Source organism: Aquarana catesbeiana, linkage group LG02 (assembly GCF_042186555.1).
Source record: "Aquarana catesbeiana isolate 2022-GZ linkage group LG02, ASM4218655v1, whole genome shotgun sequence".
NCBI lineage: Eukaryota > Metazoa > Chordata > Amphibia > Anura > Ranidae > Aquarana > Aquarana catesbeiana.
In genome coordinates this window covers 502,586,319-502,730,497 of record NC_133325.1, presented here as the reverse complement: position 1 = coordinate 502,730,497, position 144,179 = coordinate 502,586,319, and the positions used below count along the sequence as shown (strand labels likewise).

At 43.5% G+C, this 144,179-nt stretch overlaps 1 protein-coding gene across 1 annotated transcript; it reads left to right on the top strand.

Annotated features, from left to right (window-relative positions):
• Window positions 1-62,325: 62,325 nt before the first annotated feature.
• GUCA1B (guanylate cyclase activator 1B) lies at window positions 62,326-137,097 on the top strand. The gene is made up of 4 exons (XM_073615751.1): window positions 62,326-63,189; window positions 119,230-119,379; window positions 130,783-130,897; window positions 134,382-137,097. The coding sequence occupies exons 1-4, from the start codon at window positions 62,989-62,991 to the stop codon at window positions 134,507-134,509; spliced, it is 594 nt and encodes a 197-aa protein (XP_073471852.1). The 5' UTR covers window positions 62,326-62,988; the 3' UTR covers window positions 134,510-137,097.
• The last annotated feature ends 7,082 nt before the right edge of the window (window positions 137,098-144,179 follow it).

Sequence of the window (144,179 nt, the reverse complement as noted above, 5' to 3'; positions counted from 1 at the left end):
GATCTCCTATTAGGCAGATATGTTAGGGATGCACATGGGGGTAAGTTCCCACAAGTAAAATGTATTATTCTCGATCGAATACATCCTAATACCAGGGGTGGAGAATGGAACAGACTGTTGCTCCAGCATGAAACATGCTGGATAATAAGTCTGGATGTCACCTCACCCCCTGGCCTTAATAACATGGTTAGCTATCGCCCCTTTCTTGAAGGTTTTATATCTGGGGGATGGGAAGAATAGGAGATTTAGAAGTTGACTTATTTGATGGATCACCGCCGGGATAAACTATAGTAGTCTTCCCCTTGGATAAAACAAAATCTTCCACTCTAATTTTCTACTCCTACATATAGTGCCATATAATGAATAGAGAAATGCATTTCTATAAGAGAGTTATTCTAATCTTTTTAGCTCTATACACCACCACAATGGATCTGAAATGAAATGAACAAGATGTGCCTTAACTGCAGAATTTCAGCTTTAATTTGAGGGTATTTACATCCAAATCAGGTGAACGGTGTAGGAATTACAACAGTTTGTATATGTGCCTCCCACTTTTTAAGGGACCAAAAGTAATGGGACAATTGGCTGCTCAGCTGTTCCATGGCCAGGTGTGTGTTATTCCTTCATTATCCCATTTACAAGGAGCAGATAAAAGGTCCAGAGTTCATTTCATGTGTGCTATTTGCATTTGGAATCTGTTGCTGTCAACTCTCAATATGAGATCCAAAGAGCTGTCACTAGCAGTGAAGCAAGCCATCATTAGGCTGGAAAAACAAAACAAACCCATCAGAGAGATAGCAAAAACATTAGGTGTGGCCAAATCAACTGTTTGGAACATCCTTAAAAAGAAAGAACGCACCGGTAAGCTCAGCAACACCAAAAGACCCAGAAGACACGGAAAACAACTGTGGTGGATGACCGAAGAATTCTTTCCCCGGTGAAGAAAACACCCTTTACAACAGTTGGCCAGATCAAGAACACTCTCCAGGAGGTAGGTGTATGTGTGTCAAAGTCAACAAACAAGAGAAGACTTCACCAGAGTGAATACAGAGGGTTCACCACAAGATGTAAACCATTGGTGAGCCTAAAAAACAGGAAGGCCTTCACAGTTCTGGAACAACATCCTATGGACAGATGAGACCAAGATCAACTTGTACCAGAGTGATGAGAAGAGAAGAGTATGGAGAAGGAAAGGAGCTGCTCATGATCCAAAGCATACCACCTCATCAGTGAAGCATGGTGGTGGTAGTGTCATGGCGTGGGCATGTATGGCTGCCAATGGAACTGGTTCTCTTGTATTTATTGATGATGTGACTGCTGACAAAAGCAGCAGGATGATTTCTGAAGTGTTTCGGGCAATATTATCTGCTCATATTCAGCAAAATGCTTCAGAACTCATTGGACGGCGCTTCACAGATGGATAATGACCCATAGCATACTGCAAAAGCAGCCAAAGAGTTTTTTAAGGGAAAGACGTGGAATGTTATGCAATGACCAAGTCAATCACCTGACCTGAATCTGATTGAGCGTGCATTTAATTTTCTGAAGACAAAACAGGGAAAATGCCCCAAGAACAAGCAGGAACTGAAGACAGTTGCAGTAGAGGTCTGGCAGAGCATCACCAGGGATGAAACCCAGCGTCTGGTGATGTCTATGAGTTCCAGACTTCAGGCTGTAATTGACTGCAAAGGATGTGCAACCAAGTATTAAAAAGTGAAAGTTTGATGAATGATTGTTAATCTGTCCTATTAATTTTGGTCCCTTAAATAGTGGGAGGCACATATACAAACTGTTGTAATTCCTACACCGTTCACCTGATTTGGATGTAAATACCCTCAAATTAAAGCTGAGAGTCTGCAGTTAAAGAACATCTTGTTTGTTTTTATTTCAAATCCATTGTGGTGGTGTATAGTATAGAGCCAAAAAGATTAGAATTGTGTTGATGTCCCAATATTTATGGACCTGACTGTATGTCTTCTCTGCTATACCATTATTATAAATGCTTTCTTATGTCCTTTTGTGATTGACCCAGTTAGGGTCTAATGTAGCACAATGTGTTGATATTGATGCTACTTCAATGTGTCTTTTAGACTCCTTTTTAATCACGTTTTTTCTTCTCCTTTTTGCATCACTTGATGGTGGGACTCGCTTTTTCATACCCCCTTCTTGTTTTGGATGTATCTCACCTGGCGCACAAAGTGGGTGTTCTGTGTTGTCAGCATGGGGCCCCCCTATTTACACGTCTCTGACATGTTCGGGATCTTTTTGGAGTCCTGCCCATTGTCGGCAGGCCGTGATTGTGCGTCGTTGTCCTTGGAACACAGGACGCCGTCACGCCTCTTTGGGGCGGCGCCGTGCGCTCTGAAGACAGTTGGTCCAGGTCAGTCACAAACGTGCATGCGCAGCAACCTTTCACCACTTGGCATGCGCATCACATACGGCACTACCTCACATGCACGGGCGTCTGCAGGTGTATATCAGATCCCGCTGCGGCATGCATACAGCACGGCTGCAACGGATCTGATCACTGACACCTTTGAAACTGTGCAGAGGAGGTAAAATGGGCACACAGGACACTGATTTACTCAACAATAAGCTTGAGGTGATTACCATCTTTGTAATATCACCCCTTTGCATCCCAAACAGGCATACCTCCTGGGCAGGGGATTCATGGGAATTCTCCCAGCCATTTTTTGGGGGATTTTCAAATCAGGGACATCTTCCTGTATATAACCTATACTTACTATCCAGGTGTGTATGTCTTATATATATAAGCATGTGCAACATATACTGACCTGGTGTTTGACTCTAAAGTACATCAGACATCATTACATTCCTTTTTTATATTTCATATGTGATACTTTTTTGTGGCCTTCCCTCCTTAGTTGGACCTTTGCTGAGATATCCATAATTTTTGCGGGGTTGCTTAAGACTGAGTCTCATCCGTCCAGTCTTTCTGTCATATGGGGCCCAAGGGCTCTTACACTTATGTACAAACGTTTGATACCACTGGTATGTGATACCACTGGTATTGCTATTTAACTGCTTTTTATAATGCCTTACACTGATTTTTGTCTATTGCTTCTATAATGATATATGTATTTTCTTGATAGACATTTTGCTCTGTTTGTAAAAAAAAACCCCTGAAGAAGGGCATCAAGCCAGAAATGTCGGGTTCATCAGAGATGTCATAAATGTTTGTATGTGTATCAAATTATGTTCATTTTCATGTTATTGTGCATCCTTGTCTTTTTGACAAGGTTTTTACGATTATATTATACATTTTGTAATAAAATACCTTTTATGTTAATATTTGGTGTTTGTGGTCACTTTTAAAATCCCATTTCCCAAGGGGGCTGTTATTTTTTCTATATGATCAGGAAGTGGTGACCTCAACACCTGATCCTGTAGAGGTTGGAATATATTTTCAGCCAAAGGTGTCTACAATGAGCATCAGAACTGGACCACAGAGTAATTGAAGAAGATGGCCTGTTCTGATTAATTTTATTTTTTTTCCATCTTGTGGATGGCTGGGTGCGTGTGCATCACTTACTGGGGGAAGAGAGGGCACCAAGATATAGCATGGGTAGAAAGCAAAGAGGTAGTGTGATGCTTTAGGGAATGTTTTGCTGGGAATCCTTGGGTCCTGCCACCCATGTGGATGCTACTTGACACATACCGCCTACCCTACATTTGTTGCTCTTCAAGTACATCCCTTCATTGAAATGGGGTTCCCTAATGGCAGTGGCCTCTTTCAGCAGGATAATGCACCCTGCCACTCTGCCAAAATGGCTTGAGGAACACAACAACAAGTTTAAGATGTTGATTTGGCCTCCAAATTTTCCACATCTCAATTCATCAAGCATCTGTGGGATGTGCTGGAAAAACAAGTCCGATCCATGGATGCCTCACCTCACAGCTTACAGGACTTAAAGGATCTGATATGGATGGCTTGGTGTCAAATGCCACAGCATATCTTCAGAGGTCTAGTGGCATCCATGCCTCAACAGGTCAGGGCAGTTTTGGTGGGAAAAGGGACTGTTTTGGCAGCAAAAGCAAAAAAACTTTGATACATAGGGCTTTAGCAAATAAACGTCATTCCATTTTTTCGCTTGGGGTATATTGCACTATACACAGATTGTTTGTATTAAGTTAGTTTGCTCAAGTTGCAGAACTTAGAGAAGGACAGCAAAGCTATCTTTATGGGGTTTTGTTTTGTGATAGAAAAATAAAACACATTATACAGAATGTTTACAAATTCTATTTTATTGCTAATTGGTATGGGCCTAAGACTCCTTACACAGGGGGGCATCTAGGAGCGGTGCATTCCTCCTAGTGTTTTAGTTCACCCGAAAAGGACAGGTGCAGTGTCCAACCTTGTCCAGCCACAGCCTGCCATAGACTTTGCACCTGTCCCTCCTGGGTGAACTAAAATGCTGGGAGGGGTGCACTGCTCCTAGATGCCCCCCTGAGCAAGGGGCCTAAGATGCATGCTGTTGAAATCTACTCTAATCTAATCTTATCTATGCTATATGAATTTGTAGTCAGGCTCCACAGCATATCTTTATTATAATCATCATTACCTTTACGTTTATGTAACCTATACAGGCATACCCCACTTTTAAGTACACAATGGAGTTTATTTACTAAAGCTGGAAAGTGCAAAATCAGGCTCACTTCTGCATAGAAACCAATGAGCTTCCAGGTTTTATTACCAAAGCTTAATTGAACAAGCTAGGGTTAGAAGCTCATTGGTTTCTATGCAGAAGTGAGCCTGATTTTTGCACTTTCCAGCTTTAGTAAATAAACCCCATTGTGTACTTAAAAGTGGGGTATGCCTGTATCACCATTCAACCATTTAACAGGTGGCAGAGATTTTGTCTGTACCCCAGATGTCAACTCTAGCTTCATCTCTAAGCTACTATGTTGACTGTAATAAGCACTGTGGTGTTCCCTAGCAATTCATGCAACATTTGTCTGACAAGGCAAGAGGGTCTGTCCATGGATAAGAAAGTATTGTTGCCCAATCAAACTTTTGACGAGATCAGGCTACTATCTGATGCATGTGGGTGAAGCAGATGTCCACTGAATGTTGGGAGTTAAAAGATCTTTACCGCCTTTCCCCTTCTCCCTAAGAAAGCAATGCTGACTGTATCAGGCTGCAGATTTTTCCTCCTATCCACTTCAAAGAAATAAACACAAGTGCTCTGCTGGGGCCATTGTATTCCTTTAAGGCAGTGCCACCAGACAGTGGTGTTGTATTGTTATTGGATTATACACCATTGAGTACCATTTGTGATTGGATAACTAATGTGTGGCAACACACGAATTGGGAACCACAGACAAGAAAATTGTAAATGAAAACTGTAAAGAATAAATTAACCATGGTAATATTATCAGATCATTTAGAATCATATCAACTCCAAAAACACTTAGCTGAACTGTTTGTGTGCAGAGACAACAATTCAATTAACTTGTAAATGACAAAGTCCTTGTTAAAGGAATTGTATTCATACAAATAACATTGTTATGTGCCCAAAAAAAATGCAATTACTTTAAATTCTATTGCACACTGTAGGGAGTTGGATAGCAAAAAAGCACTTAGAACCTCTTTAGGACAGCACAATGAATAATATGAGAAGGAAGAAAAAAAGGCTTGTTACATTTTTGCCCGCATTTCCATAAAGTTGTTACAGTAACTATAGAGGAACAATTTAGCCAAGCAAAAAATAATATACATTTTTAGTATTATAACATTTGTGTACTTCTGCAGTTAAATTATTTTAGGAGCCATTCTAAAAGTGATCAGAGCCCCATGACACATACTACACCACCCCCTCCCTTAGAATGTAAGCTCTATGAGCAGGGCCTTCCTGTACCTTTTGTATTGAACTGTACTGTAATTGTGTTGTCCCCCCTATACATTGTAAAGCGCTGCGTAAACTGTTGGTGCTATATAAATCGTGAATAATAATAATAATAATAATCTAAAAGTTCTCATAGTATAACATAACTGAGAACGGTAAAATCTTGTCTAGGTAATACAACCACTAAAATGGAGGGTTCATTGCTGTTCTTATAAGGTAGTCACAATCACTTTTAAATATAGGTTAAAATGGGCAGTGGTGTAACAATAGCCAAAGCAACCCATGCAGCTGTTATGGGACTTGGTGTAGGAGGGGGGACACATCAGGGAGTCTGTTAAGGAAACTGAAATTTCCTGTATTGATGGCCTGAATCAGACCTTGGGATTCTTGTCTGACTAGTCATAGATTCCCCTCTGTGCAGAATCATTTACTTAGCAGTCTTACCATTGTAGATTTATTGCCCTCTGAACTTCTGCTACAGATTTAACCATGTATGCCTATTGCAGTCAAACATCACACCTTATAGGACAGCTGAGATTTGCAGATCAGCAAAGTTTAAAAAAGTTCATGTTAGGGTTATAGGGTAAATGTTGGCAAGAACAATAATATTGCTGTCACAATATAAAATAATGTTTATTAATGTTGCTACTACAACTATAACTTTTTTCTTAAGCACAGGTCCCTAGCAGTTAACTGACTATGCTGACAGCTTACATATTGCCTGTCCTTTATGTTAGGATCAGTGATGGCATCGTTACAGCTGTCACTGCCAGCAGCAAAAGAAAGTGTTAGCCAGGGGTCCCAATCAAGATTGCGCAAAGGGATCCCATGGTTGTTAGTTACATCCATAAAAATGGGCCCCAAAATACTTTGGCCTTTTACTCTATCATGGCACTGTGTTTGTGGGTCTGTAAGTGAAGAACAATGGTGGTAAACGTTTAAAGATAAAGATGTTTCATCCTCATTTTGATTAAAGTATATCAATGAGTTTACCTTTCCAATCTTAGAAATGATGTTGCTTTATATTTATTCACGCTTAGAGCAAACTATCTTGTATATGAGTGGTGTAGATGCTTTAAGGAAGGACATGCACAAAGTGGAATACGTTGATGAATGCAAACACCAGTGTAACAAAAATATGTACAACAGCGCTGACGAGAATGGTCCTAGCATGCCCTTTCACTTAATCTAAAAAAAACTATACTCCAGAATTATTTTTGGCACAAAAGTGACTAAATGCTTTATCGATCAATTATTTGTAGCCTACCCCTATTAATCTGAATCATTTCGAAGTTTGTAAACTTACTTTCTGAAGAATCCCACACATTTACTTCTTTAAAAGAAGTGACACAAATACACTATGCCTTGTGAGTAGGCAATGCATGTGTCACACAGGTCACATAGCCTGCCTTCTAAACTACAGGAGGCATGGTCAGTACAGGAATAACACCAAATAACCCCTCCTTGCAAGCAGCAAGGTGCCATGGGATATAAAGTCCATAGAAATTGAAAATACAACAAGAAATGGGCAGAGGAGAAGCCGCAATTCATGCAGGGTATCCCAGAGGTTGACAGGCAATACTCACAACATGAGTAAGCTTATACTGGATTGTCAAAAATAACTGTAGTTTGTATTGCTATTACAAAGTTGATGTTATAAAATGAAAGTGTATACTATGAATATAGATCTTCTTTAAAGTAGAACTATAGGCAAAACTTTTTTTTTAAATTTGGATAGAGTAAGGGAGGGTAATAACCCCATGTCAGATTTTTTTCACCATTTGTATCCCATTGTGGAGATTTTTCTTCACTGCCTGTCCCATAGCCAAACAGGAAGTGAAAGAAAATCCCTGCTAATTAAGGGTCAGGGTCATTTTCCCTGTAAAATCTCTGACCCAGTGTATGGTTGAAACCTACACCTACACAGCCATTTTAGGTCGGGTTATAATGAGTGAACAGTGAGCACATGGAGACCCTCTCGAGAATTACTACTTTATAGGGTTGATTTACTAAATGCAAATAGACTGTATGATTGGCAATGTGTAGTTGCACTCTGCAAGAGCAGTTGCTCCAGAGCTTAGTAAATGAGCAGGCGCTCTGCTGACTTCCAGCATTCAATCACTTGCAAGCAAAAATGCTATTTTTAAAATTTTCCTTGCATGTGATTGGGTATTCTTTGCAAAGTGAAGCTTTACCTCATTTACTAAGCTCTGGAGCAACTGCACTTGCAGAGTGCAAAGTGCACAGTCTATTTTCCTTTAGTAAATCAACCTCGATGCCTCAGTTTTCCTGGAATTAAATTATCCCAATGCTGAAATATACAGCACTTTCTTGCATTTACACAAAAAAGCAAGACTAGTGGAATGATGCCAAAGTGAAATCAGATCTTCAGATGAACTGCTACAAAAGACTGATTAGAGGATAGACGCATTTAAACTCTCGTAAAATTCTTGGCCTATAGAACAATGTTTCACAGCAATGTTCGTGGGGGCACTAAGCCTCTAAATGTTCTTTCATCTAGCCCCTTCTGGAAGTGTGTCCATATTTAGCAGGGTAGAGGGTGGTTGAGAGCAGTCATAAGGCTCTTTATAGTTTATAAAACAGCATTTTGCCCCTCCAATAATGTACTCGGGTATTTGTTTGTACTGAAATAATTACATGGTACATTGGGTTAAAGCTTGTACACAAGGACATCATTATTTAGGAGATTATAATGTCAGCCATCATCTTAATGTAATATAACCTGCTGACTATTAGCTCATAATAACATGAAGTAGAATAGAAAAATGATCTACCCAGGTTAACAAAGGCATCCTATTTGGAGTAAGTGAAATACACACCACACTAAGGTGAGATACCCAAACAGTAATCTACGCATACTAAGCTACAAAAAAAGATATATACTTTAGCAAAACACAGCCCCCTTTTAGGAAACTAAAAACTGTGATTACCCTACCTCAAGTGTGGTTAGCATTTCTGCATTACAGCACCAGGGTCCACATTTTGAATCCCAACCAGGAAACTACCTGCTTGGAATCTGCACGTTCTCCCTGAGCATATGTAAGTTTCCTCCTCTCACCGGACAGCTTCGCCAGCTTCCCTCCGCTCTCCAGCGGCCCAGCCTGTGTACCAACAGCACAACTGGAAACACTCTTCCTTCATGGCGGCATGTCACCGAAGAGGACAGAGGAACACCACCCGTGAAAGCTCATGGCCTTCATGTTCCAGCCAGCCGGGTGGTGCTGCCAAGATGGTGTTACGGCCGAATCTTTTACAGGGCGGCCTGTGGCTCTCCCTTCTCAGCAGCAGCCCACATCTTCACATCCAGGGTCAGAGGATTCCATAATTCCCAGCCCTGGTCCTTCAGCTTCACTTCCAGGAACACCCACCACTGGCAGCTAAGGCTCGGATGAGGCTGGATTCTACAGCATCAGACATGCATGAGGTGAACCATCCATCCTCCTCACAGGGCCCCCAGGGTGCACAGCCTGACCCAATCATCACATACCCTACTGTAGGTCAGCCAATTTTGAATATTACATTAAAAGAGATGCTTATATCTCTGAGGAGATATAACATAGCATAGACCATAACATAGCTGTCCTAGAGGACAGGGTGTCAAATATTGAAACTAATTTGGGGGACGTTACTACTACAGTTAATGATCTTATCAATGCCCATGTTAATTAGGAACAGCAAAAGTGGATCAAAGACAAATTGGCAGTCATTGAGGACAGATCTTGCCACAGCAACATTAAAGTCTGTGGCATTCCCGAGTCTGTGCAGGCACTAGAACTGTCCTCATATCTCAGGAGTCTGATTATAGCTTTTCTACGAGACCTGAAGAACATAGAACTGGTTATCGACCGAATACATAGGCTCCCCAAACCCTCGTTTCTACCCGAAATAACACCTAAAGATGTGATCCTTCGCTTCCATTTTTTTCATGTGAAAGAACAACCTATGCAAAAAGCAAGATCCTTGGGGACCCTGCCGGATCCGTACGCTTCCCTGCAACCTTTTGCAGATTTATCTCAACACACACTGCACCACTTCAGGCAGCTCAATACATTCTCGAAAGCCCTGCACAATAATCACATCCAATATCAATGGGTTGCTCCAGCAAAAATGATAGTTACATACAACTTCAACTTCAAAGATAGTGTATCTTCACTTCAAGATGGGCTATGCCTCCTAACAGGATGGGGCATCTTGAGACATCATTCCTGACACTTCTACCTTTATACCAATGGAACACAGCGGTAGAGTTAGTATAAATGGGTGGTGCTGCGCTAATTAGCGCAGCACCACCCATTTATACTTATTCTTTGTGAAGGTCAGGTGTGTACCCGAATCGGTGCAAGCTGCTTTTCCAATTCCAGCCGCCTTCCATATTTTGATAGCGCGGGGATAACCATATGTATTACAGCGGTAGAGTTGTTTGTCAGGCTCCTCCACTACCCTAGTGCAATAACAAGTTATGGCCTCATCACTAAGCAGCCGGGGAATACCAAATCAGATGCCATCCTCTCCGTTGAGTGGCCGCATTCGGCCCTTGGAACGCTTTACCCATCTGTTGCCCTTCCTTGATACCTGTTGTTCCAGTTGTACAGGAAGTGCTAAAGAACCTAGGTCCTATCCTTGTTTAGTTTCATATCAACACTTCTCAAGTTATCGTCTTACACCTGGTTGCCTACAATATCTGTTCTATACTTTTTTTGACTAGTCATCGCTGATGACCTTTAAGAGCATCAGTCTGGAAACTGGCCACACAAAATCAATTTGACATCCTGTGTGTACAGGGAACCCATTTCCAGGCATCAAACCCACCCGTCTGTACTAGCAAAAACGTTACCAATATTTTTACGGCTTTCGCCCCGGCAAAGAAAAAGGGAATTATTGTTGCCATAAATAACTCTCTCCTCTTCCAGCTGCAAGATTGTATTAAGGACCCGGAAGGTCGCTACTTTATTCTCTGCTGCACTATTAACAATGATCCATATACTATTGTGACTGTTTACGCAAGCGCCCACAAACTACATCTCCTCTGTAAACTCCACAAAAAGGTATTCGCATTTCAACAAGGGGAAGTTTTCTGGTGCGGATACTTCAGTGTTATGCATGATCCTCTTCTGGATTCCTAATTTCTCACCACAAGAGGCAGACCCACTTTGAACTCCCTTCTACCATCTTTCCGATTATACGATGTGTGGAAGTGTCAGCATGCGAAAGAACATGATTATACAGTCTTTCCCTGCCATAAATCCTACTCAAGGATTGATCTCTTTCTTACGGATCAGTGACACAACAGACACAACATGATCTGACCACCCTCAGGTGTGTATTACCTTAGAGGATACCCAAAATCATCCTCTGCTTATCTTTGGCGTCTAAACACCCACATTTTACAATCCACTCTCTATGTGAACTCCCTTTGCAAAACAACCTTCAGAACTTTTTCTTATCAAATAAGGACTCAGTTTCTGATCCCAAGACTTTATGGGCTGCGCATAAGGCTTATATGCGGGGCCTTTTCAATCAGATGGGGGCTAGGGATTAGAGGCTGAGGAAGCAGCGCCTTGACTCTCTCCTTGCGGAAATTCATGTCACTGACACACTTAACAAAGCACAGCCATCTACTGACCTCCAAGCCAAGGTGATCAAACTGAGCCTAGAGTTAAGATCCATCCTTTTAGAAAACTTTGATAATTCTCAGAAGCGTCTCCAAATGCACTTCTACGTACATGGAGATAAAGCTGGCTCCTTGCCCAACAAATTAAAGGCTACCATACTAAAACTCTCATATCTTTCATCTACCACCCTTTAACTTAAACTAAAGTGCTTCATCCATGGGCCATAGCAGTTGCTTTTAGCAAATATTACAGCACCCTTTACAATTTAAAAGATGACACTTCCACAGAGCATCCTGATATTGCCACCATACAAGTCTACTTTTTTACAATCTACTTTTTAGATTAGGTCAATCTACCTTGCCTCTCACCTGAACAACTGAATTACCTTAATGCTCCGTTTTCTGCCTATGAGGTGGGTAAGGCCATAGATTCCCTCCCAAAAAATAAAGCTCCTGGCCCAGATGGCTTTGTGGGGGAATATTATCAGCAATTTAAACCTATACTGCTTGAGCACATCACATGTGTATTTAATGCTGCTGCTTCTTCAGGTTCATTCCTGCAAGAAGTGTTGAAAGCGTTGATTATCACACTACCGAAAACCAGGAGGGGGCCCACAACACCCCAAAACTTTTGACCTATTTCTCTGCTTAACCATGACACCAAACTGTACGCCAAGGTAGCTGCTAATGGATTAGTGGATCTTTTGCCTTCCTTCATCCACCCCGACCAATCCGGTTTCACTAAAGGCTGCCAAACCTCCGATGCCACGCGTCATATGATTAACATCATTCATCACGCAGAGAGCCGAGGGATACATTTTCTGCTTCTTTCCCTGGATGCAGAGAAGGCATTTGACAGGGTCAGTTGGCAATACTTAGATATGACATTGCAAAAGTTCAGCTTTAATGGCCCTATTCTATCAGCAATCATGGCCTTATATCCTCTGCCCAAGTGTACTGCTGTGCCATGTTATCTAAGCCTTTTCTTATCTCTAATGGCATGAGACAAGGGAGTCCCCTATCACCCCTCATTTTTAATATGGTTATGGAACCCCTGGCCGAAAAAATGACATAGTTACATAGTTACATAGTTGGTGAGGTTGAAAAAAGACACAAGCCAATCAAGTCCAACCTGTGTGTGTGCTCTTATGTCATTATTACATTGTATATCCCTGTATGTTAAGGTTGTTTACATATCTCTGGTTTCACAATTGGCTGTACAGAGCATAAAATGAATTTATTCACACATGATGTTATTCTTATGCTGACTAACCCTGCGTCTTCCCTGGCTTTAAGTACAAGTGTCACTGGATGAATTTCTTATTACAAAGTGAATATCTCTGAAATCTTGGGAGGACAAAGGCATTTTGCTAATTCCAGACCTACAGTATACTTTGACAGCCTCCTTACCCTGTTCACTTCCTTACAAAAATCTCACTCTCTACCTAACATGGTATACTTCAAGTACATTGCTTAATCCGTAATCCCAACCACCACAAATCTGTACATAACAAAGCATGGCTATACCTTTTGACTAATACCATACCTACCAAAGGTATCACTCTCTTTTACAGTTTATTACAAGCAGTGGTGTATTTAGGTTTTGTGCTGCCCTAGGCCTGACTAAACTCATGCACCCCCTAATTTAAATATGACCCACCCCTTCCTGTCAAGGCCACACCCCTTCCTATATAAGACACGCCCTGTCATCTGTAAACCACACCCCTTCCTCTTTCAATTGATGGGCATAGTGGCTGCGTTTGATTGCACAGTGGCGGCAATTGATGGGCACAGTGGCTGCGTTTGATGGGCACAGTGGCTGCGTTTGATGGGCACAGTGGCTGCGTTTGATGGGCACAGTGGCGGCATTTGATGGGCACAGTGGCTGCGTTTGATGGGAACAGTGGCTGCGTTTGATGGGAACAGTGGCTGCGTTTGATGGGCACAGTGGCTGCATTTGATGGGAACAGTGGTTGCGTTTGATAGCACAGTGGTGGCAATTGATGGGCACAGTGGCTGCGTTTGATGACACAGTGGCGGCAATTGATGGGCATAGTGACTGCATTTGATGGGGCACAGTGGCTGCGTTTGATGGGGCACAGTGGCTGCGTTTGATGGGCACAGTGGCGGCTATTGATGGCCACAGTGGCGGCTATTGATGGGCACAGTGGCTGCATTTTATGGGGCACAGTGGCAGCTATTGGTGGGCATAGTGGCTGCATTTGATGGGGCACAGTGGCTGCGTTTGATGGGGCAGAGTGGCGGCTATTGATGGGCACAGTGGCGGCGTTTGATGGGGCACAGTGGCGGCAATTGATGGGCACAGTGGCGGCAATTAATGGGCACAGTGGCTGCGTTTGATGGGGCACAGTGGCTGTGTTTAATGGGCCACAGTGGCTGCGTTTGATGGGGCACAGTGGCGGCAATTGAGGGGCACAGTGGCGGCAATTGATGGGCACAGTGGCTGCGTTTGATGGGGCACAGTGGTTGCTTTTGATAGGGCACAGTGGATGCGTTTGATGGGGCACAGTGACAGCGTTTGATGGGCACAGTGGCGGCAATTGATGGGCACAGTGGCTGCGTTTGGGGGCACAGTGGATGCGTTTGGAGGCACAGTGGATGCATTTGGAGGCACAGTGGCTGCATTATTAAAGCTGCCTGGGTTATGGTATACAAGTTTTTAAATCAATTACCTGAGGGTTCCCACCGTCATTGTCGTCCTCCTCTCTCTCACTTCTCCTCCTCTGGTAACCAGAGAGACCCGTCCCGACTCCCTGAGCTGGACTGCATGCAATGATGTCGTGCGGAGGTGGGTAGGTGGAGCATTAGGCTCTGCCTCCACCAGTTAAGCTGACAGAGTCAGTCACGGTCCGTTTTATGGGGGTGGCAGTCGCTCCCCCCCTCGGCCAAGTACGCGCCCATACTGTGCCAGTGCTGATGAGTGCACGATATATAACAAGGCAAGCCGGCTGCGGGAGGCTAAATCTGTGCTAAATCTGTGCAGGACGTGGGGAGGTCGGGTCGGGGGGGCTTTCATGCGGGGGGGGGCAAAAAAAACGCCCCCCCCCTGCAAAGTGCCGCTCTAGACACAGCACTGATTACAAGACAAATCATCCTTTAGCAAACTGCAGCCCATGGCAAAATTGGAAAGAGACATAGGTTCTGCCTTTAGTGATTCCCAATGGAGGGCTGCCCTATCCTCCAATCTCCGGTCGACACGCTCCTCCAAACTATGGGACCTCCCTTATAAATTCAACATCAAATTGCCCCTTCCCAGATACACCGAACCACATCACCCTTATGATGGAGGAAATATGGAGAGCTGGGGAATTTATACCATTTGCTGTGGGTCTGCAACAAGATTTCTACCTTTTGTTCCTGGAATTCATGCCCCCCTTCACGTAAACTTGCAATACTCAGCATTGGCATTGACAATATCCCTGTTCATCTTCACTGCGTAACCATTCAAATCCTTCTACCAGCCAGATTAACAATTGTCCCCCACTGGAAATTCTTTGACCATATCTCTAAAAACTAGGTGATAAGCTTGGTGCATACCCACAGTTCATACGAACGCATGTTCGCTGTGTCTGAGGGACGGTTGAAGCTTGCAGACAAACATTGGGTAAACTGGTTAGATTGGTACAGCCGGGCACTTTATAGCTCAACTTAAAATCTCTTTCTGCTTAGGAAATTCAGACCGTTTCCTGTTACCGTTTATGACAACTGTCTCTGATATTACCCCTATCGGTATTTTTTCTGTACTACCGTATTGTGGCAACCAATTTTTGAATACCTTTCTTGTATTGTTCTCTGTGTTTGATAATTTTTCAATAAAAATGTATTAAAAAAACAGATGCTGGTAGGTTAATTGGCTCCTATCCAAATTGGTCCCAGTATGTGAGGTGGAGACCTTAAATTGAAAGCTCCTTGAGCGCTACATACATTGTTGGAGTGTGACAAATACCTATAATAGATAGGTCAGAGTTGGATTAAATCAGATAACATTTGAGCTATGGGTTGCCCTGTCATCGCTATCTGGTTCAACAAACTTTGAATGAAAACTCAAATGAGCTGGGTGGATAAATGGCAGCCAAACAGTGACTGCATCATATCAGATGCAGTTACTGTTTGGGTATTCTTTAGCCAGCTTGATTACAATAACATCAATGCCACTAGATTTCTCTACTGTGAGCTGAAGGAGAGAAATCTATTTGTGTATGACTGGCCTATGACCAAACAGACTTAGCTTTGCTGCTTTCCCCCTTCAAGCCACATTTCGTATGTGTACCTTGTTTACAATTATTTTTTTTATAGATAATAGCATATAATATACAGTACAGTAAAATTATAGTGATATAAGAAAAATGCCATAAAAACATGTTTTCAACTCTTAAATTTATATTACTATTTTATTTTCATAATGGACTGTAAACTATGCTATGCTGTACAGTCTACTTCACTTTTACACTAATTGGCTGTAAACATTGCTACCTTCTGCATAATCCATATATACCCTAATTAGCTGGAACTTTTTTCACCATCCACATAATCCCCATATACCCTAATAGAGTGTAAATTGTTCCATCTGCTGCATAATCCTTATATACCCTAATTAGCTGTAACTTTTTTTCACCCTACACACAATGCCTATATACAGTAATGAAGTGTAAATTTTTCCACTTTTTGCATAATCCCTATATACCTTAATAGAGCGTAAATTATTTTGCTTTCCAAAGCTCTCTCATGTTTCCTATTAGATTGCAAACCCTTCCACCCGCTACATCTTCCCCTATATACTAAGAGATTGCACACTGACATTTTCTGTCTCTCTCCTCTATGCCTAGAAACATTGCAAGCTTTTCTATCTTTTGTATCCTCCCTTATACTTTAATAGATTGTAAACTCTTATAACTTCTGTATCCCTCCCTTATACCTATAGAGAGGGTAGGATCTTTCACTTTCAGTATCCTCCCTTATTCACCAGTAGAATGTAAGCTCTTCTATCTACCTTTACCTTTGAAAGCCCAGAATGGTGGCAGTCCTAATTTCCAGATACACAGATCTCTCCTCCACTTTTACTGCTTAAGCTTGTCAGAATGAGATAGTAATAGCAAGTGGTGACTGTAGAGAATAACATGCGAACAGGCAAAAAGTTTGTGTGATCATGCGAACCCTATTAAAGTCTATGGGACACAAACATGAAAAATCAAAAGTGCTAATTTTAAAGGCTTATATGCAAGTTATTGTCATAAAAAAAATGTATGGGGACCCGGGTACTGCCCCAGTGGACATGTATCAATGCAAAAATGTTTTTTTTAAATTAACGTTTTTTTCAGGAGCAGTGATTTCAATAATGCTTAAAGTGAAATAATAAAAAAAGAAATATCCCTTTAAACATAGTGCGGGGGGGGGGGGGGGGTCTGCCTGTAAAGTGGTGCATATGTGTGATGTGTAGAACAGTGCCACAGCAAAATGACATTTCGAAAGGAATAAATGTCTTCAAACTTGCTCACAACTGTAATGTATTACTGGCTCCTGGCAATGTAGATGGAAAATCAAGGAAAAAATCAGCGTGGGGTCCCCGCCAGTATATACCAGCAGGGCCTGGTATGGATTTTAAGGGGAACTCTAAAATAAAAAAAACTGGCATGGGGTCACCCCAAAATTCATACCAGACTCTTATCCGAGCATGCAGCCTGGAAAACAGGATAGGGGGAGCCATACCAGGCCACATGCCCTCAACATGGGTAGGGTGCTTTGGGGTCCCACTGACTGCACTGTATATATAAATATATATATATATATATATATATATATATATATATATATTTTACACAATATTTATATATAGTAATACATTGCCTGCACTGTATATATATTCTACACTGACTACATTATATATATATATATATATATATATATATATATATATATATATATATATACACACTAAACTGCCTACACACAACTAACTAACCTGCCTAATCTAGCTGAAGTTCTCTGTCTCCTCCACGTATCACACTACATACAGCCGCAGCCTTATATAGTGTGGGGCATAGACTTAGCCCCCTGAGCCATGATTGGTCAAAGGCACCCTGCCTTTGGCCAATCATGGCTTTCACAGCAGATTGTGCTGTGATTGGCCAAAAGCATGTAGATCAGGTAAATGCTTTGGCCAATCAGCAGCCGTTATTGCACTGCGATCCCGCAGTGCATTATGGGGTGCTCTGTGGCGCTCGAATTTGCTGCGAACGTCCCATATGTTCGGTTCATTTGCGAACAAACGAACACTCGATGTTCGAGTCAAACTTACGTTCCATTCAAACATCAGGACCATCCCTAATTAACAGGGTGAAGAACCCCCAACCACTGTCACAGGGAGGCGTGGATGGGGGGGGGAGAGAGGGCAGGAGCTGGAACATGTTACATATTCCACCTTAAATAGGGGTGGAAAATGTAACATGTTTCAAAGAAGAACTTATACTTTAAGCCAAGTATACAACTATATTATATGAAAACTAACAATTAGACAACACCAAATATGCATTTATTATTCGATTCCTGGGATTTGCCCATCCTTGTATGTTCAATCATACAAGGAGAGTGATATACAAAAGAAAGCACTGGTTGCAGTGGGTTCCTGTCTGTGTGAAGTTCTTTCTTGTCTTGCAAGTTAAAATTAACCGTTACCTAACCGAGTTTCTGTTTCTCTATCTTCCTGTAGGCAGCACAAAAGTGACGTTGTAAACAGGCTTGGGATTTCCCTTTGTGGTAGTTTCTGTCTTAGACATTGTAAAAACATATTATGTTCAACTACAGTTTCTGGATATTAAATCTTATCTTGATGAACTAAAAGTATGCTGTTCTTGAAATAATCAGTAAAAGCTTTACATTTTTTATTGGAATAAAAGTCTACTTGTAAATATTAACTACTACATTAAAAACTGATATTTGAATGTCTATTACACATAAGAACAGATTTCACAATTGGAACTTCCATTAATTGGTAGTAATCTAAAGTGTTTATTCAAAAATGACTCTGCCTGAGTTTGGTTTGCTTAGGGGGTTAATAAATCCAGTTAGAAATTCAGAGAACCTGAACTTTGCCATGAATAGCCTATAAGGGACATATACAAATGCCCCCCCCCCCCTCCTTTTTTTTGTACTGTACTGTGCAGTGGGGAAAGGGTCCTTTACACGTAGCTTTGAGGGCAACATGGACATAACACACTTGTGTGGCTTAACCACTTGAAGACCAGCATGTTAAACCACCTTCCTGTCCAAGCCATTTTTCAGTTTTCAGCATTTTGATGTGATACTTTGAGAAATTGCACTGCAACACTGTACTCAGATTATTTTATATCTTACTTTGAGACATATAGGGGTTGATTTACTAAGGGGAAATGGACTGTGACCTTTGCAAAGTGCAGTTGTACTATGCTAGTGCAGTTGCTCCGGAGCTTAGAAGCTCTGCTGACTTCCATCATTCAATCAGGTGCAAGCAAAAATACAGTTTTTTTTTTTTTCCCTTGCACGAGAATAGACATTCTTTGCAAACTTAAGCTTCACCTTATTTACTAAGCTCTGGAGCAAATGCACTTGCACAGTCTATTTGCCTTTAGTAAATCAGCCTCATAGAGCTTCCTTTTGCTGGTATTTCATTGCCACTGTTGTGTTTTTTTTTACTATATAAAGGGAAAAAAACTATTTCCGTTAGTTTCTGCTATTTCTTCATAACTTTAGTCCAAAATCTATTTTCAACTATGTTGCTTTTGTAAAAAAAGAAAACAAAAAAAACAAAACATAAAAACAAAACAATAAAACAAACAAGTGCATATTATTTAGTTTGTGTGAAAGTTATAGAGTCTACAAACTATTGAATTTATTTTCAAAATGTATTAGCCCTGTTGTTCTGATCTTATTTCTAGTGGATCTAAATGCCAGAACAGTTCAAAATCCCTCAAGATTTTGGTGTGAACTGACCCTTTATCAGGAAGACTTGTGTACACACAAGCGGACTTTCGACAGACTGAACCCTGAAAGACTTTTTTGACGGACTTTCGACAAAGTTCCGATGCAACGGACTTGCCTACACACGATCACACCAAAAGTCCGACTGAATCGAACGTGATGATGTACGACCGTACTAGAATAAAGAAGTTCATAGCCAGTAGCCAATAGCTGCCCTTGTGTCGTTGTTCGTCCGTTGGACTAGCATACAGACGACCGTTTTTTTCGACCGGACTCGAGTCTGTCGGAAAGATTTGAAACATGTTCTATTTCTAAAGTCTATCTGATTTTTCCACAGCAAAGGTCCGATGAAGCCCATACACGATCGAATTGTCCGGCGGATTTGTTCCGTCCGACCTTTGCTGTCGAAAATTCCGGTCGTATGTACACGGCATAAGCCTAACCAATGTATACCTAACTCCAGTTTTTGCTATGGGGATGTGGGGTGATTTAATACACCTAGTTTTTTTTTTTCTTTTCTTCTTACAAAAAGCAGCTTGTGAATGCTGCTCTTTTGCCCCCCAAACTCAAAGAACCCCATATTAATATAAAATAAAACCAATATTCCCTCCCCCAAGAAGATAATTTGTTATACGAGATGTGATAGGTAAACACTTGTGCCTGTGATAATAAACCTTATAAACAATGTACTAAAGTGTTAATTGCAGCAGCTGTTTCAAATCTAGTGATTAGTACGGTAGTAGATAATAATGTCACAAAAATCTAAATTCCTGTGAACAAACAGCATCTGCTGGTAACAAGTGATATCAAATTACTATAGATAAACAATTGTGCAATCACAACATACAAAAATCAACATATATGTTCAGTGTTTTAGAAGTCCATTGACAGTGATCAAAAAGAACTCCTTTTCCAAAAAACTGTTTAAATCCCACAATTAGTGATTTGTAATTGAATGTGCTCCCAAAGCCAACAACTCGTGGAAGTAAAGTGAAGATCCCTACTCACTGAATGTAGTTGACCCTCAATGTAATGCAACAAGAGAAGTCAAAGGGGCTTAAGCGACCTCCGTGACCAAAGGATCCACGAACCAGCTCCAATGGTTGTCTCCTTACTGCATTCTTTACATCCAAAGGTAGACCTTGTGGCAATCAGAAAGAACATAGAGTCTATATATTTCTTTTTTAGTGTCAGACGCTGTTCTGAGGTCATCAGACAAATCCAAAAATACATTGGCTGTTTTATTATCCAATAGCAGATCTGTTGTTTCCTGTATATTGAAGTGCGTTTGTAATTGCATATTAGTGATAAGATCAGTTATAGATTTGTGCAACACAAGAGAGATCATAAAATCATCCAGATCATGAATAGAAGTTTCTTCCACATTCTGGTCACCTTCATTCAGTTCCTGATCTTGTAGGACAGTTATTGGGTCGGTCAGGTTACACAACTTCTCGATGTGACCAATTATCCTGGACAGCTCATCCTTCTGTATCTCCAATTGTTTGGTGAGACGAATGACTGACAATGAGACCTCCTCTACCTCTACATAGCGTAAAACTGTTTTGACTCTTTATTTAAAAGACTTCAAGCAGGTACAGTTTAAAACAGGAATTGTTGCAAAACCCCTCCTGTACAGGCATCTGTAACACCAAATAAAACCATAGAAAGGCTCAGGTGTATAAACGTGCGTTCCACCTAGAGCTCTGTACAATGTACTGTGCGTCCTAGCTTGACACGTTTCGTCATCAAAAATGAACTTTACTTCTACGAGTTGTTGCCTTTGGGAGCACATTCAATTACAAATCACTAATTGTTGGATTTAAATGGCGAGAACGTACTTTTTTGGAAAAGGAGTTTCCTTTAATCACTGACAACGGACTTATGAAACACTGAACATATATGTTGATTTTTGTATATTGTGATTGCACAATTGTTTATTTATAGGAGTTTGATAGCACTTGTTACCAGCAAGCGCTGTTTGTTCGCGGGAATTTGGATTTTTTTTTAAATTATTGTCTAATTTATTATATGACCCCCTGAAACGAACCCCCCCCTCTTTTTTTAAGGGAATCAGCAAAAAAAATAAAATAAGAAAAGTAAAAATATATACATGATCAACATGTATAAATACACGAGTGGTCCATATAGTAAACATGGTGTAGAGATATTCACTTTAAGATCACAAAAGACAAAGAGGCATGCTTTAAGTCTGGAGGAAAAGAGATTTAACCTCATACACAGAAAGATTTCTGCACAGTAAGAGCTGTGAAAATGTGGAACAGACTCCCTCAAAAGCTTGTTCTGGCCAGCTCAGTATATTGTTTTAAAAACAGCCTAAATTCTAAATTCTTTGCTAAATTCACTAAATGTTTCTGGATAATATTATTTATAGGTAAAAGCACCAGGGGTGGTTGATCCAGGAAATATGCAATTGCATCCTGGGGGGGAGGTTTGGAAGCATTTTTTCCTCTTCTAGAGCAAATTAGATTATGTTTTATTGTTTTTTTTTCTCCTTCTTCTGGATTAACTGTGAGTATATGATTGTGTATACCTGTATGTGTATAAATCACACTGCACCCAGATAGCAGCGTGTTTCTGTGCGATTTATGGTGTGAACCAGACCTAAGGCCTCATGAACACTGGGTGTTTGCCCAGCACCTCTGACATTGACTGCCAAGATACAAGAAAAGGCAAGGCAATGCTTGAAAACACAGGAGGTGGGTTGGGGGTCCCACATCACATTATCTGACAAAATGCTGAAGTGTATGAGTTGGTAAGGGTCTGTAATAAGTACATTTTCAGCAGCTAGAATATAAATGTTTGATGCCTACTGGAGGCTAGCAGAAGTCCTTGCTGATCAGTAGCATGATTCCAAGTCACAATCAGATGGACATTAGTAAACATAAGCCGGCCATAAATGAATCAAAATTTGGCTAGTTCAGCAGGGACCGGATGCATTTCGATCCATGTATGGGCACCCTGGTTGTTCAGAAGTCGATCTACCGAGCTATTTCTTTGCTCTTCATCATCCATGGTGTACCTTATTCTCTACTGATAGTAAACAATTTACATATCGCTTATGTCAATGCAGAAGCAGACCATTGTTTGAATCCAATTTATGTGGATATTTTCACCTTTGGTGCACTGATCAGGTCAGATGCTTTTTTTGTGACTTATCAATCTTATTTCAGCAGTCATTAACAGGGATGCTAATCACAATCTATCTGTTGTAGAAATTGACCAAAGGCATACTCTTCAAATGTGTTTTGGCGTGAATAAACTCTGCATGCATTCCCTGCGCTGTACATCCCCTTCTTGGAAAATTCTGCACAATTCATGATAGGAACAAGCCAGCTTCTAAGTAATTAATGAATAAGACCTGATGCCCTTACACATGTTTTTTCTCCAAGATAACAACCTTCACATTTTGATGAGGTATGATTTATCAGTTGAGTCTGCCTTAACATTTCATAAAAAATTGCTGTTGTGAAAGTTCTCACATTATTGGACTTTATTTGGTTTCCTGGCAGCAGATACTAAATGTTCTGATTTCTAACAGGTGATGGAAGTTTACTGTAAATTGATGACACAACACCTGAAGTGCATAGTTTCACATCAGAGAAACAGCCGCCAACAGTCTAAAGCTGTGACAGCAAATTATCACTATGTGTGGATGGAAGGAGGTGAGAGATCACCAGGGGCGATAAGGCAGCACAACTCAGAAATGCAAAGTGCAAGTGTGACAGTTCGAAGCTAAGAAAATGCGACAATGACAACTGACTAGGTCTGTTTCCTGCTGCATTTATTCTCTATGCTTCTTGGTTCTATAAAAAAAAAAAAAGTTAAGTATAATATATCCCCTTGCCTTTAAATGGATATTTATCTTCAAATACATTGGTCTAATATCAGGCTAATGAAGTTTCATGTAAATGTGTTTGTCAATAGCCACAAAGTTATAAATCCATTTTTTGTGCACCAAATGCCTGCAAACCCAGATGTTACCTTTTAAAAGCAGTGGTAACATCATTACTGGGCTGCATGTAGTGTGTGCTGAAATCAGAGCTGTGGGGGATGTTGGCAGTGGCAGCAGGTTATTATACTATAGGTTAACGGCAGAATATTAACAAAAGGAGCATACAAGACCAGTCACCTCACATCAGGTGGTCCCCTAGACTTCTTGAGACACCATGGGCACAGGTTCCTCCCCTGGCCTCCATAACCACCATAACCCCTGGGAAGCCTCCATCCTGGTCTGACCAACACCAGTGGCAGTGTGGCTCATACCTTCCTGGGGATTATGGCAGTAGACCCCAATAGCAGCCCTTCCATACCAAGTTTTATTTACAGAAGACATACCCATTAGAGGATAGAACAAGGAACAGTGTAAGGTAAAACAGATTCCCAGCATCAGAAAACCAGCGTGGGCTCATTCTATTCATGTATGTGCACATTGCACATTTGCTCATACTTCTAAGTTAAAAGTTAATGTTAGACATACTATTCTAGTTCATCATGCTCACGTTTGTGCATTCACCTGAGCACGCGCAAATACCAGTGGCCTATTTAAACTGGCTGTCACTATGAGCAGTTGCTGAATGTTCTTCAGCTTGTACCCATATTCCTGAGACCTGATCCACTGAACCTGCTTATCTTGTATGACCCAGCTTTCCCCTGGACTTCACCTTTGCCAGTGGCGTGCTAACTGGGGGCGGGGGTGGTCCGCCCCGGGTGCCACACACTGGGGGCGTGTCAGGTGGCGCCCCAGTCCTCCCCTGTACGAAACAGTGACAGCGGGGCAGGCTTGGCAGCGCAGCAGCGATGTGGCATGCTGACAGCGCAGGGAAAGCCCAGCTGTGACAGGGTGCGGGGGTGTCCGGACCGGGTGCGGACTGTACCACTACCCGGGTGACACGCAGGACCGGCCGCCAGAGCAGGAGGAAGAAAACATGTCTCTCTCGCTCTCTTGTGCAGCAGGGGAGGGAGAACGAGAGACAGTGGGGAAGCGCTGAGTTACATAGTTAGTCAGGTTGAAAAAAGACACAAGTCCATCTAGTTCAACCATAATAAATAAATAAATAAATAAATAAATAAATAAATAAATAAATAAATAAAATAAAAAATATCATACAATCCCATATACCCAATCCACAGTTATATACTCAATCCACAGTTGATCCAGAGGAAGGTGAACCCCCCCCCCCCCCAGAAAAGCAGGATCCAATTTGCTACAGCAGGGGGAAAAATTCCTTCCTGATCCCAGAGAGGCAATCGGATTTTCCCTGGATCAACTTTACCTATAAATGTTAGTAGCCAGTTATATTATGTACATTTAGGAAAGAATCCAGGCCTTTCTTAAAGCAAACTACTGAGTTGGCCAGAACCACCTCTGGAGGGAATCTTTTCCACATTTTCACAGCTCTTACTGTGAAGAAACCTTTCTGTATTTGGAGATTAAATCTCTTTTCCTTCAGACGTAAAGAGTGCCCCCTTGTCCTCAATGTTGACCGTAAAGTGAATAACTCAACACCAAGTTCACTATATGGACCCCTTATATATTTATACATGGTGATCATATCCCCCCTTAACTGCTTCAGATCCCCAATATAGCCAGACTGATGGCTACAGCATGGATCTGCTTTGCCGGGAGTACGTCTATCCCAGCCTCTTACCATGTGATCAGCTGTCAGCCAATCACGTGATGTGAACAGAGGATCGGTAATCTTTTTTTTTTCTTCTCACGCTGACAGCGTGAGGAGAAAAAAAAAAATCACTTTTGTTTGCAGAGACATCGGTCCCGAAGAGGAAGAGCCTCATGTGCCCCCCAGTACCGCTTGCCAGTGCCACCTGCCAGTGCCACCAATCAGTGCCCAGAGTACCCAGAGTACGTAAGTGCCAGCAATCAGTGCCACCTATCAGTGCCCACAAGTGCCACCTATCAATGCCCACCAGTGGTGCCAATCAGTGCCTCATCAGTGCCACCTAGCAGAGCTAGTGCTGCCTATCAATGTCACCTACCAGTGCCGATCAGTGCCCATCACTTCTACCCATCAGTGCCACCTATCAGTGCCACCTATCAGTGCCACCTATTAGTGTCCTTCAGTGCCACCTATCAATGCCCTTCAGTGCTGCCCATCAGTGCCGCCTATCAGTGCCACCCATCAGTGCCACCTCTCAGTGCCCACCAATGCCACCTATCAGTGCCCACCAGTGCCACCTATTGGTGCCCATCAGTGCCACTTTATCAGTGCCCATCAATGCAGCCTATCGGTGCCCATCAGTGCAGCCTATCGGTGCCCACCAGTGCAGCCTATCAGTGCCCATCAGTGTAGCTGCATCAGCGTACATCAATGAAGGAGAAAACTACCTGTTTGCAAAATTTATTAACAAAATATTAAATGTTTTTTTGTAAATTATTTGGTCTTTTTCATTTTTTTTAACAAAAAATAAAAAACCCAGAGGTGATCAAATACCACCAAAAGAAAGCTCTATTTGTGGGAAAAAATGATAAAAATGTCATTTGGGTACAGTGTTGTATGACCGCTCAATTGTCATTCAAAGAGTGACAGCACTAAAAGCTGAAAATTGGTCTGGGCAGGAGGGGAGTTTAGTTGTCCAGTAAGCAAGTGGTTAATCTCCTCTTCTCAAAAGTGAATAAATTCAGTTCTTCTAATCTTTCCTCATAGCTGAGCTTCTCCATGCCTCTTATCAGTTTGGTTGCTCTTCTCTGCACTTTCTCCAGTTCCCCGATATCCTTTTTGAGAACCGGTGCCCAAAATTGAAATGCACATTCCAGATGAGGTCTTACTAATGATTTGAACAGGGGCAAAATGATATCTCTCTCTCTGGATTTCATACCTCTCTTAATACAAGAAAGGACTTTAGTCGCTTTGGAAACCGCTGCTTGGCATTGCATGTTATTATTGAGCTTATGATCTACCAAAACCTGGGATCCTTCTCCACCATTGATTCCCCCAGTTGTACTCCCCCTAGTATGTATGATGCATGCATATTCTTAGCCCCCAAGTGCATAACTTTACATTTATCAACATTAAACCTCATCTGCCACATAGTCGCCCAATTGGACAGTGCATTGAGGCCGGCTTGTAAATTGCAGACATCCTGTAATAATGTTATTCCACTGCATACAGTGGTGTAGTGAGTAGCACGCTCGCCTAGCAGTAAGAAGGGTCGCTGGTTCGAATCCCAACCACGACACTACCTGCCTGGAGTTTGCATGTTCTCCCTGTGCCTGCGTGGGTTTCCTCCGGGTACTCCGGTTTCCTCCCACACTCCAAAGACATGCTGGTAGGTTAATTGGATCCTGTCTAAATTGTCCCTAGTATGTATGAATATGAGTTAGGGACCTTAGATTGTAAGCTCCTTGAGGGTAGGGACTGATGTGAATGTACAATGTATATGTAAAGCGCTGCGTAAATTGACGGCGCTATATAAGTACCTGAAATAAATAAATAAATAATAAATATCTTGGTGTCATCTGCAAAGACAGAAATGTTACTTTTAATCCCAAACCCAATATCATTTATAAAGATATTAAAGAGTAAGGGTCCCAGCACTGAACCTTGAGGTACACCGCTGATAACCTTAGACCATTCAGAGTAAGAATCATTATTCACTACTCTCTGAATTCTATCTTTTAGCCAGTTTTCTATCCATTTACAAACTGATATTTTCAAGCCTATAGACTTTACCTTACAAATGAGCCGTGTGTGGGGAACTGTGTCAAACGCTTTTGCAAAATCCAAGTATACCACGTCCACCGCCACCCCTCTGTCCAAGGTTTTACTTACCTCCTCATAAAAAGAAATCAGGTTTGCTTGACAACTTCTGTCTTTCATAAATTCATGCTGGTTGTTGCTTAAAATTTTTTTTTCCAGCAAGAACTCATCTATGTGGTCTTTTATTAAACTCTCCTCTCCAGTATCTTCCCGACTATAGATGTTAAACTAACAGATCTATAGTTACTTGGTAGAGACTTTGCTCCCTTTTTAAATATAGGCACCACATTGGCCCTACGCCAATCCATCAGTAGTACTCCCGTCATTAATGAGTCCCTAAAAATTAGATACAATGGCTTTGAAATTTCAAAGCTCAATTCTTTTAGGATCCGTGGGTGAATGCCATCTGGTCCAGGTGCTTTATCCACCTTTATTCTGTCTAAATATTTCTGGACCATATCCCTTTCGAGCCATTGTGGATCATTTGGGGCTGTGTCACTACCACCCCCATTATGGACATGAGCCCCCCCCCATGCTCCTTTGTATACACAGAGCTTAAGAAAGAATTTAATACATTTGCCTTCTCTTTGTCCCCAGTCACCCACTCAAGATTATTTTGTAAAGGGCCTACATGCTCAGACCTGACCTTTTTACTATTAATATATTTGAAGAATTTTTTGTCTTACTATCTTTTGCAATCTGTCGTTCGTTTTGAGTTTTTGCATCCTTGATTTCCTTTTTACATATTCTGTTATATTCTTTGTAACATTTAAACTACACTAGTGTTCCTTCATTTTTATAAAGCTCTTTTCTTATTGTTTATAGCTTTTTTAACTTTGGCCGTGAGCCACATGCCACACAGGTTTTATTTTTAGCCTTTTAAACTTATTGCCCATGGCAATATACTTTGCAGTGAGTTCACAAACAGTCACTTTGAAGAATTCCCATTCCTGTTCTGTGCCCATTGATGCCAATATTCCCTTCCAGTCCAAGTCCTGGAGAACAGTCCTCATCCTTGGAAAATTTGCTCTCTTGAAGTTAAGTGTTTTTATCTTTCCCGTATGTGTTTTTTGCTTACAGCTAACATCAAATGAAATCATGTTATGGTCACTGCTACCAAGATGTTTCTTTATATGAGCATTAGCAATAAGCTCTGCATGGTTTGAGATTACCAGGTCCAACAGAGCATCATTCCTAGTTGGGGCCTCAATAAACTGGACCATAAAATTGTCCTGTAATAGGTTTATACATTTTTGCCCTTTAACTGTCCCAGCAGTACCATTACTCCAGTCAGTTTCTGGGTAGTTAAAATCCCCCATTATTATCACCGTCCCAGCCCTTGCAGCCCTTTCCATCTGTACAAGGAGCCGAGTCTCCACCTCCTCATTAACATTGGGTGGTCCATAACAAACTCCAATGACAACTTTGAACTACGCACCTCTATATGCAGTTCCACCCATAATGCTTCAGACTCATCACACTCTCCATCAACCAGGTCCTCTTTCACACTCGCTTTGAGATTTCTTCTCACATAGAGACAGGCCCCGCCACCTTTCCTTTTTACCCTGTCTCTCCGAAAGAGTGCATAGCCAGGAATATTAATAGCCCAGTCATGTGAGGAATGAAGCCAAGTTTAAGCAATACCGATTACATCATAGCTCTCCTCGTGCACCAGAGCTTCCAACTCACCTATTTTGCTTAGCAAACTTCTGGCATTTGTGATGGTGAACAAACACGTTAATGCATTATTATATTTTGCTCTGGTGTTTTTCATATCTTGTTTAGTAGTACAAATGGCACTATAATTTCCAAAGGTTGTTTGCAACATGGCAACTTTCTTGTCACCTGCCATAACCCTCCCCCCATTTATCCCCATTCCACCTTCCATTAATGTCTGACCCTTAACTGACCTGTCTGCCGATGGAATTCTAGTTCACCCCCTTAATCCTAGTTTAAATACTCCTCCAGCCTTCCCATACACTTCTCCCCCAGCACAGCAGACCCCCTTCTATTCATGTGCAAACCATCTTTAGCATATAGGTTGCACCCCAATGAAAAGTCTGCCCAGTGCTCTAGAAACCCAAATCCCTCAACCCTACACCAGGTCTTTAGCCATGCATTCAGCTCTCTAAGCTCCCCCTGTCTTTCCTGTGTTGCGCATGGCACAGGCAATATTTCAGTGAATATCACCTTGGACGTCAATCCCTTCAACTTGCAGCCTAGTTCATTAAATTGATTCATACGTAGCCTCCACCTTCCATGTATTCTGTCATTGGTTCCAATGTGAACCAAGACAGCTGGGTCATGCCCAGCCCCTCCTAGTAATTTATCAACCCGGTCCACCACATGCCGAACCCTAGCACCAGGGAGACAGCAAAACATTCAGTTGAGGTGATCCTGGCGACAAATTATTCTATCAATACTTCTGATTATAGAATCCCCTATTACAACCAACTGTCTAGGCCTACCTGCACTCCCCTCATCACCTCTACTAGAGGGGCTGTTAGGGATAGCAGTGACATCTAGGGCTGCCACCTCTGTGTTTGCCACCCCACAACTTCACCCAACTTGATAAATTTGTTTTGATGCACAAACACAGGACTGGCCTTCCTTTTCTGTGAGCCCCTTCCACTCCCTCTAACTACATTAACCCATCTTCCTATCTGATAATCCTGACTTGCCCCTTCACACTCCACATTAACCCTACTGACCACCTGCTCAGTGAGCAGAGGACCCCTTTCAAGGTTGTCCTTTCTGCCCAGTGTTGCAACTTGCTCCTCCAGATCTCTAATGCAAGCTTCCAGAAGGGCAACCCGCTCACATCTGTCACAGTGGTATCCATTCTGGAGCTGTTGCACCAATTTTGCATACATGTGGCACAATGTGTACTGAGCATAGAGGATGGGAAATGCTGGGGGAGTAGCAGGTGATTGGTTGCTAGGTGGTCCTACCAACCAATCCTTATCTTGTGAATACGAAAGTACAGAGTAAGATAGAAATGGGCAGAGCTATGCAACATGCAGGGGGTCCAGAGCTGTGGGGGGGGGGAAAGGGGTAATGTGCAGGGGTCCAGAGCTATGGGGGGAGGGGGTAGTGTGCAGGGGGTCCAGAGCTGGGGGGAGGGGGTAATGTGCAGGGGTCCAGAGCTGTGGGGGTGAGATGCGCAGGGGGTCCAGAGCTGAGGGGGCTGTAAAATGTGCAGGGGGTCCAGAGCTGTGGGGGAGGGGGGCTGTAAAATGTGCAGGGGGTCCAGAGCTTGTGGGTGGGGGGCTGTGCAATATAAAGGGGTCCAGAGGTGCAGGGAGTTCTGTAATGTAAGGGGTCCAGAGGTGCAGGGGGTTGTGTAATGTAAAGGGGTCCAGAGGTGCAGGGGGTTGTGTAATGTAAAGGGGTCTAGAGGTGCAGGGTGCTATGTAATGTAAAGGGGTCCAGAGGTGCAGGGGGTTTTGTAATATAAAGGGGTCCAGAGGTGCAGGGGATTGTGTAATGTAAAGGGGTCCAGAGGTGCAGGGGGTTGTGTAATGTAAAGGGGTCCAGAGGTGCAGGGTGCTGTGTATTGTAAAGGAGTCCAGAGGTGCAGGGTGCTGTGTAATGTAAAGGGGTCTAGAGGTGCAGGGGGTTGTATAATGTAAAGGAGTCCAGAGGTGCAGGGTGCTGTGTAGTGTAAAGGAGTCCAGAGCTGCAGGGGGGGCTGTGTAATGTGCAAGGGTCCAGAGCTGAGGCGGGGCTGTGTAATGTAAAGGGGTCCAGTTGTGGAGAGGGGGTACAAAGTAGTGACAAAGAGATATTGGGGGATGCAGAGGTATGCAGGGGGCACAGTGGGGTGTTTTTACATTTTAAAGTTGGGGGGTGCCAGATATAGTATCCTTCCCGGGTACCAAATGCTCTAGGTATGCCCCTGGCCTTTGGGCCTGCCTTAACCTTGTTCAACTGGTCACTCTGACCTTGGCCTGTTTACTGGACTTGTCTTTGCTTACTGATTCTGTACTGTGCTGCCTGGCTGTTACTGAGCTTGGCCTGCTTCCTGAACTTGCTCTGTCTGCTGACTTGGACCCTCAATGCCAGGCTGTCGCTGGTCGCTGCCTGCATATCAGCTCTGCTACCATCTGGCATCTCTGGTGTCCAGCTGCTTCATCATCCTGTGCTGAGGCCTGTGACTCCCAGCACCTTCCACCTAAAGAGCAGACTTCACCAGCCAGCTATTCCGGCACTCGTGCCACTCCGTGCCCTTACACCTCCAGGAGTTTGGACAGGCCTCCACAACATTTTGGGTGTCACCAGGTATGTAATAAATAGGATGTACAACAACAGCCTTTTATCTCCTTTACTGGAACATGGAAAATTACTTATTTACATGATTCGCTCATCCCAAATGGTGACAGCACAATCCTTCAGTTGCAGACAGATAGCTGAGTCAAGGATCCCCTTACCGCTAGGGTTTTTTGTCATGGTCCTACATCCCATACCAAGGAATGTGGTTGGTCCTTTAGTCTTTACCTCTCATCCATTGTCTCCCCCTAAAGAAAAGTCCCAAAGCTAGGTTCTCAAAAGGTTACATCTTTGCTATTATGGTCCTTGCACTGTTTCTAGTTACCAACAGATTCCCACCAAATTATTTATACAGGGTCCCCAAGAGACTGTATGGACAGCCTTAAACCTTAAAGTAGAATTCCAGGATAACCTAACTAATCTTAAAAATGCTCCCTCCCCCCCTCCAAACACCTACTGTATTCTGTTAAATCAGTGTAAGAAAGATGCATATACATGTGGCTCTGGTCCAATCACATGATCTCCCTTATGTCAGCCAGTGCTGGGTGCAGGGGAGAGAAGAACACTTGACAATGGCTGGCAATGCCTGGGAGTGATGACATCACTCATAGGCTTCCAAGGCCCATCTGTTTTCTGCACTCACTCCTCTCCCCTGCAGTTGACGTTTGCTGACACAGAGGAGCCAGATCATGTGACCGGACCAGAGCGGCCTGGAGATAGTTAAATATATACATCTTTCGTACACAGGTTAGTCAGCATAGGTATTAGGAGGGGGGAGGGCGCAATTTTAAGATTAGTTAGGTTTTGCCCGGAATTCCACCTTAAAGATTCAAAGAGTCATTTACAATAGCTATAGGATTTTAGTCTTATGTAAATCAAGGGCAGACATCCCAATAATTTTTACTTTTCATATGGCTTAAAGTGTATCACTTGCAGTCTGCCAACTCATCCTCCTCACTGGAGTCTACTTTGCGATAAGCACCAGCTGCGGGAACATTGCTCTCTGTTGCTGATCCCTGAACCAAAAATGCCCCTTGAATAACCACTTCAAAATGTTTATTGTTGACTTTATGCAACAGTATTTCAACAGGTATAAATCAAGAGTGCATGAGTCACTCACCATAAACATTGCTATTTTCTTAAGTTACTGTATTAAGCACATACTTGGCAACCTGCAGATTTTAGGCCAGCAATGTCAGCTATTTGGTCATTTTTAATGGCTTGTTACTGGCCAGACTATGTTGTCCATCTTGTTGCTGTGTGGGGATCAAGTTTCTTTTGCAGTTGTGGCCTTACACATCATCAGTTACCATCTACATGGACAGTACAGTCCCTAATAGCACAGATGAAGATAGTTAGTGCAAATAAGCCATCTTGAACTAGAATATCACAGCATCAGAGAACAGCTAGGCAGTGATATCTTCAGACACAATAAACCACAGAACAGGCAAGGCCTACTTTAGCAGAGTGGCATCTGCTGTAGAGATGACTGATTGGCAGAACAGAAGGCACTAGTGGCACTCAGAGAGCAAAGTAAGGTCGGTAGTGGCAACTCTGGAGACCGGTGTCTTGAGGGTGTACTAGTGGTATCCCTAGTCTTCCCTACTCTTGCCCTCCTCACACAGGAACCTTTCTCTAACACTCAATCTCTCTCCCTGACAGAGTGGATTCCTGACCTCACACTAACCACTTCTAAAATATGCACCAGACCCCAGCAGGGTCCCCTCTTTAAAAGGGCTGCACCAACCAAGATGCCAATGGAAGGTCACAAGGGATCACAACATCCAATCTGACAGGTGCTCTCCCTGTGATGCCTATGGAGACTTCAGAGGAAAAACATCCCTCTGAGTCTCCATTCTATCAACATAACAGCAGTATGCCACCTGCTGGATGGAGTAGGAACTACACCTGTCAACAAGCACTACACCATGACCATGTCATCTGTCACCCATCAAGACAACACTGATAGAAGAGGAGAGGAGGAAGGTGTCCAAAATTAACACCACCAGGAGCAGGGCTCTCACCAGATCCACCACCACCATAGGTTAGATACCAGGACATGTAGTGTACAGGGAGCTGTACTATCTCAGTGACACACACTGACAAGGTTGGGGTAATGTAGGTGACCAGCATAGATCACATTGCCCCCAGCAGTCACCAGTATATCAATGTCCTTCAGCTCCCCTCCCCTCCCCCCTAGAGCCACATAAGGCCATTTAGTTCAGTGCAGCTCAAAAAGCCACCAGCCCTAGCTCTCCAGCTCCCCTCCCCTTCTTACCACTGACACAAATGCCAAAGCCTCCTTAGATTGAAAGCACCCATGCGGCAACATTTTTTCCTCCCACTGCAACTGACACATAATACGTTTTTCTTTCCACTGACACTTACATGGCAACACTTATTCCTCCCACTGACTAAGGGGCACTTCTTCCTTCACAGCTGATAGCCCCATATTTTGCATTGCTATTAAATTCTACAATTCACTGCTGTGTGCCATAACCATTGTCACTAATTCAGCACATGCTGCAACCATTAAATATATTGCAGGAAGCTATGCACACCATTCTTATCCTTGCCCCACTATTATACCCATCTCCTAATCCACCCTCTGTCCCATCTCCATTCTCAAGCCCATTGATTTTCATAAGGGCCTATGTTTGCAGGGGGATTGTTGGGATAATAAAAGACCCTGGGCACCCTCTGCTACCCTACCGTGCATTAAAAGTTGCCTAATGCCACCATGAACAGCACTCATTTCCTATTCTGTTCTTTTTATGTTTTTGTATTGCTAACCTCTAGGCAGAGAGATAGATTATCTGCCTGCTGTTTGGTTTGTAACTAATAGGCCAAAAGCTCATAATGCAGTTTCTTTCCTGCACTAAAGGCTGAGCAGCACACAAGATGTTTGTGTTTCTGTTAAAAAGACACAAGCAGCTATCACCCACTGGCCATAGGAAGTATTAGCTGTGGGCCTGAGACCTGAGGCATTTGATTTGAGATCCAGGGCCTGTGCCCCATGTTCCAGGACCTAGCAACAACCAGGTGTTATGCAATCGTCATAGCTCCCAACTGTCCCTGTCCCTGAAGTTCCTCTGTCCCTCTTTCCTCCACACTTGTCCATCACTTTGGACTGATCTGTATAGTTGTATATAAAATGCACTTTTTATCTTTCAAAAAGTGTTTCCTAGTGCTAAACCTTTAATCCAATTTCTAAATTGTTGCATTTGTAAATTTCAAAAGTCAGTATAAAGGAATAGAAGTGGTAAAAAAAAGCACTTGTGGGGTTAGCTAATCAATTTTTTGTATAATTCTCATTTACGTGGCGTGGCAGGTGGGTGTCCTATGCCTACATATTTTTGCTAATAGGTGTCCCTCATTCCCATCTAAAAAAGTTGGGCCATATGAAATAGCACCTGGTTTGAGCAGATCCACGGTTACTAAGGCCGCGTACACACGGGCAGACTTTTCGACCGGACTGGTCTGTCGGACTTTTCGGCGGAATTTCGACAGACTTTTGACGGACTTCTGACTGACTTTTTAATGAACGGACTTGCCTACACACGATCGCACCAAAGTCGGATGGATTCGTATGTGATGACGTACACCGGACTAAAATAAGGAAGTTGATAGCCAATAGCTGCCCTAGCATCGGTTTTTGTCCATCGGACTAGCATACAGACGAGCGGATTTCTGGGTCCGGCGGAGGTACGACATAAAGATTTGAAGCATGTTCCACATCTAAAGTCCGTCAGATTTTCGACTGAAGGTCCGATGAAGCCCACACACGGTCGGATTGTCCGCCGGACTCGGTCCGTTGGACCAGTCCGATAGAAAAGTTCGCTCGTGTGTATGCTGCATAAGAAATCCTAAAGAAAGTGAAAAAATCAGGAGAGAGACAACAACTGATCAGATACAGTAGATTACAAGTAATTGGGTTCCTCTGCAATCTGCCTCAAAGAGAAAGCAAACCTCCAGTTTATAACAGCAGCTGTCAGCCTTCAAACTGCCTCTCTCATTTTTTTAAGCATTTAAAGAGATTTAAAGAAGCAAAGAAGACAAAAATCTTTCATCTCCTTCAGGAAGATTTCCACTATTGACCCAGAGCTAGATAATGGAGACTAGATCATGAACAGTCAGATGGTCATCAGTGATTCATCAGTTTATCAGAGGTAATTTTCCAAATGGCTTCCAAATATATGCCCTCCCTTTGCAGAGGAGGTGTGTCTCTTTCAGGGCTGTGGAAAAGGGGGTATTACATGTTTTTGTGTACAGGGTCCAGGCCAGCAGGGGGCCCAGGCAGCAGGGTGAATCGGATGTGGGCAGGGGAGGTGATCGGCGTGGCAGGGGGCAAGTACTGCAACTGATCTCCTGTATGGCTCTCTTTGCAGCAGCTGAAACTGGTTTCTTCTCCTCTCCCTCACGCTGGATTTCACCTGCTGCAGGGAGGGCCATACAGCAAATTGGTTCCAGTAATTGCCCCCCTGCCTCACCGATCACCCTCCCTGTGCACCATATGTGTCCCTTTGCTGCCCAGGCCCCCCTTTGTGCTTCCCCTTACCCCTTTGTGCTGCTGGCTTCCCTCCTCTCCTTCCTGCTGGAAGCTGCAAGCTCACAATAGGATCCTTTAGGATGGAGAGTGGAGTAAGGTTCCGGTAAATATGTTATATTTACTGTTCCCTTCCTCTCCTGAATGAACACAAGTGATCACTACTCACTGTGTTCATTCATAACTGAAGCATACTAACCTGGGCCCACAGAACACAGCCACACTTTGCAGGAAAGCCTATGCTCCCACACACAATGTCCTGCTGTAGATCACAACAGTGAGTCACACAGCTCCCCTGAATCTGATGGAGACTCTGAGTTGATGTCCTTAGGTTGCTGCACAGACTATGAAATGTGAATAGGCTATTGCTAACCTTCATACAAACCTGCAGCACTTTATACAGTAGATAGAACTGACTCATTTAGTCCTTGCAAAATCACTGCATGTTGCACATGAAACAAATAATATTCAACAATGCAGCATTGATACTATAGGGTCACATCTGTATGATTTGAAAATAGACATTGTAGGAACAATATTGAAAGCTGGCTGTATACTAGTAGAATTTTATTTGACATTTTTAGTATAACAGTGAAGAGAAGCAGGATGGAAATTGTTCTTGAACGAACAAATTACATTCAGGTAAAAGCAAATTACATTTAGGAGATTTTTCGAATGACAGTCTTCCAATCATCGAATGTACAAAGAATTTTTGTGTGAATATTCGTACTTATATTCATACGAAAGTTGTTTAACTACTGTGTATAGCTAGGTTTAGAGGTATTCCAGAAGCCACAAGCCCTAATTATTTGGAGGTCACAGTCTAAGCCAATGTTTCTCAACCTTTTCTTAGTCAAGGCACCAGGTACAATGCACAATCTCAAGGCACCCCCTTCTAAAATGTAAAAAAACAAATCATTTTACATAATGCATTAGCATCTACACACGTAGGACACCCAACGTTAGAGGTGATTTATTCTTCCACCGCAAATACATCTTTGCACAGCGATACTGACTAGTATTCCAATGTTTTTCTTCATCACACTGCTAATGTGATGTGATGTTGACAGAGAGGGACGAGGGAAGGGCAAACAAGAATGCAGTGCAGGCCCCCTAAGTGCTCCTCATCAACTGATGACATCATTGGTTGTTAGAATGGTTGTAATGGTGCACAACAGTAGCGGCCCGTCCATAGGGGGCAGCTGATGTAAGGCAGGACTCTGCTGGGGGCACCTGATGTAAGGAGGGACTCTGCTGGGGGCACCTGATGTAAGGAGGGACTCTGCTGGGGGCACATGATGTAAGGACAGACGTTACTGGGGGCACCTGATGTAAGGACGGACTCTGCTGGGGGCACCTGATGTAAGCACAGACTCCACTGGGGGCACCTGATGTAAGGAGGGACTCTGTTTGGGGCACCTGATGTAAGGACAGACGTTACTGGGGGCACCTGACGTAAGGACGGACTCTGCTGGGGGCACCTGGTGTATGGACGGACTCCGCTGGGGGCACCTGATGTAAGGACGGACTCTGCTGGGGCACCTGATGTAAGGATGGACTTTGCTGGGGCCACCTGATGGCATCTAGTGGTAGGCGACGTGGCAGGTGACACGATCAGGGCTCCCACTGATTCTGTATTATGGTGAGTTGAATTATTTCATTCAATGTAATAATCAAAATAATCAGCTTCAATCATCCTGACACCATAACAACCATGGTGCCAGGATAATTGAAGTGCTAACACCAGGTGTTTGGAGTATCTTTATCTGCTGATTGTTAAACTTTCTGGAATACACATATTTCTATTGTTGTGTAGGATCTGGGCCTACTGTCCCTCCATCCCTCTCTCTCCATCCATCCCTTGTTCATCTCAGACGCTAACCACACCCTCTTATGGCCACACCCCTTTAAGTCACACCCACAATTTTGCTGAAACCACGCCCATTTTTGCCAAATGGAAGGGATCAAAAAAGGCGGGATCTGGCACCCCCCATCCTAAAACTTCCACTAACCACTGGTGCACAATGAAAATCTGCGGCTTTGTGTAGCTAAAAAGTAGGCTTGATACACCCGCTGGCTGGTATACAATTTATAGGCAATTTTTAGGCATTTTTTCAAGGTATCCCTGAAAAAAACCGAAGGCACCCTGGTTAAAAAGGTTGGTCTAAGCTATCTTAAATACCCTTTCAATCTCTTACAATCTGGCATAATTCAGATGGTCTGACTCAGCTCTCTTAGAATTGCTATGTTCTACTCTTTCACTTGGAACATTTTGAATGTTGTACTTACAGTATTCGCCTATAGAGCATGGTTTGTTCTGATGTTTGCAGTCTACCACAGGAATCTGATCAGAGTAATGCTACAGTCTTAAGCCAGCCATAAATGGATCAAAATTCATCCGGTTCAGCAGGGACATGTTCCACTTCCCCTTACCCTACCTCTTTGGAGTAAAGAAAGCTACATTTACCCTCTTAGATACCTAAACATTGAGTTTTTCTCAGATTTTGATCCTTTTGATATTCTTATTTCTCTTCTCAATATTTGCTTGCAAGTGTGTTTCTCTACCTGATGGTCTCTTCAACATATTCTTGCAGTATTACCTACTATGGAATGAAGATGGACCCTAAATACGGGCATATAGTAGCCTCCAATGATGGTCTGTCTTTCAGAATTTTTATAAATGTACCTTTGTTTATTTATTGAGTTTCAAGCCATACATTTTTCCTAAACGTAGCATTTCTGTGTGATATTTTATATCTAGGCATGGACCAGCCATGACCTCTCTATGTCTTGTGTCCACCTTCCCCACACTGGCTAGCCCGAAGAAGCTTTTGGAGGACTTTTTTTAGCCTCTACTGTTGGTTTATCTCTCCTTTTTGCCCCAAGTAGGGATGCTTTCTTTCTTTCTAAATGTATCTTTCTCCCTATTGGCCTTTTTAAACCCTGCTCCTTCCTTCCCTGCTCCTCCTCTCCCAAACAAGCATTATGTATTTTAAGTTAATTTGTGTTTTGATCATACATTACCTAAAAAGTCCCATGGGAAATTTGTATGTTTATGTTGTATCAGTATACAGTAAGGGATATAGGCAATTTGACAATTTGAGAGTTCCACATTTTCTATGGAGCTCAACCCAGTTACAAAAGGAATTAAGCTTATAAGGGGAGGTGACACTAGTGACCCTACCCTACACCAGCCAATACAACACAAATGGAGCGAATTCAATATGGAGGTAAAAATATTAAATAAATGGCCTGGAAATGCCTTGGAGTTCATGAGAATAACTGGAGTCAGTGGTTACACAAAGAGAATGTTCAGCCTAATATACATGTTATATAAAGCATCTGTAAAATAAATCAATGCATTAATTATTGCATTAAAAAATGCACGTGAGTATACCAAAGTTGTATCTAAGTAGCTTCACAAAAACATCTAAACAATGCATATTTTATTCTACTCTGTATATTACAATAAAATATTCAACAAACAATGATTTCCAGATAATGGGATCTTCAAATGCATCATGGGTCTATCACAGTACTGTACTGTTTCCAAGTATTACTTTCTCTCCAACTTAATTCTTTGAAGAGAAATGACTGAGTCTCATATTGTACTGCACGTGCTTTCATCTATTATGTCCTGTTAAAACTGTCCCAATCCTCTTAACAGTGCAATTACATCTAAGACCTTGGAACATTTAAAGAAACAGGTCACTAATTTGGCATGTAACATATAGAATGAGATATGATTCTTTCTTATTCACATAATTTTATTAATATTTTTACATAACAGGTTCATTTTCTTATTCAGTTGATTGCTTAAATTAATTACATTACCAGGATCTTAGTGTTAGGTAACCATATAATCCATACTGTATTATAAAAGATTAACAACTTTGTATTAGAAAGGCTGGGCATTATACAATACATTTTAATATATAAGAAGTCAATAGCCACCCAAAGTGCTTGACGTGTATTCTCAGGGCACATGGGAATTTTGTAAAACACTGATTATAGTACGTGTGAGTATATAACTTTACTAATAACTTGCATTGCTATGAAGATCTTTGGTCCAGTTCTAATTTCATTCATATTACAGTTAAGCAGTTTTAGCTCATTCTACACAGTGTATGTAAAATCTGCAAAAAAAAAGAGCTGGAAAATGTTGCAACCTTTGAATTAAAGGGAACATTTAGGGACAAAAATACTGTGCCAGTATTGTTGAAGCGCAAGGGAAAAAGAAAATCTGTGAGCGAAAACTCACAACATCCCAAAAAGAGAAAGTGGATAGGTTCTTGTGTTTGTGGGCTGCTTAGACAGAAAAAATCTCTGCTGGTAGGTAAATTGGCCCTAATATGTGTATGTACGCATATGAGGATTGGATTAGATTGTAGGCTCCTTGAGAGCAGGGACTAAGGCCAACCAAAAATGGAGAGAATTTCTTTCCTGCAACCATGGCCATTGTCTTCTTCTGGCAGGGGAGGGCATGGGCAGGGAAGGGTGGTGGAAGCAGGAGAAGACAGTTATTATCGCTAGTGGCTATACAACCTAATGGCAAGTGAATCCGGAAAGGTTGGTTGTACCCAAATTGATCAATCGATTAACTAGGTACATTCAACCTGCCCATTAATGGTTCAAATCTCAGCCAGTTCAGCAGGAACCGTGTATGGCAGGCCTTCATAATGGATATACAATATGTAAGGTTAAAAAAATAGAGCTGCTGTAGGTATGAAATAGAAGCAGCATTTCTCATTTACCTCTGCTACAGGCAAAAGCCTAACTATTTTGGGAAGTGTTGGAGCTTTCCTCTGCACTCTCATTCCCCCACATTTCTTTTAAACCATTTCTATGAACAGAAATGTGTGGAAGATAGTGAGCAAGCTCAATCACTTCCAGTAAGTGCAGGAGCATTGCTGGGTGAGAATGGCCAACATTTGGCTTTACCAGAGGCTGCATGAAGTAGTGAAGGGTTACAACACTGTCCAGATTTTACTGTTGTTTGTTGACTTGTTTGGAATTTTTAAAAGATTTATTAGTTGAGTGGGGAAAGGTTGGAACCTTTTTTTCTTTTAAGGTATATCATGTTGGACAGTGCACACAAATCTATGGCATTTAAGAGTGGAGGCCCCAGTAGGTAAGGTTAGAAGATCAGGAACAATTTCACCATGATCTTTTTTTTGTTTTTCAAATATGATTTTATTAAAGCCCAACGTGGGCAAAGGTATAGCAATACAGACATATTACACCTTTGTGTATGACATATAGGAAAAAACAACAACAGTCTGGAGAGATGGCGAAGAGGTAGGGTTACAGATGTATATTGATCATGTTTTACTTTGTAAACGTATAACAGTTCCTGAATTGATGTTCAATAATAAAATTCTATCTTATATGTGCAATTCTCCACTTGATGGAATAGGTAGGTCAAGGAAACTTAGGGTTTCCTCGCCCCCAATTCTACTCCACTTTTCACTTTTTGTCTCCCGTCCTTCCTTGCTCTCCATCTTCGTCTTTTAGCTTATGAATGTATTGGGAAACATTGGGGGAAAGATATGTAGCAAGGGGGTAACATACTGGGGAGGAAGGGAAGTGTTGAGTAAGAAAAATGTGTTGGGAGGGGGGTTCTTAAGACGGGGCACAATAGGGCCCTGATTGATTCCGGACGGTCTTGGGTTTTGGCTTTGTGGGGTGTTTGCCCCCTTTAGGAGGCTCTAAGCTGTAGTTGATCTTTAGATTGGGTATTGTTCCATAAATATCAAATTCTCAGAGGAGGTTCGGGAGTGAGATAGATGGGTTTGTTAGAGAAAATAGTAGGTCATCCGCACATGCCAAGTCTTTGTATTGAGTGTCTTCTATCTGAAGGCCCTGTATGTCTGGGTTCATTCTAACTCTACATAGTAATTGCTCTAGGGATTAGGCGAATAAAAGGGGCGATAATGGGCAGCCTTGCCTAGTTCCATTTGCTATCTGAAAAGGGTCGGAAAGGATACCGTTGGTTTTGACTTGAGCAGTAGGGGTTGAATAGATCTGAGAGATCCATTTAATTATGGCCTCTCCTAGACCTATGTGTTTTAGGACTGCAATTATATATTGCCAGTGAACGTGGTCGAACGCCTTTTACGCGTCGGTGTTAACAAATATCGACGGTGTATGGGTTTGGTTTGCTATGTGAATTAGGTTCAGTACCTTGGTCGTGCTGTCCCTAGCTTCTCTAGTGGGGATAAAGCCTACTTGGTCCAGGTGAATTAAGCTTTGCAGATGTCTGGCTGGACGGGTCGCCAGTATTTTGGCAAAAAGTTTTAGGTCCGTGTTTAGGAGGGAAATGGGTCTGTAACTGCTACATGTTGTTGAGTCCTTACCCTCTTTTGGGATATCTGCAATGTGTGCCCTTAGTGAGTCACCAGGGAAGGCCACTGTCTGTCCCAAATCATTAATAAAGTGCGCTAATTATATGAAAATACACACATAGATGTGAATACATGTGGGTGGTAGTAAAAACCACAATCTACTGAGAGCAAGTAAATGACTCCATGAGTGGTAGAAATATATAAGTGCAAAACATAAAAACTCAAATAAAAAGAAGAAACAAAAAATGTGTACATGTGAAGTACAATGATATTAATAGCGTGAAAATCTGAAAATCAAACAAACTCAGTCCATGGGTTCAAACATAAAAAGTTCATCAGTGAAAAAAAGCTTCCATCCACTATACAGCTCAGCAGCAACTAATCCCCCTATGAGTGGATTGACAAAGGAGAGAGATGTGCAGGATGGTGCAAATCCACTGGCGGTGACTCCAATAAGTGAGAAAGTGATAAAGGTGGACTCTTACCCTCCGTGTTGGACCCCCTCCTTGGCAGGGTCTATCAGGCATGCAGATTTTTGCCCTCTGCAGGGACCGTGTAATGAGAAGATCTCCGCAGCAGCTGTCAGGAATGTTGTCTCCGATCCGGGCTGGTCCAAGTGAAACGCCTGGAGAGGGGGGAAGGAAAGCTCTTTTGCTCCCAGTGTGGCAAAGGAAAAAGCAAAAGAGCGGAGCTCCAATAGTGTAAAAAGTTTCGGAATTTATTCAATAAAAGTACAGACCGCAACGGAGAGTGCACGCTCCGTGAGGTAAAAATACAATTAAAAACAAGCCGGCATATAAGAATCGTAATAACCCGTGCATAACATGGGGCAATCGTGACGGCTTACAACGTAGCCACGCCCTACATGTTTCGTCATTAGTAGACGTCTTCAAAGGGGCACGGGCTACGTGTTAAGCCATCCCCTATATAGTATAACAGTGCACACCAAGCCTCGTTTTCACCTCCGCTCTCAGGGAAGGGAAAACCCAAGCCTCTACCTGGTGCTCCTCAGTGAATGGATGTTGCCAAGGTGACACATAGGACTGAAACTAAACAAAACTTCAGCCACTCCCAGCAGAGCCAATTTCTCGCTCCATCTGGAGGAAGAAGCCCAGTATTACTAGACAATTAATATGTCTTACAGATGCTAATTTGGAACGTAAAACTGACAGAGCAGAAAGGAGAAAATCACTGAATCTCACCAAGAGGCACGATGTGGTGGTTAATAATAATAAAAGTGTAGAAAAAAAAAAATTGTAAATATATATGGAAATGTACGGAAAAGAAACAACGTTCATCTCCGTAAATAAAACCACATTCAAAAAACACATGTATGAAAAAAATATATATATGTATTAGAGTCACACCGTAATAAATGGAGGCCCATCCATGAACGTGAAGAGCACTCGGTATCACAATGATGCGACTAAATTATTATAATGTATAATATTTAAACATATCACTATGCTCCCATCCTCTCAAAATTCCTGGAAGCCCTAATCGCTAGATCCTCCCAATGTCCCAGAGAGTCAACCAACCAGCAGCATGTGAGGAAGGAATAGATAATACACCTTTATCCAACCGTTGCTAGGAGCAAAAGTGAATGAATGGAAAGGTGAAAAAAAAAAAAAAAAATTGTGAATGGATGAAGAGATAAAAAAGTGAATGGATGAAGAAAAAAAAAAAAAATTGTGAATGGATGAAGAGATAAAAAAAGTGAATGGATGAAAAAAAAAAAAAAAAAAAAAGGAAAAAATTGAGAATGGATGAAGAGATAAAAAAAGTGCATGAAAAAAAAAAAAAAATTGTGAATGGATGAAGAGATAAAAAAAAGTGAATGGATGAAAAAAAAAATGTGAATGGATGAAGAGATAAAAAAAATGAATGGATGAAAAAAAAAAAAAAAAAAAAACTGTGAATGGATGAAGAGATAAAAAAAGTGCATGAAAAAAACAACCAACACGGAGGGTAAGAGTCCACCTTTATCACTTTCTCACTTATTGGAGTCACCGCCAGTGGATTTGCACCATCCTGCACATCTCTCTCCTTTGTCAATCCACTCATAGGGGGATTAGTTGCTGCTGAGCTGTATAGTGGATGGAAGCTTTTTTTCACTGATGAACTTTTTATGTTTGAACCCATGGACTGAGTTTGTTTGATTTTCAGATTTTCACGCTATTAATATCATTGTACTTCACATGTACACATTTTTTGTTTCTTCTTTTTATTTGAGTTTTTATGTTTTGCACTTATATATTTCTACCACTCATGGAGTCATTTACTTGCTCTCAGTAGATTGTGGTTTTTACTACCACCCACATGTATTCACATCTATGTGTGTATTTTCATATAATTAGCGCACTTTATTTATTTTTTATTTTTCATGGTATACACAGATATTGGTGTATTTTGTGTACAGCTTTTACCTTTGACCTTTTTTGCTCTGCAGCGCAGTTTTTCTTTTTCTTTTTGTCCCAAATCATTGTAGAAAGCAATCATGCGGGGGCTAAGGGTCGGAAGTAAGGTTTTGTAGTATTGAAGGGTGTATCCATCGGGTCCCGGGGCTTTGCCTGGTTTGGTAGAGTTAATTGCTAGTTCTAGTTCCTCTGCAGTGATTGGTGCATCTAGGTTGGCTATGCTCTCGGAAGATAGCGTAGGCATCTGTGCAGACGATATGTAATCATCTATACGGGTGCAGGAGTTGGATGGGGCCAGAATGTTATATAGGGATTCGTAATAGTCTCGAAATGTTTTAGATATTTGGTTTGGCAGACTAACTTTGGATCCGTCTGAGGCTTTGATGTGAGGGATATAGGTTTGTGTTTTAATGTCTCTGACAGATTTGGCTAGAATTTTTCCGCATTTGTTTCCAGATTTGTACATTATGAGGCGGCATCTTTGTAGCGCCGCCTTGGCCCTGTAGCTAAGAAGGTCATTGACTTGGGTGAGAAGCAAGTTCCACCTCTAGCAGAGGGTTGGTGGATTGTTTGTGGGTCGCCACGACCATGTGTAGTTTGGAGAGGAGGAGTTTCAATTGCAACTCCCTTTCTCTTTTAATACGAGCGCCATGTTTTATAAGTATTTCCCTAATTACTGGTTTATGGGCCTCCTATACAGTTCCTGGATTGCAGTCCGTTGTCGTGTTTGTTTGGAAATAAAACTTTAAATCCCTGCTTAATTCCTCTAAAACCTCTGGCTTTTATAAAAGGCTTTCATTTGGCTGCCAAAAACAAGTGCCATGAAAGGGGGAGTTAGAGACGCGTATTTCAGAAAGATGGGGGCATGTCCTGAGACCAGTAGAGGAGTTATGCACCTCATGAAGTTGGTTATGGAGGATGAGAAAGTAATCTATTTTTGAATAGGTTTTATGGGGGGGGGGATAAAATGTGTAGGAACAGGAGCCCGACAAGATGTCTACCGTCAGCAATATGGGGACATTAAAGTCTCCACCGAGAATCATGTCCTGCTTGGAATTTGGAGAGTTTAGTCAGGGTTTGTTTTAGGAAAATGTCCTTTCGGGCGTTTGGGGAGTATATATTTACTAGTGTCAGCTGTATGTCACCCATCAGTCCTCTAAAAATGCAAAGCGTCCTTCTGCATCTAGCATAGATTCCTGGAGGGTCTATGTTAGTTTACTGAATAAAAGGATGGAGGCCCCTCTAGATTTAGTTTTGTTAGTGGAATGGTATGTTAGGGGGAAGAATCTGTTCTTAAAGCGGAGTTCCACCCAAAAATGGAACTTCCGCTTTTCCGGTTCCTCCCCCTCTGGTGTCACATTTGGCACCTTTCAGGGGGGGGGGCAGATACCTGTCTAATACAGGTATTTTGCTCCCACTTCCGGGCATAGATACCAGAGCCACCCGCGGGTATCTACGCCACTTCCCATCCCCCCCGCTGTCTTCTGGAAAACACAAGGGTCCCAGAACACAGCAGGGACCAGTGGGATAGCATGTGCGAGTCGCATGCCCACCACCACCCTTGTGAGCGTGATCGCGAGTCCTGCGGACCCGATGTCCACTGGCTTACCTGTGATCGTCTCACGGAGAGGAAGAATGGGGAAATGCTTGTGTAAACAAGCATTTCCCCGTTCTGCCTAGTGACAGGACACTAATCACAACTCCCTGTATTCGGGAGCGGTGATCGGTGTCATGTCACACATAGCCACGCCCCCCCACAGTTAGAATAACTCCCTAGGACACACTTAACCCCTTCACTGCCCCCTAGTGGTTAACCCCTTCACTGCCAGTCACATTTACACAGTAATCAATGCATTTTTAATTACGTATCGGCCTAAACTGAAAAAAAAAGTTTTTTTTATATATTTTTTGGGGTTATTTATTATAAAAATAATGCGTTTTTTTCAAAATTACATCAATTTTGTTTGGGAGCCACGTCGCACGGCCGCGCAATTGTCAGTTAAAGCGACGCAGTGCCAAATCGCAAAAAGTGCTTTGGCCTTTGGGCAGCCAAATGGTCCGGGGCTTAAGTGGTTAAAGACAGGAAGGCGGTCCTCTTTAAATTGGGTTTCTTGAATGAAGACAATATCTAGTTTAGCCAGTTTTAAGTCATTCATAAGCATGTGCTGTTTCTTTGGTGTGTTTAGGCCCTTTGCGTTAATTGAGTAGATACTTAGACCGTCCATCCTCGATCAGAGTTTGAGCGGGGGAGAGAAAGGGGAGTAGAAAACCAGGAGAGAGGGGGAGGGGTGGAAGAAAGAGGTGTAGCTGTGTAAGTGTTGTGGTCAGATCGTGTAATATAGTTCCTCAGTTAGGCTTCTAATACTGTTGTTTCAGGTCTTATGTTGAGAGAGGGGTAAAAGACTGCAATTAAGAAGGACAATGGGAAGAGGAGAGAACAGCAGGACCAGAGCATAGCCACAGCCGCCGCCCGCCCGCCGCCCGGGAACCTAATGCTAAGAAATCAGCTGTATCGGGAGCATCGGGTCCAAGCACCTTTCCTCTAGGGGAGTGTGTGTAAAGAAACCCCAATTGGCGCCATATCATCATATTTCAATCCCATCATTTCCCCGTTCGACCCTTCACTTTGCTGGGAGATCAAGGGGACCTATAACAGTAGTTCGCTGCAACGCCAGCAACTGCAGACTGGGTCTCCTGGGACAGCACTGTCAGCATACTCTAAAATTAAGAATAAATCACTGCCAGCCCTTTCTCATTCACACCTCCCCCTAGTTCACTCTAATTGTGAATCAAAGTCTCTAAATACCTCAATAGCTCAATAGTTCCGTTGTTTCACTGACCCGGTCACATGACAGCTCTCCTCTTTCCCCTGCTTTTTTTTCTTTGTTCCCCCTACTGAGAAGATAAGAAAATAAAGGCAATGACAAATCATGTGTATGACAAATTGCATTGTTGCACTAAAACAAGCAATGAGGGGGCGTGGCCTGACCTGGCAAGAAGACGCTTAATCCCTAAGCTCCGGCTGCCACAGGAAAATTTGCCTAAAAAACGGAGGTAATCTCACCACAGACCACACACTGACGATGGGGACAGCTTCACGGACCTCCTCTGCCTCCAGATCTTGGTCCCCCAGAGAACTGTCCAAGACTCAGAGCCATAACATCCCGGAGATGTTCAGGGCCAGCAGAGGAAACATGGCGCCTTCCCGCCACGGACCCGCGCGCTCTAAAACTCAGCAGCTACCGCTGACTGACCAAATACCCTCAGCCCCCCTGCTTACTCACTCAACTGGGGAAGGTATTGGTCTCGATCTCAGACCCCAGCCTCCTTTGAACATCCAGGACTTACGCTCTATTGCGGACGACATAAAGGACACTTTATCCACCGCCATTTCCGAGCTGAGGCTAGACCTACTCGCGCTGAATGACAGGGTGCACAATGTAGAGAAAGTGACAGACCGCCATGAGACATTCCTACGATCTGCCACCACCCGCATTGATCCCCATACACTGCAGATGCAGGTCATGCAACGACACCTTGAAGACCTAGACAACAGAGGTCGGAGACACAATCTCAGGATTCGAGGAATGCCGGAAACGATCGAGAACGATCAAATCCCTCATGCAGTGGTGAGCCTCTTTAACGGCCTCCTTCACAATCCGCCTCAAACTCCCATTATATGGAGAGAATCCATCGCGCATTGCGCGCCAAAGGCAGAGAAAATGACCCCCCACGGGACATCATCTGCTGTATTGTGGATTACAAATTAAAGCAGGAGATCATCAAACAAGCAAGGAGCAGACAGCAGATTCTCCATGAAGGGACATCTATTCAAATTTACCAAGACCTCTCGGGCATAACTCTGCAGCACAGACGGGACCTGAAACCCTTGCTAGACAACCTGCGGGAGAAAGGCATCCCTTATAAATGGAAGTTTCCATTTTGCCTCTCGGCCACAGCCCACGGCCGCTCAGCTCTCCTCAAAGTGCCTGAAGACCCGCCCCACTTCTGTAGTGCACTCGGCATCCCTATGGTGCCGGTACCCAACTGGTATGCAGCATTCCGCTGCACAACATCTGGGAAAAACGCGGCACTGGATGAACCCATGGATGCTCAGAACACCAGGTACCGTAGGAGACGCTCTCCCTCTGCCCTCAGAAGCCACACCACTTCCTCCCGTACTGGACACCGAGACCCCAGCCCTACGGATTTGCCCCGGTCCCAGAGAACTCTCCTCAGATGCATCTCTGCTACTAACTCTCTGCCACCAACTCATGTTTGCCCTGTTTGGCTCCTTCTAGCTGTGTTCTTTTTTGGCCGTTAACCTTTTCAGTTCCCTGACTTTTATTCAATTTTTATGCAGCTTTTTGGCTTCTGTTTCGTCAAGGGATAACGCTCTTTCAGTTTTGCCCCTCCTCCACGATCTCTCCCCCCTCAGGCACACTCTGGGTAACTGAGCACCATTGCGCCAACCACACCGTACAGACTATGCCTTCGCTAAGGCCCGTGCTCTCTCTTCGCTGAGGTGTCAGATGTCACACACGAACTGCTGAAATCTGCCCAGTGATAATGCTACGACACTGGAACTACACATACCACAATACCCTGCGGCACATAGCCCCGCCCCTAGCAAGGCGGAAAGCCTGGTATGCACCGCCCCCTTGCCTCGGAGACCCTGGAGACGCTCTTGAATCAAGTCTCTGCAGAAGCATAGTATTAACATCAAAGAAAAGAAAGAAAAGAAAATTGAATTAGTGCACGGGATACCGCAACTGTACAGTTGCGGTATCCCGTGCACTAATTCAATTTTCTTTGATGTTAATACTATGCTATTTGTTGTGTTGTGATTTCACTTGCCGTGGGGCGACATGGCATCCTATATTTATCCTTTACATATATGTAGAAATTTCTTATTTTTCCTCCCTTTTTGTGTCATTCAGTTAGTTTTGACATTTAAAGGTATGGAGGTTCAATCCATGCCATTTTTGTAGGTTCTATTATTACACATTTTTTTCTTTATAAGTAAAATATTATAATGCCTTGGCTTTAAGTGGATGCTCTCTCGCCCCATTTCACAGGTGTAGGTTTTATTATGGAAACTTTGCCTACTTTTTAATTGCACTGAAAGGGTTGGGTCCTTTGTGTAGCGCATTGATTGGTTGATTCACCAGCGCACACACTTCACCCCCCCCTTTTCTATTTATATCACACTCTTACTGTTTCTCTTTAGCTACGAATAAGCATCCGATGATGTGAAACACGTTAGCCTATCTATTACCCTGTACTTCCCTGTAATTTGACTGCATTGTGGATTTTTATTTCAATAAAGACGTCTTCATCCCAAAGTGCGGCTATCCAGGACTTCCTTCATTCCACTGTGGCTCACGTGGGACTGCGAGAGCCGCTGAAAGCCGCCGAGAACGGCCGAAAGCCGCCAAAAGGCTCACAATCGGCCGGGGATCGGAGTATAACATGCACCCACGATTTTCCCCTGCCACTTTGTTCTAGAATGTCTGACATACAGCCCCGGAGTACAGAACCTTAGATCTTTAGCTCGAATGTATAGGCTCTCGTTGCAAATGTTTTCCTGCCTCGGCACCCGCTTTCAGCCCAAATAATCACCCTCTTGTGTGGTTAACGCTGACCTGGGGGGGGAATGACATGGACAGTAGTCTGCCCTCCCCCACACGTCAAGGCTGACGGTCGGTCCCACAGACTGTCTGTTACTGGTTTTTCCTCCCAGATGTATACCTGGTTGTTAGCTCGCACCCTATCACCCTCGGCTAGTTTTTTTGTTTTTTTTCTGCTGTGCACCTTTCCGAGATCCTGCCACTCGACTTGTAAGGGTAAGCCCTAGGTCACCCACCTCCCCTACTACTGTATACTAGCCTGTGGCGGCGGACTATAGACTCTCTCCTCTTTCTTACTCATAGTCCTTCTCCACTGCTCTCGATTTGGTCAGTGTTGTATCCCATTTCGGGGCACATGCACTGTACCCGTTCTGTACCTCACCGATTCACTGAGTTTCTGAGGTTAGTGGACAAACTTTTCCACACCTCATCGTTTTTTCTCCGGTGAACCACACACTCTGTACACATCCACCTCAAGCACTGAGGACCCTCCTTCCCCCTCTCCCCCCTCAACCCCAGATCCCACACTCATGGTGGACACTACTACTACCAGACCCCAGTGGGTGATACACAGCCACACGTACAAACGCTTAAACTATGCTCACTCAACATTAGGGGTCTCAACACTCCTGAAAAGAGGTCTAAACTTCTTTACACTTTACGACAATCAAAAACTCACATAGTACTTATACAGGAGACGCACTTTCGAACGGACACCATCCCTAAATTACAGAACAACTACTTCCCCACGGTTTATCACTCCTCTAACACTGAGGCGAAATCTAAAGGTGTAACCATTCTCATTTCTAAACACTGCCCCATTCAGGTTACGTCGTTCAAAGAGACCCGCTGGGCAGATTCCTTTTTATTAAAGGCACTCTACATCACAGACCCCTTACAAGTTTCCTTCTTCTGAAACACCCTCCAGCTGCTCACCAGCTTCCACTCCGGTACCCTAATAGTTGGAGGTGACTTTAATGTTGCACTAACTCCCTCTATTGATACCTCAAACGGAACATCCTCCCTAACCTACAGGGCCTTAAGGGCGATTAAAATGCAACTTAACAACCTATTGCTCCACGACACATGGCGCACACTACATTCAAAGGTCAAAGATTTCACTTTCTTTTCTGCCCCTCACAACAAGTATTCTAGATTGGACCATTTTTTTGTCTCCCAGAAAGACCTGTCATATCTCACCAAAGCTACTATTGACCCCTCAGTACTCTCTGACCATAGCCCTATCTCTATGACCTTACAACTGCCAACGTCCCCCACAAGAGCACATATTTGGCGACTCGACAACTCCTTGCTGACTGACACAACTAATATTCACCGGATGACCATGTGCCTCTCCAATTTCTTTTCAGAAAATACTTTAGACGATGTCGCACCTACTGTCATGTGGGCCACACATAAATGTGTCATCCGGTGTGAACTACTGTCTCTAGCTGTGGAAGGTAACAAACTTAAGAATGCACATATAGCTGAACTGACTGCACGTATCCGCACGCTCGAACAGACACACAAAGCGTCCCTGGCTGCCTCGTCTTTGGCAGACCTGACTCAGGCAAGGGAGGAACTCCTAGACACACTCAATAGTACACTGAAACGTAAGTTTGCACTGACACAAAAGCTGTACTACAAATTTAGCAACAAAGCTGGTAAACTCTTGACAAAGGTCCTCTAAACCAAGAGAGCCGCCCATACGATCCACAAAATCAACAGCCCCTCGGGTGACACCTTGGTTACCAATGAGGACATCTCCAACCAATTCGTCCATTACTTCTCTAAACTATATAACCTCCCACCCGCCCAAATTACTGAAGCCACCGTAGACCATAAGATGGCCATCACGGACTTTTTAGCATAATACGGCCCTACCCCCCTCTCATTGGATGACTCACAAGCACTAGACCTACCCCTCTCAGAAGATAAAAATCCTCACGGCCTTAAAACAAATGAAGACAGGCAAAAGCCCTGGCCCAGATGGCCTATCGGTCAGCTACAATAAATCCTTCCCATCCATTCTTTTTCCCCATCTGACTAGAGCCTTCAACAACCTTTCACCAGACTCTGTTGCTCACAGAGATATCCTCGAAGCCCACATCACACTTATACCCAAACAGGGCAAAGACCCCACACTGGTACCCAATTACCGCCCTATCTCGCTACTAAATGTGGACCTAAAACTTTACGCCAAAGCGTTAGCGCACCGCATTCTCCCATTCCTCCCGAATCTTGTCTCTCTAGACCAAGCTGGTTTTGTCCCAGGCAGAGAAGCTAGGGACAACACCACCAAAGCCCTAAACATCCACCACTGGCTCTCCAAAACTTCCACACAGGGTTTTCTCCTCTCCCTTGATGCAGAGAAGGCGTTCGACAGGGTGGCCTGGGACTACACGGAAGCTACATTACAGGCCTTAGGCCTACCTTCCCGCATGCTACAAATGATCCTAGCTTTATACTCCTCCCCGACGGCTGGAATTAGGATTAACAGCGGCCTGTCGAGCGCCTTCTCTGTATCCAATGGAACCCACCAGGGCTGCCCCCTATCTCCGATAATATTTATCCTGACCATGGAACCCATGCTCCGAAGACTGAGAGATAATCTGCCATCAGAGGCATAGAAATAAATCATAAGCAGTATAAAATGGCCGTGTATGCGCACGACATCCTGCTTTTTCTCGCTGACCCCATCACATCCATCCCCAACCTTCTGGCTGATTTCTCACTTTTCAAAACCTTATCCAACCTACAAATCAATTTTGAGAAATCAAAAGCTCTCAATATTACCCTACGGACGGAGACAGTGACCCAATGTAAACTTAATTTCCCATTTGGGTTACCCTTCTTCATCAGAGCCTTCTCTGATGAAGAAGGTTAACCTTCGAAACGCGTTAGCCAGCAGTAGTCCATACGCCTTCTTCCTAGGACCTGGAAAAACTGCTACCACTGGACCAATCGCCTCTGTGCCTTATACAATGCGATTTTTTTCTCCGACCTTTGTGAGTAGATTTTATCTTGTTTTAATTAATAAATCTGTCAAGGATAATGCACTAGGCTGGTGCGCTCTTTTTTTCTTTCTTTTCATCACTTAATCTCCTCAATTTACTCCCTCTTTTTCTCAAGGCACAAGGTCAAGGATGACACCACAGTAAGACAATGGGAATCAGACCTATCTATAGATCTAACCCCCACTGAATGGGAACGCATATTCACCCTCATTCACAAAGGCTCAATCAACGTCTCAACACAGGAAAATAGATATAAACTGTTCTCCAAATGGTATAGGACACCCGACAAGGTCCACCACTTCCACCCCACCATCCCCCCGACCTGCTGGAGGTGCAACACGGCTTGTGGCACCCTGCTTCACATCTGGTGGGACTGCACTCTCATTCAGCCATTCTGGCCAGAAATCCATCCACTGATCTCCCACATTACCACATACACACCGGTATTTTCCCCCGCACGATATCTACTACACCACACCCCTGATTCCACCAGTTCTTACAAAAAATCCCTATCGCTACACCTCATTAACGCAGCCAACCTCTGTGTCCCAGTCCTATGGAGGACTGCTACCCTCCCCACGGTGACAGATTGGATCCGTTGTGTAGACAGAATAGCAGACATGGAAAAACTCACATGCCAAGCCAACGTCAATCCTACCAAATTTACTGCTACATGGGCATGCTGGCTTCACTATCGACAATCCACGGCTCAAACCGCACCGCCTGCCATACTACCAACCCCACCATGAACTCATTGATATGTTCTATGCTCCAAGACCTCAAACTCCACACACCAAACTCAACCACCCCCTACACCCTCCCCCACATCACCTCTTTACCATAAATGCGCCCACTGGTTATTACCCTGGCCTTAAGAGGCTCCATACGGGCCTCCCCTGCTACACTTTCATCTGCCTCAGTATACAGGTATAGGTACACTCCCGAATAGTTCACCGGAATCCCCATACCCCCCCCATCGCTGACAATTCAACTTCCTATCGGGACTCAGAGTTGAGCCCTGCCACACCATCCAGATTTGACCTACTTGATTACTTTGTTCAGACCCCCTAACATTCACAGCAAGGTCCTTATAGGGGTGAATGGCACTTGAGATGGTCTTTGATGGTGTAGACATAATCTCCATATACATCCCGATTTTAACATTTAATGCTTCTCAGCACACTGAACAGCATTAGCCCTCTCGGTTGATAAGTTCACCGTTCTCACTGCATTTTGACAATCCTACATAGAAAACCCTTGGTGTCTCACAGCAATCGACCACACTCAAATGTTACTGTTCAATACTACTGTTCATGTTTTATTTTACACCTTTTTCCACTCCTACCGCTGGGATAAGTATTCTTCTTCTTTTTACGCTAAATTTACTCAGCACAATGAACTGTAATTACTTGCATTATTGAGTATTACCATGTATACTGAATATTAATGTGTGTATTGCATACAACCTGTTAACCTGATAAAACTTAATAAAAACTTTCTGAAAAAAAAACCAAGCAATGAGAACCATCTCTATGACAGAGCTCTGTGGGCAGGGCGAAACGCATCACAGGGGCATGGCCTGGCTAAAGCTACATCCCACTTTTGTGTACTTCAACTGGGTCTCTTAGTGTATGGTTTTCAGGGGCTCTAGGTAGCGCCTGCTGCTTACATAGTACAGTAAAGCCCAATGATTAAGGGGTTAAATGCCTTGTGCGGCCATTCAGCTCCCACTCAGCTCCTTCTTGACAGAGGACCTGAAATATGACAGAAACTCCTATTAGATGGAACAGGAGAGAAATGGAAAAGGGAATAGAGGAAGGAGGGAAAGAGGTGGGGGGAGAGAGACTCCCCCACCCCCTCAAAACTACACTGGGAAATTACCCTAAAAATTGTTGCTATAATGTAATCTGTATAATTATATCCACAGGGTTCCCTGATCACTACATCAGCAATGTTGAAGGAGCCAGTGTCCAGTCACGCCACCTAATATTATGGACTCTCACCTTACCGCAGCCCACTGGCTCAATCACTAACTGTGTGTAACAGGCCGCAATCACAGCCCTGCTCTGCCACCATAAGCGAGCTATTCCTGGGATCAGAGGCTGCCACCGCCGCCGCCGCCTCATGCTTTGCTCCCCTCACTGTCACCAAATGGTAAGTCTGCCCTTGGTGTCACCCCTCTGGCTAGTGTCACGTGGGTGTGGCCTGCCACCCCTGCTCCCCCATAGTCACTGTCTATGGGGATGCAGGGGTCACTGGTGTAAGTATATGACTTTTACTTGCCATCAGTCTTTTGCTGTCTCAATAGAACAGGGCTGGGGTGTGAGAGGAAGAAGCAGTGCAATGAGCCAATCATTTCATGTGCTGACAAGAAGCATAGTGATCAGGGATGAGGTTCAGGTTCGCTGCTGCCATGGGTTGAAGGCAAGACCTGTGGATTTGGGAATTTACAATCTCTGTAATTATTTGTGCAGGTTCACCTGGAGAATTTTTTTCAGGCTAAATGCACTGCATAGCCTTTGAACTATGGCCATCAGCTGTAGAAGAGCTAATAAGTGGGCTTTTTGATATGCAATCCCCCTTACTATAAAACGGGGTGCTCGGAACAGCCATGGTGTCAGTGTAGTGGAAGATGCTGTAGGAAAAAGACAAGAAAAGCTGACAAACTGCATAGGGAGAGATTAGGGTCTGTTGTGAAACTACTTTAATTTGAAATGCTAACTCTTTAAGCAAGCAACCTCATTGCTTCCTTTTTATTCTTATTATTAGGGTTTTTTGTCTGTCATTTAATCTTGTGGTTGAGTTGGGATTAGTGGTCACTTTTAGTTGATGCTGTCCCCCCCATAACAAACTTTTTTTTATGCTGCAAAGCTTCCCTTAAAATGGGTTTTGTTTCAGGGGTGGTATTTTAGGGTTTTTGGGGTATATTGGTTTTTATTTTATGTTGCTAGGGCCTTTCTTAAGGTTAAGCTGCTTTTTTGCTGCAAGTCTTACTTTTTTCTTCCGGGATTGTATAGTAGGATTTTAATTTCTTTTTTTATGTTATGTTGATACAGCCTTTTTTTAGTTTTGGGGTGCTCAAAGCACAGCATTCACTTGTTATTGCTCATCTGTTCTTGGAGCTGCCTTTCACAACTTGTACACAGTATGCTGCTACATTGTTTGAAAGAAATAAAGCATGCAAAAATAGTGTGCACCCAAACCACTTCCCATTTGGCAAACCCCTGGCAAATCAAACCTGGGTAAATTCATCCACCTTAATGGTGATAGGAAAATAAAGCAAAGTGACAGAGAGATGAGTGCTTCTCTGTGCTGCTTCCCCCTTTACTGTCCAGTAACAGGCTTGGGCAGATCCAAGACAACCTGGGTTTGAAGTAAGTGGTTTGAATGATGCTGCTCATGAAGTTATGGCCATCTAGCATCAGAAAAAAGTACTGAGAAGGAAATCTTTGGATTGAAGTTCAATATTGCAGCAAAAGCTGTTTTTGTCATTTTATCTTTTAATGGGCTTTTTTTTTTTTTTTTTTACTATAGTTATCTTTGGCTGCAGTTATACTTTAAATGTGCAGCAACTAATGGAAGATTCAGTCTCATCTAGGGTAGCTAAAAATAATTTGCACTAAACACAATATTCTTCATTATAACCGTATTCAGAGTTAATGATTCATACGCTGATTGGTCTAAGGTTATCAGTGGTGTTCCCCAAGGTTCAGTGTTGAGACCCTTGCTTTTTAATACAATTATAAATTATATCGGGTCTGGGAATAAAAGTATAATTTCAATCTTTGCAGATGACACCATGTTATGCAGTGGAATAGTGTCCTCACATGATATCTCCAACTTACAACTCCAACTCTCCAACTTACAAGCCAACCTCAATGCACTGCAATGTTTCATTGGGGAACTATGTGGCAGATGAGGTTTAATGTTGATAAATATAAAGTTGTGCACTTGGGGGCTAAGAATGTGCATGCATCATACAGTACATACTAGGGGAGTACAACTGAGGGAATCAATGGTGGACAAGGATCTGGCTGTTCTCGTAGATCCTAAGCTTAATAATAGAATGCAATGCCAAGTTGTCGTTTCCAAAGCAAGCAAAATCCTTTATTGTATTAAGAGAGGTATAGACTCCAGAGAAAGAGAAATCATTTTGCCCCTGCACAAATCATTAGTAAGACCTCATCTGGAATATGCAGTTCAGTTTTGGGCACCAGTTCTCAAAAAGGATATCGGGGAACTGGAGAAAGTGCAGAGAAGGGCAACCAAACTAAAAAGAGGCATGGAGGAGCTCAGCTATGAGGAAAGCTTAGAGCAGGGCCGGTGCTACCACTAGGCAAACTAGGCAGCCGCCTAGGGCGCACTGCTGCCTAGGGGTGCCCAGCCGCTGGTTTCCCTCTGCGTTTGCATGCTCTGCAGGCTGCAGCATGTAACTAACTCAGTCCGACCGGTAGTGTAATTAGAGGTGCAGCACAGCACTGGAGCCAGCGCTAGAGGAAGCAGAGCCGATGCTTCCTGTATAGCGGCGCTTTCTGTCACATGGGCAGGGCAAAGGGGGTGGAGTCAGGGGTGGAGCCAATGGGGGCAGCAAAATGAGGTTTCATCTAGGGTGTCAAAAATCCTTGCACCAGCCCTGGATTAGGGGAACTGAATGTATTATCTCTTGAGAAGAGGAGATTAAGGGGGGATATGATCAACATGTATAAATACATAAGTGGTCCATATCGTGAACTTTGTGTCGAGTTATTCACTTTAAGGTCATCACAGAGGACAAGGGGGCACTCCTACATCTGGTGAAAAAGAGATTTACTCTCCAAATTTGGAAAGGTTTCTTCACAGTAAGAGCTGTGAAAATGTGGTGGTGGCTCTGGCCTGCTCAGTAGATTGCTTTTAAAAAGGCCTGGATTCTTTCCTAAATGTACATAATATAACCGGATACTAACAATTATAGGTAAAGTGGATCCAAGGACTATCCGATTGCCTCTTGTGGGATCAAGAAGGAATTTGGATTATGCTTTGCTGGGGTTTTTTGTTCCTCTGAATCAGTTGCAGGTATAGGATTGTGTATAAAAGATTTTATGATTTTTTTTCCCTTTTACTGGTTGAACTAGATAGACTTGGGTCTTTTTTTCAACCAGACCAGGGGCAGCCCCTGCATTGAGGAGGGGAAGGGGGGCGCCCACTCTATCCTCGCCATCCCCCTATATGCATAATTCAGGCGCCCCTTTTCGGACGCTGGGTGCCTGAATTGCAGCGGCAGGGGTGTTTATTTTTAAGCACCTGATTAGAGCCATAGGCTGTAATAGGCTTCAAAATAGGGTGGACTCTGAGTCCAACCAGATGTGTTAGAAAAGCAGATGAATATTTTCTTTTCTAACACTGAATCGCCTCTCCGCCAATCAGGAAGCGTGGATCTGTTACCCATTTCCTGATTGGCTGAAAGGTTAGGAGGAAGGGAGGAGATGCACGGCGGAAGCTGCTGTGATCTCAGAAGGACACGGGAAACGTTGCAAGAGGCCTGCCGCAGCCTGTCCCCCTGCATGTGCCAGATGATCCCCGATGTGCTCGATGTGCCTGCTGGTTGGGTAAGTGCTGGTGGACCAGCAAACCACCAGCTGCCACTGAACCAGACTAACTATGTACTATAAAAAAACAAAAAAAAAAACAATTGGGTATACACTTTTACACAGCTTTGTGATAGTCTAAATACTACGTTATATATTTAGAAGCAATCTTTACTGAGATAGATGTGTAGATCATGTGCTGCTGTCTCTTACCTCTGTTCAGGCTATTGATTTGTGGACTGCTATAAAACAGACAGTTGCTTGTAGATGCACATTTCTATGTTTATTTTTGTAAAAACTAGCGAGTGTGTTCATAAATGGTTTATTTTGGCTAAATGTTTGGCTAAATGAGTAATTCATAACACAGTGGCATTAATCATTGCCCAATCAAACAATATTTTATATCCAAACAAATTATTTTGTAACTTGTGCCATCTCATTTGATTTGCAGGAGAGAGAATGTGAGCAGAGGCAGAGTAGAACTGATCGTAGACTGTGAGGAAGAAAGAGGACAATGGCGACCCTAGGGGGGGGGCCAGAGGGGGCCCTGACCCCCCCAACATTATGCTGTGCCCCACCATGTGCCCCCCCCCCAAAAAAAATTTTTTTTTTTTTACAAAAAATCAATGTTTAAGAGGGAGAGAGTCCCCAGTCAGCTCCTGCGGGTGATTCCTCCCCCCTCCCCTGCTCACTGACACTGCATAATGCGAGCATTCACACAACCACGGCCGCCTGATCTGCTCCTTCACCTGCATCCTCATTGGCAGGGAGAAGAGCGAGTTGCAGGAAGGACTCCACCAGGATTTTCAGTTACTGAAAAAACAGACTGATTTCTCCCGTCCTTAGGACAGGAGGACCAGCCTGTAAATTCCAAGAGATGCCAGACCAGAGCTGTCAATAGCAGGGGCAGGACAGCAAGAGGAGGCTGGGGAACCCCACAGTGGCAGAACACCAGGGCCCGGAGGCAAGACAACCTTTGCAACCCTGATAGTTCTCCCACTGCTTTGGATCCTTATATTTTCTTGATATGCTGGTGACATATATCTCTTGTTTTCTGCCACCCTGGGGGACCCCAATACAGTAGGAAGGGAGCTCACTGCAGAACATGTGAAAGGGCCCGTTGTGGGGTCATAGTAAAGGGCCCCAGGATATATATATATATATATATATATATATATATATATGCATTTTATAGTTGCCCCCCTACTTTTGTCCCTGTCCCCCCATGTGCCCCCCCTAAATTTGAAAGCTGGAGACGCCACTGAAAGAGGATAAGACATAATAGCAGTTATTCAGGATGTTAGAAGGGATAGAGGAGGCAAAAAAATAACTGGTTGTGGACTAAGGTCATAGAAGAGGACACGTGGAAGCTAATCATGGCAGGGGCTGGAGATGAGAAGTGGCTGAACATAGAACATTGGAGAACAAGGCACAGTAGGTGCTAAATGGAGAAGAAAGTATAGAGGCTGATTGTCAGCTGATCATGCACAAAAAGAGAGGATAGTTAGGCTGGAGCTGATTGATAGGGGCCTCCTGTTGTCCAGGCTGTTAAACCAATTCTCAGACATGAGGACCCAGGAATACAATAGCTTTTCAGAGATGGTGAGCTGAATCTCCAACCTCATCCAGTTGGCATCACAGTACATTCACTACACCAGTTATTTCTCAAGATCTTGGCCTATATCATTGACATCAGAGGTTGTTTTCATAGTTCCAGGCTCAGTTCCCAAGTGGTCACATCCCACTTCTGTCAGTTTTCTCCAAACTATGGTGGCAATAATTTCCACCTTATGCGGCGAACGTTCCAAATATGTGTTTAACCCTTACACAATGTTCCTGCTTTGGGTGATAAGTAGGGTGCTGCAGTGCATCGCTTCACAAATTACCCCGCACATGTCCCAGTACTCCATGGACCCAAGGCTTAACTGTAGGCCCCCCTCCCCAAAGGGAAAGTGCCTTCTCTCACTCAAAATCTATACATGTACACCTAGTGTTAAACTTCACCACTATCAGGGCTGGTGCAGATATTTTTGGCGAAACCTAATTTTGCCTCCCCCATTGGCTCCACCCCAGACTTCAGCCCCTTCGCCCTGCCCATATGACAGAAGGCGCTGCTATACAGGAAGCATTGGCTCTTCTTCCTCTAGCACTGGCTCCAGTGCTTCGCCTCTAATTACACTACTGGTCGGATGGAGTAGCTGCCTGAGACTGAGTTAGCTACAAGCTGCAGCCTGCAGAGCATGCAGATGTGGAGGGAAACCAGCGGCCGGGCGCCCCTAGGCAGCAATGCGCCCTAGGCGGCTGCCTAGTTTGCCTATTGGTAGCACCGGCCCTGACCACTATTACCAAGAGCTTGAAAATCTCAATCTAAAGCCAATGTATTTTAATGCCATCATTTCACATAACCCCTTTAAGATATAGGCACAGGTGTGCTAATGTATATATCATAGAATTTTGGGTGGGCTAAACAGCCCTAAAATGTCTGCGGGTGGTCTACTTCCTAGTTTGTGGTGGTTTTTGTGGTTAATAGCTCCAGATAAAGCTTGTGTTTCCCAGGAATCTGAGGCTTTGAAGTCCAGCCTTATAACAGCACAGTGGCTAAGTGGTTAGTACTTCTGCCTGGCAGCACTAGGGTTGTTGGTTCAAATCCCACAGCGCTACCTGCCTAGAGTTTGCATGTTCTCCCTGTGCCTGTGTGGGTTTTCTCTGGGCTACGCTTCAAAGACATGTTGGTGGGTTAAATCAGCTCCTTTCTAAATTGGCCCTTGTATATGTACTGTATGTATGAATGTGAGTTAGGGACCTTAGATTGTGAGCTCCTTGAGGGCAGGGGTAAAATGCTGTGAAAATTGTTGGTGCTATAAAAGTACCTATAATAGATAAATAATGACAAGCCACTTTGATCTCACATAAATAGTGCAGGCCAAGGAGCAGAATCCTACTGTCACTTGAAGGTTCTTGGCAATACATACAGTAGCTTAAACTTTGGAGTAGAACACCAAACTGACCTCTAGCTGGGCAGTGCAGTAGACATTTCTAGGACCAACTTCACGTTAGAGTCCCTTTTTTGGACTACAGATTTCATTTTCTGTTTACTCATGTGTATTAATGAATTTTGGCTGAGCAATGTAAAACATGTCATTACTATTTTATTATATGCACAATTTTATTTTCCGTTTTATACTTGCATTTCATTTGGACAACATACAGACACATCATTGTGCCCTTAACACAGGCTTGACAAGAGAACATCTAGGTCTTTATGAGATTCTTCTAATTATCTTAGATCGTCTTATCTATTTGAGCCAACACATGGTGCATTTAGTTAAGCAGTGTCACTCCCTCTGCTGTGCTCCTTGCACAAACCAGCCACAGCAACATAGGGACGCAGATGCAGAACTACAGAAATCAACAAAAATGTAACTGACCTACACTACTAATTTCTTAAATATAAAACATTGCTGACTTGTGGATTTATGTTTTAATGATCCTTTAAATTATTGAAGATGGAAGACAATGAAAAGACCTGGACCAGCACAGAAACAGGAGGAAGACATTTGAAATCTGATACACAGAGTTTTGAAATAAAATAAGCTCAGTCTCTTTCAAGAGTATATATCTTGGACCTGTTACCAAGTTCCTATTGAACAGAAGAGGAAAATTCCATCCGAGATTGTTCATCATATTTTGACCCTTGATCCTATTTTTTTTTTTTTTTTTTTTACTGAAAAGAAGAGTACATTTTTAACTGGGAGGAAACTACAAGGATACAACTACATTTAGGATCTAGTTATAAATAGCATTTTCTGCAGATTGTGAAGTTTGCTTTGATTGTTCTGCAAGACAACAGAAGACACATTGAGAACTCAGTCTGTGGAGGCTGGAACACAAGTCACATGGGTGATAATATATTCTTTCTGGATCATATTTAAAGACAATAAAAAAGGGACTGAGGAAGGAGACTGCTCCTATTGCAGGATTTTCTTAAAATGGGTCAGCATCTCAGCGAGGAGTCTAACAAAGTGGAAATTGATGTAGCAGAGCTCCAGGAGTGGTATAAGAAGTTTGTGGTAGAATGTCCCAGCGGAACTCTTTTTATGCATGAATTTAAACGTTTTTTTGGCGTGCAAGACAACCAAGAGGCAGCAGACTATGTGGAACATATGTTTAGAGCCTTTGATAAAAATGGGGTAAGTTTTGCATACATTCTGTAAAAATATAGTTTTGATAATATTCCTGCCAGTATTTAATTTGCAAATATTTCAGTGGCACACAAATATAACTTGTAATACTGGCTTGCCAAAAAGCACAAAAAAGGAAGATATCCTCATATATATGGTTTATATACCACCACAACCTAATATACATAAAGTTATAATTTTGTTTGTTGTTTGAGTTTCTTCCAGGTAGTAGAAGAATATACAATTATGACAAATTTCTTCTGTTTTAATTTGTTATGAAAATGTGTATGGTTATGTATGAACTTGTTCTAGGTGCATAAAACAGTAGGTTTAATTGGGAAGGATTGTACTGATTGGTAACATACTGTGTTTTATGTACTATTACATAGTTACATAGTTAGGTTGAAAAAAGACACAAGTCCATCTAGTTCAACCAATAAATAAAAATCATGCAATGCCATATACGCAATCCTTCACCCACAGTTGTTTCAGAGGAAGGCGAAAAACTACAGAAAAGCATGATCCAATTTGCTACAGCAGGGAGGCAATTGGATTTTCCCTGCACCAACTATCCCTATAAATGTTAGTATTAGTATTATTAGTATTATATTATGTACATTTAGGAAAAAATCCAGGCCTGTTTTAAAGCAATCTACTGAGCTGACCAGAACCACCTCTGGCGGGAGTCTATTCCACATTTTCACAGCTCTTATTGTGAAGAAATCTTTCTGTATTTGGAGATTAAATCTTTTTTCCTCTAGATGTAAAGTGTGCCCCCTTGTCCTCTGTGATGACCTAAAAGTGAATACCACCAAGTTCACTATATGGACTCATTATGTATTTGTACATGTTGATCATATCCCCCCTTAATCTTCTCTTCCCAAGAGAGAATACATTCAGTTCCCCTAATATTCTGCAATGAGCAAATAACATACCAACACAGTATGGGTGAGCAAAGTAAATATTCCTTTCAATGTAAATATAAAAAAAGCTGCTATGAAGATCTCTGGGTACAACCATTGATTTAAAATTCTTGAATCCAGCTTTTTTTTTAAACATTTTACCAGCGCAAGCTTACAAATACTCTTTATTTGTCAATTGGCCCTGGTATTTTCAGCTTAAACAAGGAAATTGAATTTGGTAGATGCAAATACTTGGCGTACCAGGAAGCATTGATTACTCTGCAGATTGAATCCAAAGTTCCCAGAGCCAAATTTGCACTTGTTTTCCCACTCCTAACCTGGTTTAGAATATTGTGATAATGTAAAACCCTATATGAGATGACTATTCCTACTGATCATGATAAAAAAAAAAATGTGGCCAATTATTATACAGAAAAAACAGCCTCTGCTGCCTATTGCCATGTGCCTACTGTGCTTTACCTGGCTGTGAAATTCTCATAATTGACATACTCTTGTGAAAATAGGAGGCATACTAGGACTTGATGGCTTAGGTCATAGGTGAGACGCTCTAACTTTAATAGGTGCAAACATTGAGAAAACTGCACCTGTGCCTGTACACTCCTAAAATGTTAATAAAAGTACAGACTAGGGAAAGCTTGGACCAACGTTTGTATGTCTGTAGGCCTTTATGGATGCCTGATGGCTGAACCTACGGGCAGGAATGGATTTTGTCAACCATTCATTATTGTTTTTGTTTTATGACAGGTCAGTCTATGCAGCGCTCCCCTCTTCCCTCCATGGGGAATTGTACAATCTCCTTTAGATCCATCAACAAACATGTAGTACAAGAGCCTGCCTCAATGGATACAAATTATTTGCATATACTAGGAAGGTCCTTATATTAGTTTTTGTAACTCTAACGTTGATTGTACAAAGACTATATGATTCGATTGTAGCAGGAAAGCTCAATTCACACTACTGCGACCTGAAAGTCACGCAACTTATGGTGCAACTTTGCCAGGCAACTTCCTGGTTGACTTGAGTAATACTTTGATGCATCTTGATGCAACTATGAAGCGAGGGAGGGGCTACACCGCAGGAAATGCCTGGATAATGTCGGATCCGAATCACATCACTATAGATGAGGATCTGATTTCCTATTAACCAATTGCCTACTGGGCACTTTTACCCCCTTCCTTCCCAGGCCAATTTTCAGCTTTCAGCGCTGTCGCACTTCAAATGACAATTGCGCGGTCATGCAATGCTGCACAAATATGACATTTTTATCATTTTTTTCACACAAATAGAGATTTCTTTTGGTGGTATTTAATCACAACTGGGCTTTTTATTTTTTGCTAAACAAACAAAAAAAGACCGAAATCTTTGAAAAAACAAAACAAAATGTTTTTAGAGTTTATAAAATTTAGCAAACAGGTAATTTTTCTCCTTCAATAATGTGTGCTGATGAGGCTGCACTGTTGGGCACTGATAGGTTGCACTGATAGACACTGATGAAGTGGCACTTATAGGTGGCACTGATGGGCACTGATGAGGCGGCACTGGTGGGCACTGATCAGGAGGCACTGATGAGGCTGCACTGATGGGTGGCACTAATGGGCACTGATAGCTGGCACAGATGCGTGGCACTGATGGGCACTCATAGGCGGCACTGATGGGCACTGATAGGTGGCACTGATGGGCACCGACAGGCAGCACTGATAGGCACTGGTAGGTGGCACTGATAGCCAGAACTGATAAGTGACACTGATGATGAGGCACTGATGGGCACTGATTGGCAACACTGATGGGCACTGATAGATGGCACTGGCGGGCACTGATTAGCAACACTGGTGGGCACTGAGAATACCGTTGTCCCTGTAACAGAAGCCGGTTACTGCCTTTCTACTTTTTATAGCGCAAGGGAAAAAAAGCCGTTAACCGGCTTCTGTTTACTTCTGTGAGCAGCTGTCATTGGCTGACAGCTGATCATGTGGTAAAGGGCCGCTGTCATTGGCCCTGTACCCTGATCTGTGATCATCTGAGTCCCAAGGACTCGGAGATCACAGAGCGTGCTGCCTGTGCTCCGCAGGGGGAGCGCAGGCAGCGCCAGCACGGAAGGACGTCCATGGATGCCCTGCCGGCATTTTAAGCCCAAACTGTAGCCGACTTTTGGCTATAGTGCAGGCAGAAAGGGGTTAAAGTTTATGGGCACAAGTCGGTTACAAAATCGCCTTGAAGTAGTACAGGAACCTTTTCTAAAATCGGAGCGACTTCAGTAGCGCTAATTATGACTCTCATTGACTAACATAGGTTTTCACAGGTCATGGGAAATTTCACATGTCAGTGTGAACTGAGCCTTATGCCGTGTACACATGGGCGGACTTTTTGGCATTAAAGGTCCGACGGTCTTTCCAACGGACTTTTGACGGACTTCCGACGGACTTTCGAATGAACGGACTTGCACACATATGATCACACCAAAGTCCGACGGATTTGTACGTGATGACTTACGACCGGACTAACATAAGGAAGTTGATAGCCAGTAGCCAATAGCTGCCCTAGCGTCGGTTTTCATCCGTTGGACTAGCATACAGACAAGTTTTTCGACCGGGCTCGAGTCCGTCGGAGAGACTTGAAACATGTTCCAAATCTAAAGTCCGTATGATTTTCAACCGAAAAAGTCCGCTGCAGGTCCGATGAAGCCCACACACGGTCGGATTGTATGACGGATTCGTCCCTTTGGACCAGTCCAGTTGAAAAGTCCCCCCCGTGTACACGGCATTAGGCTCTTCAAGACGACTTCTATCTGACTTGTGCCCATAGACTTTAATGGAAGTTTCCTCCAAGTCAATATTAATGTGATTTGGATCTGATATTACAGGAACAATACCCATGCTTTCCTTGTGGTGTAGCCCCTCCTTCACTTCAAAGTTGCATCAAGTTGCATCAAAGTAGTACTCAAGTTGAATCAAGTTTCCAGCAAATCACCAGGAAGTTGCATGGCAAAGTTGCACCATAAGTAGCATGACGTTCAGGTGAACCGAGCCTTAGACTACTTGAACACTTTGCCAACCTCTACTAAATGGGGCTAAAAATCTTGCATCTACAGTTGGATAATAAAATTCTTATATGTTTAACGTAGTTGTAAACCCTGTTACACCACTTGTACCTACAGGTAAGCCTATAATAAGGCTTACCTGTAGGTAATGCAAATATCTCCTAAACCTGCACGGTTTAGGAGATATCTACCATTTACCCTTGCGCCAACGTCATCGGCGCATGCACACTGAAGAAACCGCTCGATCGTGCCATTTCTAAATGGCCTGTACCGTGATCGGCGGCTCCCTCATGGGAGTGACATCACTGTTGCTCCGGCCAACCACAGCACTGGTCCCTGCGAACCCAGAAATAACTCCAAAAGACATGTCGTTGGTCACAGCAGTGTACGAGGACCGCTGCAACAGCTTAGTTCTAAGGTAAGTATTTCATGATGAGCTAGTATGCGATGCATACTAGCTCAATATGCCTTTGTCTTGCAAGTTTTTTTTTTAATTTTTTATATGGGTTTACAACCACTTTAAAAACCACTTGTCGACTGCCCCATAGCATATTTACTGCTACAGGGCAGCTGCGATGCACAGGATCACACACACACATATGTATATATATAGTGATATAAGTGATCCTGCACTTCTGGGCATTGGGCGCGAGGGCGCGCCGCCGCCGGCTCACTACCCCTGTGGTTTTACACAGCAAGGGCTGATCAGCGGGTTCTGCGGACCCGATGTCCTCCGACACCCGCTAGTCATTTGGTACACTGACAGAATGGCAGTCTGCCTATGTAAACAAGGCAGATTTACGTTCTGTCAGTACAGAAGGCATGGATCGGTGTTCCTGTAAAGCAGGAACACCGATCCATGCCTTCCACTAGTAAAAGCATCTCCCCCACTACACTGAAACACCAGCTAGGCACGCAGGTAACCCTTTGATCGCCCCTGATGTTAACCCCTTCCCTGCCAGTGTCATTATCCCCCCCCCTGCTGGAATTCAGGCGCCCCGGGTCCAAAAAGGGGTCGGACGCCTGAATAGTAGTGTGTACAGTGGCCATGGATAGATTCATGCAATGCAATGCAATGCATGAATCTATCCATTTTACATAGAGGGGGTGGCCCTTATGGATGCACCGCCAGTGACAGTGCTTATTTTTAACACTGATCACTATAATAATGTCACTGGTTCCCATAAAAGTGTCAAAAGTGTCAGTTAGGTATCTGATTTGTCTGCCGCAATATCGCAGTCCCGCTATAAGTCGCTAAATGCCACAATTACTAGTAAAAAAAAAAATATTCCATAACTATATCCCTAGCTCATGTGTTCCACCGATATACCTCCTTTCTCCTCTGCACCTCTCTGCACATCTACCCCACCTCTGTACCCCCCTGCTCCTCTACCCCACTGCTGTAACCCCCTGCTCATCTGTCTCTCCAATGTACCTCCTTTCTCCTCTGCCCCAACACTAAACCCGCCCTGCTCATCTCTACCAGCACTGTAACCCCCTTCTCATCTGGCCCAACACTGAACCTCCCCTGCTCATCTGTCCCACCACTGTAACCCCCTGCTTTTCTGCCCCATCACTGTACCCCCTGCTTTTCTGTTCCACCGCTGAATCCCCTTCTCATCCCTCCCACCACTGTACCTTATGCACATCTGCCCCACCACTGTATCCCCTTGCTCTTCTGTTCCACCACTGTAACCCCCCTGCTCATCTGCCCCATTAATCTACCCCCTTTTCTCATCTGCCCCACCGCTGTAGTTCCCTGCACATCTGCTCCACCGCCATATCCCCCATGCTCTTTTCTCTTACCAGTGAATCACCTTCTCATCTGTCCTAACACTAAACCCACCTGCTCATCTGCCCCACCACTGTAACCCGCTTTCTCATCTGCCCACCAATGTACCTCCTGCACATCTGTCTCACCTCTGTTCCCCCCTGCTCTCCTGCCCCATCACTCTAACCCGTCCCACCAATACACCTCCTTTCATATCTGCCCCACTGCTCTACCCCTCTGCTTTTCTGTCCCACCACTGAACCCTCTTCTCATATGCCCCAACACTAAACCGCCCTGCTCATCTGGCCCAACACTGAACCCCCCTGCTCTTCTGTCCCACTGCTGACCCCCCTTCTCATCTCCTCCACCACAGTCCTCTCCTTCTGGAAACAGAGACCGCCCCCCCTAGCAGAACTGCACTCAATCTCTTCCCATCACAAAAGCTGACGATCGCAGCTACAACAAAGTTAGAGAACTAAACAATGTTACCCATCTTTTGCAATGTGTGGGGGCACAGTGCCCCCCCCCCCCCCCCGAGCAGGTGCGGCGTGGGGAATTCTTAAATTGAATGCAGTAGTGTCTCACTGACACTTCCCTGCACTGCTCTGCTGATGGGGAGGGAGTCAAGTGCTGGCAAAAGAGGCTTCGCATGTCGCTTGTGGCACCAGTGCTGGGGGTTGCCTACCCCCTGCACTAGATGATGCTGAGAAACAAAGACAATGCATACATCTTTCTAAAAAGAGATACAATATAACAATTCTAGAGAACAGAAGAGAGCAAATGAATGTAACAGTTACATTTATTTGCTAGATCCCTCTAGCGTTCATTAGTATATTCTCTGTATGTATGCATTTTGTATACTCCTCAGTTCCATCTAGTGGCCATAATGCAGTATTTCACTACTGTTCATAATAAAAGGCCATTCATTCAGAAGAGAAAATATCTCAGAACATTTGCTTTACCCATTTTGCACAGAATGAATGTAGATGCTGATTCAATGGACAGATATCTATGCACCCTTTTGTGTAAAGGCTTGTCTCTTACAACAGACTTTAGAACTAACATCTTTTAAGAAAAAGCTGTTGTATATATTGTTTTAATTTCAATGCTCTTCTCTGTAACTTTCCATGTAAATATTTGAGTTTCAGAACCATTATTTTAGAAAAGTATACAACCCGATGAAGGGATCTGAGTTATCCCTAAACTTGTATCTTAATTAAGCTAGCCAATAAAGGGTAACACCTAAACTTCAAACTTTCTGCACAAACTAAAGAACAAAAATGTGATACAATACAACTTAGCAGTCCTTAGATGTGGTGACTGCATATGTTTTATTTTTTTAGGATAAGTCCATTTTCCACAAATACAGAAAAATCCTTGTTGATCTTGCCAGTATTCTTGTAAATCCCAGTGAAACAATGTTATCGGCCTTTCCAGCTGTCTTCTGCAAACCTAAAAACAGTAATTCCCCTATGTGAGAAGAAGATGAGATGTTTGTAATCCAAATCAGGAGGGCAGCCTAGAGTGACAATTTGCACCTCCATAGATACAGTCAGTAAGGTGAGTGTGAGAATTGTTACTCTAGGACAGGAATTATCATCAGATGAAAAGAAAAGGAAAAAATGTCAGAAAAAAACAGCTACCACATTTTAGATTTTCTAAGCTGCAATACAAGAATTTGTTATTTTCAGGCTTAAATACAATTTAACACACATAATGGTTGTTAAATAATCAGTCAGGGTACAGTATATGGTAATTAGAAACTCTACATTTTGATTTTTGACTTAGGGCCAGTTCACACCAGATGCAGTTCCGTGTGCTATTTTCTGCACTAAAAATGCATGCACAGTGTTTTCCATGTATTCCAATGGCTCTAGTTCACACCATGCAGTCAGTTTCCAGTGCAGAAAGTATCACAGATTATGTAGTAAATGAAGAAGCCATAGTTTTAAGGGAGCATCGCATGCTCTACTCAACAGAGAGAACCAAAAACCACTGAGGCCTGAAAGGTAAAATCCTGCAAATATAATCAAGAAGTGCCTGCGCTCATGCATCCATTAGCCAGGACAGAAACCATATGGTGACTGATATTCAAAAGGTTTACTATTGGCTTATATATGGTAACTTCTGAGGGAGCGTGCAGTGTTGCTTAGTTTGGTCAGTTTTTAATAGGAAAGTAAGGGAACTAATAGGAACACCAGGGATTTCACACAAAGGAAGCAATACAAAGAGAACAGGATACTTTCTTATACAAGTACATGGTACAGCAGGCACATATCAGAAATATAAAGTGTTGGGGTAACAAATGCTTTAAAGCGTGTCAAAATCCATTAAACAAAAATGATTTTATAGTGCAACTTAATAGTTTTTAGATGGGTGCTTACATTATTTTTTTCAGTCTTTTTTCCCTTTACTCTTACCTGGTAATTCTGCAAATAACACACTTCCTGCCTCTATGGCGGCAGATATGGTTTCCACCCAAACCAGGTTTCAAACTAGTCTGCCTTAGTTCATCTATATTGCATGGTGGTTTATGGGATTAGATGTCACTGCATTTCTGACAAGATCAACAGGGATTTTCTGTTCTTTCTGAGAATGTTCTTAGCCTGAAAATGTATATTTATGAAGCCACCACATTTAAAAACTACTAAGCAATAATATACTCAATATTTATTATTGTGTTTAGTCTTTTTAAAGCCCAACTTCAGCTTGGGCACAAGTCAGAAAAAAAACACTCAGCATCCGTTACAATATCCACCCTAAACTCTGGTGCTGTTCAACGCAGACTCACTCAGTCCAGATTCAGCACTGGTTCTCCTCCAGGCTGAAACCAAACATCATTCAACCAACTAACTATGAGCCCAGGGTGTCAAGGGCTTATCCCCTACCCTGAACTCACAGGAGAATGCTGCTAAGAGTGGCATGGGTTGCCTACACATTAAACCTCAATTCATAAAAATGCACACATTGTGGCACATTGGGTTTGATTTACTAAAGGCAAATTGACTTTGCACTTTGCAAAGTGCAGTTGCACTCTTCAAGAGCAGATGCTCCAGAGTTTAGTAAATAAACAATAACTCTGCTAAATTTCATCATCCAATCACGTAAAAGCAAAAATGCTGTTTTGTTTCATTTTCTTTGGACGGTATTCTTTGCAAAGAGAAGCTTTACCTAATTAATTGAGTTCCGAAGCAACTGCAGTTTGCAATGTGCAATCTATTAACCCCATTGTGTTCAAAGGTGTATGAGCTCCAAATGTACCTATTTAGTATATATACTTTTTTATACAAATTACACCACAACTGTTAAATATCAAACATAGGATAGCCCATTAATGGGAAATTAGATAATGTAATAAATGTAGTATATACAGCAGAACCATAATAATGTTGTGCACAGTGCAATAGTTTGATCAAAACAGTATTAGTAACAGTAAACAGTATTGTAAATTGATGGCGCTATATGGGTACCTTAGATAAATAATAATAATAGATTAGCATCTGAATGAGACACAATGTACAGGGATAGGGACAATTGTAGACCAACACACACACTGGATGGACTGGTGTGTTTATTTAACTATGTACACTGAGTCGTTTCTAGGCAGTTGAGGTTAGAAGCATTTTTTGGAAAGCAAAAAAATTCATTCAGGACGGATGTTCAGAGGCATTTGAATTGCCAAATATCTGTAACCGCTTGTAAATGCATGCAAACATGGTAACTTGCGTTTAGCCGCGTTTCATTCATGGGCGTTTTTAATGGAGATACATTTCTGACCATTTACAATGTAAAAAACGCTTCTAAACACAAACGCGGCTAAACGTGGCATGTAAACGCTGCACAACGGACATTTTCAAATGTCAGCTACTAGCTGTCAAGTTCCATCGTTCAGGAGAGGTTTTAAAATGTCCCGTGTACATGAAGTCTTAGGGGTCATTCAGATGGGCGCTAAGTCCCGTTCTACATGCAGAAACGCTTTTTCCTGCATCTGCATCCATATGCTTCATGGACACAATTGGACAGTAGCATGTGTACAGATCCGAATATAAAGTTTTCAGTGAAGTTAACTTCTGCATTTTCCTATTATATTTGAATTTTAAGGAAAAAAAAGTTTACAACTCCAAAAAATGGTTTTGGAATTCATATTTTAGAATAGGAATTCACCCTTTAAAATGCTATTTCTGCAACCACCCTGCTATGAAAGCTCAACTTCTTCTGGCAAGGGCATTGCTAGGTCTACAAAAGATCTGGGGCTAGAGCCCATAGCAGTGAAGTAAAGAAAGTCATACGCTTGGGCGGCATACACATGTATATAATAAATTAAAAAGGGAGCTCCGCTCTCAAAGTGACACACTAACCAAATATAAATACAAACAAATATAAATAAATGAATAAACCAGCTTACCAGCTGCACAAGCTTTAACACTTTTGGCTAATACCCAGCCAGTGCCTTTTCTCCAGGGACTTTAGATGACTGGTCAAACCATATAACGCTGTAGACTGTTAATCCTGAAGGTGGTCAGAGGCACAGCAGCTGCACACGCTTTAACACTTGAGGCTAATACCCAGCCAGCGCCTTTTCTCCAGGGACTTTAGATGTCTGGTCAAACCATATAACACTGTAGACCGTTAATCCTGAAGGTGGTCAGAGGCATGGCTTGCAGACCCACACGTGATGTAAGAGGTAATGTCAGCCTTCCTGAAGTCAAATGGAATGGTGTACCGCCTCCCACAGACACTCAGCGCTGATTTAAAGGGGCCGCCGCTGGAGCTCAGTCAGCTTGTGTCAGAATTGTTCTTCAAGCCTGCCGGCTAGACACAAAGAAACTGGCATCAGCAGAGCTGGCCAAGCATCCTGTGATTGGTGGAGGTCTGAGGTCACCTAGGTATACAGAGAGTCTGGGTATACAGAGAGGCTGGGTATATAGAGAGGCTAGTGTATACAGAGAGGCTGGGTATACAGAGGGGATGGGTATACAGAGAGGCTAGGTATACAGAGAGGCTGGGTATACAGAGAGGCTAGTGTATACAGAGAGGCTGGGTATACAGAGGGGCTAGGTATGCAGAGAGGCTAGGTATACAGAGAGTCTAGTGTATACAGAGAGGCTGGGTATACAGAAAAGCTAGTGTATATAGAGAAGCTGGGTATACAGAGGGGCTAGGTATACAGAGAGGCTAGGTATACAGAGAGGCTAGTGTATACAGAGAGGCTGGGTATACAGAAAAGCTAGTGTATATAGAGAAGCTGGGTATACAGAGAGGCTAGGTATACAGAGAGGCTGGGTATACAGAGAGGCTAGTGTATACAGAGAGGCTGGGTATACAGAGAGGCTAGTGTATACAGAGAGGCTGGATATACAGAGAGGCTAGGTATACAGAGAGGCTAGGTATACAGAGAGGCTAGTGTATACAGAGAGGCTGGGTATACAGAGAAGCTAGTGTATACAGAGAGGCTGGGTATACAGAAAAGCTAGTGTATATAGAGAAGCTGGGTATACAGAGGGGCTAGGTATACAGAGAGGCTAGGTATACAGAGAGGCTAGTGTATACAGAGAGGCTGGGTATACAGAAAAGCTAGTGTATATAGAGAAGCTGGGTATACAGAGAGGCTAGGTATACAGAGAGGCTGGGTATACAGAGAGGCTAGTGTATACAGAGAGGCTGGGTATACAGAGAGGCTAGTGTATACAGAGAGGCTGGATATACAGAGAGGCTAGGTATACAGAGAGGCTAGGTATACAGAGAGGCTAGTGTATACAGAGAGGTTGGGTATACAGAGAAGCTAGTGTATACAGAGAGGCTGGGTATAGAGAGAGGCTAGGTATACAGAGAGGCTGGGTATACAGAGAGGCTAGTGTATACAGTGGATCTGGGTATACAGAGAGGCTGTGTATACAGAGAGGCTGGGTATACAGAAGACAGGCTAGGGGAGTACAGAGTTTCCCCCCTCCCCCTCCTCCATGGTCTGCACTAACCTGCCGCCTCCCCAGCTCAGGAGCAAGTGTGAGAAAGTTCCTCCCGACTCTATGATATGGGGCACAGCTAGAAGAAGACTCACTCTCACACGCATCTCCTGGCTCTGGCTGTCAGTGAAGCTTTGAGACTCAGTGAGGGAACTGTGGCTGTGCGGGACAGCGCAGTGTCAGGCAGCCAGCGGCTTTCTCACGGTAGGGCCGGCCCTGGACTCAGGGCTATGGGCCTCGGATTTGGGGCTCTGGCCACCTCCTAGTGATGCCACTGTCTTCAGGGACGTCTATCCCTCCTCTACCTTTATTTTGAACAAACTGTTGATTACAGAATATACTACTGTAATGTATGATATCTATATGTATATTCTCCCACTGCTTCACAGAGTACCCTCACCCATACCCATACACCCACACACACCCACTGATACTTGGACTGCTCCATTCATCCTTCAGAACCATGGATCTAAACCATGTGTAAACACTCTGTTGGTCAGTGTCAGAGCTTAGACAGGGGTCTACACATGGTTTCTCCCTTCTCCCATTTGTTAAGGTCTGTGAAGGAAAAGGCAGAAAGTCACATGCTCACTGGAAGCACTGGCTATTTTTGAGTTCTACCACAAACAAATAAAGTGGTGGGGGAGACTATGGAAAGTGTACTTTGGGCAAAGTGGCAGAATTCGCTTTAGGTGGATCAGACATAGATTTTAGGCTGTAGATGAGCAGATCTTACCATCTTTAAGATCCCCATTTGCCCTAAACAGCTGCCAAGTTCCAGGTAATGCCTTAAAAACTGGCCCAGATAAAATATTGCTGTCAGCACATTTACAGTAAAATAAATATTTGCATGAAATTTCCCATTAAGCAAATGATCATATGATCATTTGATTGTGTACTTGAAGTCAGTCATGTTAAGTTTGAAGTCCTGCTTTCAGAATACAATGTCCCAGCAGGGATGATTACACTGTTAGGTTCAACTTTTAAATAAGTTGCTTATAGTTTATATTGCTTTGCCAAATTATTGCTTCATATAGGAATTAAGACACAGAGTCAGGTATGTCTGTATCAAAGTTCTGAGCATCCCAAAAAGGACTGCTCCCTTTACTTCTTTTATAGGCAGTTCCAAAAGCAGTAATCTTATCGGCATTACCAAATGAGGTTAAGGTACAAAGAGTTTCTCATCAGCGAACATGTAATGATTATTCAGCAGTTCCAAATTCCATCTAGATACAGATTGATAGAACAATTGATACGTACACAGGTAAGAAAGGAGCACAAACAACTTAAATAGAACAATTGATACGTACACAGGTAAGAAAGGAGCACAAACAATTTAAATAGAACAATTGATACGTACACAGGTAAGAAAAAACAGAAACAATTAAAGTGGAACTCTAAGTCATTATTTCAACCCTATCAATTTCCCCCTTTGACATCATCCTCTCCTTCCCCCTGGGTCCTCATGAATAAGTTCTAGTCAGTTTTTCCCCAGAGTCCTTTCCCTGACCGTGAGTTGTCAGAGGGGTAGAACCCATCCCCCTAGGTATTACCAACATCTTAAAATTCAAGAAGAGGAGTTTTATAGGAGTAGGGTGATGTCAATACACACTTATCAGTATACCCTGTCTATTCTCCTAATTTTCCTATTTATTTTCCTGTATACACATATATTCGTGATTGTAAGTGATATTAATATTAGAATAATAATTACCATTGGACTTAACAACCAGTGAAAGGTATTGGTTGCTGTAGAAGACATTCCACTAAATATATCCCACCAATGTGGTGCAGTATCCTGTTGTATCTGTGAGGAAAGATGTACTAGTGTACCTTTGTCAATAATAATTTGCTACTTTAGGATCATCTATAGCCCATTCGAAAGTTGTTGTTTCCTCTACTTCAAGTACATTAATACCAGGAGTCCATGCATATATTTGTAAAACAACAATCTTCAACAAAAAATCTGTAAGTAGATATTTCATCATGTTGTTTTCTCGGGTTGTTTCTTGCAATGTGATGCGTGTATCCAGGTAGGTTTTCCTTCCAGCTTTACTGAGGTGGCTGTGGTCAAGAGTACTTGGTAAGGACCTTCAAACCTGGGTTCCAATGTCTTTCTGGTGTGTTTCTTCACATATACATAATCCCCTGGTAGCAGAGTATGTGTACCTGTTATTGAATTAGGGTCTGGAAGAGAAGAATACACACTTTTGTGGATCTTAGTTAGACGTTGTTGTAATTGTATCACATATGCAGTCAAACTATCACATTGCAATTGCATACTCTGTAGAAAGTATAAACCCAATCTAGGTGCATTCCCAAAAAGTATCTCATATGGGGATAATCCTGTCTTTCCTGTTGGAGTGTACCTTATAGAGAGCAAAGCCAAAGGCAGGCATTCTGGCCAAGGCTTGTTTAACTCTTGCATGGCTTTTTGTATTTTTAACTTTATTGTCCCATTTACTCTCTCCACTGATCCTGAACTCTGTGGGTGGTAAGGGGTGTGAAAACTTTGTTGAACCCCTAACATGGTCATCACATTCTGCATGATTTCTCCTGTAAAGTGTGTCCCCCTATCTGATTCTATGGTTTCAGGAAGACCAAACCTAGGTATTAACTCAGTGATCAGTTTCTTAGCTGTGGCTTTAGCAGTAGCCGATTTTACTGGATAACTTTCGGGCCAACCTGAGAATAAATCGATACACACGAGGACAAATTCAAAAGGGCCGCTCTTAGGCATTTGTATGTAATCAATTTGCAGTCTCTGGAAGGGGTATTGGGCCCGGACCTGGTGTTTTCGTGGGGTTTTTACTCTCTGTCCTGGGTTATTCAGGAGATAGATTTGGCAGGCTGCACAGTAGTTTCTTGCAGTGCTACTGAATCCAGGGGCGAGCCATCCTTGGTTCACAATCCTATACATGGAATTGGAACTGACGTGTGTGGGTAGGTGAACTGCCGCTGCCATTTCTGGGTACAGAGAGGCAGGCAGGCATATTTTGCCTCCTTCCCTCCATACATTGTCAAGGTCTGGTGCTGCTCCCATCCTGACCCACTTATCTTTCTCGCTCTCCCCTGCTTGCTCCTGTAATTTACTCAGCTGCTGCCATGTTGGTTCTGGGATACTCACCTCTACCGCTGCTAAGGTCTCAGGGCTTCCTTCCCCTAGAGCTGCCTGTTTTGCAGTCAAATCTGCAAATGCATTTCCTTTTGCCTCAATTGTTTTTGCGCTCGTGTGTGCCGCTATCTTCATAATGGCTACTCGTTTAACCTTTTGAAGATTGTTCAGGACTCTCTTAATCCCTTCTCCATGTTTTACAGGTGTACCTGCTGCTGTCAGATAACCTCTAGCCCTCCATATGTGGCCATAATCGTGCGCTACACCATAAGCGTAGGCAGAGTCAGTGTAAATATTCCCTTCTCGTTCTTTTAAGTATTCTAGGGCTTGTTCTAAAGCTTTTAATTCTGCTTCCTGTGCTGACATGTGGGCTGGTAAGGCCTGTGCTTCAATTACCTGCGTATCAGTCACTACAGCATACCCTGTGTGATATTTACCCTTGTCATCAGCAAACCTACTACCATCTATATACAAGGTGTGCTCAGCATTTAAAATTGGTGTATCTGTAACGTGTGGCAATCCCATTGTCTCCTGTTCCATGAGCTGAAAACAATCGTGTTCATCTACTTCTTTAAACAAAAGAGTGTCAGTGTCCTCATTTCTTTTCTCACTAGTACTATTAGTACTATCATTCCCCCTTGCCAAATCTGGTGACTGAAGAGGCAAAAAGGTGGCCAAATTTAAGGTTGTACAGCGCTGAAAAGTAACATTTGGAGGTAAGAGTAAAGTACACTGTAATCTTAATTGCCTAGCCATTGAAATGTGTTTGGGCTGTACCTGAGACAAGATTGCATGTATGTCATGTGTGGTATGCACTACGACTGGATTGTCTAGAACAATCTCTGATGACTTATCTATGATAATTGACACTGCAGCTACCGCCCGTACACAAGACGGTGAACCTCTAGATACTGGATCTAATGCTGCTGAAAAGTAAGCGACTGGTCTTTGTTTTACATGTGCCTGTGTCAGAACACCTGTGGCGTGTCCAGTGATCTCAGCAATGTACAGATTAAATATCTTGGTGTAATCTGGTATACCAATAGCCGGGGCAGAAATCAACAACTTTTTCAAAGTGATAAACGACTCATAAGCTACTTCTGTAAGCACATACGGTACAATTTTCAAACAATCGTATAATGGCTGCATCAAAGCGCTAGCATGTGGTATCCACTGTCTACAATATGACACGATACCTAAAAACATACGCAATTGTTTGAAATTCCGTGGGGGTAACATTCCCTTTATCACTTGAACCCTCTCCTCAGTGAGATGTCTCGTACCCTGTGATATACAATGTCCCAAAAAGATAACTTTTTCCTGACACACTTGTAACTTTTTCTTATTAACCTTGCAACCTTTTTCTGCCAAAAATCGCAACAAATTAAGGGTGGTGGCCAAACAAGTTTCTTTGTCAGGGCAGCATAACAATAAATCATCCACATATTGTAACAATACACAGGAATCTGGTGGTACCCATTCTCCCAACACCGTTTGCAATGCTTGCGAATACAAGGTAGGTGAATGCGCCATACCCTGAGGTAGGCGTGTCCAGGTTAGTTGCCGATTTTTTATTGAAAATGCGAACCAAAGTTGGCATTCTTCAGCAAGCGGGACGGAAAAGAAAGCATTCGCTAAATCTATAACCGTAAAGTACATACTGGTTGATGGTATTTGTGACAGTAATGTATGTGGATTGGGTACTAAAGGTGTCATCGGGGCTAGTATTTTGTTGACCGCTCTAAGGTCTTGGACCATTCTATACTTAACCGGACTACCGGCTACTGATTTCTTTTTAACCGGGTACAAGGGAGTGTTTGCCGGTGATTTTACCTCTTTTAGAACTCCACTTTTTAAGAAGGATTGGACCTGCATTTCTATGGCCGTCTCTTGGGGTGCACTAAGTGGATACTGCTTTTGTTGGGGAAGCACTGCTCCTGGAATCAGCTGTAGGGTAACCGGAGGTATGGGCAAAAGTCCAACATCAGCTGGATGTTTTTCCCATAGTTCTCCTGGAAGGGACGACAAAATCTGATCTAAGTCTGAAGGAGGTGTGCCGGACAATTCCGATTCCTCCTCTAGGTATTGTATCAGGTTACACATCTCCATGTGTTCTTGATTATCCCCTATAGCTAAGGTGACAGTGCCATCTGGGTGATAGGTAATGTTAGCTCCTATTTTCTGCAAAATGTCAGCTCCTAACAAATTAGTGGGGGCTCCTCTGGATACCAGAAAGCGTGAAAGGAACATGTGGTTTCCTACTTTAACTTTCAGAGGTTTTGTAAGCGGGGCGTCGGCTAAAATGCCATCATATCCAGTTATTAGTAAAGTGTCAGGTGATTTTTGGCCAGGGAGTAGTTCAGAGTCAGAAAGTAACGAGCGTGAAGCTCCTGTATCGACTAAACAAGAGATTTTCTTATTACCAACCGTTATATTTGTCTTAATCATTGTTGTTTTGGATTTTTCTAAAACCGGGGAGAGTCATGCTCGTGGACCATCTCCCTGCTGCCTGATATGACTATTTTTGTTGTCCCTGGGCTGGTTCCTTCTCTGATTAACTGGAGAATCAACACCTTCCTCTCCTTCATCCCTTATTCTTTTCTTACAGTTGCGTCTGATGTGACCAATCTTGTTACAGTAGTGACAGGTAAGGGGTTTGCGAAAGGAACCTCTACCTTGCTCTTGGGGACCCCCGAGTGCGTTGATAGCATGAGATTTCCTCCCTTTGGTTTCTGCTAAGTCCGCCTCTATGCCTTGCGCTTTTTGTAACAACGTCCCTCTATCTCTAGTTGCCCTCCACTCTGGTGTGCAGGCTTTCAGTCTCTCACTTATCTGTGGAATTAATCCCTCCATAAATTGTCTATTGAAGGCTCGGATTGTGACTGGCAGGGCCAAGTCCAATCCCTCATCTGCCATCATACTTTCCATAGATAAGTAAAATTCCGATACAGTCTGTCCTGGCATTTGCTTCATGGGTGATATGGACCCCCTCTCCTGTTGTTTTGCCTGACAAAAAGCTTCTAATCTAGCAATAAAAGGGGCCCTTGAGTCTATATGTCTGACATGTCCTGTCTCTAAATTGCCATCCCCATCAACTTGTCCTGCAGGTCTGTGTGGACCTATTTCTGTCATAAACTGGTTAAACAGGGTCAGAGTCATTTTGTGTCTGCATAGATCCTCCCCATCCTGCCAGGTCGCTTCATGTGTATTCATTAACTGTCTCACAAATCTACAAAAAGCAGCTGGCTTTGCTACCGGGTCTGGGGCGCTCTGTATTAATGCCATAAGGGTGTCTGCCGACCATGGTGCCCAAGTCCTTATTTGCATTCTACGAGTGACAGTAGGTGGGGCATTTGGATGGGCTGCTTGTCCAAATTCTGGATTGTTTACCTGAACAATGCGTGTATCAGTGCGTACGGGAGCTACAGTTTCTGGATGAGGTTTTTGTGCCCCACAATGCACACATTCTACTGCCCATTCTGGGTTTTGTGCTCCACAATCCTGACAAACCCATCCTCTCCCCTCAAGTACCGGATATATCTTGTGTGGTTTGCGTTCTACGTCAGTGTATGGGGGTGGGATGGCTGAGCTGGGAGCCTCGACATTTTTTGTTCTTCTATCTTTCATATCCCAACCATCACAATCTGGATTATACTTCCACCCCTCTTCTTTCGCTCTATTTGAGACCTTAATTAAGCATTGAACCTGATGCATCCATTGCTTCTCTAACACCTCTCCTTGTCTGTCCCTTTTTTATTTCACTCCATACATCCGGGTCTAAGCCCGCTGCTCCTTTCACCTTAAATTTACGAAGGACATCCTTTAAGTCCTGTGCTTCGGTTTTCCCATAAATGTTCTTAATTATCTGTGGCACCGTATAGTGCGCCACAATTCCCTGACGGGGTTTTGTGTTCCTCTGGCCCATTCTAACAGTCCTGCCTAGGTAGCGTGTGGGACACTTAGTGTACAATATAATGCGGCTACAACATATACAAGAATGAATAATTTCTTTATATGCTAGCCCAATAGCAAACCAGCTAAGTTACACTAGTTCCTCGTTGCCTTCCTCCTAGGGTGCTAGAATTCTAGAAACCTCTCCGGAATGAGATTTCTGAAACCGAATTACTTTATATGCTAGCCCAATAATAAATAATTACTTTATATGCTAGCCCAATAACAAACCAGAATGCGGCTACAACGTATACAAAAATGCGGCTACAACATATACAAGCATTCCTTTAGGTGGCCAGGTATCCGACTAGATCTCGGGACTTTGTTGAGACCTTATTCCCTCCCCGTATCTGGGAATCCCTCTCATACACTCTTATCCCTGCTTTATGGAGCAGACAGGGCTTATACTCTCAACCCGTCTATGGTTTATGAGTTAGATGTGAGGTTAAGCATAAGCGTCAGACCCCCAAGCTCACAAGCCCTCAGGTTCCCAATCGTGTGAGGTAAGGCGCATTCCGTTGCTTAGTTCGGCAATCCCCTTCTAACTCATACCATCCTTGACAAGGCTCATTCACTTTCTCAACAAGACAGACAAGACAGACAAAACAAACAAATAATTCCAGCAATATAAACTAAAATATCCAGTAATTCTAGACTCACCACTACAGAGGCTGGTGTTTTAAAACCAGGAGAACCGTAACTGACAGAACGGATAGGCACAAATCAGGGGAGCACAGAATATAAGAAAAATAAAGCTTTTTCTTACCTGCGCAGGTTTTTTAATCTGTGATTCCCGGAATGCCTATTCCTTTTTGTTCCGTCAGCCGCGTTCGTCCACCTCTTGTAGTATCATCGGTGAGTCCCTGTTCGGGCGCCAAAATGTTAGGTTCAACTTTTAAATAAGTTGCTTATAGTTTATATTGCTTTGCCAAATTATTGCTTCATATAGGAATTAAGACACAGAGTCAGGTATGTCTGTATCAAAGTTCTGAGCATTCCAAAAAGGACTGCTCCCTTTACTTCTTTTATAGGCAGTTCCAAAAGCAGTAATCTTATCGGCATTACCAAATGGGGTTAAGGTACAAAGAGTTTCTCATCAGCGAACATGTAATGATTATTCAGCAGTTCCAAATTCCATCTAGATACAGATTGATAGAACAATTGATACGTACACAGGTAAGAAAGGAGCACAAACAACTTAAATAGAACAATTGATACGTACACAGGTAAGAAAGGAGCACAAACAATTTAAATAGAACAATTGATACGTACACAGGTAAGAAAAAACAGAAACAATTAAAGTGGAACTCTAAGTCATTATTTCAACCCTATCAACACTGAGCTGATTGGCTGCAGTCACTAATTGACAGAAGTTTAACATTCTTGATCGACAGAAGTCAATAGACTACCGTGCATGGATCAAAATTCACACAGTCCCTGCTGAACCAGCAAAATTTTGATCCATCTATGGCCAGCTTTACTGTTAGCAGTAATCAAATAACATCCCTGCTAGAGAAAATCAAGTATAGGAGGTAAACAGAGTTTAAAGGTAAGTATAGTACAATTTGAGTAGAAGCACATATTAAGTAGAAATGAGTGTAGCAAGGTCCCAGGCCTCCTTTGGTCTAATGAGAACCTTCAGAGCCAGAGATAGCTGGCATCCTTCTGTATATGGTAGGTTGCATGGCATGGTGGGTGTAATGCAAGGTAGATTGATTGGGCGCCAAACACTTCTTGAATGCAAAAGAGATTTTATTTCTCTTAACAGAACTTTGGGAGAGAGGGTTAGGGCAGGACACCCTTAGGTAGTTGCAAGATTAATTGGCAGACTCTGAGACTTCAACAGGAGGACAGCCGTGCAGGGAAAGGCATCCAGCAAGAAGCCACATCTGCATGTGTAGGAGTGCTGTCTCCTATGGCAACAGTCTTTAACAGTTCCTAACACAAAGTGTAAAAGTTAATTCACTTTTACTACAATCACTTCTTGTAGTTCTTCAGCCCACTGAGCTCCCAGTCTCTCTCTAACTAGACTAGATGATTCACTGCCCCACCAAATCACTGAAGCTCCTCCAATATTCACAGTAGTATCTTCCTCAAGCGTCACCCTCTGCTGGGTTCCTGGCTTGGCACTCAAGATACTTCTCAAGCTTCACCCCACTGGCCTGCTCAGTCCCTGGCTTGACACACAAGGCTGCTCTGTAAGCGTCACCTCCGCTGGCTGGGTCCCTGGCTTGATACCCACTGAATTTCCTGATTCTTCATCGTCCCCGGTGGGTGAGAATACTGCTCCGGTACTTGCTTCCGCTACTTACTGAGGTCCCTGGTAGGGATGAGCCCGTTGTTTGAGTCGAACGTAAGTTCAAACTCGAACATCGGGTGTTCGCCTGTTCGCCGAATAGCGAACAACTTGGGATGTTCGTGGCAAATTCGAAAGCCGTGGAACACCCTTTAAAAGTCTATGGGAGAAATCAAAAGTGCTAATTTTAAAGGCTTATATGCATGGTATTGTCATAAAAAGTGTTTGGGGACCTGGGTCTTGCCGCAGGGGACATGTATCAATGCAAAAAAAAGTTTTAAAAATGGCAGTTTTTTTCGGGAGCAGTGATTTTAAAAATGCTTAAAGTGAAACAATAAAAGTGAAATATTCCTTTAAATTTCGTACCTGGGGAGTGTCTATAGTATGCCTGTAAAGTGGTGTATGTTTCCAGTGTTTACAACAGTCCCTGCACAAAATGTAATTTCTAAAGGAAAAAAAGTCATTTAAAAGTATTCGCGGCTATAATGAATTGTCGGTCCCGGTAATACACATAAAAGTCATTGAAAAAAACGGCATGGGATTCCCCCACAGTCCATTACCAGGCCCTTTGGGTCTGGTATGAATATTAGGGGAACCCCGAACCAAAATTTTTTTTAAAAATTGCGTGGGGTCCCCCCAAATTCCATACCAGGCCCTTTAGGTCTGGTATGGATATTAAGGGGTACCCTGTGCCAAAATTTTTTTTAAAAATGGCGTGGGTTTTCCCCCTAAAAATCCATACCAAACCCTTATCTGAGCAAGCAACCTGGCAGGCTGCAGGAAAAGAAGGGGGACGAGAGAGCATCCCCCCCTTCTGAACTGTACCAGGCCACATGCCCTCAACATGGGGAGGGTGCTTTGGGGTAGCCCCCCAAAGCACCTTGTCCCCATGTTGAAGGGGACAAGGGCCTCATCCCCACAACCCTTGCCCGGTGGTTGTGGGGGTCTGCGGGCAGGGGGCTTATCGAAATCTGTAAGCCCCCTTTAACAAGGGGACCCCCAGATCTCAGCCTCCCCCTTGTGTGAAATGGTAACAGGGTACAAATGTACCCCTACCATTTCACAAAAAAAGTGTGAAAATGGTAAAAATGACATGACATGGCTTGGGGACAAGTCCTTTATTAAAAAAAAAAAAAATAAAAATGTCCCACGAAGTCTTCTTCTTCTCTTGCTCCGCCGATGGACCGAAAAAGAAAAAAAAAAACCCGTACACCGCCACCGACCCGCCTCCAAGGGAGGCACCCGCCGTAATGAGCGTCCTCTCAGGTGACAGTTCTTTTATAACTGAGGGCGGGACCACGCGGTGATGTCGCCGGGTGACCCCGCCCCCCACTGACACACGGGACATCCCTATGGCTTCCCTGTAGTGTCAGAGGGAGCGGGGCCATAGACTTTACTGGTGTTCGCGCATACACATTTTTTGCATGTTCTGCTGCGAACCGAACCGAGGGGGGTGTTCGGCTCATCCTTATTCCCTGGTAATAAGGTAGATGGTTCCTTAGTGGTGACAGCTTTCCCTTCTACTTCTGACCACGACAGGTTCTCCGGCCGGCAGAACCTTCACTTCTGGTTGGACTGTAAGCCGCAATCCCAACCCTGCGCTGCTCTCTTGCTTCTGGATAGGCCCTCAGACAGCCTAGCAGCCAGATGTGCCCGGGATATGCCCAATCTCCCGCCTAGCAGCCCGGTCAATACAACTCACGTCCACCCAGACAGCCGTCTAGGTGGCACAGAACACAGATCACCTGACTCCACCCAAATATATAGGTTCTCCCAGCAGGCCAAGGGATTTAAGAAAACCCCTGCCCATTGGCTGGGATACCCCATATACCCATAATCTTACCTTGCATTGCCCTTCTCATATCTAATGCTACCAGGTACTAGCAGCAAAAAAGAGAAGTGCAGCAATTACAGACTTATGCCCTGTACACACGATAGGATTTTCCGACAACAAAACCGTAGGTTTATTTCCTAACAGATGTTGACTCAAACTTGTCTTGCATACACACGGTCACACAAATGTTGTCAGAAACTCCGAACATCAAGAACGCGGTGACGTACAACACGTACGACAAGCTGAGAAAGATGAAGTTCAATAGCCAGTGCGGCTCTTCTGCACGATTCTGAGCATGCGTGGAATTTTGTGCGTCGGAATTGTGTACACACGATCTGAATTTCTGACAACAGATTTTGTTGTCGGAAATTTGAAATCCGAAAATTGAGATCTGAAATTCCGACAGAAAATGTCCGATGGAGCCTACACATGGTCGAAATTTCTGACAACAAGCTCCCATCGAACATTTGTTGTCGGAAAATCCTATTGTGTGTACAGGGCATTAGAGTAAAATCAATTGATCCTCAACAATTAGCCAAGGCAGCTAAATTTAGGAGCAACCCTGCCTAAACACCAGGGTGCTACATGAGCAAATCTGTCTGGGTTAGGTTCACAAAAGTGCAGCAAATCCCGTTTGAAATTCAGTGAATTTGAACCTAGTAGTGAAAGTATATTGAATTCTATAGTAAGCAAATCCTTTTACTAAATCTGACCATTTTTTAGGGCTAATAGGCAAGATAATGCACTCTCCGTTGGTTTGAATCTTACCCTATTTCATCGCACCTTCAATGTCACGTACAACTCCACTTCCTCCTCGTCAAATCCTCTTACCGTTGGGGTTCCCCAAGGTTTTTGGACCTCGACTATTCTCAATCGACACGTCCTCCCTGGGTCAGCTGATAGCCTCCCATAGCTTCCACTACCATTTATATGCTGATGACACCCAAATCTATCTCTTTGCCCCTCAGCTCACCCCATCAGTCTCCTCATGCATAACTGATTTACCAACAGACATATCAGCCTGGATGTCAAACCACTTCCTCAAACTGAATCTATCTAAAACCAAGTCCTTAATATTTCCTCCCCCACGTGCCGCTTTCCCTGACTTCTTCTTCAAGATCAATGGCACATCTATCAGTTTGTCCCCATATGCCAGGGTGCTAGGGGTAACCTTAGACTCTGAACTGTCCTTTCAGGCCCACATTCAATCCCTGTCCAAATCATGCCGTCTTAGCCTCCGCAACATCTCTATAATATGCCCCTTTTTAACCAATGACACCACCAAGCTTCGAACTCCCTGGTTATCTTTCGACTCGACTACTGCAACCCCCTCCTCATTGAATTACCCTTACATACACTATCCCCCCTGCAGTCCATAATGAATGCTGCTGCAAGACTCATCCACCTTACCAACCATTCAGTGTCCTCCACCCCTCTCTGCCAATCCCTCTACTGGCTTCCACTCAGCCAACGAATAAAATTCAAAGTACTAACAATTACAAAGCCATCCACAAATCTGCCCCCAGCTACATCACTAACCTAGATTCAAAATACCAACCAAGCAGCTCTGTTCGGTCCTCCCAAGACCTCCTGCTCTCTGGCTCCCTTGTCACCTCCTCCTATGCTCACCTCCAGGATTTCTTCAGAGCTTCTTTCATCCTTTGGAATTCTCTACCCCAATCTGTCTAACTGTCCCCTAATTCATCCATCTTTAGACGATCCCTGAAGACCCTTCTCTTTAACCACTTGCCTACCAGCTCACACACATATAAGTTGGCAAGTTGGCTTGTTCCCGCAAATCGACGTATGGGTATTGTCGGTCTTTTTTTGTTTATAGTGCAAAAAATAAAAAACGCAGAGGTGATCAAATACCACCAAAAGAAAGCTCTATTTGTGGGAAAAAATGGACATCAATTTTATTTGGGTACAGCATCGCATGACCGCACAATTGTCAGTTAAAGCGTCGCTATACCTTATCACAAAAAATAGAATTTGTCATTAAGGGGGAAAATCTTCCGGGGCTGAAGTGGTTAAAAAACCTATCCTGCTTCTAACTAACACACTGTTTTAATTTCTCCATCGGCTCATCTCCCACAGCTATTACCTTTTGTATCAATTGACTCGCCCTCTTAGATTGTAAGCTCTAACGAGCAGGGCCCTCTAAATCCTCTTGTACCAAATTGTAATGTAACTGTAATGTCTGCCTTCATTTTGTTAAAGAGGAAGTAAACCCTGATGGGTTTTACTTCCTCTTTATATCCCTGCAGAAGGTAAAGCATAATGGGCTACTATGCATCGCATAGTAACCCATTATGTGTCACTTTTCTGAAACCGAAGCCTGCAATGTCACCGCTGTCCCCACTAGCAGCGGGCGTCCATCTTCACCCCTCTTCCTTCCGGGGCCGCGAACTCTGGCATTGTGACTGGCCGGAGTCTCATGACGTCACGCATGCGCGCGGAAGCCGCCAGTCACGGCATGACCCCTTTAGAAATGGCACAATCTGCCCTTTCTAAAGTGCGCATGCACCGTAGATATTGTAAATATCTCCTAAACTGTGGAGGTTTAGGAGATATTTCCAACACCTACAGGTAAGCCTTAATATAGGCTTACCTGTAGGTAAAAGTGGTTCTACAGGGTGTACAACCACTTTAAGCGCTGCACAAACTGTTGGTGCTATATAAATCCTGTATAATAATAATAATAAACCATGATGTTTCCACCTCCATGTTTGATGGTGGGGATGATGTTCTTGGGGTCATGGGCAGCATGCCTCCTCCTCCAAACATGGGGAGTTGAGTTGATGCCAAAGAGCTTGATTTTGGTCTCATCCAACCACAACACTTTCACCCAGTTCTCCTCTGAATCATTCAGATGTTCAGATGGGCTTGTACATGTGCTTTCTTGAGCAGGGGGACCTTGCGGGCACTGCAGGCAGGGCTGCCATCAGGGGGGTACAGGCAGTACACATGTAAGGGGCCCGAGTGTCCCTAGGGGCCCGAGTGTCCCTAGGGGCCCAGCCGGCCGGGGCCCCCTCCCCCAATCAGCAGAACATGAAATGCATCTTGTACCAGCTCTGCTGATAATTTGCCTGCGCATCGCTGCAGAGAAGCATCAACAAGATAAGACACTTTCACCAACACGCCCGGCCCACCCACCGCTGGCTTTGGTTAAGTATTCTTCTGCACACAGTAATGGAATATGACACACCTGCTACGCTACCCGAGCACCAGCGGACGCTGTCTTTCAGACTGGCAACATCCCCAGCAGCAGGTGATTGCATCCAGGGCTCGCTCCTCATCCATTCCCTGCTGAGGCGGAGTCTGATGATGGCTGCTGCTGGGTTTGCTTGCACAGTGATTGGTCGGGACAGGGGAAGGGGGAGTGGCCAGCTCGTCGACAGTGCACATGGACACAGCAATAACAGGTGCATATAGATAGATCGGAGAGTGCAGCATGAAGCGTAAGTCACAAAAATGTAATGTGTGCAGCTGACTGTGCCACCTGTGCTGCCTGTAGATTTTTTTTTGGTGGGACGACCAATGGGCGGGCCCTGGGGAATGTTGGGGGTGGGCCACGGGGGTCCCAGGCATAAAGCTGTGTAAGGGGCCCCAAAATTTCTGATGGCTGCCCTGACTGCAGGATTTCAGTCCATCATGGCGTAGTGTGTTACCAATTGTTTTCTTGGTGACTATGGTCCCAGCTGCCTTGAGATCATTGACAAGATTCTCCTGTGTAGTTCTGGGCTGATTCCTCACCATTCTCATGATCATTGAAACTCCGGGAGGTGAGATCTTGCATCAAGCCCCAGATCGATGGAGACTGACAGTTATTTTGTGTTTCTTCCATTTGCAAATAATCGCACCAACTGTTCTCACCCTCTCACCAAGCTGCTTGGCGATAGTCTTGTAGCCCATTCCAGCGCTATCTACAATCTTGTCCCTGACATCCTTGGACAGCTCTTTGGTCTTGGCCATGGTGGAGAGATTGGAATCTGATTGATCGCTTCTGTGGATAGGTGATTAAGGTGTTACTTTAGTGATTAAGATTTGCTGTTAATCTATTGATATAAAGTGACGTGAAGCGGCTTAGGTGCACATTGTTTTTCCAATTAATTTTTTTTTCAAACAACAAACAAGGCAGTTCCAAGAACAGATGTCAGCAACAAGTTAATGCTTATAATTCATACAAGGAGTTGCACTAAAAAGTGTTGCGTCAAACACCAATGAAGAAGAAACAGTCCTAAATATGAAAAGAAGGTTCTATAATAGCATCCACATCATCTGCCACCTGCAGCTGTGAGATCCTGTGAAAATCCCCTGCACCATAGGCAAAATGGTCGCTTACCAAATTGCACGGACCTTCTATCATGGAAGGTCATTGGCTCTTGTGGCTTTTAAACCCAGTGAGGGCCTTTGAAACGTCCCGGGAGCCTCTTAGGGCATGTGAAGTTCCCATCCAGGTGACAGTATCACAGACGGTCCCCAAAATATAAAAGACTCGCCATAGTGTAAAAAATCCTTAAAACTTTATTTTAGATATAAAAGATTGCACTTACAACAAGGAGAGCATATAATTGCGTTTGCATCAAAATCAAGTCGGCCAGCTAATCACGGCTACCTGTCCTTCCGGGATACGAGGAGTGCGTTGACGTCAGGGTTTGTAATGCTGCACTTTGAGCACAGAAAACTTAAAAATAGGCCCTGAAAAAACAGAAGAAAACATTAAAACTTAAAAGAAAACTTAAAATAACACTCCCTGAAACAAAAAACAGATTTTTTTAAAAGACAGACTTTTCAGAGAAAGAAAAAACAGTTTTCTTTGGCTGTGGATGGGACATTGGGTAAAAATGACGGTTGTCGTTAAACCCATCACAAAATAAAGTGACACAAAAAACCCCTAATAAAGAGCACAACAAAAAAATGCAGAAAGGGGGCTGATTTCCTAAAAAGCTAGCTATCAGAATTAAAGAACAACTAACTGACCCTAATCTCTCCCTATGTAGTTTGTCAATTTTTCCAGTCCTCTACCTACGGTGCCTTCCAATAAAATTTTACTGTGGCTGCTCTATGCCATCATTTTATAGTGGAGGGCTAATCCAAAAGCCCTCTTATTGGCACTCTTATTGGCTGTTCTAAGCCTATTGGCCTTGGTATAAAGACAATGAAGTGCATTATGATTTAAAAAAAAACTCCCAGAGGTCATTGGCCACAAATTTGCCAGGTCCACAATTTTAAAATTTCAAACACAAAGGATTCACTGCAAACCTATGATAGTGGCAAACCCAAACCTTTTACCTAGTTTTGCGTTATTATTACAGTGTTTACCTTCAAGTAGATAAGTCGGTAAACCCTAACTGAATAACAATTAGTTTGCTGAAGCACTATGTATCAAACAACTGCCATTTAAAAAATAGATGAAAACAAGGATTTTATTTTTAAAATAGTCAATATTTTTTAGGATGCTCAGTACTTCAGGAAATAAATGACACTTAAGTTAGGGCCCATTTACGTGTGTTGCGCTCAGACAGCCCATTCATGTGAAGTTACAGTTTATTGTGCAAAAAACTATTTTTTTTTAACCTAAGTAGCTAAAAGAGAAAAAGTAAGAACTTGTATGGCTGCAATATTTTACTGGCTGGATAAATAAGTCATTTTGTAGCAAAATATGTCTAAGTGCCTCTGCTTGTCCTGCATAATAACTGACTGAGATTCCAACCTCTCCCCATTTCACTTCCTGCATAACTTTTCAGTATTCCTCCTTACTGTTATTGCAGGCTATAATAAAATGTAACAGCTGTTCTTCTGCTGATGTGGCATCTAAATATACATTTGCCAGAAGAAATTTGCAGATAACTGTTGATCTATGGGTACAATTAATGCTTAACGTGTTTTATGGTCCACCGGGTTTATGATTCATATTCTATATAAGACCATTTTTTTTGTTACAGTCTAGGGTTGTACATTTTTTCTTATAATTTTCAGCTACTGTCAGCTGTGATGCCACCTAAAAAATGCCTCATTCAAGTGTACTGCATAATACACAGCATTGTCCATTGTAGTGGGTCTCTCCTGTAGTGAAAAAAAAATACATATGTCGAGCTGCTAGAAGGTGAACAAATTCATAAGAAATTATTAAAATAATAAGCGAAATGCATGTTAAGCAAAATCTTGCGGGCGTGATGATATCACCGCTGTAACTCCGCCCTATGCGTTTCATCTGAACAGACGTTGTCACTGGGGCAATGGGCATGAAACGTGTCAGCCGTAGAGTTACAGCGATGACGTCATCACGACCGCGGGGCGTTGGATTCTGTATATGCAATATACTGATATACTCTCTTTCTATATGTAGATGTCTGGTTTTAATAAGTGGGTTTTTAAAATATTGCACCATGAGCAATTTCCTTCCTCTTGCATGTGACATTCTGGTATGATTGATTCCTGGACTGTCCCGGTCTGACATGGTGGGAGAGGGATGACACTTTTAGTGCAAGAATTTTGGTGTTTTTATAATGTAAAGGAGAACCATAAAATTCTTTATATGCACTGACATTCCTGCCCATATGAGGGAAGTACATATATAACCAAGACTGCGCTTATAAGTGAGATGAGGCAACATTTTGCAAAATAAACCATAATGAGGAACATTAAAAAAAACCTAAAAATTCTTGCCAATGTAAGCAGTATTTAAAAAAAAAACGAAAAAAAAAAAACATTGTTTGAAATGTTTGTAATGTGTTCTTGCTGATATTCAAAAGATGCATTCGTAATTTAAATTTCATGAACTATGAACCATAAAAGTACTGTAGCACTAGCCTGATGTGTAGCCTGTGGTGACACCTTAAATTTCCCAAAACTTTCACTAATAAATAAAAATAAAAAATACCTTTTAACTGTATTGGAATGATCATTTAAAAAAGAATTAGTGATAGAGAGAACATTTTAGATTGCTTAGCTGGAAGATGTCAACATTATTCTTAACAAAAATATCATAAAATATTGTTTTTATACTAAGTAAGAGTGGCTATATACCTGGCACATTGGGGGAGATTTACTAACATTGGTGCGTACAGAATCTGGTGCAGCCGTGCATAGTAACCAATCAGCTTCCAGGTTTTTTGTCAAAGCTTAATTGAACAAGCTTAAGGTGGAAGCTGATTGGCTACCAAGCACAGCTGCAACAGATTCTGTGTGTACCAGTTTTAGTAAATCCCCCCAATAACTCAAAAAATAAAATAGTAATAAATAATGTACTATGTCCTAACTAAGCACTTACAGTGATACATTTTTAGGGAATTGTAATGACTCTCAAGCAGCTTTTGATTGCAATTACATTGACTAAATAATTACACCACAAACAATATATTGCTTTATCTGTTCAAAAGAAACAGTTAGTGACAGATTACCCTGATCCATTCCTGTCTGTTGTCCTCAGTTAAAGTGTTATTAAACCCAGGACCCTGCATTCACTATATCTGGTCTCCCACAGTACACAGAACATAAAAATGCAATACTTAAAAATGAAAAGTAAAAATATAAACTGTATTCTTAAATTATGTGATCCGTGAATGCCACTGCCAAGATAGTGTAAGAGCCCTTTCACACTGGGGCGGGCGGCGGCGGCGGCGGTAAAACGCTGCTATTATTAGCGGCGTTTTACCGTCGGTATGCGGCCGCTAGCGGGGCAGTTTTACCCCCCGCTAGCGGCCGAGAAAGGGTTAAATACCACCGCAAAGCACCTCTGCAGAGGCGCTTTGCCGGTGGTATAGCCGCGCCGTCCCATTGATTTCAATGGGCAGGAGCGGTAAAGGAGCGATATACACTCCGCTCCTTCACCGCTCCAAAGATGGTGCTAGCAGGACTTTTTTTACCGTCCTGCCAGCGCATCGCTCCAGTGTGAAAGCCCTCGGGGCACTTTCGGGTCGGTTTGCAGGCGCTATTATTAGCGCAATAGCGCCTGCAAACCGCCCCAGTGTGAAAGGGCTCTAAAAGAAGAAAAGGTTATCTAAAAAAAATATAATATAGGCCATAGATGAATCCAACTCAAAATTTCTTATCCACACCGTGCAAAGACACCCAGTGGCTGATGTGCACACTAAACACTCATCAGACGATTAGTGACCACTTAATCAAAAGCAGTCAGTAAGTACTTTTTTCACATCCACATATTGCAACCAGGAATCAGCTTAGACATTTATGGGATATTCCTTCCATGCATCTCGCACATATATAAAACTGTCTCAGGAGAAGAAGAAATGTTTCATAGTGTAGTAGGTTTATTAACCACTTCAGCCCCGGAAGGATTTACCCCCTTCCTGACCAGAGCACTTTATGCGATTCGGCACTGCGTCGCTTTAACTGACAATTGCGCGGTTGTGCGACGTGGCTCCGAAACAAAATTGACGTCCTTTTTTTCCCACAAATAGATTTTTCTTTTGGTGGTATTTGATCACCTTTTTTATTTTTTATTTTTTTTGCTATAAACAAAATAAGAGTGACAAATTTGAAAAAAACGCATTATTTTTTACTTTTTGCTATAATAAATATCCCCAAAAAATATATTAAAAAACATTTTTTTTCCTCAGTTTAGGCCAATACATATTCTTCTATATATTTTTGGTAAAAAAAAAATCGCAATAAGCATTTATTGATTAGTTTGCGCAAAAGTTATAACGTTTACAAAATAGGGGATAGTTTTATGGCATTTTTATTAATATTTTTTTTTTTACTAGTTTTGGCGGCGATCAGCGATTTTTATTGTGACTGCGACATTATGGCGGGCACATCGGACATTTTTGACACATTTTTGGGACCATTGTCATTTATACAGCAATCAGTGCTATAAAAATGCACTGATTTCTGTGTAAATGACACTGGCAGTGAAGGGGTTAACCACTAGGGGGCGGGGAGGGGTTAAGTGTGTCCTAGTGGAGTGATTTCTAACTGTCAGGGGGATGGGCTGGTGTGTGACGTCACTGATCTCTGCTCCCGATGACAGGGAGAAGAGATCGAGTGACACTGTCACTAGGCAGAACGGGGAGATGCTGTTTACAACGGCATCTCCCCGTTCGTCCTCTCCGTGAGGCGATCGCGGGTATGCCCGCGGCGATCGAGTCCATGGGACCCGCGACCCGACTTATGGAGATTGCGGCAGGCGTGCGTGCGCGCACACGGCGGCAAATTCAAAGTAACGTACGGGTACGTTACTTTGCGCAGCCGTGCCATTCTGCCGTCTCTGTTAATAAAACATAAAGAACATAAAGACAAATAGATGGCCTCTTAAATAATTCAGTGCCTGCTTGGCATTAATACAGCCCACAAACAAAGAATAGGAACCCGCACCACCGCTCTGCTGTAACCAGAAAGTGACGTGGCAGGAAGTGACACACCAGAAGCTCTGCCTCTATGCGTTTAATCAAAATGACGTCATCAGGAAGCAGTCTTTTTTGGTTTGCGATTTTAGACCACACATTTTTTTTTCTACACACACACACACACACCTACACAGGTTGAACTGGATGGACAGTTGTCTTTATTCAACCTTATCAACTATGTAATTTAAGAATACAGTTAATGTATTACTTTTCATTTTTATTATTACATTTAATTGAAAATACATCATAGGCAGTGTTTTTTTTAACCACTAGTGCCCCTACATTTCACATTCAAAAATGATCAGCAGCCATAAACTTTCTCACTTCTTTGAGCGAGCCACAAAAACTGCAGTTTACCTAAGGATAATGCATGTTGTGTTGTCATTATCATGTATTATCCGTTAATTTTTAATAAAAAAACTCAATAAAGATTAAAGAAAATTTGTATTTAGTTGCAACAAACAATTCATGTTTATTTTTATTTTTTGTTAGTAAAATGTTTTCCTTTTTGAAGGATAGGTAAGTCCAAGAGCAAATATGTAATGTATTGCAGCTTACCAATCCTTAGATGTAGTGGTTGCATTAGTTTTAATTTTTCATGCGAAAAACATTTTCAGCAAATACATAAAATACCTGCTGACCTTGATAAAAGTGTAGTGTCCTTGTTATTTTCACTGAACTGAACTGAAGCACAATGCCATCTTTCTTCTGTAAATTCCCCTACTCCCCTTGTAATGGAGATATAAAGAGGAAGATAAACCAGTTATTCATCACTGTGACTACATAACTTTATGACCACCTATCTATAACTGAGTATGTCACCCTTTTGCCCCCAAAACAGCCCTGAACCACTGAGGCATGCATGCCACTAGACCTCTGAAGGTATGCTGCAGTATCTAGCACCAAGCCACCAGTAGCAGATCCTTTAAGTCCTGTAAGTTGTGTGGTGGGGCCACCATAGATAGGACTTGTTTTTCCAGCACATCCCACAGATGCTTAATTGGATTGAGATCTGGAGAATATGGAGGCCAAGCCCACACCCCAAACTTGTTGTGTTTCTCAAACACAGCTCGCTTGAGCTATTTTTGCAGTGTGGCAGGGTACAGTATCCTGCTGAAAGATGCCACTGCCATTAGGGAATATGGTTTCCATGAAGGGGTGTACTTGGTCAGCAACTATGTTTAGGTAGGTGGTATGTGTCAAAGTAACAGGCACATGAATGGCAGGATCCAAGGTTTGCCAGCAGAACATTGCTGAAAGCACCACACTGCCTTCACTGACTTGCCTTCTTCATCTGATGCCATCTCTTCTCCAGGTAAGCGATACACACACACACACCTGGTCATCCCCACGATGCAAAAGAAATTGCGATTCATTAGACCAGTCCGCTTTTTTCTATTGCTTTGTGATCCAGTCCTGATGATCACATGTCCATTGTAGGCACTTTTGGCTGTGGACATATGTCAGAAAGAGCACCCTGACCAGTCTACAGCTCTGCAGCCCCATACACAACAAACTGTGATGCCCATTTTTTCTCCTTTCACCACATCAACTTCAGGGACATGTTGACTGATTAATCCCACTGACTTTCAGATGCCATTCTAACCAGACAATCCGTGTAATTCACTTAACCTGTCAGTGGCCATAAAGTTATGGTTGATTGGTATATGTTTGTTGATGGATTAGTGTGTGTTTTTTTAGACTAAATAAGGAGAGTAGCATGGCCATGAGTGACAACTGTGGCTCCTTCATAAATACGGTGCAGTGAGTGAGCATTGTCACCCAGGTACAGGAAGTGTGTTAAGGGCAAGATTACCAGGTGAAAATAAAAGGGCAAAAGGACTGAAAAAAAGAAAATTATTGCAGCCACCACATATACGAACTAGTAAGCTGCAATACATTACATTTTCGCTTTGGGGTTTAGGCACATTTTAACATACTCTAACATTTGGTGTTTCTTCTTTATAATTTGTATGAGATAGCATACACTTTTTAATTTTTTTTTTTTTAGAGTTAGCATATGATAATACATAAAATATTTCTATATAAGGTAATTTAATAAACTTGTCATACTTTGTGCCAGAAGCATGATTTATGAATTTATGTACTCCAAAGACATGCTGGTAGGTTAATTGGATCCTGTCTAAATTGTCCCTAGTATGTATGAATGTGAGTTAGGGACCTTAGATTGTAAGCTCCTTGAGGGCAGGGACTGATGTGAATGTACAATGTATATGTAAAGCGCTGCGTAAATTGACAGTGCTATATAAGTACCTGAAATAAATAAATAAATAAATAAATAAATAAATAAATAAATAAATGTATTTGATGCTTGCAATAAGTGAAACAATCAACAGAATAAAATGTGTACTTTGTTCTTCAGCATTTCTTACTGCCATGACAGAATAAGCTGAAAAGAAATACTGCTGCTGATGGGCCTTTTTCACATACATCTATAAACAAATGTTTTCAGCTGGCTTGTTGGTCTAGGGATATGATTCTTGTGGAAGGTACTATGTTAAAATCCTGGCCCAGTTTTATGTTGATTCAATAATATCATGGAATGCTAGTGTTTTCTCTGTAATTTTCTAAAATTCTATTTTGCAAAAGAATCATAGTTAAAGAAAACCTGCTACTGAGAAAAATACAGAGGATGACTTTGCAAACCTGCTTTTATTATGATATACCTGGCTGTCTCTGGCTTTCACATGTGCTGACCAAGCCATCTTGAAATCAAAACTACATATTAACATACTTGTTCCAGGCCAGACACTCAATATTTCGGGGGTGGAACACAAACCAACCTGCCCCCTCAATCGCACAGATGGCCATCCTGCCCCCCTCACGCAGGAGACGAACGGGAAGGTGGCATTCGGACAGTGGGTGGGGACTCCTAGAAGCTGCCCCTGGCCCCCTCACTCACACTTGCACCCCCCCCCCCGCCCGGACGGTTCAGACCGGAAGGCGGCCATCCATGTCCTTACCTTAGGAGGTGGTGCTGGATCCGGGGTAGGGCCCCTCCACCTACTTCAGCTTGCCGAGGGAAGAGTCGGCCGTTGCTTCTCCTCCTGGCCGAACAGGAAGTGGGTCCTGAGACCTGATTGCCCAGAAGTCCTAAGACTCACTGCCAGTCAGGTCTCAGGACCCGCTTCCTGATTGGCCAGGAGGAAAAGCAGGAAGACATTAGCAAATATTAATTGAGGAGCTAATCATGTGCTTCAAAAAAGAAAAAAACCCCTATGAAATCCATGCGTCCAGCACTCTGCATGTAGATTAAGGGCCAGGCGCATTGATTTAGGGGGGCCATGCCCCTGCGCCCCTACTAGAGCACCCGCCACTGCACTCAGGAATCATTGAAGCCATTGAATCAATATGGCAGCCAAAAAAGAGTATTTTCGCTATTCAGTGTGCTGGTTTACCAGCATTTACTGTATACACTATACACTACACTATACACTAAAATGCTTTTAGAGTAAGGCCGGCCATACACGGTTCCTGCTGAACCAGCTGTGATTCGAACCCTTAATGGGCTGGCTGAATGTACCAAGTTGATTGATCAATCAACTTGGGTACTACAAGCCTGCTGGATTCACTTGCGATTATCACAAGCGGTAGCTATAGCCACTAGCAATAATCATTGTCTTCCCCCAGTGGGGACAGCTTCCCCTGCCCACTCCCGCCAGGAGAAGACAATTGCTGATTCCCCTGTCAGCACTGCCTGATTGATGGGGGGATCGTGCAAGTTTCTTGCAGGAAAGAAATTTGGACGTTGTATGGCCTGCCTAACTGTCACAGAGTAACTGTGACACTTTTGTGCTTACTGGTGCTCACAAACTGGAGATTTCCAACTCAATGGTTTATGAGTTGCCCTGGTAGTACTATTTTGCCACACCTTCATTGCATAGTAAGACAACATATAGTTTTGCTTTGTGTTAAATCAAATATATAAATTTACCATTAAAGGGTAACACTACTTTTGTGGATAAAATAATAGCAAATAAAAAAAAATAATGTAGCATATACAATTGCGACACAAGTCATATTATAATTGAATGTTATGAAAAATTATCTTTCCTTTTCAATCTGCAGCATTGTAATTTTCTGTGTAGCACTACCCCCCAGGAGCCGCTTGAATATTATACAGACAGTCCTTACTTCTTCACTGGCAGCCAGGTACAAGGTATTTCCTGCAGCCAGGTACACACCATTAGGCTTAATGTAGTCAAAGACCAGTCTAGGAGTGTTGTTTTTGTAGCTTTATTTTGTGGAAACTTGGATAGGGTAAGGTATTTGTAGTAGGATAATCCGGAATAAAACTATACAAAACGTGAGGACTCTGGCTGATCTAGAATTGAGTAGCAGGTGAAGTCTCTTGCTGGGAGCACATGACTGTAGAAATCAAAAGTATGAGCAAAGTATCTTAAAGTGTAGGACAGGTAGACAGAGCTCTTCAGGTACAAGCCAGTTACGGCAGACTGTTTGACGTGTATGTAGTATGTATGTAGTAGCACTGAGCAAAGTCCCATGCTGTAAAAACAGTTGGACATGCTCTTCAGATCACTAGCTAGCGATCCCTTTTAGTTTAGATCCTTGGCTGACTGTATTAGCACAAAGGGGTAGCATAAAGGGGTAGCCAAAAAGAACTGGTCCCTAAATCATTGGCCTGTACTCACTGGAGTTGCAAACAGATCCTCTCAGGCACAACTCCCCCTCAGTCAGCTCCTCAGATGCACCAGGGTCACTCCTTCCCTTTTTTCCTTTGGTTTAGAGTCCACTCACACTTGTGCGACTTAAACATTGTGTGATTTCAATTGCGACTTTGATGTGACTTTGGATAAGTGCGATTTTGTTACAACTTTGGCTTTGACCATTGTAATCATTTTGTTTGTGCTCTTCAAAGCCATTCGTTTGGTTTCTTTATTTTCTAACAAATTCCATCGGTCGAAAATTGATCGACCAATTCAAATTCTGTGTGAAGAATAGCTGGTTGTTCCCAGGTGCAAAACTTGGAGTCATTTACCTCAAGAACAAGCCCTAACACAATCCAGTGTAAACCCTGTCGGAGACTTGACCCTGAGTTAATATACGGAGATATTACAAAAATTTTGTTATAGAATTTAGAAATACAGAAATATCAATAGCATTTTTATATACAGTAACTCTAACCTCAGCCCTTGACCTTTATCTTAAGCTTACCCCTAACCTTCACCTGTAACACTAAGTTAAGCCGTTCTAATCTGTACTTACCTTGCCCTGGTTGAAACTGCTTTATTATCTTGCACCAAGGTCAGCACAGAAGAAACCCACAAAACACACTGATTGTCAACCTGTCACTTGCATACTTGGAGATTCCTGAGAGCATGCACTTGGCTTTTTAGAACTTGTTGTGTACACAGAGAAGACATTCAAGAGATGGCAATGTACAAACAGGCACCTGCAATGCCTTTGTTTCAGGTTTTCGGTTTAGATACACTCACAGGCAAGTCACATAAGGGACATTGAAGAACAGACAATAAGAGCAAAGCTGCAATTGCTTCTATGCTGTTTATTTAAGCTGTCTTTGTATATTTCATTAGTGCCTTGGTATCTTATCATTTAAATCCCTGATAGTATTGCAGAAAGTAGCAGTGTTCACAGCCAGTGTTGCTGTACACAGTGTGGATTTAGTACATTATTGTACGTATTATGTAGTATGTGAATTCTGGCCGATTTAATGTGTTACTTTAGCTTGTGGGCTATTGGTGACAAATGACTCTTTATTGACTGTTTTCTGTCCTCTTCTGTATAAATTCAAAGTCACTATTACACCGAGATATACATTGTAAATTTAGTTACTACAGTAAAACCTTGGATTGCGAGCATAATTTGTTCCAGAAATATACTTGTAATCCAAAGCACTTGTATATCAAAGCAAAGCAAAGCAATTTTTTTTTACCACTACTATTTCTTTATACTGACTTTTGAAATTTACAAATGCAGCAATTTAGAAATTGGATGAAAAGTTTAGCACTGGGAAACACTTTTTGAAAGATAAAAAGTGCATTTTATATACAACTATATAGATCAGCCCAAAATGAGGGACAAATGAGGAGGAAAGAGGGATAGAGGGACATTGTTCCAAATCAGGGACAGTTGGGAGCTATGACTTAAGCATGTCCTTTCTTAAAGTCTATTGTGTACAGTTGATGCCTGCATGCAACTCACGTATGCTTGTGTGTAAACAATGGAGGAGACAAAGCTCATTTGGACAATTACAGTATCTGTTGTTCATTGAATGACTGGACATTTCTTTAGCAAGAAAGTCAAAAACCTCTTAAGCATAGTAAATAGGAGCCGAATGTCAGGCAGCATCGGCCAGTTCAGTAGAAACCGGCTGACATTCGGCCCATGTGTACTGCACCTGGTCGGACAGAAGGCGGACATTCAGCCAGTTTCGTCAATAGGGCATGAACGAAAAACGTCTGATGATCGGCTCCCAATCAGCGCTCTCAGCCAATGGCTAAGGGCGTTGACCAGAGTGTTCTGGCGGGGGACGCCCCCCTGTCAGAACACAAAAGCACAAAAGGGAAGATCGCTGTACTAACATCGCATGGTTAGTACAGCTGCTCCTCAGGGGCTGCTAGCAATAATCACTGTCTTCTCCCAGCGGGAGATTCTCACTGGATTCTCTTATGATTATCGCTAGTGGCTGCTATAGCTGCTAGCAATAATCACTGTCTGCTCCCAGTGGGAGATTCTCACCGGATTCTCTTATGTTTTTCGCTAGTGGCTGCTATAGCTGCTAGCAATAATCACTGTCTTCTCCCAGTGGCAGATTCTCACAGTATTCTCCTATGTTTATCGCTAGTGGCTGCTATAGCTGCTAGCGATAATCACTGTCTTCTCCCAGCGGGAGATTCTCACTGGATTCTCTTGCGGTTATTGCTTGTGGCTGCTATAGCTGCTAGCGATAATCACTCATCATCCTTCCATGACGGGTCCTCCCCTGGGATCTTCTCAGTTGCCCAGCTTCTTCACACAGGATAGACAGCCCAGGACCATTCCTCTGCCGCTGTGGTAAGCCCCAGACAGGCTTCTGGGCCCACCCACACGCCGCAGCGACGTGGGCCTCCCAATCGGAGGACCACGAGGTAATACTCTTAGCGCATACCTGTCGGCCAGGAGGGCCAGCAGGTGGACAGAAAACGACCTCAAAACATGGCGTCTGTCCCATAAATACCCTCTCCCAGGATGCAACTCGGAGGGCCACCTCCACCGAGTTATCCCCGGGACAGAGGAGCACTCATACACTTCGACGTGTTGCCTTTCCAACACTGGCCCAAAGTAACAATGACACCCACAGACACAGTGCGAAATTAAATGCAACTCAGCCGAGCTGGAACAGAGGCAAATCTGACTATGTATGAACAAATAACCCACTAAATTTACCTATCAGCAGTATATTAGAAATCTACCAGCGCTAGACTTACCTCCTATGTGCAATTATTTTGCACAGGGCAACCCAGATCCTCCTCTTCTTGGGTGCCTCTTCGCTGCTCCTGGCCCTTCCCTCTTGTTGAGTGTGCACACAGCAAGCAGCTTGCTATGGGGGCACCCAAGCCGAGCTGCAGCTCCGTGTGTCCATTAAGACACGGAGCTGCCGTTCAGCCCCGCCCCCTTTCTCTCTCAATTGGCAAACCGACTTTGATTAACTGGATGGAATCTTATATCATAACTATCATAATGATAGCGCTTGACCCCTGTTGTTCAGGCTATACGATCTTACAGGATCTTAAAGAGGAACTTAAAGTGTTTGTTACTCTAAAAAATAGATCCTGTTCCCTTAAAGCATGTTAAACAGTGCTGGTGCTGTGTCATTTGGCCCGCTGTATCACCTAAAATACCTGGCTGACCCTGCCTGGTTCTGCCCTCCCCCCTGTAAACAGACTATGGTTTATCATGGCTGCTGAGCCCTGACACCGTGGTATGTTTATGTGCCTCTGTCAGCCGCAGCCCTGCTCTGTTCTTCTCTGTCCTCCTCTCCCCCTCCCTCCCTGGCTGCCAGTTCGAGACACTGCCCGTCCCTCCCATCCTGCTGCTATAAAAACTGTAATCTATTCATCCCATCCCCTCTGCTATATAACGATATGTGTCCCAGTGTCTGAGCTATATAAAAAAGATGCTGATTTTTTACTTTATATCTGAGCATCTCCCAGCGCTCACGTGACTGCATAGCTCTCTCTTCTCTCCCTCCCCTCCTCTCCGTCTGACGTGAGTGGGAGTGTTCGGCCCTGCCCACTATAGCTGTCAGCTGGGAAGAGGAGAGAGCTGAGGAGTCACGTGAGTGCCGGGAGACGCTCTGATATAAAGGTACAAATCTGCATTTTTTTTATATAGCTCAGACACGGGACACACTTCCTACCCCTAGCCTGTAACTAAGTTACAGTTTTTTTGGGTGGGGAGTGGGGGTGCGAATGCTGATTATTATGCCCCCTTCAATGACGCAGCCTGGCTGTTCCATAAATGGGCAACTGCAGCCTCCTGGGATATGTGGGATGGAAGAGGCTGTGAGAGCAGGACATGTCATTCTGGATTAGGCCAGAATAATGGCAGGAAATAGGGCTTCCAAGCCTCCAGAGAAAAACAAGAAACAAATAGAACCCCCCCTAAAAAAAATTAAAAAGTTCCACTTTGTGTTGTATTTAAAGAAAAAATCTTTAAATGTATTGCACAATTACAGTTAGTGTAGGTACCTGAATCTGCCTTGATCGTAGCAACCTGTAATATTCTGTACAGCAGGGCTCTTTTTTTTTAATTAGTTTATTACATTTTTAAAGATATTACAAATAAAAAAACAGAAAAAAAAAGAAAACACATAAAAGAGTCACAACAGCACAAAAGGACTAGCTCAGGAGAAAGGCTGACTGCATTGCCACATAAAGAATTATTTTCTTTTCACAATAGTATTATCTGCAACCGACTATGGCAGGGATCCCCAAACTTTTTAGGGGCCAGTTCACTGTGCCTCAAACTGTGAATTCAGGATGGACAATGCCACAGAGAGTGATGCATCCGAATTTTGGAGAAATAGGACCATATCATCCGCATACAATGCTGTTTTTTCAGTGACACTACCGACTTTGCCCTCCAGAGAGGACCTGAAAGTCGAAACCAGAGGCTCAATCATCAAAGCAAATAACCCCAGTGACAGCCCTGACAAGTGCCCCTAGCCACCCGAAAGGACTCTGAAATCACCCCATTGAGTTTTATAGAAATCTTTGGATATTTGTAAAGGAGCTGAATCCAATTTGTGTGGGCCTATACCCAGTGCTGTATTTTGGCCTAGGCCAACAAGGCCTATGGCTACACTTTGCTTTTTTGCCGCCCCCCCCACGAAAAAAAGCCCACGCACCCTCCTCCTGGCTCCCGCCATCAGGGAAGTACATCTGAATTCAGTGGCACTGGCATGGCTAAGGGGGTTCGGGGGGTGGACCACACCCAGGTGACACCAGGAAGCAGTAGTAGTGGGTGCCGTTAGCACCGCCCCCCATCGGCAAAGAGGTGATTTCTTCCCCTGCTCTGTTTGCCAGCAGTGCTGTGAAAGGGGAGAGGGGGGGAGAGAGAACCTGGAACCTGGCAAAAAGCAGAGTGATACAGAAGAGAAAAAGAGAGAACTGTGCAGGGTAAGCCAGAGAGGAAGCACCACCAGAGAGGGAGCCACGCTATACCTGCACCACCAGAGAGGGAGCCATGCTGTACCAGCACCACCAGAGAGGGAGCCACACTGTACCCACACCACCAGAGAGGGAGCCACGCTGTACCCACACCACTAGAGAGGGAGCCGCGCTGTACCTACACCACCAGAGAGAGCCACACTGTACCCGCACCACTGTACCTGCACCACCAGAGAAAGAGCCAGGCTGTACCCGCATCACCAGAGAGGGAGCCACACTGTACCCACACCACCAGGGTGGGAGCCATGCTGTACCCGTACCACCAGAGAGAGCCACGCTGTACCCTCACCACCAGAGATAGAGCCACGCTGTACCTGCACCACCAGAGAGGGAGCCACGTTGTACTTGCACCACCAGAGAGGGAGCCACGCTGTACCCGCACCACCAGAGAGGGAGCCACGTTGTAACCGAACTACCAGAGAGGGAGCCACGCTGTACCCGCACCACCAGAGAGAGAGACACGCTGTACTCACACCACCAGTGAGAGAGCCACACTGTACCCACATCACCAAAGGGGGAGAAAGACAGAGCCACTGCCAAGGTACAGTCATGCTACACTACTGACTAGAGTCGGCCTGGGCAACCCAGAGTTAGCGAAAGTCCAGCCAGAGGGATCACTGTTTCTGTTTCACTGGGTCTGGTAAGAGGGCCTTTTGGCCATTATCCATCACTGTACCTAGGGCCTGAGCCAATAGAAAGTGCCTAACCTGCTATCCTCTAGGCCTTATTGACCGCTACAACGTCCCTCCCTGTCCTCTTCCCACAGCGTCCCTCTCTGTCCTCTTCCCGCGGCATCCCTCTGTCCTCCTCCCACTCTGTCCTCTTCCCACGGCGTCCCTCTGTCCTTCTCCTATGTCATCCCTCTGTCCTTCTCCCCCCACCGTCCCTCTCCTCTTTTCCCACGCCGTCCCTCTGTCTTCCTCCCATGAAAATGACAGGGCGGGTCTTAAAAAGGAAGGGGTGTGGCCTTGACAGGAAGGGGTGGGTCATATTTAAATTAGGGAGTGCGCATGTTTAATCAGGCCTAGAGCAGCACAAAACCTAAATACACCACTGCCTATACCTATACCAATTGCGAACAAGACCACCCCCATATACTGCCAATCTACAGAGTCGAATGCCTTTTCAAGGTCTGGAAAAACTAGGACTCCTTCACTAGATATATCTTAATTGAATGTGGGTAAATAGCCTTCAGAGGTTAAAGTGTTATTAAAGTCTCTTTTTTTATTGTTAAAAATAACTAACATGTCTATACTTACCTGCTCTGTGTAGTGGTTTTGCACAGAGCAGCCCTGATCCTTCTCTTCTTGGGTCCCTCTTAGGCGCTCCTGGCCCCTCCCTCCTGTTGATTGCCTCCACAGCAAGCATCTTGCTATGGGGGCACCCAACTCGAGCCGCAGCTCCCTGTGTCCCATCAGACAGTCCATCAGTCCATCAGACACATCAGAGTCGTGGTCCGCCCCTGCCTCCTCTCCTCATTAGCTTACTGACTTTTAAAGACAGCAGCGGGAGCCAATGGTGCTTCGCTGCTGTCTCGGCCAATGAGGAGGGAGAGTCCCGGACAGCCGAGTCTCTCATGTAATATCGATGGATCAAGATGGGCTCAGGTAAGTACTAGAAGGGCTGAAGGGGGCTTCTGAACACAGAAGGCTTTTTAAAAAAACCCTTCTGCCTTTACAACCACTTTAATATCCGTGTCCTTACCAGGCATGAAGGCAGTTTGGTCTGGGTAAATGACATGTTGAATGACCGCCATGAGCCGCGTAGCTAGACGTTTTATAAGAATCTTAAGGTCCATGTTTAGTAATGAGATGGGCCAATATGACGTACACTCAGTGGGGTCCTTTCCAGGCTTAACAATGAGCATTATATGAGTCTCGTAAAAGGATGGGGGGGAGATAACCATGCTGAAAACAATCCTGTTATAACTGAAGAAGTCTTGGTGAAAGAAGCTCAATATAATGTTCATATCATTCACCAGGATGCCCGCCAGGACCGGGTGCTTTACCATTAAGAAAGGAACCAATAGCTGTGGCTATCTCCTCCTCCATAAAGAGGGCATCCAGTAGCTCACAGGCCTCAGTTGGCAAAGTGGGTAGAGTGAGCTGCTCTATCAGGGCCAGGAAGTCTTCAGTAGGATAGGGCTCTAAACAGGGCTCAAGTCCTGCGGGAACGCATGGGAGCGTTGTTCCTGTACATTTTGCACAGCAGGAACGCCGTTCCCGTTAGCAGCAGGGCCCGGTAGGCTGCCTGCCCTGGGGCTGCTTTGTGCTGTTGCTGCAGCGGCGCCCAGGGCCAATCCTTGGATGCCCAGGTGCAGAGTTCTTCCCTCCCTCCTTCCTCTTGAGTACCTCACTCAGGGCTGGTGCAAGAATTTTTGACACCCTAGGCGAAACCTCATTTTGCCGCCCCCCCTTGACTCTGCCCCTAATTCCACCCCCTTTGCCCTACCCTTGTAAGATGTGACCTACCTGACACATACACTGAATCACCTACCTGCCACATACACTGACCCACCTATCTGACACATACACTGACCCACCTACCTGACACATACACTGACCTACCTACCTGACACATACACTGACCCACCTACCTGACACATACACTGACCCACCTACCTGACAGATACACTAACCCACCTACCTGACATATACACTGACCTACCTACCTGACACATACACTGACCCAGCTACCTGACACATACACTGACCCACCTACCTGATTCATACACTGACCCACTTACCTGCCTCCTATTTCGTGAACTACTCACCCCCCATCCCCCACATACAGCTCGATGTAGATGGGGAGGATCCATCCTCCTCCTTACCTCTGTGCTTCTTTGACCATCACATCAGGGCTCTCCTCAGCACTGTGCGGGCAGTATTGCTTAGGTGTCCCCGCCGGCGCCACCATCCAGCCGCTCCATGGTGCCCCCACTGGCTGGAAGGTCAGCTAACAGATGCTGCACCTCTCAATGCTCTCATCTCCACCGAGCTCCGCCCCTCCGCTGCACCCCCCAGACACACAGAGCTGCACCAGTGGGACAGGCTGGAGCAAAGGAGTCCCGGCGCTGTGAGATATTCCTGTGTGAGGACATGTGACAGTGGGACACATTGGGAGATTGGCGGCACACATCGGATGTGTTCCTGGGACAACCGGCCCGACACTGAGCTCACACATGCCTGGAGCTTCATCGGGACAAAGGCTGCGGCTGCATCCTAGGTGGTAGTGCGCCCTAGGTGGCTGCCTACTTCGCCCAGTGGTAGCGCCGGCCCTGACCTCACTGCAATGTTTGGCGACCAGCCACTGTAACAAAGTACCACTCCTAGACTGGTTTCTGTGATAGGCGGAACACTGATTCAGTTTCCCGGCATTGGATCAGTGTTCCGCCTATCACAAGAGCTGTCGCTGGTCTCGGAGGAGGAAGCGAGACTTTGTTACAGTGGCCGGTGTTCTGACATATAGTGTCCTCCTATCAGATAGTGTCCGCCCCGTACTGCGCAGGCGCAACGCCTGCGCAGTACGGAGCAGCAGGAGATGCCGAAAATGTCCGAAGTTGATCAGCTGACCATCAGCTGTACACGGCGCTCGGGCACCTGTTAGCGATGGCTGTGTAAGAGGGCCCCTCGCAGGCTCGCTTCGCTCGCCACGCTTCGGGTACGGCCTCGCTGCGCTCGGCAACTATTTATTCTAACTCTATGTCCACTTGGATAGTAGGGAATGATCCTGGACATAGGGTAAGAATAAATGCGCAGGCGCCGTGTACAGCTGACGATCAGCTGTTGAACTTCGGAGACTTTCGGCGTCTCGTTTGTCCTCCGTACTGCGCCTGCGCAGTACAGGGCGGACACTTCTGGATAGGGGACTGTATTCGACAAGACACCGGCTGCAGAACATTGCAGACCCAAGCTCCGTGACACAGCGGGAGAAGCCCGCTGTGTAAAATCAAGACACAGGTGAGTCTGCAATGATGAGCACAGTGAGGTTGCATTGATGGGCACAGGTGAGTCTGCACTTGTATATGTGTATGTATATATATATATATATATATATATATACACACACACGCACATTTTTATTCTTGAGGTTGGGGGAATCTTGGGTGAAAAAGAATACAAATCCGCACAGAATGATACAACGGTTTTAAGTATGTACAGCAGAGCTCTAGGCCAGTCAGAGCTCTATTACATTGCTCAGTGGTGTGCACAGCACACAAAGAATTATCTCCCAATTATTCCTCATTTTGACCTTCTTTTATCTGCAGCTGTTCCTCTCTTTGGCCTTATGTACTGTGTGTACCTTCATAGAAATGGAAATGGAAATTATAAAGCTAAAGTTTAGCTGAAAAAAATCTCTACAGCTTTAGCATGGGCGTCCGCAGGAGGGGGCAAGGGAGATCAAGTGCCCCCCCCCCCCCAGAATCGTCAAGGTGTTGCAGCAGCCAGCAGGGTCCGCCGCTGCACTGCAGACTTTTTTCTGAGTCTCTGTGTCTCTGAGACTCTGACATCTGTCATCTGATGTCTCCCCTTACCCCAGCCCCGGCCCGATCATTCGATGCGATGCTCGCCTCGGCCGCTCCTCTCCAGTCATTAGCTGCCAGCCTGCTTGTGTTGTGTAGATCCGGCCGGTGCGGCACCAACCCCGCCCACTCAAGTGGCTGAGTCAGAGTCATTGATACACTTCCACCTGCCAGTGCTGCCCTGGGCCTAGGGAATCATCACAGATAGGAAATACTGAGGCATACGCAGTGAAAAACCACAGGTAACAGCAAGACTCAGGAGGAGCATTTTTATATATAATATATTGCTTTGCTTGGAAAGTGGGACAGCTGAGCTGAGCTATAATTGCAACTTTCTGGAAAGATATGTGTGTGTACAGTTTAAGCGATAATTCATCTTGACTTATCACTTTGTATTGGATTGGAAACATGGGCAAGGTTACTCAGGCAGCTGCATACCATGCCCATATAGCCTAGAGAATGTACATCTTTTTATATTGCAATACATCTGTTGTGGCCATATTTTGATCTTGATGAAATGAATTATTAATAATCAGTAGTGCCTGTTTACACCTGAGCATAGTGTCTCTTGAAGCCTGACGCTTGAAAAAGTACATGAGTTCCTTTTGGAAATTGTGCATTTTGTCCCTAATAGACTTCAATGGAAGCTTGTAAGCAGGTAGAGTTCAACTCTGCCTCAGCGGGGTAAACTAGTGTTAATTGTGTTCCCGGGTTTTTCTTGACGGGTTTTCTTGGGTCCAACCCTTTGGTCTTGTGTACTATAAAAAGGGATTAAGCAAATTGCTTAAGCTTGAAACTGACCCAAAAATGTACAAACAAAAAAAAAAACCAACTTAATCAAAGATGTTCAGCTCAGGTATGAATAAGGGCCTAAATGTATTATTTTATTTATTTTAAAGTCCATACTAAGTCAAAATGAGGGTGAAAAAAGCACTTGTGGGTTCAACCAATCATAATTTGCATACTAATTCTTCATGGTGTGCATAATACATATTTTACGTTACAAGATGTCATCTCAGAAAGTTGTGAGGTTTGAGGTATTGACCACATCAGTATGCTGCTGCTTTTTCCTTGTCCAGTTGAAGACTGACCTGGGTCAGCCCAGGCTGCAGGGAGGTCAAATACCTAGTTGTGCTGTCTGGCAGGGGTATATGGATCTCGAAACCAGCTGAACAGAATTACAAATCATTTGATGGTTAAAACTATTTGCATTTTTGAATTTGAACTATGTATTTAGCGATTTGCTTTAAATGTTAATATCATTGTGATAACGAATGTATAACGAAGACACGTTTTGGAAAGCATTTTATCACAGTTAATGAATTGTCTACTTTTAGTGCAATTCATTTTTATTTTACATAAAAAAAGAGCAGGGTTTCTTTATCTTTACCTATTACATTTGGCGGAGTTTATATGATAATACAATATAGCCACAAACATTTTAAAATGAGAACATGTATGAAGTTTGATTATTTTTTAACCACTTGATATCCGCGCTATAGCCGAATGACAGCTACAGCGCGGACCTGAATTCTCGGGAGGCCGTCATATGATGGCCTCCCCTGTGCACGCGCCCCGCGCGCGCCCTACAGGGTGCGTGGAGCACGCTGTGATCAACGAGTCACTGAGACTCAGGTGATCACCGATACAGGTAAGGGGCCGGTCCCGGCCCCTTACCATGTGATCAGCTGTCAGCCAATGACAGCTGATCACATAATCAAAACAAAAGCTCTGTGATCGTTTTTTTTTCTCCTCGTGCTGACAGTGCGAGGAGAAAAAAAAGCTGATCACCGGCTCATCAGCAAGGGACATCGGTCCCGAAGAGGAGGAGGCAATAATGCCTCAATTGTGTCACCAGTACCCCCTGCCAGTGCCATCTGACATTGCCACCTGACAGTGCCCACAGTGCCCACCAGTGCCACGTATCAATACCCATGAGTGCCACCTATCAATGCCTACAAGTGCCACCTATCAATGCCCACAAGTGCCACCTATCAATGCCCACAAGTGCCACCTATCAATGCCCACCAGTGGTGCCAATCAGTGCCACCTAGCAGTGTTGCCTATCAATGTACCAGATCAGTGCCCATTATTGCCACCAATCAGTGCCCATCACTGCCACCTATCAGTGCCCATCAGTGCCGCCTCATCAGTGCACATCAATGAAGGAGAAAAATTACCCTTTTTAAAATTTTATAACAAAATATAAAAAAAAAAAAAAAATTTTAAATTCTGTCTTTTTAATTTTTTTTAACAAAAAATAAAACCCGCAGAGGTGATCAAATACCACCAAAAGAAAGCTCTATTTGTGGGGAAAAAAATTATAAAAATTTCATTTGGGTACAGTGTTGTATGATCGCGCAATTGCCATTCAAAGTGCTGAAAGCTGAAAATTGGTCTGGATAGGAGGGGGGTTTAAGTGCCCTGTAAGCAAGTGGTTAATGCATATCTGTAATTATGCTAAAATCATAGTTTTCACTAACCTCAGAAAGGCTGCCATCTTGTGGTGGGAATAAGTCTTGCCTTGCAACAGAAAAACATTATACAGTATTTTTTTAGCAGTTTATCACTATTCTCTGAAATATCTACTCTGGAATAACGGCATTTACAGAATAAATGCAGTCAAAATATTTTTGTACAAGCAGATAAAATTTCTGAATGCAAAATGAACAATAAAATATTTAACATCAAAATGTGAATTTTTTGTGGTTCTCTATTAAATATGTGACCTTGTAGTATTTTATTTTTTTGGATGTCTTCATCTTCTCCATACCCTCACAGCCTGATATTTCGTTTTGAAAAATGTCTTAATATTCTAGCTCAATACACAACACAATTTTGTGAATGAATGTAGTGCAAGACAGCTCTATCACACTGTAGCTCCCTATAACACCCCTTTAGACCGACTATCACAGTCGTACATTATATTACCACTGAAGCGTTAACGTGAATGGACAAATTGGAATGATCTTGGTAATCCTTGATGAAGGGAGCAGAGGCAAGAGGATACAGGATTCAGAAGGTTCATAAAAATTATTTTAGGAAGCAGGAGATAAATTCAAATCAAGAACCTCCAAAGTGATATTTTCAGAAAATATAACAAAGTTCTGGTGCTGCAACTCAAATAAAATGAAGAGATATCCCAGAGCAGTCGGGCGCAGGATGAGCAGTCACAAGCTGCAAGCATAGTATTAAGAAAAAGCAATCCTCAACTCCTTACTTGCTCTTAAAAACCCTTGAGGTTTATTAATTATAAAATAAAATAAAGGACATGGTTATATGCAGCAGTTGATACTTTCAGAAAATAGCGGAACCACATGTTGCCCCTGCTACTCTAGGGGAGGGAGGGTGCAGGTCCTGTTCAAAATGTGTGTAGCGGTGACCCCGTAAGGGCTGCTAATAGACTCTGTACCTCACTGATTACCTCGACTCTGCAAATCCTCCATTACCTCTGACACCCTGGGTTCAGTCATATTACCAGTCATATTACCAACTGTATTAGTAAATAGAGACTCACACAGTATTAAAGAAACAGTTCAAGTATGTTTACTGTATTAGTGAGAACACAAAAATAGGTATATCTCAACTTTGTCAGATAGTAAGAAAACACTCTTATTTTATCTATACTTATCAAAAAGGTAATATAATGGTGAAAAGTTCCTTTAACTGTAAATGAACACAAATATTAACCCAATCACAGAAACCTATGTTAACAGGTTAACAGGAGGGTAGACAGCTGGCACCAGGGGCGTTGCTAGGGGGTGGCTATTGGGGCTATAGCCCCGAATCTGGGACCCATAGCCCCGAGTCTCTTGCCGCAGGGTCCCTGCCTAACCAGCAAGTTGCGGCTGCTGCAGCAAGCGGGCAGGCTGCATGAGAGAGGCGGAGGAGAGGAGAGAAGCAAGCAGGCGGACGAGCAGAGATGACGTCTCTCTACGCCCGCTCCACATCAGCACTCTTTACAGCCGGGCCTCTTCAATTTGGGAGCGAGGTGTGGCGAGCAGCAGAGATGACATCATCTCTCACTGCCCGCCACACATCAGCGCTCTTCCGCCCTCACAGCATGGTGGAATGGAGGTCACGTGCTTCCTGTCATCGTGGAGCCCCACTTTGCAGCCAGACCCCCTTGCTTCAATGTCGGAGGTGCGGCGGGGAGCAGCGAGATTACATCATCTCTCACTGCCCACCCCGCATCACCACTCTCCTTCTCTCACTAAATGGACCAGTGCTGTCAGCCTGCCACCAAAGCAGCGTCAATGCACATTTGGTGGCACTGGCTGGCATGGCAAGTGACAATCCACATCAGTTGGCAAGTGACAACCCACATCTGGTGGCCGGTGACGTGGCAATCTGCAAATGGTGGCAGGTGACGTGGCAAGTTACAATCCACATCTGCTGCCAGGTGAAAGTGGCAAGTGACAATCCACATCTGGTGGCAGGCGACATGGCAAGTGACAATCCACATCTAGTGGGAGGTGACGGTGGCAAGTAACACGCTGCATCTGGTGACAGGTGATGATGGCAAGTAACATGCTGCATCTGGTGACAGGCGACGGTGGCAAGTGACACGCTGCATCTGGAAGGAGATGTGGTGTATGGTGAGTTGAACCCACTTCATTATATATTAGAATGTAACAATATAAATAATGCACTTCAATCACCCTGACACCAGATCAAACATTATGCCATGATGATTGAAGTGGCAACACCAGCCATCGCCCGTGAAAAATTGCTTACCACCGGTCTCCCCCCCGCGGGCATGCAAAAAGGTTGCTGACTGCTGCTAAGGGCTCTAGCCCCAGATCTTTTGCAGACCTAGCAACGCCCCTGGCTGGCACTATAGCTTCTGTGTCAGGTTTCTCCCTTCTGCCTCCTCAACTCACAGGTCATTTAATCTTGCACAATATAAAGAAACAATATACAGACTACTATATTCAAATTGGCTGGCTCCCATTAGATGAAGTCCAATGCAATTAAAGCAGATGAGGGAAAAGGATAACAAAAAGTAAAAGGGTATTTCTTGAAATCCAGATGTCTTCAGCTAGCCTTGTTGTGTTGTAACTAAAGTAATTCTTGATAACAGGGTATAGCAAATTTGGCAGAACTTTAGGTTATCCTTGTTGTATTGTATGATCCTAATGGTGTTATTCAGTATAGCTACTAGAATCAAAAATGTGAACTGGGCATAGATGTCTGCTTTCAGTGTTCATTATAAAATAAGAACTGACTTTGGTGGAACTACAAGTACCACCAGCTGAACTGTGTGAATGATGTCTGAAAGCAGTGTCTTTAACAATAACACCACTCTGGAATTCAGATACAGTTGGCAACGATGTAGATGATGAGAAGACTCTAACAGGAACTCTCTCTGTATCCTCGCTCTGGGAAATGGCAACCGCTGCACCACGCTGCAGCTCACTGGGATCTGAAGTGCAGGCGTCTCTGGATGACCTGAAACACCCTCCGGTCCACTGCAGGGAAGAAGCGATGCTGCCTGCAGATGTCCCTCTGGGTATAGCTGTCTGGCTCCCCACTGTGTAGACCACAAATCAACAGCAGCTCACTGTCACACAGACCTCCTGCTGGCAGAGTCAAATGACATCCCAAGAGGCTGATCTAGGCCGCGCCAGCCCTTTTTTAATCCTTTCCCAGCAATTTGTTCTGTCCACTCAACATTCCTTTAACTGTAGTTCAGATCAGTCCTGTTGGCATAGTCACTTCAGCATTCTCAACTACACATCCCATGATGCTTTGCTCTAAATCCTATCACAGGAAAAAGGAAATTGACACATAGAGTCCAGCAAACACTAGAGGGAGCCAACCCCACATTAATAACAAAGAAAATGTCTCTGAATTACAGGCATAATAGCCAGCTCATGGCTACATGTGACCTTGTCAAAGTGCTTAAATACTGTGTATTAACTATTAACTTTCTAAATATTAATTAATATTTAACTTGCTTATTGCAGGGAAATAATACACTTTAATGTTGATTTTTTAAATGACTAATTCCATGTTGTCTCCTTGTGATACTGTGGCCTAGTAAAAGCTGCTTACATAGTGTTCATTCACAGTCACCAGCATATATAATATATATTTAATTAGAAAAATCTAAAAGGGGTGTTGTGCAGTAGTGTGCATGTATTAGCAACAAGTGCGAAACCAAGGCCACTTTGTGAAAGTGCGGCAAGTCTGTTCCCATTCGTTTTTCAGTTGAGGATAGCACTGGACCCATAGGTTTATTTTACAGCTAATGTTATCCTAAGGTATTATTGTTGGTGAAAATGTTCTGGTTCCTGGGCAGACAGTAGTTTGGCTTGTAGTGTGATGTGAAAGCATTGAAATTTTAGCCCACATCACTGCTAAGAGGTCCAGATACAACTTTATTTCGTTAAAGGTCAGGGGTCAACAAATCAACAAGTAGTGAAATGGGGTTCAGGGGTCTAAGTGCCCTTTTTATCAGGGAATGGTATTATTTCGGTGTGAATTCAAAGCACAGGCCTAGTCGGCAGCTTGTTTGGGCCAAGTCAGATAAAATTTATGAATGCAAAATGAACAATAAAAAATGAATCGAAAATGAACAATGAAAAGTTGCTAACTCCACCAGCTTGAATAGGAGCAACTTTAAAGCCAGCGGGTTTGCCAAGCTGGCACTGAGCCAATGGTCATGGGGGGTGATTAGAGGACAAGTTTTTTTCTGCAGCTGTAGAAAAGATACCTGTTAGGTCAAGGATTCTGCTGGAGATGGTGAAGTGCGGAATAGGCGATGTTCAAGCCTAATACTGCGTGCACACGAGCGGACTTTACGGCAGACTTTTTCAGGCGGACTTTTCGACGGACTTTACGACGGACTTTCTGAATGAACGGACTTGCCTACACACAATTAACCAAAGTCCGACTGAGTCATACGTGATGATGTACGACTAGACTAAAACAAGGAAGTTCATAGCCAGTAGCCAATAGCTGCCCTAGCATCGGTTTTTGTCCGTCGGACTAGCATACAGACGAGCTGACTTTTCGACCGGACTCGAGTCCATCGGAAAGATTTGAAACATGTTTCATTTCTAGGTTCGTCGAACTTTTGGGGAAAAAAAGTTCGCTGGAGCCCACACACGATCGAATTGTTTGACGGACTCCGGTCCGCCGGACCAAGTATGCCGCAAAGTCCAGTCGTGTGTACATAAGTTTAGCAATATTCAATGTGGCCCCATTCTAACCCTCTTCCCTGCTTGATAAACCATAAGATTAGCCTCTGAAACCTCTCATCAGACTTCATCCTTCCTATCGCTTGAGGCTGAAGATGTTGAAGCAGATGTAAAATCTTGTAGAGAGAGGGGTGAGATTAAAAGTGAGCCACAAGGAAGAGGAGTGCGGGTCTTTTACTCCCTACTGACATGATTAGGAAGTTGCTTCCACTAAGTTTTTTGGTGCATAGTTATGTGTTTCCTTATGCATGTACTTACCAAATAGCTGGTACTTTTACCATGGTTGATACACTGCAGGCAGAGCCTGCAGACCACAAAAGTGTTGTCAGCAGCAGATACAGTAAAGCCCACAATGCAGAGGTCGTCGAATATGCAACCTATTCAAGTACTCACAATCAAGATGCTAGGTAATTGGAAATTAAAAAAAGAAGCTAAAAACAATACTAACAAAATTTGCATGTCACTGGTCAATTTTTACAAAGTTGAGGGCTTGAGTGTTTCTTTTTTAATAGTACAATTTGCTATAGTTTTGTTATGCCCTTTGTTTGACAATCCTTTGCTTATTAGCCTTGAACATGGCCAGAATTTATTTTCAAATTTGCCCCCATACACTTTAATAGGGTTTGGATTTAGGTTTGCAATTTCTGGCTTTAAAGTGGGTTCTACGAACAGCCTGCAAACCTAATCCAGGCACATTTGCTCATGTTTAACTGTTAGCTTTGAAACAGCTTGACCGGGAAATCGTCACTTGATGTCTATTAGTGCCTTAAAGGCCTCATTTCATACTTCCAATAGAAGTGGCACCCCCCTACACACCTCTGTATTAACAAGCAGCGAGTAAGCAGAGAATGACAAACTTGAGCAATATTGAATGTTTGTAAGGCCTCTTGTACACTGCAGCTTAAAAACAAGCTCAGTACAGCTTTTTTTTTTACTGAACTAAAATACAGCCCATTAATTGTAATGTGCCTAAGCACACAGGCGCACAAACAAGCGCCGTGCATTGTTCAGTTAAAAAAAAAAAATTAGAAAAATCTGCATTTTTGGTCAATAATTTACACCTCATGCCAAATACGTGCAAGTGTGCAGAAATGTCCATTTGCATATTGTACAGAATGAGAACACGAGAATAAATTTGCGCGAAATTGCATGAAATTATATACCACTGAAATTACGTCTGAAAAAGTAGATGCTCAATCAGGAGTATCATGTGCAAGAGGCCTAATTGTTGTCTGATTTGTATTGTACAGAAGTTTAATGTTCTTGCAAAAAAAGTGGTTTCATTAGCATGCCCTAGCTACATAATCATTACCAACTGCTGAAGTTCACAACTATGAACAAATCCTGTAGTTAAGTGCCATGACTCAATTGACTGGCCAGGAGAAGTAAGGTTTTCAAGCTGCAATTATTTATTTCTGAAACACCACTTTCATTATGTCTCCAATTTGTCCTTTAGGAATACAGTATGTTCCCTACCAGGTAGCCTCCTTGACGGTATTCCCGAGTGTGGCTCGGGGTTAAATTTCAGCACCATTAGCGGTAACCCCGAGTCACACTCGGGATTACTTCTCAGGATCCTGGTGCACTGGACTTACCTTGTCCCAAGGATCCTGCGATGTCCCCCTACGGTGTCTGCGGGCTCCATCCTCCTCCCGAAGCCTCTCCGTGCCAGGCTCCATTCCCTGCAAGCGTTGTGACGCACGGGGGCGGAGCCTGGCGGCAAATTAAACAATGTAAAATTCATAACACATACAGTACTGTAATTTTACAGATTGCAGTACTGTATGAAATAATTTCACATCCCTTTTGTCCTCAATGCTTTGTCCAATGCCCTGCATGCAGTTTTATATGATATATACTTTTCTTTCTGCCTGGAAACTTGAGATTGTCCATAGCAACCAAAAAGTGTCCCTTTACGTCAAAAGTGGCTTTAGACCAACTAGAAAACAGCGATAGTAAATTAGAACACTTGCAGAATTGAGCGATAGTGAATCGTGGGGAAATTTATTTTATTATTATTATTATTTTTAATAATTATTTATATTTATTTATTATATTATCATTTACGATTTTGTGTTTCAAACTTCATCATACCCGGGATATCTATTAGACTCTTGGTGGACAGATATAAGTGTGTTATTGCTAAGAATTACAGGCCTACAATATAAAATGCCAAATTTCTATGCAAAATAATTGTACCACTTTGAGACGCAAAAATCTGAAATAATCATACCGCCAGGGAGGTTAATGCATAAACCAAACGCATGATAAAATTGTTCCTAGATTTTGTTACCTAGTAATTCATCCAAAGTAAGCAAATGCTGTACCTTGCTTGTCATTTACAGGACAATACTATAGATTTTCTGGAATATGTGGCAGCTCTAAATCTAGTTTTACGAGGAAAACTTGAACATAAATTGAAGTGGACTTTCAAGGTTTATGACAGAGATGGAAATGGCTGCATAGACAAAACAGAGCTTCTAGAGATAGTTGAGGTAAGCTGTACACATATGCTGCATAACTGTATTTACATATATGTGTGTGTATACTGTATATATTGTATATTGTGTGTTTATCTGTTATTTAAAGCTAAAAATGTTGTAGCACAAAATAAAATAATTACACAAAGATTTAGTATATTTGATGATAGAAGCAATTTGGATTTCAGTACAAGATGAAACCTTTAAATCAAATAGGAAATTCAGCCACATTTAAAAGCATTACTGACACTACCTCATCCTCAGTCTTCATCAGTCTGTACCTCCTGATGTGTCCATGCCCTCTTCTCATTATATGGATTCTGGCCCTGCACTGACATCAATCAGAGAGCCAGCAACATAACTGCATGCAGAGTGGTTTCAACTGAAATTGGTCCTCACAACTGAAATTAGTGAGGAAAAAGATCAGAAGAAGAAGGACTGCAGAATAAGATAAGACATCAGCACTCTGCTCTGTGCTTGCTAGATCCAGGGGAGAGATCTCACACAATCTTAATTGAATGGTGTATGGGGGATTAACATTGACTTTAAATCATCAGCATGTGAACCAAAAATACATGTACATACAATTGAAGAAACCTTCATAAATTAATCAGAGTTATGTATAAAATGCATATACAGTATCTCACAAAAGTGAGTACACCCCTCACATTTTTGTAAATATTTTATTATATCTTTACAACACTAAAGTAATGACACTTTGCTACAATGTAAAGTAGTGAGTGTACAGCTTGTATAACAGTGTAAATTTGCTTTCCCCTCAAAATACCACAACACACAGCTATTAATGTCTAAACCGCTGGCAACAAAAGTGAGTACACCCCTATGTGAAAATGTCCAAATTGGGCCCAATTAGCTATTTTCCCTCCCCGGGTCACGTGACTCATTAGTGTTACAAGGTCTCAGGTGTGAATGGGGAGCAGGTGTGTTAAATTTGGTGTTATCACTCTCACTCTCGCATACTGGTCACTGGAAGTTCAACATGGCAACTCATGGCAAATAACTCTCTGAGGATCTGAAAAAAAGAATTGTTGCTCTACATAAAGATGGCCAAGGCTATAAGAAGATTGCCAAGACCCTAGAACTGAGCTGCAGCACGGTGGCCAAGACCATACAGCGGTTTAATAGTTCCACTTAGAACAGGCCTCACCATGGTCGGCCAAAGAAGTTGAGTGCAGGTGGTCAGCATCATATCCATAGGTTGTCTTTGGGAAATAGACATATGACCAGGGCTTTTTTTCAGGGGGAACTTGGTGTTTTTTTTTTTTTTTAAGTCAGCAGCTACAAACACTGTAGCTGCTGACTTTTAATAAGGACACTTACCTGTCCAGCGAGCCCACGATGTCGACCCGCGATAGTGACCCTTGCGGCTTCACTACCCGTTTCCTACTGCGCATTCACGCGAGCCGCGTGGCGCTTTGTGAATGGCCCCGTTGTTTCCTGGGACACACATGTCCCAGAAGACAACGGAGCTGCTTGCCAAGGAGGAGGAATTGAAGAAACAGCGCCGCGGATTAGGAAGAGGCAGATTAGGAAGAATGCCTAGCAACAGGGGTTTCTGGTGAGTAAAAAAAATTTTTTTTTCAAATTTTTTTTTATATTTTTTTAAAGAATGTTAATGTCATTTTTTTTCTAGGGTGGCCCTCCACTTTAAGACCCTCCTACTGTTCATGAAATTTGATTGACCACACCCACTATATGATATGATTTGGAGGGTGTGTGTAGGGGAGCGGTTTTGGGGGGTCATGGTTGAGTTCCAGCACCTATTGTTTGAGAAAAAAAGCCCTGCATATGAGTGCTGCCAGCATTGCTGCAGAGGTTGAAGGGGTGGGGGGGGGGGGGGGGTCAGCCTGTCAGTGCTCAGACCATATGCCACACACTGCATCAAATTGGCCTGCATGGCTGTCATCCCAGAAGGAAGCCTCTTCTAAAGATGATGCACAAGAAAGCCTGCAAACAGTTTGCTGAAGACAAGCAGACTAAGGACATGGATTACTGGAACCATGTCCTGTGGTCTGATTAGACCAAGATAAACTTATTTGGTTCAGATGGTTTCAAGCATGTGTACCAGGTGAGGAATGCAAAGACAAGTGTGTCTTGCCTACAGTCAAGCATGGTGGTGGGAGTATCATGGTCTGGGGCTGCATGAGTGCAGCCGACACTGGAAAGCTACAGTTCATTGAGGGAACCATGAATGCCAACATGTACTGTGATATACTGAAGCAGAGCATGATCCCCTTCCTTCGGAGACTGGGCCGCAGGGCAGTATTTCAACATTATAATGACCCCAAACACACCTCCAAGATGACCACTGCCTTGCTAAAGAAGCTGAGGGTAAAGGTGATGGACTGACCAAGCATGCCTTCAGACTTAAACCCTATTGAGCATCTGTGGGGCATCCTTAAACGGAAGGTGGAAGGGTGCAAGGTCTCTAGCATCCACCAGCTCTGTGATGTTGTCATGGAGGAGTGGAAGAGGACTCCAGTGGCAACCTGTGAAGCTCTGGTGAACTCCATGCCCAAGAAGGTCAAGGCAAGGCTGGAAATGGTGGCCACACAAGAATATTGATACTTTGGGCCCAATTTGGACATTTTCACTTAGGGGTGTACTCACTTTTGTTGCCAGTGGTTTAGATATTAATGGCTGTGTGTTATTTTGTTGGGACAGCAAATTTACACTGTTATACAAGCTGTACACACTACTTTACATTGTAGCAAAGTGTCATTTCTTCAGTGTTGTCACATGAAAAGATATAATAAACCATTTAGAAAAAATGTAAGGGGTGTACTCACTTTTGTGAGATACTGTAAATACTTTAGAATGTAAGCTCCACAAGCAGGGCCCTCCCATCCCTTCTGTTTTGAACTGTATTGTAATTGTGCTGTCGTCCCCCCCCCCCCCACACACACACACACACACACACACATTGTAAAGCATAGCGCAAACTGTTGGCGCTATAGAAATCGTGTATAATAATAATATATCTATACAGATATACAGAATCTCACAAAAGTGAGTACACCCCTCACATTTGTAAATATTTTATTCTATGTTTTCATGTGACAACACTGAATAAATGACACTTTGCTACAATGTAAAGTAGTGAGTGTACAGCTTGTATAACAGTGTAAATTTCCCCTCACACAGCCATTAATATAAATAAGCATTTCCAGTGTAAACTAAAGTAAATAGTAGCGCTAAACTGTATAAATAAATAAACCTAGTGACAGGTGATAGTGATAAACACTAATACATAAACAACTAATAATAAAGTTTGTGCAAATAGTCCATAAATGAGACTGGATTGTCTCAAACAAGAAAAGCTGAATATATCCTGATGCGGGAACTTTCACCACACCGCGCGCACTCAGTGTTTCCACTCCCCTTTGGTTAAAAAACTCACCAAATGACGATGCCTTGCACTCTCATGCACAGCAAAACAGCATCAACCCTTACAGGGTTTATTCTATTAAAACAGCTTCAAACATTGCACCAGTGGTAGCTGGTGCTCAAAATTTTTGGGGGGGCGCAAACAAACTGAAAAATTCTGGGTTTATTTATTGATACTGTTTAGCATTACTATTTACTTTAATTTACACTATAAGTGCTTATTTAAATTTATTTCATTTAAAGTAGCAGCTGTTGCACATTTAGGTTACTTTTGGCGCAGTGGTGGTACTTGAAGAATGGGTGTACGGATCTTTTTGGACCAGTTTTGTTGTACATAGCCATTAATGTCTGAACCTAGTGGCAGCTGGTGCTCAAATTTTTTTTTTTTTTTTGGGGGGGGGGGGGGGGCGCGCTAACAAACTGAAAAATTCAGAAAAAAAGTGCAGCCTCACTTTGCCCATCAAATGCAGCCACTGTGCCCATCAATTGCAGCCACTGTGCCCATTAAACGCAGCCACTGTGCCCATCAAACGCAGCCACTGTGCCATCAAACGCAGCCACTGTGCCATCAAATGCAGCCACTGTGCCCATCAATTTCAGCCACTGTGCCCATCAAATGCAGCCACTGTGCCCATCAAATGAAGCCACTGTGCCCATCAATTGCAGCCACTGTGCCCATCAATTTCAGCCACTGTGCCCATCAAATGCAGCCACTGTGCCCATCAAATGAAGCCACTCTGCCCATCAACTGCAGCCACTGTGCCCATCAAACGCAGCCACTGTGCCCATCAATTGCAGCCACTGTACCCATTAAACGCAGCCACTGTGCCCATCAAATGCAGCCACTGTGCCATCAAACGCAGCCACTATGTCATCAAATTCAGCCACTGTGCCCATCAATTGCAGCCACTGTGCCCATCAAGCGCAGCCACTGTGCCCATCAAATGCTGCCACTGTGTCATCAAATGCTGCCAAGGTGCCCATTAAATGCTGCCACTTTGCCTCATCAAATGCTGCCACTGTGCCCATCAAATTCTTGATGCCACTGTGCCCCATCAAATGCTGCCACTGTGCCCATCAAATGTCGCCACTGTACCTATCAAAAGTTACCACTGTGACCCCCCCGCCCGCTCACCATCTGCCCGGCACTTACCCTATCTCAGTGGGGCAGCGGGGGACGACGGCGACCTGTCCTCCATGCATCTCTTCCCCTCCTCTCATCCTGATAGGCGTTCAATCACAGCACGTGTCGTTTCAGCCAATCAGGTGACGAGTAACACACCTGTGCTTCCTGATTGGCATAAAGGCGGTTCAGTGTTAGAAAAGGGAATATTCATTCCCTTTTCTAACACACCTGGGTGAACTGTGAGCGCAATGCTTTGCGTTCCGAGTTCACCTTTTTTGAAGCCTATTAGAGCCTATGGCTCTAATCAAATGCTTCAAAAATACACCCCCACTGCTGGATTTCAGGCGCCCGGTGTTCGAAAAGGGGACGGACGCCAGAATAGGGGGTGGCGGTGGTCAGCATGGAGTCTTAACCTATCATTAGCCTGTCACAAAGCTTCCCCTGGACTTGTGCCCAAGTGGAACGAAGACCACAGAGATGCTTCTCTAATGCAGGAATACTCTGCAGAACAAATGAGTCAGGCAACATGGAAGGTTGGAAACAACAGTTCGCCATAAACAGGAACAATTGGGAAGCAGAATTCAAGGCACTATTGTGAGAAAACTCCACCCACGGTAAGAGGTCTGACCAGTTGTTATGATGGTCAGAAATATAGCAACGCAGGAATTGCTCCAAGGACTGATTGGCTTGTTCTGCAGCTTCATTAAACTGCGGGTGATACTCAGAGGAAAAAGCAAGCTGAATTCCCAACTGTGCACAAAAGGCTCGCCAGAAGCAGGACACAAACAACTACCCCTGTCTGAGACAATCACCTTAGGTAGCCTATGCAAGCGAAAGATCTGCCGAGCAAAAATGGAAGCCAGTTCCTTAGAAGTGGGCAGCTTCTTAAGTGGAATACAATGAGACATTTTCGAGAACTGGTCAACCGCCATAAGGACAATATACAGGAGGCTTCAGCAAGCGCTCCTTAAAAGAGAGTCTTTCTCTGAGTCTGGAGCCAATGAGGATGGCAAACGTGATCAACTTCTCCAGCTCAGTGGGTATATTTCGGGCTGCTATCTCATCCTTGATGGTATCTGACAGACCATGAGAAAAAGCAGCCATGAGGGCCTCATTGTTCCAAGCAACCTCTGCTGCCAGAGTACGGAATTCAATGGCGTAATCGGTAACAGTTCTCATATTCTATTTGATGGACATGAGGCACTTGGCAACAGAAGTGGAGCATGCGGGAGCGTCAAATACCCTTTTAAAGGAAGCCACAAACTCAGGGTAACTCAAGACAACAGGTTTTTGTGTCTACCATAGAGGGTTTACCCAGGCCAAGGCTCTCTCAGAAAGCAAAGATATCATGAAACCTACTTTGCTTCTGTCCATGGGAAACACTTGGGGCAGCATCTCAAAGTATATCTCAACCTGGTTGAGAAACCATCTGCATTGGACTGGATCGCCCCCAAATCAATGGGGAAGCGGAGCGAAACCAGACATACCTTTTATAGAAGTAATACATGAGGCGGGTGCCTGCACAGAGACTGGAGCAGCAGCAGGGACGGCCTGCAACACAGGTTGTACCGGAGCAGCCACAGTGGGAGATTCTAGGTGATCCATGCGACTCAGGAGCATATGTAATGCCATGGCAAACTGATCCATGCGGTGATCCTGCTCATCTGGAAAAAATATTACCGACAAGTGGATTGACTGCATCTTCTGAATTCATGGCCTTCGCCTACTGTCAGAAACCTGTCATAGCTTACTTGAGACACCAGGGAGGCACCAGCTCCAGACCCCTTCTAGAATTATCCAAGGAGATCCTGGACTGGACCGAGGGGAAAGTTCTCTCCATATCAGCTGTCCACATAAAGGGGACAAACAACACCGAGGCAGACTTCCTCAGCCATCAGCAGATATGGCAGGGGGAATAGGAACTGAACCCCAAGGTATTTCAAACCCTGGTGCAGCGCTTCGGAAATCCGGAAATAGATCTGTTCACCAACGGCAGAACAGGAAGGTAAAGAGATATTTCTCGATTTCCTTCTGAGTCAGAAGGCTTAGATGCCCTGACTCAGACCTGGTGGTGCGGGTTGGCATACGCTTTCCCACCCCTAACACTGATTCCGCGGGTCCTTCAGAGGTTCAACCAGTCCCCAGGCCAGCTCCTCCTGATAGCGCCTTGGTGGCTAAAGAGAGCTTAGTTCGCAAACTTAAGATCCATGGCAGTGGCAAAGCCATGGAAGCTTCCGAACAGGCCGGATCTTCTCAGGCAGGGGCCAGTACTACACCCAAGGCCGGAATTTTTCAAGCTGATGGCCTGGCTAGTGAGCACCAGATCCTAAAATGTAAGGGCTGCACAGTGTGATAAGTACCCTCCTTCTGAGCAGAAAACCAGTGACTAAAAAAATGTACTCAAAAATTTGGAAGACTTTCTGTTCTTGGGGCATAGAAAAACAGATGATCTCCACCACTGTTCCAGTTATCCTGGAGTTTCTCCAGGATGGAGTAGACAAGGGCCTACCGGTTAGCACCCTTCGGGTACAGATAGCAGCCTTCTCAGTCTATCTTGATACAAGACTGGCAAAGGAAGACCTCATTGAACGATTCTTGGTGGCCAAGGAAAGAGTTTCTCCGGTCTCCAAAGGTAGTTTCCCACCATGGGACTTGACAAGGGTATTAGAGGCGTTATCTAAACACCCATTTGAACCTGTAGAGGAGGTTCCCTTTAAGTTTCTATCCTTAAAATATAATTTCTGTTAGCAATTACCACGGCCAGGAGGGTTGGGGATTTACAAGGGCTGTCCATGAAGGAACCCCTCCTATTGATAAAGCCAGATAGAGTCACCCATAGGCCAGACCCTTTGTATCTACCAAAGGTAGCATCCTTATTTCATAGGACATTGACATTGCCTTCTTTGCCGTCTTTTTGTGATAAACCAAAAAATGAGAAACAAAATACATTTTATTGCCTGGATGTAAGAAGGTATCTCCTTACCTATTTACAGAGAACAGAAGAGTTTAGGAGATCCAATCACCTACTAATTTTGTACATTAGGCCAAGAAATGGACTTCAGGCTTCTAAAGCCTCAGTTTTGAGATAGATCAGGAATGCCATCTCCCTGGCTTATGAGAGTTCTGGAGTCCCAGCACCAGAAAAGGTTAAGGCCCATTCAACCAGGTCACTAGCAACTTCATGGGCTAAAAAAGCAGGGGCCTCCTGGGAACAAATCCGCAGTGCTGCCAATTAGAGGAAGTTTTGTAGTCATTAATAAAATACAAAATTTCCTGTGAATGGCTAAGCAGCGCTCAGCCCGACTCTACGGGGTGGGAGGTCACCATTCCGCTGCTGAAATGAGGTAATATTGAGAACTGAAATAAAAAATTTCCACATGTGAAGGCAAAATGTTAACTACCCCAGTAAATTTTTTTTGCAAAATGCAAACAGCTTGACAAATTTTATCATTTTCTTGAAAAAAGTTTTCAATTTACACCAATCTTTTATGATGTCCCTTCAAAAAATTAATTAAAATGAACGATTACTATTTTCTTGAAGGGGCTTGAAGGGGCCACCTAATACTGCTTTTGGGTGTCGATAAATCTTATGTATAGTGAGAGCCAAACAGCACAACATGCTATATATCTCTGTCAATTACTGTGCCTATACAGCTATGTGAATAAAATGCTTGCCTCAGAATTACTAATGTTAAATGGTTTAGTGTGGCTAATTTAATCATGGCAATTAGGCTGCTCACATTGCAAGGCAATTTTGCCTTGGCTTAACCACTTCAGCCCTGGAAGGATTCACCCCCTCAATGACCAGGCCATTTTTTGCAATATGGCACTGCTTCGCTTTAACTGACAATTGCACGGTCGTGCGACGTTGTACCCAAACAAAATTGATGTCTTTTTTCCCCACAAATAGAGCTTTCTTTTGGTGGTATTTGATCACCTCTGCAGTTTTTATTTTTTGCGCTAAAAAAACAAAAAAAGACAGACAATTTTGAAAAAAAAACAACAATATTTTTTACTTTTTGCCATAATAAATAAATCACACTAAGCGTATGTTGATTGGTTTGCGCAAAAGTTATAGCGTCTAAAAAATAGGAGATAGATGTATGGCATTTTTATTATTATTATTATTTTTTTACCAGTAATGACAGTGATCAGCGATTTTTAGCGGGACTGCGACATTGCGGCAGACAGATTAGACACTTTTGACACTTTTTTGGGACCAGTGACATTTATACAGCGATCAGTGCTATAAAAATGCACTGATTACTGTATAAATGACACTGGCAGGGAAGGGGTTAACACTGGGGGGCAATCAAGAAGTTAAGTGTGTCCTAGGGAGGTGCTTTCTAACTGTGGTGGGAGGGGACTGACTGGGAGTACAGCGAGATTGCTGTTCCTAATCACTAGGAACAGACAATCACACTGTACTCCCCCCGACGGAACGGGGATCTGCTTTGTTTACATTGGCAGATCCCCATTCTGCCTATCTGTAGAGCGATCGCGGGTGACCGGCGGATATTGCCCGCTGTACCTATAAAACGAAGCGCCATATCGGTACGGCCATTGGCGCAATAGAGCTGCCCTGCCGCAGTATAACTGCGGCGGCTGGTCGGCAAGTGGTTAAAAAGTAACTCCACTTTTGTTGACAAAAAATATTCCCCTCTGGGTGATCTATGTGTTTTTGTCTGTGTCCATGTAGAAAGTGCATCTAATGGGAGTGGTTTCATAATTATCAATCAGCTGCTGCACCTGCAGGGCTCTAATGAGGAAAATTGCTGGGTTTGCATTCCTGTAGACATGATTTCCTATTGGGAGTATCTCACTCAGGGGATGCCAAAAATATGATCTGTATCTTGGTGCAGACTTCTAATAAAATCAGTGAGCCAATCACGCAAGCAGGAAAATATGTTTCTGGGGGGTGTTCTGTACACATTCTGTGTTCAGAACACCTCCAGGTAGCCATATTGCATTGCATTTTACAGAAAATTATAGAGCTGCAGATTGAAAAGGAAAAGTAATTTTTGATAATGTTCAATTACGATATGACTTGAGTTACAATTGTATATTCTATAATATTATTATTATTTTTTTATTTGCTATTTTTTTCCTTGCACTTGACTGGGTATTCTTTGCAATCTAAATTCCCTTGCAAAATGAATATGTCCTTGCAAAGTGAACATTCTTTTTACTAGGGTTGTCCCAACACCGATACTAGTATCAGTATCGCAACTGATACCAAGCATACTTGTACTCGCACAAATCCTCCTGATGCCTGATCCGATACCTGGGAGAGATTAGGCAACCCAGTGCAACTGGAAGAAAGCAGGCGGAACAACAGAAGAGACGCTCCGTGTCGACGTCAGCAATTGGACATCTCGACGCCCATCTTGGTACACTCTGCACTCGGCCGCAGTAAGCCAGCAGTGGACATCTTTTTACACCCAGCCCATATAGCCATGGGCTGGGTGTAGCAAGATGGCTGTTGCTGGTTTTATGCGGCCGAGTGCAAGGAGTACCAAGATGGGTGTTGCAGGCAGCCTTGCCTCTTATGGCATTTCAGTGCCCGCCCATCAATGCCCATAAATGCCACCTATCAGTATCCAATTCCCATAAGTGCCGCCTATCATTGCCAGCCATTAGTGCCAGCCACCTGTCAGTGCCATCAGTGCCAGCCACTTGTCAGTGCCATCAGTGCCAGCCACCTATCAGTGCCAGCCATCTATTAGTGCCAGCCACCTGTCACTGCCATCAGTGCCAGCCACCTGTCAGTGCCACCTATCAGTGCCAGCCATCTATCAGTGCCATCTATCAGTGCCAGCCATCTATCAGTGCCATCAACCTGTCAGTGCCATGCACCTGTCAGTGCCAGCCATCTGTCAGTGCCAGCAACCTGTCAGTGCCAGCTGTCTGTCAGTGCCAGCCACCTGTGCCAGCCATCTGTCAGTGCCAGCCATCTGTGCCAGCCATCTGTCAGTGTCCATCAGTCCTTGCCAGCCATCTGTCAGTGTCAGCCATCTGTCAGTGTCCATCAGTCAGTGTCCATCAGTCAGTGCCAGCTATTAGTCAGTGCCAGCCTTCAGTCAGTGCTGCTGCATATCAGTGCCCATCAGTACCACCTAATCCTATCAGTGCTCATCAGTGCTGCATATCAGTGGCACCTAATCTGTATTGTGCTTTGAAAATTGTCACACGACATTTAAAAAAAATGATTGGTAATCGATATTGGTGAGTACTTGAAAAAAGTATCGGTACTTGTACTCGGTCTTAAAAAAGTGATATCGAGACAACCCTACTATTTACCTTAAAGTGATTGTAATGGCAGAAGGTTTTTTTATCATAATGCATTCTATGCATTAAGCTAAAAAGCCTTCTGTGTGCAGAAGCTGCCCCAGCACCCCCTAAAACTTACCTGAGCCCCATCTCTGTCCAGCGATGTCCACAAGTCCCTTGGCCATCCGGGACTCTCCCTCCTGATTGGCTGAGACACAGCAGTGGCGTCATTGGCTCCCGCTGCTGTCAATCAAAGTCAGTTAGCCAATCAGGAGAGAGAGGGGTAGGCTGAGCTGGGGCTCCATGTCTGAATGGACACATGGAGCTGTGACTCTACTCGGGTGCCCCTATAGCAAGCTGCTTGCTGTGAGGGCACTCGACAGGAGGGAGGGGCCAGGAGAGCCAAAGAGGAACCCAAAAAGAGTAGGATCTGGTTGCCCTGTGCAAAACCACTGCACAGAGCACGTAAGTGTAACATGTTTATTATTTTTATAGAAAAAAAAACAAGACATTACAATCACTTTAAGTAAATGAACCCCATTGGGCTCAGTTGACAAAGTACTGTACATTAACAAAAATATTACATTTCTAATTAAGCTTATTTTTCTTTTAAGTCCATCTACAACCTTAAGAAAGTCTGCCGCCAAGGTCAAGATGATCGAATTCCCCTGCTATCCCCAGAAGAAGTGGTAAACCGGATATTCCAGTTGGTGGATGAGAATGGAGATGGTATATTATTCCTACATTGTAACTTATATGGCAGTCTACATACAATAAGACAAAAAGACAGTATAGCTCAGGAGTTAACAAATCAGTTCAGAATTCAGAAGCCAGGAAATTTATTTTGGGAGTCGATAGGCAGGGACTGACAGCCAAACCTTATTTATTGCCTTTACTGTCTCCATTGGAGAAATATCCCTTCCCTTCCTCTCCCAGACACACAAAACAAGGTTAGAGAAGAAGAAGTTGTCCCTGAAATAGATGTAACCACTGTAGGATTTTCACTCACTTTCTGTTGCCAGTGTTAATGCTTTTTATTTATCATTTCCTAATCCAGTGACTATGGTCAATAGAGCAATTAGTGATAGGGAATAACTCCAACTTGCAAGAAGACAGAAATAAAACCAGATACATTTTTAGGAAAAAAAAATACTTTAGGGATTTGAAGAGTAGTGTTTCCCTACACAACCAGATGTTTTCAGCGATTTGCTATTTGTTTATTGGCTCTTATAGACAACAGCCCTTTTTTATACAAGTATTGATACATCTACTTTAAATTTGTTAAAAAGACCTCTATTGCTTCCAGGAGCCCATAAGAGACCCCTGCAAATCAATATAAGTGGCGCTAATAGCAGTGATGACACTAACCAGTGTTCAAACAATGTTAAACCCTATATGCTAGAATAATCTAGTGCAATACGTGTTAATAAAATGTACCATACATAAAATTATATAACGTAATACTGCATAATTGTGATATACTATACACAAAACAATTTAAATCGCAAATTGTATAAAATATATATAGTCCATAAAAAGTCCATAGAGAGAACACTGTGAAGAAAGTGTGCGATTTCTGAAAACAGTCCACCAATTCACTCAGTGCCAGTGCTTCCTCTCCCCTTGAACTCAACACTCACCGACTCAATATGCCTCACACTCTCGTGTTTTGGCAATCAAGCATGATCATCTAGATCAGTGGTTCTCAACCTGGGGGTCGGGACCCCCTTGGGGGTCAAATGATGATTTGCCAGGGGTCACCAAATCCTTGGCTGTTTCTGAAGCCCGCACCGCTTTCCCAGCCCTTTTGTGGCCACCCAGCAGGGCTGTCCCTGGAGCCCACAGCCGGCCACTCAGCCTCTTCGCAGCTGCCCATTCAGTTTACGGCATGACTGGGGGGCAGAGACTAGAGGTCAGCTGACTGGTGAGGAATGTGAAGTGGGAGGGGCTAGAGGAGACCCTATCTCCTGATTTTGGCATAGGTGTCACTGCTACGAGACACCACAAAGTCAGAGACACAGTGAGTAAAACTACCTGTGATTATAGTTGCCATTAAAAGTCCCCACTACAGTTCTCAGATCAGCAGATGACCTTGATTAAGAGCACCTAAGTTGGCTGAGCAGAACTCCCCGCCAACATTGTCACTCATCTCATTCCCCCCACCAAGGAGTAAGAGAAGGAATAAAAATATAGAATACATGGAAGGGAGAGGAAAAGAGGGGGAGGAACAAAGAAAAAGGGAGAGAAAGAATAAGCGAAAGAACAAGAAAGATGGCTAGAAAGAGGGATGGGGGGAAAAAAACAAGAAATTAGGATAGAGAGAGATAAAAGGGAAAGAAAGGAGAACAAAGAGAAAGAGTGGTACATCCTATAATGTACCATAAGGGGTTTTAATATTGTATGAGTGGAAGGAACTAAGGGAGCACTAAATATCCGTGGGTTAGGGGCGCAAATTACTTGTCTTGCCTTGGGTGCTGACAAACCATGCTATGAAAATAATTTTGGGGGTTGGGGGTCTCCACGACTTAGGAAATTTTATCAATGGGTCACGGCACTAGGGAGGTTGAGAACCACTGATCTAGATGGTCAGATGAAAGTGAAAACTCCGAATTCCATTTATCCCAGTGTCATCTCATTCCATAAAAAATAAAGATACTCAAATAGTGTGATACCGTAAAACATATAAAATTTATTCAACTAATAAAAATCTTCAATCATTGCACTCACATAAAACCTCTTGAATCAAGCAAAAATCACACTGCAATTCAAATCTCAATCCTCCTCTGTGAAACGCCCAGCACCACTGTGAACTGAAGGTCGCGGCGGACCCAAGGTAAGCGTTAGACAGGTTCTCACCCCCGCTCACTGACGCTCTGCAGATCTAGCACGGATCTCCCGCTGGCACACGGAGATAGGAAGCAGCTCCTTAATCGAGTACGAATCTCCCGCTGATACACGGGGATGAACAGCAGCGTCCCGTCCGTCACTCTCTGCTATTGACTGATGCCGTACAGCCACGCCCCGACATGTTTCGTCATACCTGACTTAATCATGGGATTGCAATCCCATGATTAAGTCAAGTATGACGAAACATGTCGGGGCGTGGCTGTACGGCATCAGTCAATAGCAGAGAGTGACGGACGGGACGCTGCTGTTCATCCCCGTGTATCAGCGGGAGATTCGTACTCGATTAAGGAGCTGCTTCCTATCTCCGTGTGCCAGCGGGAGATCCGTGCTAGATCTGCAGAGCGTCAGTGAGCGGGGGTGAGAACCTGTCTAACGCTTACCTTGGGTCCGCCGCGACCTTCAGTTCACAGTAGTGCTGGGCGTTTCACAGAGGAGGATTGAGATTTGAATTGCAGTGTGATTTTTGCTTGATTCAAGAGGTTTTATGTGAGTGCAATGATTGAAGATTGTTATTAGTTGAATAAATTTTATATGTTTTACGGTATCACACTATTTGAGTATCTTTATTTTTTATGGAATGAGATGACACTGGGATAAATGGAATTCGGAGTTTTCATTTTCATCTGACCATCTAGATGATCATGCTTGATTACCAAAACACGAGAGTGTGAGGCATATTGAGTCGGTGAGTGTTGAGTTCAAGGGGAGAGGAAGCACTGGCATTGAGTGAATTGGTGGACTATTTTCAGAAATCGCACACTTTCTTCACGGTGTTCTCTCTATGGACTTTTTATGGACTATATATATTTTATACAATTTGCGATTTAAATTGTTTTGTGTATAGTATATCACAATTATGCAGTATTACGTTATATAATTTTATGTATGGTACATTTTATTAACACGTATTGCACTAGATTATTCTAGCACATAGGGTTTAACATTGTTTGAACACTGGTTAGTGTCATCACTGCTATTAGCGCCACTTATATTGATTTGCAGGGGTCTCTTATGGGCTCCTGGAAGCCATAGAGGTCTTTTCAGTTCACATTTAAAGTGGCTGCTTTGGATCAATCTTATTAGGGCACAGTTATTTTCACATTTATTTTTTCATCACTTTGTTCACAGGGGGCTAACACCCTTTTGTTAGGCGTTGAGCGCAGTGGTGAGGACTCAAGGAGGGCGCAGTTTCTTGAGTTTTCACTTTGTCACTTTAAATTTGTTGAACTGTTGCACATCATGTATAATATTGTTCTTGTTTTGCTATTGCAGTATATGTTATTTTTTTCAATTACTTTGTCTTTAGGCCAGCTATCGCTGGATGAGTTTATAGATGGGGCTCGCAAAGACAAGTGGGTGATGAAAATGCTCCAGATGGATGTCAGTCCTGGTAGCTGGATCAATGAGCAAAGAAGGAAGAGTGCTTTGTTTTAAAGCTGAATGGCTCGAATGCTTCCAAGAGACCTGAGGAAATCCATTGAGAATGGAACTTCTCAGCAAGGGATTGGGCAATAAAGGTTTTGAAAGCAGACATTCACTGTGACTGAAACCAATATAGTGGATTCTCAATCAGAAATTGTAACATATTCAAGTTTTTTTTCTGATTCACAATTGCTGCTAGGAGTATACACGTTCCCATGTTTTTTTGCAGTACCGTGCAATATGACAACACTTAATGGGATACATCATTCTATGTGTAGCCAAATCTAGATGTGGGCTGCTGAATTACCTTTGTAACACCATCTTAAACAATCCATTTATTGGCACTACAGCCAAGGTTGAGGCTCAGCCTCCCTGAAAAGTGTCTGCTATTCCTATTTGTTGCCATCAACAACTTTCCAATTTATACATTCAATGTGTGACTATCTGAACAGTACTAATGATTTTGCATATGGTGATTTTGCATGTCATATGTAAGTGGATTTGACTTGTAAACAATATTTGGTTTTATAACTGACAAAACTGAAGACAGTGATTTGAAATTTGTTTTTCAAACTATGCAGCTGAGTGGGTTATTTAAGGATAGAATGGAAAGTTAAAAGACACAACTAAAGTGACCACTCAACAATGTTAATATTTCATGTGCATTCTAGTGGGTCCAGTCACCAACTAGTAACTGACAACACCAGAAAAACTAGCATGTAGCTATCCTCAGGGAGAGGCAGGTTTCACCCCTCCCCACTTCTGTAACTTTTTATGCTTACATTTATGCTGAGGAATGGTGCAGGACAATATAAATTACAGCTATGGTATGGGGATCTTTGGAGGTTGATCTCACTTTGAGGGTCCTCCAAAATTTTACACTTGATACTTAATATGCATGTATGTACAAAATATTGCTACCTTTTAGAGCTTTGCAGATGTGTTCAGTGTAGAACATTCCTCTTGTTTAAGGGATGTGCTACCTGCATATACAGTGGTGGAATAATTTAATAAACTGACCCAAGAATCAGCCATTTAATTCACTTGTGACTTCTCTGTGGCATTGTAAACAAAGTCCATAATTTTTTGCTACCACTAAATCAAGCCAAAGAAATGTAAAATGTAAAGTCAAAACTTTTTTTAAATTTTGGATAAAGTGGAGAGGAATTGGAACACCTGTCAATTTTTATTACTGTCTGTGCCCTGTTATTGAGATTCACATCACATTATTTTGTCCTGTTTACCGTTATCATCGAAAGTGAAAGTAAAGAAAATCCCAAATTTTGGGTTGGCAACAGAACAGTAAGGCCCCTTTCACACTGGGGCAATGGGGGCGTCGGCGGTACAACAGCGCTATTTTTAGCGCTGCTGTACCGTCGTTCTTGCAGCAGTATTCGACCGCTAGCGGTTCGGTTTTAACCCCCGCTGGCGGCCGAAAAAGGGTTAAATCCGCTCGTACAGCGCGGCTATAGCCGCGGTATTACCGCGGTATAGCCGCGCTGTCCCATTGATTTCAATGGGCAGGAGCGGTTTAGGAGCGGTGAATACACCGCTCCTTCCCCGCTCCAAAGAAGCGGCTCGCAGGACTTTTTTTACCGTCCTGCGAGCGCACCGCTTCAGTGTGAAAGCCCGAGGGCTTTCACACTGAACAAACAGCGGAGGCTGTTTAGGGGCGGTTTTCAGGCGGTATTTTTAGCGCAATACCGCCTGAAAACCGCTCCAGTGTGAAAGGGGCCTAATAGAGGAGAAATCTATAGGGCACACTAGTTCTGGTGATGCTAGTGACACCCCGGGATTCCGTCACTTTAGAGGGATTTAATTTAATTTCCTGTTTTGGTTATGGGAGAAGAAGTGAAGGGATTCTCCCCTATGGGATACAAATGGAAAACAAACTGACAGGGCTTATAACCTCCATGACTGTATCCAAAATGTACTCTTTCCTAAAATCTAGTGTTTATTAAAGTGGTTGTAAAGGCAGAAAGATTTTGTTTACCTTGAGCCAGCTCTGTGTGTGAGAGCAGCGGCACTGCTCTATCTCTCTTTCCTCAGAGGACATGGAGGCAGCAGTGGAAGCCATTGGCATCTGCTGCTGTCAATCAAATCCTGTGCAGAAGGAGCCGGGGTCAGGGCCGAGTCACGCTGTTGCAGACAGAGACAGTCAGGCTCAGAATCAAGCCCACATGAGTGCTCCCAAAGAAGTGGTTTGCTATGGGGGCACTCGGAAGAAAGCAGGAGGCAGAAGTGCCAATGGGGAACCCCAAAAGAGGAGATTCAGGGCTGTTCTGTACAAAATCCATTGTACAGAGCAGGTGAGTCTAACATGTTTATTATTAATTTAAAAAATAATTGAACCTTTACAATCACTTTAAGTATCCCTTTAAGTATCCCTTTGTGTCTGTAATGTAACCTTACCCATTGACTTTGGTAAATTTATTACCAGTTCTAATAACATATTTCCTATCAATATGTGTTTATATATCTTTTCCAAGCAATCCATCATGTTCTAAATGTCTTAAAAAAATTTGACATATTTTTACATAAAGGCTTTTTTTTCAAAATGTCAACTCCCCTATGCACCAATATAGCATTAATGTACTTGTTTTGAAAAATAAAATAGCTTTCCATTTATTCTACACACTCTTATCTCACTCTCTTCGTTGATGTTTAAAAACACTGCTCGATTACTTCTGCCCTACTTCCTGAACAGACTTTAGGTCATGATTTAGGAAGGAGTTGATCAGCTGAGGTTAAATGATGCAGGATGTGTGCTAATGGGATCAGCTGGTCAATTCCTTCCTGTGTCATGACCTAAAGTCTGTCCAGAAAGTAAGGCAGAAGTAATTGAGCAATGTTTTTAAACATCCATGAAGAGAGTGAGGTAATTTTGTGTAGAATACATGGAAAGCTATTTTATTTTTGCAAAAGAAGGACATTAATGCTATATTGGTACACAGGGGAGCTGGAATTTAGAAAAAATGTTGAACAAAGGTGAACTTAGCCTTTAAACTACTGAATACATGATTTTGCTAAACCATTTGATGAAGTTACATTACTATAACAGAAAGAGTAACCCCTTGGGGTAAACATACCACTGGCTCAGAGCCTCTGTTTTTAGACATCAACATCAAGGAGGAATTCAGTTGTCCCACTAGATATTTTCAGCCAACAACCATTTTTTATTTTGCCATTCCAGTGAAGAGATAAATAGGTGCTGCAGGTCACGGCACTGTCATCTTATCTCCTAGCGAGTTAGTAGAGCATAGTGATTCAATATAAATGACTACTTAAATTGACAGATCCAGATTACACTGTTAGTTAAAGTATAACTTTACTGCATATTATGAAAAATGTATTGCATTCTGTATTATGTTCTCTTGTACAGAAATAAAGAAAATGTCTAACTTCATTTATTTCTAAGACATATTTTAAAACATCAGAGCACACAATCAGCATATTAACAATTATACCAACCATTTATAGATATTTTAAAAGAAAATCGTATAGTTATTTGAAAATAGAACATGAAACTGGAAGCATGCTGATGATGGTCATTATGCACGACACATGACTTTTCAGTGCAAAGTGAAACCTCTCATAAGAGAAACATGGAGGCTGCTATTACTGACCTCTCCCTCTAAAAATGCTGGTAACAAAACCAAAATGTATATATGAGCAATGTACAGGTGATTCATTATAATGCAAGTTTTCCTAAGTGGGATTACATCACAAATATACCCCCAATGTATGTTTCATTATATGGGTGTCAGGGCTGGCTCAGCCCTTCCTTCTCTGAGCTGGCCGCTCAGCTGTCGGCTAATTGCCAGCTCTCATCTCTCTCCACAGTTAACCAGCTGTTGTGGATCTGCTCGTCAGTCCCGCCTACTTAAAGATCTTGAGCTCACTTCATTCCTGCCTTCGCCTTGGTCACATCACAAGAAACCATCTCCTGCATTCCTGTTTAAAGACTGGCTTTGCTGATATCCCTTCTGGCTCCTTATCCTGCTTGCTGTTCCTCCACTTGGATCCATGACTTCTGGCCTGGCTGATTACCCAAACTGGTTACTGAACTCTGGCTTGGCTGATTACCCTATCTGGTTACTGAACTCTGGCTTGGCTGACTACCCGATCTGGTTACTGGACTCTGGCTATGCTCTGACTACGCTTACTCTATTTACCTTTTTATTTTTATTAATAAACAAGTGTGATTTTAATGTACTTCTGTCTCGGTCTGGTTTATGGTTTCTGACAGTAGGTGAAGGCCATGAATCCACTTGTTGGTGATATTTTTTCCAGATTGGATGAGCAAGATCACCACATGGATCAGTTTGCCATGGCGTTCCAAATGCTCCGAGTCGCACGGCTGACCTGGAATCCCCCACTGTGGCTGCTCAGGTACAAGCTGAGTTGTAGGTCGTCCCTGCTGCAGGCACCCGCCTTGAGTATTACCTCTATAAGAGGTATTTCTGGTTTCGCCCTGCTTCCCCAGTGATTTGGGGGCAATCCAGTTCAATGCAGAGGGTTTCTCAACCAAGTTGAGATATACTTTGAGATGCTGCCCCAGGCGTTTCCCACGGACAGAAGCAAAGTAGATTCGTGATATCTTTGCTTTCTGAGAGAGCCTTGGCCTGGGCTAACCCTCTATGGGAGACGCAAAAACCTGTTGTCTTGAGTTACCCTGAGTTTGTGGCCTTTAAAAGGGTATTTGACGTTCCCGCATGTTCCGCTTCTGCTGCCAAGTGCCTCATGTCCATCAAACAGAGTACGAGAACTGTTGCCGACTACGCCAAGTTCCGTACTCTGGCAGCAGAGGTTGTTTGGAACAATGAGGCCCTCGTGGCTGCTTTTTCTCATGGTCTCTCAGATTCCATCAAGGATGAGATAGCAGCCTGAGATATACCCACTGAGCTGGAGAGCTTGATCTCGTTTGCCATCCTCATTGACTCCAGACTTTCTTTTAAGGAGCGCTTGCAGAAGCCTCCTGTACGTTTACCTCCGAGCTTTGCAGTCCCACCCGTGCCTCCCTCATCTCCCATGCCTCCTGGTCAGTGAAGAGGTACCCATGCACTTGGGCTTCACGCGTCTCTCTGCAGATGAGAGAGCCTTTAGGAGGAGGGAGAGATTGTGCCTTTATTGAGGTCAGGCAGGTCACTTTTTGAAGTCTTGTCCTACCCGTCCTGGGATCACCCGAATCTTGAGGTCCTGTCATGGACAGACCTTAGGTGGTGTTGTGTCTCCCCAGTTATCCAGAAGGATAAGCCCCTGGTTTCGGTCACCCTTTCTTGGGGTAAGTCGTCTATCGAGATACAGCCTCTAATCGACTCTGCGGCTGCAGGCCTGTTCCTTGATGCTGCCCTTGTATCAAAGCACTCGATTCCACTGCAGCTGCGTGACACTCCACTTGCCATTGGGGCTCTTGACGGGAGACCTTTACAGCCTGCCCATGTGACTCATGAGACAGATCTGTTGTCCATGACCATAGGGGCTCTTCACCATGAGATAATCCAATTCTAAGTGATTTCCTCTCCTAAGTTTCGGCTGGTAATTGGTTATCCTTGGTTACAGAGGCACAACCCCTCTTTTGATTGGCTCTGTGCTGAGGTTCTCTCCTGGTCGCCACAATGCAGTGAAACATGCTTCCGGAATGTAGCCAAGGTCCTGTGTACCTCTTCACTCTCCTCCCTGCCAGAGGAGTACCGTGATTTTAGCGGTGTCTTTGACAAAGGTCAAGCTGGTAGTTTTCCTCCACACCAGCCATATGATTGCGCAATTGACCTTCAACCTGGTGCCACTACCCCTCATGGCTGGGTTTACCCTTTGTTGGTCTTGGAGGATAAAGCCATGGAGGAGTATGTTGCAGATGCACTTTCTCGGGGTTTCATCCGCAAATCCTCATCTCCTGCTGGTGCTGGTTTCTTCTTTGTGAAGAAGAGGAGCGGTGAACTGAGACCTTGTATTGATTATAGGGGTCTCATTCGTTTCACAATTAACAATGCCTAGCCGATCCCGTTGATTACACAGTTATTTGACCGCCTCAAGGGAGCAACGGTTTTCACTAAGCTTGATCTGAGAGGGGCTTACAATCTCGTGAGGATTAAGGAGGACAACGAGTGGAAAACTGTGTTTAATACCAGAACAGACCATTATGAGTATCTCGTAATGCCTTTTGGCCTTTGTAACGCCCCCGCAAGTTTTCCAGGAATTTATTAACGATGTCCTCCGAGATTTGTTGCAGTTATGTGTGGTGGTTTATCTCGATGATATCCTGATATTTTCCAAGTTCCCGGAGAGCCACTACACAGATGTCTGTCGTGTGCTTCAGAAATTAGGTGAGAACAATCTCTATTGTAAACTGGAGAAGTGTGAGTTCCATCGGGAACAGGTTAAATTCCTGGGCTGTCATTTCCACTGCTGGTTTTTCAATGGACCCAGAGAAACTTTGGGCAGTCCTACAGTGGCCTCGACTCGTGGGGTTACGTCCTCTGCAGCGTTTCCTGGGTTTTGCCAACTATTATCTGAAGTTTTTTTTGAAGTTTCGTAACTTCTCGTCTCTGGTCAAGCCCCTGACAGATATGACCAGAAAGAACGGTAACCCACAGAGTTGGTCTGCGGAGTCCATTAAGCCCTTTGAAAGTCTCAAGGCTGCCTTTGTTTCTGCTCCTGTGTTGGCACATCCTGATCCTAAGTTACCTTTTATCCTTTAGGTTGATGCTTCTGAGACTGGTGTTGGTACCCTTCTGTCTCAACCTCCTACCTCTGAGAGTGCTATGCATCCTTGTGGCTACTTTTCCAAGAAATTGTCACCTGCCGAGTGCAATTACAAGATTGGTGACAGAGAGCTGTTGGCAATCATTTTAGCCCTGAAAGAATGGAGACATCTCCTCGAAGGTACCACTATGCTGGTTCTCATTCTTACTGATCATAAGAATGTCACATTCTTGTCTGAGGCTAAACTCCTCTCTCCCAGAAGGGCACGATGGGCTCTTTTCTTGTCAGGTTTCAATTACATTGTCTCATTCTTACCCGGTACTAAGAATGTAAGGGCAGACGCCTTGTCATGACAATTTTCCTCCACTTCCAAGTTGGAGTCGGTTCCAGTTCCTATGATTTCTCCTGATCGTATTCTGGCTACGGTTCACAGCAGTCTTACTTCTCCTTTGGGTGACAAAATTCTTGCTGCTCAGGTCAATGCTCTTCATGAGAAACCACTGCTTCGTCTCAGAGAGTCTCCGTACTGCCGTGCTCCAGACTTACCATTTTCCCAAGGCAGTGACCACCCTGGTAATAATCAACTCGTTTGGGCCATTTCCTAACAATTCTAGTGGCCTAGTCTAAGTGCTGATGTAACTGCCTTCATAGCTGCCTGTTCCGTGTGTGCTCAGAGTAAGACTCCACGACACCTTCCAGTGGGCCTCCTACAACCCATACCCAATGAAGAGAGGCCCTGGACCCACCTGTCTATGGATTTCATTGTGGAGTTGCTCAACTCCCAAGGCAACACAGTGATCCTGATGGTGGTTGACCAGTTCTCAAAGATGTGCCATTGTATTCCACTTAAGAAGTTGCCCACATCTAAGGAACTGGCTTCCATTTTTGCTTGGGAGATCTTTCGCTTACATGGACTACCTAAGGTGATTGTCTCGGACAGGGGTAGTCAGTTTGTGTCCCGCTTCTGGCGAGCCTTTTGTGCACAGCTGGGAATTCAGCTTGCTTTCTCCTCTGCGTATCACCCGCAGTCTAATGGGGCAGCAGAACAAGCCAATCAGTTCTTGGAGCAATTACTACATTGCTATATTTCTGACCATCACAACAACTGGTCAGACCTCTTACCATGGGCAGAGTTTGCTCACAACAGTGCCTTGAATTCTGCTTCCCGATTGTCTCAGTTTATGGCGAATTATGGTTTCCAACCTTCCATGTTGCCTGACTCGTTTGTTCCGCAGAGTATTCCTGCACTAGAGGAGCATCTCCGTGGTCTTCGTTCCACTTGGGCACAAGTTCAGGAGGCTTTGCATCATGCTAATGATAGGTACAGACTCCATGCTGACCACAGACGCCTGCCTGTGCCTTCCTACCAGGTTGGGTACATGTTTTGGCTGTCATCTCACAACCTCCAACTTCGTGTTCCCTCACTGAAGTTCGCACCTCGGTTTATTGGGCCTTTCCGTATCCTTCGCAGGATTAACCCAGTGGCTTACGCGTTGGACCTTCCTCCTAGTATGCGCATCTCAAATGTGTTTCATGTCTCCTTATTGAAAACGTTGGTATGCAACCGCTTTACCACTTCCTCACCCGGTACAGGTTGAGAACCATGAGGAGTATGAGGTACAATCCATTGTTGACTCCCGTAGGTTCCGTAGGCGCATACAGTACCTGGTGCATTGGAAGGGGTACGGTCCAGAGGAACGCTCCTGGTTCTCATCCTTGGATGTACATGCTCCTGCCCTCCTTCGTGATTCCCATAGACGTTTTCCCCTCAAGCCCGATGGTCCTCCAAGGGGGAGGGGACGTTGAGGAGGGGGGTACTGTCAGGGCTGGCTCAGCCCTTCCTTCTCTGAGCTGGCCACTCAGCTGTTGGCTAATTGCCAGCCCTCATCTTTCTCCACAGTTAAACAGCTGTTGCTCGTCAGTCCCGCCTACTTAAAGATCTCCAGCTCACTTCATTCCTGCCTTCGCCTTAGTCACATCACAAGAAACCATCTCCTGCGTTCCTGTTTAAAGACTGGCTTTGCTGATATCCCTTCTGGCTCCTTATTCTGCTTGCTGTTCCTCTACATGAATCCCTGACTTCTGGCCTGGCTGATTACCTGATCTGTTTATCAAACTCTGGCTTGGCTGATTACCCAATCTGGTTACTGAACTCTGGCTTGGCTGACTACTCAATCCGGTTACTGGACTCTAGCTATGCTTTGACTACGCTTACTCTATTTACCTTTTTATTTTTATTAATAAACAAGTGTGATTTTACTGTACTTCTGTCTCGGTCTGGTTCATGGTTTCTGACAATGGGTTTAACACAAAGTATGTTGTATGATAATATTCACAAACACTTCTACTATGTGTTTCACATCATAGCTTCATCAGAAAGATGTAAGAAAGAAGTACATTGCTGAACTCTGTAAACACACTAAACATGAATATTGAATAAGTACAGATTATATTTTATTATTTATAAGTGCAATCATAATAACACCATTGCTACCAGGCACTTACTATGTTGCAAACCAACAAATCGAAGTCATGTTTGTGATTATTATCATACTTTGTGTTTAACCTATATAATGAAATATACATCAGGGGTATATTTGTGATGGTGATCCAGCTACAGAATACTTGCATGATCAGACATTACCTGGACATTGTTCTTACTGTATATGCATAATTTTAAATAATTTGTAATGTTAATACAATAAAAATTGAATTTTTTAAAATTTGGTTTGATGGTACCTTAAAAGTCCCTAGAAATTCTTCCCTTTTGGTTCCGGTATACCTGTAAAGTCCCTTTTCTTTCATAACTTCTAAAAATGCTAGTTGCTGGATTATCCTTCTAACCCACTTGCTTTAATACTTTGAGTTTTGGGAATATTAAGTGCAATGCTAATCCATATTGTGTGTATATATATTAGAAAATTGTGCAATTATGCAAACAGTAAGTATAACAACACATTGACTGTGCAAAATAAAA

Bases quoted from the DNA above. Each gene is read 5' to 3' on its own strand.
- GUCA1B (XM_073615751.1), top strand. From the start codon at position 62,989: ATGGGTCAGCATCTCAGCGAGGAGTCTAACAAAGTGGAAATTGATGTA. The intron at 119,380-130,782 runs GTAAGCTGTACA...TTTTCTTTTAAG, and splicing joins AGCTTCTAGAGATAGTTGAG to TCCATCTACAACCTTAAGAA. The intron at 130,898-134,381 runs GTATATTATTCC...CTTTGTCTTTAG, and splicing joins GGTGGATGAGAATGGAGATG to GCCAGCTATCGCTGGATGAG.